We start from the raw sequence: 125422 nt of genomic DNA on the forward strand, positions 1-125422 counted from the left end.
TAAACAAAATGATAATTGTGAAAATTCTTTTACGTAAACAAAATGATAATTGTGAAAATTATATGCAAATGTTGTTACTAATCTAATTTTGTATATGTCTCTACTTTCTCGATTAATATTGTAACCTTCAAACAAACTAAAAAGTTTGCTTAAGCGGATAATTATTCTTAGGCTATTACCGTAATAATATATTGCTAACATACAGTTAATTTTTTATTTATTATTTTTTTTTTTTCAAATATCGTGATACTATTTTGTAAGATTATTTAATTTTATAAGAAAAATAACTTGTGATCTGGTTTATCCGTTATATATATATAAGCTGTAATTCTTCAATTATTTGATGTACCGTCACGACTCTGTGTATAGTCTACTCCGATAGTGTCTTCGTATTTCACAGTAATTTCAGAAGATCCATGCATTTTCAAAGATGATTTTTAACTATTTTCAAAATCCATGGTTGGATTATTCAACGTCAATTTCAATTTCGATTTCTCCGTGTTCTTTCGAACGCGGACTTTAAGATTACAAGTGAAGATCTTCTACCGGGTTTTCTCACTTTAGCTATTTCTATCTTTGATCATGTTTAGTTATATTGGCTTATCATTGGGTGTTTAATTTTAATATTTGTATTTGTTGTTCGAAATAAAAAAAATATATTTTTATATAATTTATATTTTACAGTTCTCTATATATATATATATATATTTCTAATTTATAAGAAGTATAAATATATATATATATATATTTATTTATATTTAAAATACTAGTTGTCATATTTATAACTATTACTTTTAACATATCTTTTTCACATTCTAAATTCAGTTTTAAAGAATCTGAAAATCGAAAGTAACCTTGTATTTTTCCCGAAAAAGTAACCTTGTTCTAATGTTTATCCGTTAAACGGGCTAACGTTTCTTCCACTGATCGTTAAATAAGAAATTAAGAACTGATCAACGCCCCCATAACATATAAATATATTAACTAGATGGTAATTACTTAATTAAATACTCCAAATACGTCGTGCTTTGATGCTTAAGTTGCTGCTAAGAGAATCGTTGACATTTTGGCACCAAATTCTCGAGGCATATGTTCGTTTCAAAAGAAGATAAACGATAAATGATAATTTAAACTAAATCGCTGTCAATCACATGACAGCCTCGGCCTTGGTCCATTCTTTTAAACTCTGATTCCTTTTTCATTTCTCATACTTTCAAACAAATTTCTCTTTTCACATTTTATATAAACAGTGATTTCAGTGGTTACATTTTTATGTATATAGGAATTAAAAGGGGCAATTCCAATATATCTAACTCTTGAAAGAAAAATACGAAAGGTGTGCAAAATTTACGAGCGATGCTTTAGAGAAAAAGATTTACGAATGATGTTAAGGTGATGACAAACAACAATTTGATTGATTAGGTTGTGTATAATATAGGTTAAAAATGAAATTAGTAATATTCTCTTATAAATAATTTAATACAAGACTATGTCTTTTGTCTCTCATCAGCACTAAACAATAAAGAATTGTCTATTGCGAGTTTAGTATTCTAAATATTCGATCGTTACATACTTACATGTCCTTAAGCCATAGTTCTTTTCCGTCGACTCATATATAAATACATATGATAAAGTTCACATTAAAAAAACTGAATATATAATAAATTACGACGTGGATATACGTAATAGATAGTATAAAAGATATTGGGTACCTAAAAAAAGCATCGAGCTGTGTTTGTCTTTATCTAAAGCATAACGTCCGTCCTTATCTCTCAGACTCTCACCTAAAATTAAACTTTAATCAACCATTAAGCTTCCATGTCTTTTTTAAAAAGCTTCTTAGCTTCCATGTCCACTAGTATGAAGTATGAACTCTAAATTTTCCATATATTGAGAATGTAACTGAGAAAATATATGTACAAATTTTCAAGATTATGATCGGCAGCATTTTTATGACATTTTCAAATTCACAAAAATATTTACTTTAAGAAAATACATATTTTATGTTTAATCCTCTATAGTTTATACATAAAAATACTCGTACAAATAAAAAAAAATTCAAACTCCGTTCATTGGCGACATGGTAGAGTTTAAGAAAAACTTCTTCTTTAACATAGATATATGGCTTAATTGTCTCTCTTTATTTGCAATTATTATTGAAAAAAGTATGTAATAACTAATGTTCCGTTTATTTTAACTCAAGAAATGATAAGCAACTAAATAGAGTTGTATATTTATAGCATGGTTGAATGGGTTTATGGAATTTTTTCAACTTCAAGAATTTAAGTTAAACCCTTAGATAGTGAATTCATGTAGCTTCTAAGTTCTAGAAAGATTTAGTCAAAATTTACAACTCATCTTTTCTAAGATCAGAACATATCTATCTCAATTTAACAAAACACAATCTCTAGATATAGAAAGGGAAGAGGAAGTCCAAGCAAGGTACGACATTAATGAGCATATGCAATTAATTGAGGTAAGAGATCATACACATAACAGTCCAACGATCTTGTTATTATCAAAATTTCTCGATAACTACAAAAATGTTCACGTAACATGTTAATTAGGCTTTAGTGAGTCATGATCCAAGTGTATTAATGGCTGTATTATAAAAGTACAGTAGTTAGGTTCAAAACCGTAACATGGGTTTCAGAGCCACATGCCCCCTCCTAATTGGATGGCAAGTGAAGACAAATTAAGTGAGCAGCGAGTGGCTAATCCGATGTCCACCCACCCGGATCGTGTCGGGCCGGGTCGGGTGTCAGCGGGATCCGCGGGGGATGGGTGGGAAAGAAAAGAGTCACGCCCACACGTTCTGGTTTCAGATTCAACCTACATCTCTCTCTTCTTCCCATGCGGTCAATACATGCATTAAACTATCAATCTCTCTCTTCCTAACTACTATGACTGTTAATTACACTAGCAATATATGAATTCGCATTTTCTCAGTTTCATTTTTTTTTTCTCAGTTTCATTCTTATATGCGCCTTAATTAAAGAAAGGCATTTTTAGAAAACCAAGTTGAAAAGACAATTGTGGCTGAAAAATATAATGTAAAATCGATAACAAGAAGTTAGGAATCCTTAAAAATAAAATGGAAAGAACCATGTTGAAAAGAGGACTGGTCTTGACGTTTTGGACTCAGCTGGTTATCATGGTTGATTAGTTACGTTTATGACGTATATACGTTTATCTTGATCTTGGCAAACATAGTTCGACTTCATGCAAAAAACAAAGAAAAAGTTAACCTAAAAGCTTCATCTATTTAGCTTTTAAAAAAATTTCATCTATTTATGAATAATATTAAGCTCGTTGCCTTAGTAATGTCTTCGATTATAAATTCCTTGCATCCGTCCGATTGAGATAACTCTCGAAATACCTTTGTAAGCATCACTTTTAGGTAATATGTTTCAAGTTGTAACAAAAAAAAAATAGTATGATATTTACCTTAGATTCCAAATGTTTTCCAACGTTATAACTAAAATTGTATATACACTGAGAATTTTTCTCAAAATTGTTCCCATCATTATATTTATAACTCCTTGTTTGATCACATTGGTTTAATATTTGTTTTAGATACCATGTAGTATATAATACTACATCCGTTCCCGAAAATAAGATGTTTTAGGTTTTTTTTTGTTCCATAAAGATAGATTTTCTGTATTGTTAAGGTACTTTTTTATACTTTTGAGGAACATTAATTGAGAATATTTGAATTGATTAAATTTCATTGGTGGAAAGTTATTGGAAAGTGTATAATAAAGTAAAAAATAAATTAAATTATAAACATTTATTAAATTCTTAATAATCGTGCATACTCTAGAAAATCTTATTTTCATGAACAGAGGGAGTATGAAATTAAGAAGAAAATAAAAGCAAACAACCTTTTGGCATACATTATAAAACTTGTAAGGGGTATGTATAGTACCGGAGTACTATTTATGTATACATAATTAGATGGCCAAGACTAGAAATTAGATTAGTAATTCACGTCCGTTTTATTAGTTTAATTGTAATTAAACTCGGCTCAATCCTTTTTTTATGTGTGGAATCCGGATTAAAAATTAATCCGACACAATAATGAATCACATTAAATAATAAACTGTCCAACATTTTTAAGCATGGTCAAATCATAACTGAATCCAGAGCTTATTATATTTTTTCTTTACTAAAATATAATCCAGAGTTTTTTTAATATGCTTTTTTTAACATCGTTTCCATCTATTTTTAATATGCTTTTATGCCTATAATACTACATCAATTTTTTTGATAATACATTTTTAGTAGGTCAAGTTTTTAATAATACATACATGATACTAAATAATCGTATGAAAACATGAATATATTTCAAGGCAAAATAAAATATTTAAACAAGAAAGTAATGAGAAGTGGCACTGTCAAACACTTTTGATATGTCTTGTCCGGAGAATGTTTAGTTTGGTGGTGGGGTGAACAAGAAAATAACTGAAGTTGCTTATTTTGGGAAAGGTAATTATCAGAGTAATGAATTTTCACTCCGCTGAATGCTGATGACCTGAAATATTCTGATCGTGACGTGAAAGCCACCCTTTCGATACATCCTGAACTGAGTCAATGTTTTTATGGAAGTGATTTAACATTAAATGACTCATATTCACGCATGTCAGCAGCTTCTGCACGTGCGAGTGTGAGCTGGTTTTCGCTGGCTAGTTTTGTGACGTGAAGGCATCGCAACCGACGGGGACAAAAATCCAACGGCGTCTGATTCGCCTGTCATCTTCTCTTTCACTTCCACTTCATGTCTCTTTAGTCTTTCTAAGCTTCGCGATTTACGAGCTTGAATCTGCCATCATCGAGCGAACCATACACAATAAATCCCTTCAGCAACTGAGCAACCTCTCGATATATACTGTAGTTATAATACTACTAACTTGCTTTATGCTTAAAAGCCAAAGAAACAAATACAAAACAGCTGAAAATAAAGGAATATAAGTCAGTTTTCATCGAACCGTCTAATCGTTACTTTCAGAATGGTGGAATAATTTCAGAATTTCAATAAAAAAATTTGGTGAAATATGTGAATTTCATAAATTTTACGAGCTTTAAAATTAACGTTTAACGTTTTTAACCTATATACTGTTTCTTTTTATCTCCTAACTTTCACTGCAATTCAGTACTATTACTGATTAAAACCATTAAAGTATGTTTTGTGAAACTTATTTTATATATAAATATTATGATAATAATTAGTACTAGTAAATTGCAAAGTCGGAGCGATGATGTTGGATAAATAGCTACCAATTGAACTGAGTAAACCAACACACAATATAAGGGAGAATTGCCAAGCGTGACTCAAAATTTGGAGTCAAACCAAAACAATACCCCAACTTGGGTCAAAGGCAAAAGTAACCTAAAAGGCTATTGAAATTACAACTATCCCCTTGTGACCAAACAAAAAAACGGAATTTTTTTTACGTTTCTACCCCTCGCAAGTCGTCTGTTTAGACGACTTGAAAATAAGTCGTCCAGACGACTTAACTGAAAGTCGTCTGGACAGTTAGTCTTAAACATTATTTAAAAATTTTGTAAAAAATATTTTGATAAGTGAAAAATGGGAATTATGTAATTAACATATGTCTTAGGAGGTATAAATTAAGATATAACAAATTTCAATTGTTTTCAGCATAGATGAGTGAAAGTAGTGAGTCATGATATTCTTTAGTTTATGTTTCATCAACATATGTTGTAGTATTGTATGTGTTCTTAGGGTTAGATTTTGGAAAGCATTAAAACCGTTTTTGAAAATTTTTAAAATTACTTATGCGTGTTCATTTCTGTGTATAGTAAACACTATTTAAGTATAATTTGATTTTATAACGTGGTTAGTTAGTTAATCTAGTCATTTTAGTTTAGGGGTTCATTTTAGGGTCTAGGACGACTTAATATTTTGTCGTCTGAAAACAGACGACTAAATATTAAGTCGTCTGTTGTACATTATCAGCCAGAATAAGTCGTCTAAACCGGACCAAACCTTAAAGTTTACCAATGTACTTTTAAAGCTAACCGGATTATTTACCCAATATATAAGGTGATTTTTTTTTTTGTTTCATTTTTCGCGAAATTCAGAAACCCTAACAGTTCTCTCTCAAAACCCTAACAGTTCTCTCTCAAAGGCGATTTCGAATTCCCACGATTTCCGAACAAACCATCGTTCTCAACGTCGGCTATCTATCTCACTTCATTCTCACCGTTGTCGCCGCAGCTTCTTCTAACCCTAGCGCCGCCGATTCCTCTAAACCCTAGCGCCGCCGATTCCTCTAAACCCTAGCGCCGCCGCTTCCACTATTTCCGAACAAACCGTCGCCCTCGCCACCGTGGTCACCAACGTTCTCACCGCCGCTTCCTCTAAACACTAGCGCCGCCGCTTCTTCTAAACCCTAGCGCCGCCGCTTCTTCTCTGTAAACCTTAGCGCCGTTTCTCTGTAAACCCTAACGCCGCTAAGTCATCAATCTCGAGGAAAAGATGAACATAAAACGTTGTCTCTATCAATTTACTCATTCTCACCGTTTCACGTTTATTTTTTCAGATCTATAACCGCAATGACGAGTACTCCAACTCCTTCTGCGACTGGAAGACTTGTAAGTAATTTAAGTCGTCCGGCTTTGTCTTCCAACTGGACGACTTAGTAGATGACTTAAATATAAGTCGTCCATTTGGAAGACTTTCCAGACGACTTAATTATAAGTCGTCTACTAAGTCGTCTGGACTTATATTGTTGTCTTTGATTATTTTGCAGACAAAAAGGATGGATATTCCAGAACTCCCCCGTAGGTTATACACATCAGGGGAAGAGCCAGAAGCCCACAATAGCATTTCGTATCATACGGATAACAGCAAGTTGCATACTGCTCTTAGGAAAGCTCTTACTGATGACGAATTTGAAGAGCTCAAGGAGTCGAGTTTGGGAGTTTTCATCAAGTTCAAGGAGCAGGGATTTGGTTGGGCTTCAAGGCTGGTTCACTACATGCTCAGTTTCAAGCTGGACATTAAGAAGAAGTATGAGATGTGGTCTCTCGTTGGTCCAGAACCTTTGAGGTTTTCACTGTTAGAGTTTGAAAACCTCACTGGTCTAAACTGCGAGTACATCGAGGACCTTGAGACACCAAAATGTGACGTTACCCCAGAGATGGTTTCTTTCTGGGGGATGCTGGGAGTTCATCTGGAAGCTGGGCCAACTACTGATCAGATAATAGCAGCACTGAAGAGATGCGGGGATTGGTCCAGGGAAGATCGCAAGCGGCTCGCGTACCTCTCCATCTTCACTGGATTCATTGAAGGGAGAAAGTTTTCAACCGCTACACGATCTACTCTGGCAAGGCTAGTGATGGATTTAGAACGGTTTGAGAATTATCCATGGGGGAGAGTCGCGTTTAAGGTGCTGATGGACTCTTTGTGGAACAAAGAAATTGCTGGCTGTTACACCGTGGATGGGTTTATACAAGTTCTTCAAGTCTGGACGTACACAGCTATGCCGGAATTGGGTGCTAGTATTGGTGGTCCCAGAGCAGACAGTCCGTCTCCACCGATACTGGCTTACGAGGGCAGCAGAGGCCGCAGATCAATGAAAGCTGCTATCTTGAGTCAGGTATTTACTTCAATCCAAAAGACTGCGCAGACGACTTATTATAAGTCGTCTGGAAGGTCGTCCAGCTTGACGACTTATCGGACGACTTATAATAAGTCGTCTGGAAAGTCTTCCCAGCTGGACGACTTATCGGACGACTTAATTAAGTCGTCTGGAAAGTCTTCCATCTGGACGACTTATTAGACGACTTATAATAAGGCGTCTGGAAAGTCTTCCCAGCTGGACGACTTATCGGACGACTTAATTAAGTCGTCTGGAAAGTCTTCCATCTGGACGACTTATTAGACGACTTATTATAAGTCGTCTGGAAGGTCTTCCATCTGGACGACTTATTAGACGACTTATAATAAGGCGTCTGGAAAGTCTTCCCAGCTGGACGACTTATCGGACGACTTAATTAAGTCGTCTGGAAAGTCTTCCATCTGGACGACTTATTAGACGACTTATTATAAGTCGTCTGGAAGGTCTTCCAGCTGGACGACTTAGTAGACGACTTATAATTAAGTCGTCTATTTAGTATTTTTTTTCAAATATCTAACTCGATTCTTCTATTTACTGCAGACCCGCGTGATCAACTTTGTTGAGAAGGACATTAGTGAAATGTGGCCAAAATGGGACTCTGAGGTTGAGGACCTGCCCGCGGAGAACATCATTAAAGTCATGTATGAGCGGAGACCGTGGAAGTGGACCATGGATTGCTGGGAAGTCACTGGTACTAAGGTCAATACAAAACCTAAGGTTGTGACTCCATCGAAGAAGGCCAAAGAGATGGTTGTGTTGGAGGAGGAGGAGGAGGAGGAAGACAATCCAAGACCTCGGAAGAAAGCTCGTAAAGAGGCTCCTGAAGAGGCTAGAGAAGAGGCTAGAGAAGAGGCTAGAGGGGTGACCAGAGAGGAGTTGGAAATTATGTTCAAGGGCGTAGCTGAGGCTATGAAAAAAGGGTTTAATAAGTGCATGAGGGAGTTTAGGAAGTTGTCTGATAGATTGGAAGCTGTGGAGAAGAAGGTTGGTGTCACCAATCAGGCTACCCCTCCACCTCTAACCAATCAGGCTACCCCTCAAGATAAACAGCCTACCCCTCTTGCCAAAGAAACCGGGGGTAGAAACAAACAGGCTACCCCTCATGCCAATGAAACCGTGGTTAGTAACCAGCCTCCTCCTCATCAAACCAAACAGCAGCCTCCTCCTCCTCAAAAGAAACAGCAGCAGCCTCCTCCTCTTCAAAAGAAACAGCCTCCTCCTCAAAAGAAACAGCCTCCTCAAATCAAAGATGTTAGTATCAAATCCAGGGTTAACTAGTTGTCCAGACGACTGTAAAAGTTGTCTGGACGACTAGTTGACCCTGGACGACTTAAACGTAAGTTGTCTGGACGACTAGTTGACCACGGAAGACTTAATTTTAAGTCGTCCAGGGTCAACTAGTCGTCCAGACAACTTTTATTTAAGTCGTCCAGGGTCAACTAGTCGTCCAGACAACTTTTATTTAAGTCGTCCAGGGTTAACTAGTCGTCCAGACAACTTTTATTTAAGTCGTCCAGGGTTAACTTGTGTGCAACTTTTATTGCAGAGATGGTTGCCGGAGGATACAGCAACCGAGGCGAACTCGGTAAATAAAGCAGATGGTGTCACCTCCAAAGAGATTGTTGCTGTCACTTCCACCGATCACCAACCGAGCCTCGCTTCCACAGATCAACAACCGAGCCTCGCTTCCACCGAGCCAAGCGATCCAGTTTCACAACCGAGCCTGGTTGTATTGGACAAGCGTGCAAAGAGTAAACGAGCGAAGAAACCTGCTCCTACTGTGAGATCTCCTTATATGGCAGAGAAAAAAAAAGATAAAGTGGCAGCCTATAATCCATTTCCGCCAGTAAACAAAGAAAAGTTGAAGGAACTCGCTGATTGGTTGAAAACTGATCCGTAAGTGATTGCTTTACCCATAATAGCTTGATTTAGTCGTCCAAAACTGATTGCTTTTTTGTTTGCAGTCATTATTTAACTAAGATCGAGGACAAACCACGTACATCACCAACAAGGTGGTACCACTTCCTCCGGACAGCCAGAGGATGGCTGGAAGACTGCGTAAGTCTTCTGCACACGATTTAAGTCGTCTACAAAGTCGTCCAAGTAGACTACTTTCCAGACGACTTAAAGATAAATCGTCTGGAAAGTCGTCTACTTGGACGACCACGTAGACGACTTAAATATAAGTCGTCTTCGTCTGGTAACTTCTAACTTGTTATATTTAATATGCAGCATATAGATGCTTGGATTAATGTGCTAAGGCAGAGGTATCAGGAGAACCCACAAGCTTTCAGGAGCGAGCGAATGTGCTTCCTGGATCACAACTTTTCTCAGTCTTGGAGAGAGCAGTATCAGCTCTTCAAAACATCGGAACCTGATCACAAAGGTTTAGGAAGAGTTCTACCTGGTGGGGCGTCGTATTTTTATGACGGATCAATACCTTCATTTTGCCAATCAAACAAGAAGTGGGGGGAGGACATTGATGATATCTATGCGCCAGTGAACTTGGACGACAAGCATTGGGTTGCTATTTGGATATCGATCCCTAAGAGGCACATAGTCGTCTGGGACAGCATACCTTCATCTAGTGTACCAGACGCATGGGATGCGATAATGGAGCCTTTTCTCCAGATGGTCCCTTATCTGCTTGTTGAGTGCGCAGCCACCGACGAAATGCGGGTCAAATACGGGTTGGAGCCATACACATATGAGAGACCGCTGAAAGGTGTACCCACGGCCAACAATGGTGATTGTGGCGTGTACACTGTAAAGTACATTGAATGTCATGCGCTCGGGGGCTCCTTTGACCCTAAAGACTTTGCTAGGTGCAACGCGAAGAAAATGAGGGATAATATGGCGGTGGATATATGGAAGGAGCTTGTTGATCAGCATCTGAAAGAAAATGTGGATGGTGATAAGTTCGTGGGCATGTATGATTTTTGAACATGATTTTTGAACATGATTTTTTAACATGATTTTTGTATTTGAACATGATTTTTTAACATGATTTTTGTATTTGAACATGATATAAGTTGTCTGGAAGAAATAAGTCGTCTGGAAGGTTTTCCAACTGGACGACTTACAAATAAGTCGTCTGGAAGGTTTTCCAACTGGACGACTTACAAATAAGTCGTCTAGAAGGTTTGGACGACTTATTATAAGTCGTCTGGAAGGTTTTCCAACTGGACGACTTACAAATAAGTCGTCTAGAAGGTTTGGACGACTTATTATAAGTCGTCTGGAAGGTTTTCCAACTGGACGACTTACAAATAAGTCGTCTAGAAGGTTTGGACGACTTATTATAAGTCGTCTGGAAGGTTTTCCAACTGGACGACTTACAAATAAGTCGTCTAGAAGGTTTGGACGACTTGAAGGGATAGTAGAAGGTCGTCTAAAAATAAAATACACTTGAAGGGATAGTAGAAGGTCGTCTAAAAATAAAATACACTGGACGACTTAGTAGAAGGTCGTCTAAAAATAAAATACACTGGACGACTAAATATTTAGTCGTCTGGACGGGTAATCAAGACGGGACGACTTAAATTTAGGTCGTCTGGACAACTAGTCAACTGGTTGTGTACATTGTGGTTTCGTATGGCCAGTTTCCTTGCAGTTTGAGCATCTCCGTGCCCTGTGTTTCTTCCTGGGTTTGTGTCCTCTCATCCTAGATAGCTCCAACCAAGATTGCCATCTTGATTTCTTCGGTCTCCCCCGACCACGCTTTAGTTCTGGAGGAAAGCATTCTCGTTCCTCAATATGTTGTGACACGATAGGATATATATTCTCTGAGTATCCTGCATACAGATAATTCTTTGAGTACAGTGGACATACAAGTGTGGAGATATGCAAACCAGCATGTATTCCAGCAGCTATAGCATGAGAGCAAGGTATTTTCTCCACTCCATAGACACCACAATCACACTTTGCATGTTCCAAATCAACCACACAGTCCATTTTGCCACCTTTGACAAAGAAATGCCATCCATCAATTGGTTCGACCGTCATCATACCCGCTATCTCTTCTCGAACAGCAAGCAAGTATTCAACAGCCCGGCTATGTTCAGTTGTGAGACTCAAAGCATCTTGTCTCCTTTTCCAATACCATTTTCCTAACTTCTGCCTTATGAACTCCAGCAGGAACGTAATCGGAAATCCTCTTGCTCGCTTCAGTGCGGAATTAATAGATTCAGCAATGTTGCTTGTTTTTATGTTGAACCTGTTCCCCTTACAATAAACCCTTGACCATAGCCTGACGTCGGCTTTCTCCAAATACGTTGCAAGTTCCGGGTTTGCACTCCGTATCTCAGCCATGTACCGGTCAAAATCGTAAACCGTGTGAGCATAAGCAGCCCCTTTCACCAAGTACATGAGATGTTTCCCTTTAAACTTTTTGACAATGTTATCTTGAAGGTGATAATAACATATTCCTCGGGTTGCCCAAGGAAACACCTTATCACACGCACTTTTAATGGCCTTGTGCCGGTCGGAGACTATCACCAGAGGCTTGTCATGAGATATACAACTAGCCAATTTTGTGAAAAACCATTCCCAAGAAGGTATATCTTCCTCATCCACGATCCCAAAAGCCAATGGGAATATCTGAAAATTGCCATCTTGTGCGGCTGCAACTAACATAGTTCCTCCATACTTTCCACTTAGGTGAGTTCCATCCACCACAATGACCCTTCTCTGATACTTAAAACCTTTGATAGAAGCTCCAAAAGAGAGAAATAGATACTTAAATCTTTTCATAGAATCAAGTTCTATCGCCGTGATAGAATCAGGATTTGCAATGGAGATTTGCTCGAGATATGATGCCAGACGCGAATACCCTTCTTCTGCTGATCCTCTCACCAATCTTTGTGCATATAACAGTGCTCTGTATGAAGTGGTGTAATCAAGCGCCATGCCAAACATGTTCCTCATTGCATCAGTGATATGCTGCGGAGTTATCCCATCAATGATTCCAACACGATCAATGAAAAGACTACCTACATACTTCGGAGTACAGTGTCTCCGCTGAGCGATTCGGTCTCCCGCTGAGCATAAATGTTTTTCCACATACTTTGTTACCCAAAACGTGTTTGTCCCATGTTTGACACTCGCTCTGACCTTCCATCCACAATAGCTAACCGGACATGTTGCCACAACGAGAGTTTTCGTTGATTTGTATAATCTGAAAGAAAACTTACCCCTCACTGCTGCCAACCGCAGCTCTGAAAGCAGTGCACCCTTGCTAACAAAACTCTGGTTGACATAGATGGTACCATTCGATTTTCCTCCTTCAATAGCATTTGTCTTAGCATATGCCTTTTGGATTTCTTCAAAACAAATATTATCATCATCTTCCTCGTCCTCATCTGGAACCTTTCCATAAAGACTGTAATCCCCACCATTCTGATCCGTTTCACCAACAATAGAATTATCAGCATCCTCCTCCCCATTTTCCTCCTCCCCATCTTGATTTTCATCTTCAACAAACTCATTATCACCAACATCTTCATCATCACCACCAACATCTTCTTCCCATTCACCAGCTTCATCATTATCACCAACATCTTTTTCCCATTCACCAGCTTCATCAATATCCCTTTTCTCTGAAACCGTTTCGACCTTGCTGCGGCTTGATACACAAAGACATACTCTATGGGTTTTGAGTATCTCCAGCAAGTTTCGAACTTGTCTATCACTTGTAACATGAATGGGAAGACTGCCTGGAGCCATCATCATTTCTGCTGGTAATGAGTAGCTAATCTCCACACTCACTGTTCTCATGTCCAGGTTATAATCTTCTTGAGCCATTGCAACAAGTTCAGCATGTGTTGAATCTTCATTCAATAAAAACAATCTTGCTCCTTTGAGATCATCAACCACAAAATCCCAACGGAAATCTCTCAACAACCATTCTCCATACACTGCATGTAACTGAAAAATCATCTGCAAATATTCAAAATAAAACACATTAGTAAACATAGAGAAAATGAAGAAGTTCAATAAACATTGCCGCAGACGACTTAGCATTAAGTCGTCCAGAAGACTTAAAGGTAAGTCGTCTAAAGAGGTCACTTTTGCAATTGAAAATTAAAAGGGACGACTTAATTCTAAGTCGTCCGGCTTTGTTTGTTAAAAAAAAAACTTCAGACGACTTATATATAAGTCGTCTACGAGAAACGGGCTAGTTTTGCATTTGACCGAATCGTGTCAGATCTTTGACTATTTCTGGACGACTTATAATTCAGTCGTCTCTGGGAAAGTTAAAATTTCAATATTTTATGAAAACTTGACGACTTACGTGTAAGTCGTCCTAGGTTAGTTTTGTAATTGAAAAATAAAACTTCATAATTTAACTTTAACCAGACGACTTAATATAAAGTCGTCCCTCCAGAAGACTTAATTTAAAGTCGTCCGGGGAAAGCAAAGTCGTCCAGAATTTTTCCCAATTTTCTGGTCAAACCTTGCTTATCCCGGACGACCTTAAATTAAGTCGTTTAGCTGGACGACTTTCATCTAAGTCGTCTGGAGAAAGTTAAATTTCAAGTTTTATTTTTCAATTACAAAACTAACCTAGGACGACTTACACGTAAGTCGTCAAGTTTTCATAAAATATTAAAATTTTAACTTTCCCAGAGACGACTGAATTATAAGTCGTCCAGAAATAGTCAAAGATCTGACACGATTCGGTCAAATGCAAAACTAGCCCGTTTCTCGTAGACGACGTATATATAAGTCGTCTGGAGTGTTTTTTTTAACAAACAAAGCTGGACGACTTAATTTAAGTCGTCCGTTTGACCAGAAGACTCATCAGTAAGTCTTCTACATACAGATGACTTACTAGTAAGTCTTCTACGCGAACAGATCTTGAAAAAAAATTCAAATTCGTACCTTAAACTAGGTGAGATGACTTCGTTTGCACACAGGGTCTTCTCCAACCACCCAGAACCTCAAACGAAAGCAACCGTAAGTAAAAACGAAAGAAATATGGCTCTGTCAACCATACCCATATTTTGAATCAAAAGCTTGAGTTTTTTGGATGAATATAGAGAGAAAGTGAAAGAAATGTTGTTTTTAGTTCATAACAATTGAAACAGAGAGAGTGTAAAGAGATTTACGTGCATTAAAGGGCATTAAAAGCTCCAAACAGTTCGTACAAGGTTGTTGCCACTATTCATTGCAGTGGCAATATTGTAAATACTTGAAGAAGATGAGGTTGAGACAGTAAAGAAGCCATTTTCGAAAAAAAAAAAAAAAAAATGTTAATGGCATTTTCGTAGATAAAATGCAGGTGTGGGGTTAAAATCTCAAAAAAAAAGGAGTCAAAAGAAAAGGTTAGTTTTCTGTTTGACTCCAAGCTCATACATATTTTTTTCTGATTAATAATTTCGTTTACTAGCTAGTAGAGTCGAGAAAAAAAAATGTAATCACTGAAAAGCTAACAACATTGACATTATATATAGCTTTTATAATGATTGAATGAGTAACATCGTTATTTCGTCGAGAGATATTAGAATGATAGTAAATCCTGGAATCTTTCGGATCTTTCAAAAAAATATACATAGCTAGAAAATCTTTCGGATCTATATATACATAGCTAGAAAATATCCTAGAAAACTGTATAAAATATCAGTGCATATATCATAAAAATAATACTACAACGGATAGCGTATATAAGTAAATACAATGAGTGGGTTCTCTTCTCCTAGATTTGAAGTGACATATTTTAAACAGTTTCTGTCATTATCCAACCACAATAACGTCTATTCTTCATATTCTCAGCTTGTTTTTGCCATTTCAACTCTTAATTATTTGTCACTAACTTTCATGCACCTTAATTATTCTTAAAAGTACAAATATCTATATGTGGACACATGCATTTTTCTCAAGAATATTTGTGAAGACTAACAAAAACATTTATTTGTGAGGAAATTAAAGAAAACAATTAGATGCATTTTCTCTATAAATAACCTTAAGGAATTCTATATAAATATGATATGGATTCCTATTTCTTAATGATTGTTTGAAAGTTGTCCGTCAACGTAAATCAAAATGAATACTAGAACATTTATGTACACATGAAATAGTGACTGCTAAAAAGGAAATATATAAGTGTTTACCTACCTCATTGTATTGAAGATTATTATTATTTTCTCCTCAGTTGCTCTTTACCTATTGAATTAGGATAAGACCCGCGCCTTGCGCGGAATTAAGTTATTATTTTTATTATATTTTGGAGAATGAAACAATAGTTTGGCTTCATTTGGATTAGGGGTGTTCAACCCAGATATCGGGTTGGTTTCGATTCGGTTCGGTTTTTTTCGGTATTTTGGTTAGTAAAATATAACTACTATTCTAAATTCATATTTACTTTGACTTTAGTCTTTCACATACTTTTGAAAGATTTCAACTGGACAACTAAATTGATCAGACAATCTTGTTGCTTTAAATCATTAGTATATATATATATATATATATAAATATATATTATTTAGTTTGAATATTTATTAAATAAAAATTCATATGCGTTATATTTTATGATCATTTGTAACTTATTATAATAAAAAAAATAATCTATTGATCACAAAATTTTCAGAGTGAGAATCTTCAAATTTCTAATAATATATAGATGTTTTGAAAAATTCAAAATATAACATATAATAAAAAATATAAATGTTTTTATTATATATTTAATATGATTTTTTTAATATCTTTTAATAATATAAAATTAAAAAAAGAACTAAGATACCAAAATTGTTATCAAATATTTATTATTAATAATAATTAATTTTCATATATACGTTAATCATATTAGGTAATTTCGTAGCTTCTAATTAAGGAAAGTGCAAAAACAATATTTGGTAGATTATTTATCAATACGAATATTCGATAGTTAGTTTAATAAAAAATATAATGTAAGTTAAGACGGACCAACCTATTTTTTTAAGAATAGTATATTTTATATAGTCATTTATTAAATGAGAATTTATAATCATACACTTCTATGATCATTCATATCGTTTTATAACTGAATATTTAAATCATCGATAACAAAATTTTCAATGTGAAATCTTTAATAAGTTTATAATTTATAAATGTTTTTGAAAATTCATTGAAAGTTTTAATATTAAAATATTTATGTAATCTTATGGTATATAGTTTAATCTATATATATATGTTTTATTATTAAATGATATTTTTTACTCATATGGTTTTAAAATCATGTGTATCTTCTTATAATATTAAATAAAAGTTCATATTAATACAATTTTATGATCATTTGTAACTTATTATGACAAAAAAAAAATCTATTGATCACAAAATTTTAAGAGTGGTGATCTTCAAATTTCTAATAATTTATAGACGTTTTGAAAAATTCAAAATATAACATATAAAAAATATAAATGTTTTTATTATATATTTAATGTGATTTTTAATATCTTTTAATAATATAAAATTTTAAAAAGAACTAAGATACAAAAATTGTTATCAAATATTTATTATTCATAATAATTAATTTTCACATATATGTTAATCATATTAGGTAATTTCGTAGCTTTTATTTAAGGAAAGTGCAAAACATTTTTTGGTACGTTATTTATCAATTCGATAGTTAGTTTAATAAAAAGTGTAATATAAGTTAAGATGGACCAACCTATTTTTCTAAGAATGGTATATTTTATATAGTTATTTATTAAATAAGAATTTATAATCATACGGTTCTATGATCATTCATATCATTTTATAACAAAATATTTAAATCATCGATAACAAAATTTTCAATCTGAAATCTTTAATAAGTTTATAATTTATAAATGTTCTTGAAAATTCATTGAAACTTTTAATATTAAAATATTTATGTAATCCTATGGTATATAGTGTTTAATCTATATATATATATATATATATTTATTTATTTTATTATTAAATGATATTTTTTACTCATATGGTTTTAAAATCATGTGTATCTTCTTATAATAAAAATGTTAAACCATTGATCATTAATTTTTAACATAATAATTTTAATAGTTTTAGTCATTTATTATCATTTTTAAAAATTCAAAATATAACATATACGAAAAAATCTAAATTTTACTTTTATAGCTAATTTGATTGTTTAATTTATTTTAATAATATAAAATTAAACAAAAAATGATGAAGGAGATATAAATTGTTATCAAATCTTTATTATTAAAATCATTAATTGTCATATATATATTTGTCATTTATGGTAATTCCGTAGGTTTGATTTAAGGAAAGAAAATAACATATCATATTATTATATCATATAGTTTGACCAACTTATGTATCTAACAACATATAAAAATCAAATGTGGACCTACTTATTTTTCAATTGAATGTAATTGACTACCTAATTGAGTGCCACCTATGCATTGGGGTCTATTTTAATTAATACAAAATTGAGGTTACATCTTTTCAAATGTTCTTCAATTAATATATAGGGGATGTGTTATGTGTGTACAAATAGATAGAAATATATTTAAATTCTACCGTTACAACGAGAAACATAATGCCGTACATAAGGCAAGTCCCAGCTATAAAATCATCATCAGCTTAACTTACAAATTTATTTTAGATTCAATATAGACTCGGGTGCTTCAATTTGTGTGTCCATATAGTGTTTGATTTAATCCCACGCATCCATGGAATATATATGTCTCTAGTAAGTCCTCATCCAATATTTTCACGGACTTTTTTTTCTTACAAAAATAAAAACAACCGAAATTATTACACAACTAGATTAAGATCCGCGCCTTGCGCTGGATAAACATTATATATATAAATTATTTTATGTATTATATGTTCTTACATATTATGAAATAATAAATATATATTGAATAATTAAAAGTCAGTAACTATTACATATATAATTAAATTGGTGCGAACGTATAAATCAATTTTATTAATCCAAACATTTTTTAAAAAAATTTTGATAGGATATGTAATTAAATTTAAATAATATTAACATACATAATATATTTTTAATATTAATGTCTATTTTATTTTTTTTATTTTTTTAAATGATGCTTTCTACTCATATTTATTTTTTATCATGTGTATTTTTAATAGCAAAAACTTTAAATTACTGATAACAAAAATTTTATTGTGGGATTAATAATTTTAGTAATTGATAATTTAAAAAAAAAATTATCAATGTTAGTTAAAAAATTTTATCAAAAAAAATTATTCAAAGTAAATTTTGAAACTAAAATATTTATTTATTCAATATGGTTTATAGTTTAATTTAGAATGATATATATACATATATATTTTAAATCTTAATGATTAATTAAATTAGACTTTTACTTATATGATTTTGTAATCATTTGTATTTTGTTATAACAAAAATTTTAAACCATTGATCGCAAAATTTGAATGTGAGACTTTTGAAAGTTTTAGTAATTTATAGTCATTTTTTTAAATTTAAAATATAAAATATACAGAAAAATGTAAATTTTTATAATATGGTTATTGTGTTTTTTAAAATATTATTTTAATAGTTTTAAATTAAACAAATTTGATAGAATATACATTTTTTTTATCAGATCTTTATTATTCAAAATCATTAATTGTCATATATACTTTACCCACATTAGGCAATTCCGTAATCTTTATTTAAGAAAATAATAAATGACATTAATAATGAATTTATGGTTAGTTTAATAAAAAGTTTATTATATAATTAGATGAACCAACCTATTTCTCTAATAATTCTAAGAATCATCCTATTGATGACATGTGGCTACAAAAAGAAGTTGTAATGTTTCACAAATAATATATAGGGGATATGCGAATGGCCCCACAAAAAGTGGACCCCACAAGTGACACAGTCAGTAGGACCCACACACCGCCCATGCGGCACGCTGTCTATCTAAAGTCTAAACCAAAACTAAACCCATCTTCCATCTGCATACTTCCTTAACCTCACCCTCTCAGACCTAACCCTAAATCTATCTCTCTCCTCTCCTCTCTCTTCTTCTTCTTAGAAGTTTCATTTACATGTATTACTAGTTCAGCTCCAGTTTTATTTTACATGTATATGACTTTATATCTCTTTTTATTTTCTCTTCTTCAAAATTTCAATCTTTTTCTCCTTAATTAATTGAATTGAGCTCTTGTGTATCCATCTTCAAGTTAAGAGAAGAGGAGATTAATTAGTTAATTAGGGTTTTTAATTGTTTGCCTTTTTTCTTTTCATTCAAGAAATGGATCAGGTCTCTCGCTCTCTTCCTCCACCTTTCCTCTCAAGAGATCTCCATCTTCACCCACACCATCAGTTTCAGCATCAGCAGCAACATAACCACGGCCACGATATCGACCAGCACAGGATCGGTGGACTAAAACGCGACCGAGACACTGAGATCGATCCAAACGAGCACTCTTCAGCTGGAAAAGATCAAAACACTCAAGGTTCCGGCGGAGAAAGCGGCGGCGGAGGCGGAGGAGGAGGAGGAGGGGGAGATAACCATATCACGAGAAGGCCACGTGGCAGACCAGCGGGATCCAAGAACAAACCAAAACCACCAGTCATCATCACGAGAGACAGCGCAAACGCTCTTAAGTCCCATGTGATGGAAGTAGCTAACGGATGTGACGTCATGGAGAGCGTCACCGTCTTCGCTCGCCGTCGCCAACGTGGTATCTGCGTTTTGAGCGGTAACGGCGCCGTTACTAACGTTACCATTAGACAACCAGCTTCGGTTCCCGGTGGTGGCTCGTCCGTCGTTAACTTACACGGACGTTTCGAGATTCTTTCTCTCTCGGGATCTTTCCTCCCTCCTCCTGCTCCACCGGCTGCTTCCGGTCTAACGATTTACCTAGCCGGTGGTCAAGGACAGGTCGTTGGAGGGAGCGTGGTGGGTCCACTCATGGCTTCAGGACCTGTGGTGATTATGGCTGCTTCGTTTGGGAACGCTGCGTATGAGAGGTTGCCCTTAGAGGAAGATGATCAGGACGAGCAGCAAACGGCTGGAGCGGTTGCTAATAATATGGATGGTAACGCGACGATGGGTGGTGGAACGCAGACTCAGCCGCAACAGTTGATGCAAGATCCGACGTCGTTTATACAAGGGTTGCCTCCAAGTCTTATGAATTCTCAGCTGCCAGCAGAAGCTTATTGGGGAACTCCAAGACCATCTTTCTAAATGGCGAAAAAATACTTTAGTTATGTTCATCGTTTTTCATTTATAATATCTCTTCTGTCAAATTTTAATTTTCTTTTTCCCCTTTGTTTTATAAGAGATCATTGTAGCCTTTGATGAAGAGAATCGTTTTGGTCATTGGACCGGTCGATTGATCTTTTAGGTATGACATGGGGGTTGTGTGTTTGCGTTGACTAGGAGATTATAAGTTGTTGATTTTGAATTTTGTGATTCATGTGTTGGTGTTAATTAAGCTTTGCGTATTGTTGATTGATTCTAGTGCAAAACCTAGATTTCATTGAATTTTTATAACGCTCAACGAGTACACACCAAGGTAAGGCTCCTACTTAGTTAACAGGTTACTAAGAATGTCAGTTTTATTTGTATTTGGTCAAATATTTCTTTAGTCCTTTACTAATTTATCAAACAATAAACCCATTTTCTAAGAAGTTCACATTGTTTGATATTGTTTTCTTGTTTAGATATTTAACAACGGTTATTTTTATTTGGCAGTAAGGCCGTAGGATAATTTTTTAAAACTTTAAGTAATTAGAAGCTAAAATATAATATATAAGAAAAAAAGGAGAAAAGATGATTGTTCCGAGGTTGGTAAGAAGATGGTGAGAGGCAAGAGGCATAATGACAAGAACAAGGCTTGGGAACAAGGTGATTGCATGTGGCAGATACTTGTGTTTGCACATTTACACGAAATTCCGTATAATTTATATGCGTTATCAGTAATATCCACATAAAGTAAATCTGAGCTGTAGCTTTCTCGGTTAAACGTAAGAAGTCGAGTCGACATAGATTATAAAAAATTGGAACAAGAAAATGATGATAACTATGAGTCTATGACTAACTCACTTGATATTTTTTTGCCAAAACTCACTTGATCATAGCTAATATAAGTAGATCACATACATTTTATAGAAGAATATAATTTGTGTGTGTAGTGTTTGATTTGCCAGTGAGAGAGAAGAGAAAGCAATTAAGAGAGGGGAAGAGAAGATGAGCATTGGGTGAAGCACCGACGCACGTGCGTATCTGTGGGAAGGAAAAGTTCCTTTACGAGGCGATGAGTGAAGTGAGTGTGTTCCTTACTTCCAAAGCCATCTCTCTCCCCTTTTGCATTTACATCTCATCTAGTCATCTTTTTTTTTATCAAACCATACTTCCATTATACGAGTTTAAACTCCATTATAGGAGTATACAACAAGGCCATAGCAAGCCAAACAGACAAATAAACTGACTAAATAATAGAGAGATAGCTTAAGAAAACAACTTACAAAAGAAAGCCATAAAAACTGCATAACAACAATTTCATAGGCTTTTTGACAAATTGCATCCAGTGTAACCCAAAGGGTCACAATCACTGCCTCAAAGGCAGAAAAATGCACTAGCTGGGAGCAAAATCCTTGCAATACCAGCAATGCTTGTTCATCCAATTCGCTCCATACATAAGGAAATATTGGGAAAATAGACTGCTCCAGACAGGATACACCCAAGAGAAAAGTACTAGTCTCAACCGGCTTCAACAGAAGGAATATCATAGATAGTGTTTCTTCAATCTGCCACCAAGAAGAAACACACACCAACATAGCACAAAGAGCCAGATTGAACACAAGAAACAAACTGCATACTGCAGTAGAGATTGGCACTGAGGCCATATAGATGCTACTAACGAGCACAAGAGTAGAATCTAAGGAGAAAGACTCCATCGGAACATCACAAATTAAGACCAGGATCCACATATCCAGTGCCTCTCATACAACCCGTGTTTCATACCATTCAACAGAATAATGAACCGAGAGTGAAGCGCAGAGGCAAACCTGGAAGAGAACATCAGGACATGATCGAAAAGGAGACCACACTGTGCGCCGGTGGTATAACAAACTGCATCCAGCAGTACATCGACGCCCATAGACAAAAGATGAGACACCAACAGACAAGTGATGAGTGTCTCCGCCTCTCATCTTACTCGTCAAAATTGGCGAATGAGACTCCAGATCTTGGATTTTGGGAAACGCATGGGATGAAAGGTTGGCGGCGGCGTTGAGGAATTGAAACAGAGCGAGAACAGATGAAGCGTCGGGAGGGTCTGGTGGGTCCGGCGGAATGGTGGGAGAGAGAGAGATTCAAACCAAAAAAGCTTACATGGTGGTGGGTCGGGAAGAGGCCTGAACGCGACGGGGCAGGAGCAGTCATCATCAGGAGCATGGCGGAAGAGAAAATCTGCTTCAAGAGGAGGAAGACTGAACGGCGGAGTTGAAACGGATGAGATCCATCAAAGCGGCGTCCTCATCTAGTCATCTTATCTTTCACCTTCTTCTATAACCTCCCTATGATCGATCGATCATTTTTGCTGTTAGAAAGGTTACTATCAATGATAAAATTATAACGATAAGATAAACCGAGTGGCCTGTGCAAAATTTTTTTTATGCCATTTAATCATTTTGATATCACATTATTTACTTAACTAATAATCACATTTTGTCAATGCATATGTACATTAATTAAACAGGTCTATTTTCTTCTGCCATTTGTTATATATATATATATGTATATATTTTTTTTTTTTAAGTTGTTCCATGTTTTTGCTATGGTTTGATTGAAATTTCATATTGATCGGCATTATGAGTGATTGGACATACGTATATGTTCTTTGACTTTCCAATTAAATTATTACACACTATATAAAACCCGAAATAAATCAACTATAATTGAAGTGGGTCTCTCTTCAATTCTCCATGTGTTTAGTGATACATATATTATAGTTTTGTTTGTTTCCTTAACGCAGTGATCAAAAGATATAAAATATATATATAGAAAGATGAGTGATCAAAAAGATATAGAAAGGCATGTCAGCAACACATTATAATATGTAGTTTGAAGAAGAATAAAAAGGAGAGAGTGAGTAGACGCACTAGAAAACAAGACCGCTTACGAACCAACGGAGTCCGTAATAGTTAACCAAACCTAGAATCCGTTTCTATTTTTCTTACAAATCGGAATTGGGCCTATCAATCTTAGACTGCGTTTGGTCATTATCTGTCCACTATTAGGCCTATAATGGGCCGATGCAGGAAATAATTTTGTTGGGGGCATGAATACTAACCTACAATATTTAAAATAGGTGCATATAGCTTAGGTTTTAACAAATTACACTAAATTTTCAAATGTTGTTGGGTTCAGTGGCCCCCGTCTCGTTACATGTGGCTCCGCTAGGTCATCGTGGTTCGGCCGGTCTGAACCGGGTTCGATCGGGTTTACTTAGATTAAACTAAATTTAATAATATTTTATAAATAATATTCATATTTTTTTAAAAAAATAAATCATATCAAATAAAATGTTTACATAGCCATAATGTGTAGAAAAACTTAAAATCTAAAACCAATATGAAAAGAACATTTAAACTTTATTCGCAGATCTTATCACTCTAAATCTTCTCCACCTTTAAAAAAAATATATATACATATTAGGTAAAAGTTACATTTTGAAATACAAATTTCAGAAACGTAAATATTTTAATTATTTAAAGTCTTCAAAACAAGTGATCATGAAATAAAAATTTAAACAAGGTGAGAAATAGACAAAAACAATATCTTGACGTGAATATTAAACTTTATGAATCTTGTAATTTATAAGTTGTAGAAACGACAAAAGAAAAAAACGAGAGACGATACTTTATTAATCTTTGATAAATCTTATTTTTACTTAAAAAGAAGAAAAATTAATTGTTTCATTAACAAAAGTTTTTGCATATATGCGAACCGGAGTTTGGGCGGTTCATTGGGTTGCCGGTTCCCGGGTTTTTTACGGTTCGATAGGGGTTTTTAACTGGTTCGATTTTAGTTGGGTTTTAGCATTAACCCAACCCGGATTATTTTTGATTCATGGACCCGGTCTGACCACCGGTTCGGTCCGGGTTTAAAAACACTGGTGTAGACTAATCATAGTGTATATTAAGACAATAGACAACTAGACCAAAAAATAAACAATCGTTGAAAAACAACTATATTATGAGGAGCAGTCACGATGGACCGTCCTGAACACGAACGGGCATTGCATGAGTTAATGTACGGATATGCACACAAAAAAATACGGATATGGTCGAATCTTACCCTAAAATAGTAATATGAAAAATATTAAAAAGATCCAATGGATCCCTTAACCAGTAATGTTGTGGCCTATTGGGCTAAAAAAAGTCTTCGAGAAGGCTGCTACAAGAGTGTTGACCATAATGTCTGTGCGTGCGTGTCGTTGACTCATACCCACGTGGCAATATCTATCTAGAGAGACAAAAAGAGAACCCTAAAAAAAACAGCAGCTTTGTATTTTTAATACATCATCTGTCTCCTCCTTCGTCCATCTCTCGCCGCTTCCTCCTTATCGGAATCTTTCGCTCATTATGCTCAGAAGCCTCCTCCATTACCATATCCCTATCGCTTCACTTCTCCTTCCAACGATTCTCTCTCCGATTATTATTGCCATCGTTTTCGTTAACTGAATCACACACTAGCCACCAAGCTTGTGTGATTTGTTTGAATTTGGATCGTTGTTCTGAAAATTGGGTTCAGTTTCTTTTGTTACTGTGTATTCAAAGATGGCAGCTTTGAAAGGTTATGGCTTGTGTTCTATGGACTCTGTTCTACACTTCCCCTGCCCAAGGCCACCATTTGAGGCCTACAAGAGGTTCCTTTTCTTCTCCTCATATATTATGTAGATTCAATACATTTGCTGTTAGGTAATGTTTTCCTTTATTTTTTTTATTAATTCAAGCTAGGCATTGATATAGCTTATAGTATTGGCGTGTAACTGAGGTTCTATTCGTTTAAAGAATCCAGTGATATATAGACAATGACCTGTTCGTCGAGACATAACATCTAATGATTCTTGTTCTGCCTATTGAGTCAAGGCTAATCTGCTTTTTATGTGTCTTCATAACGCAGAAGAAGCTCAAGATGGGTCTCTCCAAAAGCAGCTGTTGTACCAAACTTCCACCTCCCTATGCGCAGCTTGGAGGTTAAAAACAGGTCCGTGGCATAAACTCTTAGATGAAACTCTTATGAATAAAAGTGTTTTCAGCGGGAACATTGTAAATAGTCTATCCGCAAATTTTTTCCAACTCAAACAGGCTGGCTGAAGTTACAGCCGCAAACCTTTTACCACCGGACCAAAAAGAAACTCTTATGAATATATCATTATATATATATATATAAATTCTCTTTTTGTTTTTGTATTTGTTTTGTCAGGACAAACACTGACGACATAAAAGCGTTAAGGGTAATCACAGCCATCAAAACCCCCTACCTCCCCGACGGAAGATTCGACCTCGAAGCCTACGACGACTTAGTCAACATCCAGATTCAAAACGGCGTCGAAGGCGTCATCGTCGGCGGCACGACCGGCGAAGGCCAGCTGATGAGCTGGGACGAGCACATCATGCTCATAGGCCACACGGTCAACTGTTTCGGAGGAAGCATCAAAGTTATCGGAAACACGGGAAGCAACTCAACAAGAGAAGCCATCCACGCGACGGAGCAAGGGTTCGCCGTCGGGATGCACGCTGCTCTCCACATCAACCCTTACTACGGGAAGACTTCTATGGACGGGATAATAGCGCATTTTCAGTCCGTTATGCACATGGGACCGACGATTATATACAATGTCCCTGGTCGAACGGGGCAGGACATACCGCCTAGCGCGATCTTGAAGCTTTCTAGGAGTTCTAATTTAGCTGGTGTGAAGGAGTGCGTTGGGAACAAGAGGGTTGAGGAGTATACTGAGAGAGGGATCGTTGTGTGGAGTGGGAATGACGATGAGTGTCATGATTCGAGGTGGGACTATGGAGCGAGGGGAGTTATATCGGTTACTAGTAACTTGGTTCCTGGTTTGATGAGGAAACTGATGTTTGAAGGTAGGAACTCGGATTTGAACTCGAAGCTTTTGCCTTTGATGGGTTGGCTGTTCCAGGAGCCGAACCCTATTGGGCTCAACACTGCTTTGGCTCAGCTTGGAGTTGCCAGGCCGGTGTTTAGGTTGCCGTATGTTCCGTTGCCTTTGGCTAAGAGGGTTGAGTTTGTGAAGATGGTCGAGGAGATTGGACGTGAGCATTTTGTGGGCGAGAGAGATGTTCAGGTGCTTGATGATGATGATTTTATCCTTATTGGTCGATATTAAGCATAATATACTTTTTGAGTTTTGGGTTTACTTTGTTTGGTGTTTAATGAAAGAAGAGATGGTTTGGTTTATGTGGTTGGGGGATGGAACTCATTCATCATATTGCTTGTTAAGTACTTATGGTTTGCTTTTACTCGTTTTTAAACTGTTTGTGTTGCGGTCGGAAGAGGAAGATAGTTTTGGTCTGACGTACCATTAACAAAAGAACACACAGATAGATTACATGAGAGATGAAACTAAAAAAAAATTAGAAGTATACCAAGTAATAATACTAAACCCCTTCAGATAATAAGACACTGGTGTGTGTTTTAGAGCCCTTAGATTGGTGTTTTTGTTTTATGGAACAATGGAAACGTTTTTGGTCTGAAGCAGAGAGAGGAGAGCTTTGTTTTCTTGGTGAAGGATAAGAGCTTTCTTCCTGAGTTTCTCGTTCTCTTGTATCATGTATTGATTCTCCATGTAGAGTCTTATATTGTTCATCTCCAACTCCTTTTCTTCTCGCCACATCTTTCTCCTCCTGAAAAAAGTACAAAACAGACCGTTAAAACGTTACAGTGACTTAGATAGTTTTCAGAGAGGTGTGTGATGATTGAGACTGAAACCTGGAGAGACGAGGGATGTGAACGTGGGTTTCTGTTTTGAGGTACAAAACTAGTCTCGTGGGTGTGTGTGAGAATGGTTTTGAAGAACTTAAACACATGTTTGGATCTTGAAGAGAGATCAGGAATAGACAGAGAGGAGAAGTGAGATGTGTTTGATCAAGTGGGAGAGATATAGAAGCGTTATATAGATGAAAGTTTGTTGTGTTTTGCATTTTCTTTATAGAGAGATAGAGATGCTCCTTTAGAAGGCAATGATGTCAAGAGAAGAATCATAATTACAAAGGGCCAGTGAAAGATGTTTATGAGGGAGAAGAACAAGTATTAGCAAAAACAGTATTTATCTATATCATATCATTATCTTATCTTTTTTTTTTGTTAGACTGATAATCGTACTATTTAGAAGAATTTTAATAGGTTCCCTATAAACTATAAAGCTCAACTCACAGTTAAGAGGTACACATGAAGAAACAAACTATTCAATTTTGGTTCCCTATAATTTATGATAATGTTTGTTTGTCACATGGTTTGATGGAGCCTTACAAATGTAGGTGACAGTTAGTCAAATCTGTGCAACATTTGGCTATTCTAATACACCAACAACTATTCTTTACATTTACATATACACAATATATTCTAGACCGAATAAATTTTACTGGTACAAGCTCTGATTAGGTATAAGTGGAATTTATGAATCTTCGACCTAACCATTACAATGAACTAACCCTTTGTTTGCAAGGCTCGGTCTCTTGTTCCAACCAAATGATCACTCATTGGGTTCTCAAAACAAGGTATGGATCTAGACCAAAAGTTCTTCCATTTTTATTTATTTAATATAGTAAATTACTTAAAAAATATTTGAAGGTATCAAATTTCAAATATTTAATTATAGCGATCTGATTATAAGTAAAAAAAAAAAAAAAAAAAAAGAAAATTTGAAATTTGAACACACATTTTTAATGTTTACTTCAATACCGTTACACATACTATTACAATAAAATGGTTAACCTTTTGTTGAAGAAAAGAATCAATAAAGTGGATTTAACCTCTGCTTATTTTTGTGAGATTAAGCTTTAAATTTTGCACAAGAAAGCTGTACCTTTTTGTTTGTAAGAATTGTCTTGAGTTTAATGAAGCGATTTGGCAGATTTTTTTGACTGGAAAAAGGTCAAATCATGATTAGTTGGGAGCCAAAGTAGTCAAAAGGTTAAGAGGACGTCAAAACCTCGATCTTCATCACAAGTACAAATGTTTCTCTTACTTAACTCTTTTTTTAATCCATCAAGTCTGTCTTCTTTTCTTTCTTCGTGTTTTCGGTTTAATGGGACTTTTATGATTACGTACCCGAGCCACCAAGGTAGAGAGAGTGTAAAATCCAGAATTTTCAACTCATTGAAAGTCATATCTAATGATGGTTAATCATTCCGTTAAATAAACAAAACAAGACTTACTTTCTAAAGTTTATTTAACTTTACTTGCTACCATTTGTATGTCATTGTTCCCCGTCCATTAGTTTATATAGATGTTTAGATGTAGAATATTATTAAGATTCTTAGCTAATAAGCACTGTGCTTATCTTTATTATGAGCCGCATATTGGGCAACTATATGATAAAACATAGCTTAGCACCATGTTTAAGCCAATTTTGTGTATCTTCCTTATGTATTCTTTATCTATATATTGATATACTAGTCAATATCGTATTGTTGCCTCGTGATGGTTCACGTGAGGTAGAGAGCTTGGGTTTAAGGGATGATGGTTCTGAAAACTTGGAAAGTACAGGAAAAAGTGTTAAATCGATACAACGGAATCGGGTGCAATGACTTTTGTTTTAGCATATTTACAATAATAATATACATGTATGTTTATGCACATTATAAACATAGTAACATATATATGTTGAAGTAAGTAGTAGTGGATAAAGTCATGGAGTACTCGAGTAGGAGTAGAAGCAAAAACCAAAGCACATTTAATTTCGAAAACGAAACCATCGACTTGGCTTCTTCCTCCCACACAATCATCATACGCATTTGCCATAATAACCCCATTCCCCACTCGCCGACGATAGATTCATCAACCATCATTATCATCATCATCATTTTGCATAATGAATTTTGTGGGCTATTTTCTTTTCAAAACCCACAAATTCCACATGCACATATGCCCAATCCCCTTCCTTCTTTCTGTAGCCCAATAAAAACTCCTTATTTTCCAATCTCTAATTTATTATTTTTTTGCCAACATCCTAACTATATCCCACCATATTAAATTTCTCTAAAACCCAGTAGAAAAGTAAAAAGAAACAAGTAGATAACAAAATAGTCTCATGTGAAAAATTCTTATCATATAAAGCTAAATTTCATGACTATTCAATAAAAATATCAAGCTACACATTGACAAAAAGACTCTACTCATTACATGTACTGATGATATACATGGAGAAAAAAGGTTTAGAATAAATTGATGAGACCAAAGACTAGGACCACTAAATAAAACGTACTCATTTCTTGTATTGATAATGTCAATAGAGAAACCCAAATGCAAAGACAAACCAAGTTATAAGAGGCATCAAATGGAATTGGAGGAGATAGTCAACAGCGAAATGAAACCCCATCCATCCACGCTTCTCTAAAAAAGTGTTCAAAACTTGTTATAATTATACTATTGATATTATCTCTACTACTATTCATACATAGCCTTTGAGTATCTGATCATATACAACAAAATGGATCAAAGCTAACTAACTAAGAGAAATTTACCATTAGAACCAAATATATAACTTATAAAGGAGTTCATAAGATTTTAATAAACTCATCAGAGGTAGGAGAGGGTGAGTTTATTGCTTTCAAAGTGATGAGGTTGTTGCAAAAAGGAGTTTCTACTCCTCTTCTCACCATCAGAGCCTCTCTTTTTAGTTTCAGATTATCCATTGAGATTCCTCTGACTTACTCTTTGCGCTTTCTATTGTTAGCCACCATCTCTAGCCTAGCTCTCTCCTTTCCCCTTCATTCTATCGTTGCTATCATTGCATCACATTATGGAGATGCTTTGTCCTGAAGTAGACATCCCAAAACTTTCACATATATATATTTTAATCAATACATTTATCTTTGCATTTCCACGTAAATATACTGGAGTGCCCGACCAACAAGAACAAAATTTGTTTAAAGCCCAAAGCCAATATAAGCAAATATACAATTATACATATAATGCAAATTTGTAATTAAATTTTTGAATGCAATGATAGGAATCAACCTCTTATGTGGCTTATGCCATGGACCGGGCCTATATACAACTCCCCATGTTACAAACCGTACCATTTGCCCCGGTCTATCTACACTACACCTTACTTCTGATGTGTTAGTTAATGGAAAATGATTTGGAATGAGTGTAAGTAATTTATCGTCTTCGTCCATTATGTATGTCCACATGTTTCTGATTCCCATCAGATGTTTGAACGCCTTGCCGTTCGTTAAATGGAACCGAGACACGAGCGTCTTATCAGAATAAAGACTCGGTACGAGCGCCGGCATCCCTTAAGAGAAAAGTGTCGGTATCAAGAGGTTTGGGAGGAAGTCGGGTTTGTTACAAAAAAAAAAAAAAAAAAAAAAAAAGAAAAGGGAGGAAGTCGGGCTTCTCCACAATAAATATTACTGGGCCACACCTCTCTCAACTCCAGATAGTGTAGGCCCATTTATTTTATATATTTTGTACAGTGTGAAACTACATCGTTTAGTAATAACCCTCAAAAACAACAACTACGAGAATTCAAAAGGTTTCAACTAACTGAAACACGGCTATGGTAGCAAGCGTGACCAATGCGGTGAACAACGACGGTGAGCTCACGGCAACCGCCGCGTTAGCCGACTTGCTGTTAGCTAAACCTTTGGACGAGTTCGAATGAGAACTTTCCGGTGACTCGTCCGTAGGAGGTTCTGACGGTGAAGGAGCGGTGGGCGAAGCTCCTTCGGCCGGAGATAGCGCCGGCACCGGCGCCGGAGAATGAGAATTTCCGAATAGCTCAGTAGGGAGGAGGACATTATCCACCGTGAAAATAACGACCGGGGTAGCGTCCAGCACCGTGTGGACGAGTCTCGACGAAGCAATGCCGGTGTGAAGAACAACTTCGTCCCCGGAGGTGGAGGTCGTAAGATCAAAATTTCCAGCTCCGGTGGTGGCTAACGTGGAGACTTTGTTTTTGTTACTCTTCAGTGAGCCTTTGGGTTTGTAGTGAGCGAGGGCGTGATACTCTAGTAGCGAGACCATATTAGCTTTTGTGAGCTTTGTCGGATCAGGGACGTCTTTAGCTTTGAAAGCTTCATCGGACGGTGCAAAAACCGTTAAGCCTTTTTTAATAACGGATTCGTACTTCTTGAGCACTCCACTCTTGGCAAGCATTTTAGCGAAGGTTTTGCAACCGGCGTTCTCCAGCAATCCGGTGATGTTGGCGGGGGAAGGAGCAGGGGCGGCTAAGATTCCCGGAGCGATGATCGGAGCATCGATCTCGACGACGGAGATGCTGTAAGGGATTTGCTTAACGGATTTGGTGAAGTAAGAGTCGAGCTTTGAACCCGAAACGGCTGAGCCAAAAGCGACTTGGCCTCCGTAAAGATCGGTTATGTTGACGTATCCTAGGTACTCGGGAGCGTTTCCGGCTGTGTTGTTGTAGAGTGTGACGGAGAGAGTCGTGCCTTCTGAGATTTGGTGGAGGCTCTCGGGGTCGTAGTAGTCGAGGAGAGTGAGGAGGCTTAGAACTTTTTTAACGACGGAGAGTTGACGTTTTCCGGCGAAGGAAGCCATTGCGTCGTTGTTGAGGGCGAGGAGGGTGATCGTCGGGTAGCTGTTGATTTCTTCCGCGAGCTTCGTTTGAGAGAGGTAGCTGTTGAAGGAGGAGTAGTCCGGGTAGTTAGCGAGGATTTTAGTAATGTTGTAGCCGCGTACGGTGGAAGCGATGGCGAGGAGGGAGAAAATGAAGGCGAGGAGTGGTGCCGCCATTGCGAGACGGTTGAGAAGGATGAAGTAATCAAAAATGAGAATAATAATGAGGTGAAATCAAGGGTTAAGTAGTTAATCGTGGTTATGTATTATTTTGACTAGTATTAATGATTTCTCTATCAATGGGCTGGACTGGGGACATGTGTTTTGCCGTACAATAACTGTAAGAAAAAGAAGTCATTCCATTTATTGTCTTTTTGATTAGACTACCAAAATGGGCTTTGGGATAACATTTTTTTTAGATAACCAAATTTTGTAGAATAACATTTTTTTTTTAGCTTTTGTCGCAAAAATAGTTTTCAATAAAAGAATGACCAAAATAAGTTTTATTAAAGGGTAATAACGTATTTTTATTCTAGGTTAACTAATTTAGGCTTAAATTTTAGAGTTAATGGGTGAAATTTTGGGAATAGAATTTCAAATTTAAAAAAATAAAATATAAATATTAAAATTTTCAAAATAAAAAATATACTATTTTGATCATTTTTTTTCTTTTTTTGAAAACTATTTTTGCGACACAAATTTAAAAATGGCTATTCGAGAGAATTGCCCTTCTTTATACATAGCTGATACTATTTCTTTCGGAATAACGTTAGCCTTTTCTTTTTGTTGCAATGAAAAAATAGATTTAAACTTTTAATTGATGGATTGTGTTGAGTTTTGTTTTTGCGTTAACAGAAGTTTTCAATCAATCTCCAGGACGACTGAAGAGATAAGAGAAGTAGTGATGGGGATGCCGAGCAATAAATCTCCAGGACCTAATGGCTTCACTGTTGAATTTTTCAAAGCTTCCTGGACTATCATTGGTGGGGATCTCACTACTGCAGTGAAATCATTTTTCAGTAAGGGTTTCTTGCCAAAAGGCTTAAATACTACTATTCTGGCTCTGGTGGCAAATAAAGGTAATGCAACAGAGATGAGAGACTATAGGCCAATCTCTTGCTGCAATGTCCTCTACAAAGTGATTTCAAAAGTCATTGCTAACAGATTGAAAGGTACCCTTCCTGGCTGTATCTCTTACAATCAATCATCATTTGTCAAAGATAGATTGCTTGTTGAGAACCTCTTATTAGCCACTGAAATAGTAAAAGACTATCACAAAGAGGATGTCTCAGCCAGATGTGCTATGAAGATTGATATTGCCAAAGCTTTTGATTCTGTGCACTGGCCGTTTCTACTGAATACACTGAGGGCTCTCAACATGCCAGAGGAATTTGTGCATTGGATAAAACTCTGTGTCTGCACTTCTTCTTTCTCAGTCCAGGTTAATGGAGAATTAGCGGGGTTTTTCCAGAGTAAACGAGGGTTACGGCAGGGTTGTGCTCTATCCCCTTACCTGTTTGTTATATGTATGAATGTGCTTTCTAAACTTCTGGATAAAGCTACAGCGAGAAGGGTCATAGGGTATCATCCTAAATGTCAAAATATCCTGCTTACACATTTATGTTTCGCTGATGATCTTTTGGTATTCACTGATGGAACTAGAAGATCAGTAGAGAATGTGCTTAAGATATTTTAAGACTTTGCTGCTATCTCGGGTTTAAGGATCAGCTTGGAGAAGTCTACATTATATACAACATGACTCTCTGAAACCCAAGAAGCTGATATCCTCAATTGCTTTCCTTTTGCTTCTGGAAAGCTGTCTGTTCATTACTCGGGGCTACCTTTACTTTCTCGAAGGATGACAGTTAGTGACTATATGCTGCTGGTGGAAAAAATAAGGAAGAGGATGAGCTCTTGGACTGGAAGGTTATTATCATATGGGGGTCGTTTGCAGCTGATTAACTCTGTTATCACCAGTATGGCTAACTTCTGGATGTCTGCATTTCGGCTACCTGGCAGTTGTTTAAAAGAAGTTGAGAGACTATGTTCTGCATTTCTATGGTCGGGGCCAGAGTTAAAAACAAGTAAAGCAAAGGTCCGTTGGTGTGATGTATGTTTGCCAAAGAAAGAAGGTGGCTTGGGGATCAGAACACTTAAGGAGATCAACACTGTTCTTTGTTTGAAATTGCTTTGGCGACTGTTCTCCAATCGATCCTCACTATGGGTTAAGTGGATCCAATGCTATTTAATACGGAAAGGCTCCTTCTGGTCAATGAAGAATAGTGTCAATGCAGGATCATGGATGTGGAGGAAAATCCTGAAACTTAGGGATCTTGCAAAGCATTATCTTCGGATGGAAGTTCACAATGAAAAAGATATTTCTTTCTGGTATGATTCTTGGTCTCCTCTTGGATGTCTTAAAGATTTGCTGGGTGAAAGGGGTACTATTGGTCTGGGTATAACTGAAAATGCTTGTGTCGGAGAGGTGCTTTTAACTCATCGTACAAGAAGGCATAGATTGTATGTTCTTAATGAAGTTGAGCGTGAACTTGAAGCGTTGAGAAGCAGAAGCAACTATGATGATGATGATATGGCCCTATGGAGACAAGATGGAAATCGATTTGCAAACACTTTTTCTACAAAGAAGACGTGGTTATGTATGAGACAGGCGCAACCGAGTTGTAACTGGAATAAGGGAGTGTGGTTTCCACAGTCAACTCCTAAATTCTCCTTCATACTGTGGGTTGCAATTAGGAACAGACTGCAAACCTGTGATAGAATGCAGTAGTGGAACACTTCATTGGATACCACTTGTGTACTATGCCAAGATGAGCAGGAAACCTGTCATCATCTCTTTTTTAAATGTCGTTACTCGAGTAAGGTGTGGAAGAAACTAATTGGAGGGATTCTGAAGGAGGGTTTCACAGTCGAGTGGAATGAGATTCTAGATATTGTCTCCCAGTCAAGATCTAGCTTCTCTGCCACTGAATTATTCATTATTCGGTGTACTTTCCAAGCTCTAGTGCATAGTGTATGGAGGGAGAGAAATGCTCGTAGGCATGGTGAGCAACCAAGGGAAGTGAGAGTGTTGATCAAATGTGTAGACAAGCTCATTCGACTGAAGCTACTTGCAGTGAAAGGAAAGGGTAAAAAGTACCTTGAGTAAGGTTTATGTGCTTGGTTTGGCTCCAAGATTATAAGTTGAAGTGTTGATAGGATTTTTTTGAGTTTTTTTTTTAATTTCTTTGATCTTTTTATGAGTTAAAAACAGATGCACTAGATGTAACAGAAGTTTTTGTTTGAATAAATTTTACATTCATTCAAAAAAAAGAAAAAAAAAAGAAGTTTTCAATCTGCAAATATGTTTTAAAATATCAGAATAGTTTGTGGACTAGTAGCTTAGACATTTATGATTCAAACCTGACTTTTTGTATTGTAGAATAAAGATGTCTAGGAAAAATATACACATGCTATAGACATTTAAATAGAAATTCGGTGAGGGCCAGTATTGAATCACTGCTTCCTATTATACGATTTTTTTCGAGCTGTCATTACAATCTACATGCTGACAATATAAAATATATATGTTTCAAGGTAATCGGATGTTACTCTATTTAAATATGTGTCCCTTCTTTGGTTCTATTTCGGTGGACTTGAGATATGCTAGTTTTTTCTCCCAACTTCAGATTGACGCTGCTTGTAGAATGGGTTTGATTACATGTCTTGTTGTCATAGGCTGTGGACTCATCCTGTTTTTGCTGTGTTTTGACTTTCACTTAGCCTCATGAGAGCAATTAGAGGAAACATGATGTTATAATTCCAAGCGCCAAATGTTGATAAATTAAAGAGAAGATTAGTAGAGCACAAGTCAATAGAGGCCTGGTAATGGGCCTTTCAATCATAATATGGGCTCTGCAGAGAAAGTGGAGATGTAGTGGAGCAGCTGGACAGAGAGTTATCAGTCCGTGTGGCATTGTTTAAAGAGGAAAGCACAATTCTTTTGGTCCGAAAAGTATTCAAATAAGGCTGAAAATCGCTGACGCATTTGTCAGAAACCTGACAAGTGCCTTTAACTCTCTTCACACTCACCTCTTCGTCTTTCCTCTGTTTTCTACCACTCTCTCTCTTCCCTATGCATTTAAACGGTGAAGAACAGAGCAAAGAGACTTTAGTCTCTTGTTAAAGTTTTTCTTTTCTTTTTGGGAGGTGGGTTTTGTTTCTTAAGGTCTCTAGTTTCAAAAGCTGTCTCCTTTTCTCGAATGGAAGAAGAGAAACACAGTTTACAAAGTAACAAGATGCAGAGCCCTAAAACAGAGGAGGGGGATGAGTGGAGGAGGAAGAAGTGGCCGTGTATGAAAGCTGCTCAGTTACAAGAGTTTAGAATGCAAGCTTTGGTTTATAGATACATAGAAGCTGGTGTTCGCGTGCCTAATCATCTTGTGGTGCCTATTTGGAATAGTCTTGCTCTCTCTTCTTCTTCTTCCTCCAGTTACCTTATCCACCACAACTATCCCTCCTCTTCCAGTAAGTATTTTGAAATTCGAGTGTTTGGTTAAATTCCTCAAACATGTTACTAGGTTCTTGAGGTTTGAGTTGCAGGAGTTACAAGATTCATATACACAATAGTCTTTAGTTTATCTTCTGCTTTTAATGGTTGATTCTTGTTTGAGTTGCAAGAGTTAGAAAATTCACACATACACACAACAGTCTTAGTTACCTCTGAATCTATTAGAATTTATATTCTGTTTATATTAGTTGATTAATTCTTGTCTGAATTTGACAGTGGATTAGTTTACCTGAAATGGTTATTGGTGTTTCAGATGCAGTGTTGAATGATAAGGTGGATCCTGAACCCACAAGGTGCAGGAGAACAGATGGGAAGAAATGGCGGTGTAGCAACAAAGTCCTCCTGTTTCAGAAGTACTGTGAACGGCACATGCATAGAGGCCGTAAACGTTCAAGAAAGCTTGTGGAATCTTCTTCTTCTTATGACGTTGCTTCGTCGTCTGCTTCAAACAAACGAGACAACACTGATGGTCTGAACAGTAGTACTGAGAGTCAGAGTGTTTCTCATGGGGCAATGTCAGTTTCTAGTAATGCTCAGGTTGTCACCATTGCTTCACTGCCTAGTGCAAGAGTCTGTGATAACATCCCTCGTCCATCTCTAGTGGTCACCGAGTCCACAAACAAAAGTGTGAGAAGGAGGATCGCGGACATGAGTTATGATGACTTCATCAAACAAAGAGGTGCGACTACGTGTGTTAGAGGGTTTCCCGTTCAAGGTATCAGACTCATTACAGAATTGTAGAGTTCATTACTTCACTGTAGATTTTGATTGTTTCATTACCAGGTTCTGAGAGGTTACCTTCTGTTCAAAAGTTCTTTCCTGAGGCATCTGATAACTCCTCAGAAGCTGCAAAATTCTCAAGCCACAGGAAGAATGAGATCATTGCAAGAAGCAGAGAATGGAAGAACATGAATGTTAATTGTGGTGGCTTGTTTCCTGGCATCCACTTTTCTCCAGACACTGTTCTTCAAGGTAATACCTTTATTTTCAAGCTTGCTTACCGATGATGTTAATGAATGTGCTTCTTTTCTGTAGATCGTGGTGGGTTTGGTTTACACAGAGTTGAAACAGACAACGAACCAGGAAGGTGCAGAAGAACAGATGGGAAGAAGTGGAGATGCAGCAAAGATGTGTTGTCTGGTCAGAAGTATTGCGATAGGCACATGCATAGAGGTAGTATTAAGAAGAAGCATCCAGTGGAAACTACTCCCACACATGAGAATGCTGGTATTATCCGGGTAGCAGTGAGACCAGATGATAGATCTGTGTCTCTCCAAGATGGAGATGGCCAAAAGCTCCCTGTTTCAGTCCTGGGAAGAAAGCAGCTGTCCCGAGTTTCAGATGAGAAGAGCACTAATAGTTGCAGTACCGACACCACAATCACTGACATAGCTTTAAAGGGTGAAGAAGACAATGAGGAGGTCTTGTCATTGTGTTCTTCAGGTGTTTAAAAAAAACATAGAAAAGTTTGTTGAGGTTCTAATGTTTTTAGTTTCTATCTATGGATCCTACTTATTAATCTGTGTTAGAAAGTTAGAACAAGTCTGATCACAGGAGAATATTTAAGACACAAATTTCATTTAGATTATATTGTCCTGAACTGAGACAAACATACATCAAGAAAATGTGCGTTCTCTGAACTTCTAAGACTTTCTTCCCACAACGTTAGATTACATATAATAAGCACACTTCAAATGAGGCACACACCTTTAGGATCTGCGTTCTTGACGATCCACGGGTGTTGCATGATCTTGGTAAGAGAGAGTCTTTTGGAAGGATCCTTAACAAGAAGCTGCAGAGAATTACAAAGCTCTATAACTCGTCTAGCAAGAGATTCCTTATAAGTAATGCTTTAGCTTAAAGGTTTACCTGACTGATTAGATTCTTAGCTTCTGCTGAGACATTTGGATTATCAGGAAAACTCAGATCGATCTTAACAATTCTGCATACCATTACATATATAACAACTTCATCAGAAGCTGAGGCTTAACTGTCACAAGAACATAAAAGTTTAGTCTTGGCTTTACCTCTTGAAAGTATCTTTCTGACTCTCAGCTTCAAAGGGAGGGTTACCATAGAGAAACTCGTAACACAGTATCCCTAAAGTCCAGTTATCAACAGCATGATCGTGGTCTTTGTTCTCTACCATCTCAGGTGCTAAGTAATCTAAAGTCCCACACATTGTCTTCCTCTTGTTACTCGACTGAACTGACCACCCAAAATCAGCAATCTTCAACCTTCCCTGCAAATGCACATCACAACACCAATGAGTAAGCTCCACACTCTACAATGCAAACAAACACTATAACCATAGTTACATACCTCATGATCAAGCAAAAGGTTTTCAGGTTTGATATCTCTGTGAATCACACACTTTCCATGACAATAAGCCAGTGCCTGACTAAGACTTGAAATGTACTGAATAATAATAATAAAATCGTCAATAAAAGGCCCGTGGGCTTCAGGCCCATTTTAAAATAACTGAGGGGGGAGACGAAACTCACAGTGGCGGCTTGTTGTTCGGTGAGATGACCGTTCTCTTTGAGGAGACCGTAGAGCTCACCGCCGTGAGCGTACTCGAGGATCAAGAAGATCCGCTCGTCGTCGTCGAACCAGCCGAAGAGGCGGAGGATGTTGGGGTGCCTTAGGCTCGTTTGGATCTCCATCTCTCTCCTTAGCTGGTGGTGGAGTTTGTATTTCTCGATCTGTTCCTTGAATATCACTTTCAACGCCACCACGAAGTGGCTCTAAATCACACACAGTTTGAGATTCAATAAATTAGGATTCAAACGTTAATCGATTTAGATTGAAGGTAGAAGGAGGTTAGTGTACCTTGACTTCGCGAGCGAGATAGACTCTGCCGAATTTGCCTTTACCTAACGGTCTCCCGATCTCGAAATCCGCGAGGGAGAATGGCTTCTCTGGGTCGCGGACGTAAGGATCTTCTTCCGGTTTCTTATCCATTTCTCCGATCGGCGTGACTCGACGACGAGGAGAGAGAGAGAGAGGGGAAGAGAGCGTGATTCGAAGGGGAAGATGGAGACATAAAGAGAAAGAGGAGGGAGAAACAAAATTGAATTTTGAATTAAGAATATGAAGAAAGATACCGATTCCATACGCAGCGTTTAAGGGTTTAAGCAATTTCGATGTAAATGACGGTTTTACCCTCTGTATTTTGCAACTATTTTTTTTTGTTTACTAACTTATGAAAATTATTATATAAATGATTATAAAAAATTCTAACTATTTTATAAAAATTCACTTCTAACTTTTCTGAGTGAAAAACAAATATAAGTTTTTTTCTTTAATCATCATAATTGTTAACTTATATAGAACCCTTAATCACAAAATCATTGAACTAGCTAACAACTAATCATATGTACATTGAGTAGCTTATTTTTAATATCAATCTTTCTTTAAGGTGTAAACATTTTTTGATTCTTCTAAACTATACACCATATTATAATTGTCTCAAATTTACAAGAGCCATTTTACACAGAGAGGAGATTCAATTAGAACCAAACTCAGAGTTCCAACGTTCAAGCTCTTCCCATTTGCTTTTACTCAAGCTTGGTCTGATCACTCCCATTGATTTCCTAAAATCATCATACCTTAGCGGTCTCACCTGTAAAAACATTACACATCCATTCATCAAACAACATTCATTTGAGAGACTTGAGATTTAAAAGAGGTTTGGATTATGGTTTTAATACTTTATTTGCTTGGATGGTAAGAATATCAGCACCGAGTTCTCTGATTGGCATCATCGCAGCTTCTTCACACAATGCTTGTAGATCACTTCCTGAGTATCCTGTTACATTTAGGAACCTTATTAGTTTACTAGACTCGCACAATCTTTAAAACCCATTTGTGTTTCTTCTACAAAACTTGCCTTCGGTTTCTCTGACGATTTTATCAAAGTCCCCACCGGATAAAGAGTGAGGCTGACACTTCAATTTAGTTTTAAAAAGTAGTTTTCTGACGTTTAAATCCGGCAATGGTACATATATTCTCTTTACCTAACAAAGTGATAAATCCAAAAAAGCATATAATAATCAGATTCTTTCATAAGAATTGATGTACATGAAAATCCTGATTGAGATAATAATGTTGTTACCAATCTTCTAAGCACTGCATCATCCAACTCTTGTGGCTTGTTAGTAGCTCCTGCAACCACATTGCATCCAAATAAGTTTTATAGGACAAGGAAAAACTGAACAGATGATTATTAATGTCATAAATGATGGTTAAAACATAGTGAATATTTGGTTTGATGAAGACTGAATAAGCAAGGAAGCATACCAATAACAATCACCAGATCATCAGGATTAGAAGTCACACCATCAAACTGAATAAGGAATTCTGATTTCAACCGTCTGCTTGCTTCATTCTCACTTATCGACCTTGTAGACATTATACTATCTATCTGAAAAGCCAGTGCAAAACACACACATTCAGATCTCCACGTGACAACATTTATAGATCTATATTCAAACAAAACAAGCACGGTCAGATACAACTAGTATGGTATCATCTAGAACTGGTTCTATGTCTAGTAAACATATAAGACAGGAAAGGGAAACAAGTACTTACTTCATCCATAAAGATTACAGACGGTTGTCTGGAGATTGCAACTTGGAACAACGTTTTAACTAGCTTTTCCGCCTCACCCACCTGAATCAATACAGTAAAGTCAGGTTTTCTATTTGAATTGAAAACAAAGTCAACAAGTCTTATGATACAAGAGAGATTATAGCAGAAGCAGACAAAGCACAAACCCATTTTGATGTCAACGAGGATGCTGAGACGTTGAAGAACGTTGCCTGAGACTCGGAAGCCACTGCCTTGGCAAGCATTGTTTTTCCATTGCCAGGCGGACCAAAGAGAAGCAAACCTTTAAAAAAAAAAAGAAACTTCAGCAAGCACATAATAGGAGAAGATCAAGAAGAAACCAACATTGTTTTACCTCGAGCTGGTCTTCGGAGACCAGTGAATAAATCTCTTCGTTTTGCCGGTAAAATAACCATCTCCATCAAAGCTTGTTTAGCTCCATCAAGTCCAGCTGCATTATTTTTCAGCATAAGCGTTGCTTCCACTTATATTCCTTAGAAGAAAGACATAACAATAGCACTCTACTCACCGACATCATCCCACTTCACAGATGGACTTCTATCAACTATCGTTGTGTTTATCATCTCTACCAACTTGTCATCGTATCCACTTCCAGATTCTTTCACAGGTTTTGGGTTTGTAGTAGTAGCGTCTTTAGGGCTCCTTGCCATTCCAGTACCACCTCTGGGAAGTGAAGTCCTTCGCGATGAAAGTCTTCTGTTTGACGATGTAGAAGAAACTGAAGCTAAAGAAGGAGATGGTACAGTTCTCTGCATAATCAACAATCAGAAAGAGGAATCATTAACAATACAGAAACACATCACATTCTCCTTATAACACTAAAGACCAAGGAAAAAAAAAGAGAAAGAAAGAAGCAAGACAATACCTTATTCTCAGACATTCCAACACCTAAAGATGCAAGATACAAGCAAAACAACACAAGCGTCAATGTGTATTCATTTGTGCTTCTTCACAACATAAAAATTCATTAATCCAATATGCAGAAACTGAGAATCGAACTGCTCACCTGTACGTTTACCCAAAGCTTGCAACCTTCCAGAAACTTGACTCTGCCATTTAGAAATCTTCTCTCGATACGACCTCACCTTCTCTTTCTCACTACCAAAAACACAACTCAACAAAACCAAATCAAAACTTATCAAAAACAAGAACTCTAAATCTGAGAGATCAATCAATTGCAATACCTTGAAGTGATATATGAAGGAGAAGGCGTGGAGGTAGCTTCGTTCATGATCCTCTGAGCGTTTCTGTAATGAAGAAGCGCGTCGTCGTGTAGACCCCACTCTTCTGCCCTAACACCTTTAGCGATCTCCTCTTTCGCTAAATCGAAGTAGCCTTTGAGCTTATAAGCAACTCGTTCGTTAGTAACCGAACCTCCATTGACGCTGCTGTTCATGGAATCGGAAGAGGTTGATTCGGTGGGATCGTGTTTGGATACTTCGTGGCGATGGGTGATGTCTTCTTCTTCTTCGGTGAAGATTGAGCTAAAGGAATCGATTATACCTCTGAGGAAACTCATATCTAACAAAAAAAAAATATTCGAAATTCAGACAACGCAGATACGTGAACATAACGACATAGTTGGATTCACTCACCATGTTTTGCTCGGAGATTGATTTCATTGTCCGAGAGGAATCAAATCGAATCAAAATAATCGAATGAACTGGAAACTAAGAAAAGGATTCATACGTGAAGAAGTCTTTAACCCTCTAAACAACAAAGAGGGTTTGGATTCGTTTCAAAAGGTCGACATTTTCATTTTGGGCCCAACTAACCATCTTGGGCCTGATACGCTTATAGAAGCATCGCGTGTTAATAAATACTCACAGTTGAGCCGAGCATGAACAGACTAATGATAAAAAAAAAAAAACTCAAGAAAGATGGAAGCAAACACCAAAACTTTTTTTCATTCTACTCAAAAATAAATAATCCACTTTTACATACTGAAAGAGATGTTTGGAAAATTTGAACTATCACAACGTTAGAGAATCCGAACTAGTTTTACAGCCAGCTAGTACACAAAACTGAGTTCATGGCCCCATCTTATTGCATGGTCACGGCAGGAATCTGAACGCCTGGTCTAGAGGTCCATCCATTGCGAGATCTGTAAGCTTCGATGGCCTCTAATCGCAGCCTCTCCTTGGAAGCACTCATAGGAGTCTTTCTTGCCTGTCAAAATAAAAACATATAATCAATCATTTGAACCAGATATAACATAAGCTATTACAGTTAGAAACTCTATATACCTTTGGAACAACAGCCAGCTTTGGTGGAGCTTGAACCACATCACCAAATCTAATCTGCTCATGCTTTGGGAAGTTTTCTCGGAGTGTATCTTCTGTCTTCCCTTTCTTCTTTTGCTTCTTGGCCTCCCAATACCTGTGCATTAGCGTAGGATCAAATCATCAAACTCAAACATAACATACAAGTATTGGTCCTTTAAGAGACAAAAAAACTTATAGAACAAAAACTACTTACTTCTTCTTGCGCTCTTTCCTTTTGGACCGACCATCCAACTCCGCAAGTTCCTGTTCGAAACGAAGGTCCTTAATCTCATTCCTCTTTCTCTTTTTCTTCTTCTTGTCATCTCCCTTGTTCAACGTTATATCGTCTCCATCATTCTCATGATCAGAGGAGGTTGTGTTGCCCTCAGATTTTCTTTCTTCAACCGACTTTGCTTCACTCCCAGGCTTAGCACTCTGATTACAAATTTCACAAAGCAATGAGTTTAAATTTGCCTCACAAGAATCATTTGAGGCGAAAAAGACCAGACTTTAGGCATGTAAGAGTAAATAAAAACAATAAAAGGATTGCACTTTCTATACAGATGTAATCAAAATCGAAGAGACAACACAATGATTAAGTTGTTATATACCAAAATAATTATTTGATTCAGTGTAACGAATCCTAAAAGTGATTTAATTTATATAAATTAGAACGCAACACTATACCTTGACAGCATCAACTCCAGCTTTAGCTTTCTTCTCTTTCTTATCTACAACTGGTTTAGTAGAATCTGAAAGGAAGAGCATATACAACAAACAGTTAAACACATAGAGAAATCACAAATACAAATTAAACAAAAAAAACTCTTTTCTTTCTCTCTACTACCTTGAGGAGGCGGAGGAGAGGTGTAGTTCATGAGAACACGGAGCTTGGAAGGAAGAGCATCTTGCTTCGAACGATCAGGCGGCGGCGGGAGTCTCGCCGGTCCGCCGTGAGATGCCAAATAGTTTTTCTCTCTCCTCTTCTTACCTTTCCCTCCCATCTCTTCTCTCTTTTTTTTCTCTCTCGCTCTCTCCGACGAATCGAGCGGTTGCCCTACTTAGCTGCCGTCGAAACTTGTAGGAGGCGACTAAATTGGGCCCAGGCCCATATCGTTAACCCAATAACATTTCACTAAACCAAAAAAAATCGTATTACAAGTTTTATTTTCTAATACTTTTACTCTTAAAATTTTGTGCATTTTCAAGATGTTCAAATATAACTTCTAACCAAAAATTCTAAAAATATTAAAAGATACAAATATTATAAATTAATAGATGAGTGTTAAAATTCTTGGAAAACCAACCAATAATATCTCGTTTGCAGGACCGGCCTTGGGCCGTGTTAAGTGAAACATTCGCCACAGTCCCACAAGTTTTTTTTTTTTTTAAATTATACACAAATAGGCTCTCAAAAAAAAAAATCTTGACTCCCAAATTTGTAAAATTTTTTTTTTACATAGACACATCTACATGCCCCCAAAATCTTAGGACCGGCCCTACTCATTTGACGTATTATTGGTTGAATTTTCAAGAATTTTAACATACGTTTAATTTAATAATATTTATTATATATACATACACTAATATGTAAGTTTAGAACTCCATGGTAGAAAATTCCCATTGGAATTTCTCTAAAGCTCTTTCTTTGCATTCATTGCTAAATTTGGACAAGTTACTATCTTGTTTTTTATTTCTTAATTGGCCTAAGTATATGCTAACTTGGAACAAACTTTAGTATACTTCTTCAACCCTAGCCATCTCTCATGGGAAGAAAACTTCAAACTTAAACAGCCAAGAACTATACCTTTGTGATGATATTTTTATTTTATGTATAACGGGTTGATGGAAACTTTTAAACAACAAGTTATACATTTAAACCCAAAAAAAACAAGAGGTAGTACTCCAATAGTACAATGGTTACTTATATGCGCGTTTCTTGACTGGAACGGCATGCAAGAGCAAGATTATCGCACGTCCTTGGGCTCGTCCTTAGGTATTTTGGGCTTAAAAGAAAATCAAAAATATGGGAGAAAATGAAGGACGGGCCTTAATACGGGACTTCTCTTTTCGGTCCTTACGTGCCAGCTGGCATTTTTTGAGCACGGGTCGAAGTCGTCTAAGGTTTGTCTCGACATTTGGTATCCATTTCAGCTTCTTCCTCTCCCGATTCACTCTCGACGGCGACGCAGTTGGAGAAAGCTCTTCCGACGATTTCTCGCGGCAAACGAGATCCTCTCGGTTAGTTCGCAAGACGAGACCGATCTGTTGTCTCCACGGTCGACATCCTTGGATTCTCCTCCGTTTTCGAGCCAAAAGGTATGCGTTCCTCTTCCATTCGAGATCCGTAAGATGTCAATTGAGATGATATGATTGCTAATCCGTTTGATTATGGTTGATTTTTTGTTTTTTACCTAATTAAAGAGTTTAAGTTAAGAAAACAAAGAGGTGTTGTTAATCTTGTGTTTGGATTCGGTTGTCTCAGTACATAGGACTTTGTATTGTGTTTGGATTCGGTAGGAGAGTGTTATGGTTGATTTTTGTTGTTAATCTTTGATTATTAGTTCATCTTCCATTCGAAATCGGTTCATATTTGTTCTGTTTTTTGTTGCTAATTTTGTTGTTCTGTATTGATTTAAGTAGCTTTAATATTGCTTATTCTCCGATGTTGTGATTGTTTTGAAAAATGAGTGCCGAAACTTGGTAGCTTGTGATTGTTTTGTTGCTAATGTTGTTGTTGTGTATTGAAGTAAGTATAAACTCGAAGATGAATGGGCATCATTCACTCAGTATAACGCTTTTGAATTTCAAGAAAGAGAAGATGAGGATTCATTTTCCGTCAATATGCCTTCACATCTCGACAATACAATGGATCTTCGAACAAGTCTTCGGAATAGACAAACCCATCAACAATTAAAAAATGATTTGATTGAATATATATGGGATAAATTTGGACATCTTCCAAATGACATATAATTTCTAAATTTATATGAATTGAATAAAATGTTTGTTTTGTTTTATTTATGGTGTTTGTATGATTTTCTGTTTTTTTATTAAAAAAATGTTTGTAATATTCTATGAAATATATAAAATGTTTGTCTATTTCATATTTTTTACAATTTAAAATGTTATATGTTTTATCCTAAACACATTAATTCTATGTTGCTATGTACTAAAATAAATAATTTATGTAGCTAAGGACAAATTAAAATCCCACCAATAATCACCACATTTAACAAAGTCCCATAGTGTCCTAACCATAACAATATTAATAAAAAATTCTAAGGACTCAACTTAAAGTCCTTGCAATAATGTTGTTCTAACGGGTTGGTCCTATGTAATGTAATACCAAATGTCTCGTCCATGTCCAAATCCTCAGAAGCAACACCATTTGGAAGCTTCCAATCAAAGAAATAAAGAAGTGAAGCAAGCATGAGTAACACAGTCACCACAGCCAAAGGCAGCCCTGGACAGATTCTTCGTCCGCCCCCAAAAGGTGTTAACTCATAGTCTCTACCTTTCACATCAGTCTCTTTACCCAAAAACCTCTCTGGTTCGAACCGGGTAGGGTTCTCCCAAACCCGTGGATCTCGTCCTATGGTCCAAACGTTCACAAGAACTTGAGTATCTTTAGGCACCATGAACCCAAGAACCTCCATGTCAGCTTCAGCTTTACGTGGGACAAGAAATGGAGCAGCAGGATGTAATCGGAAAGTTTCTTTCAAAACTGCTTGTAAATACGGCAACTGCGAGATATCAGACTCTTGAACCATGCCGTTTTCGCCTATCAAACAATCCATCTCGTCTTGAGTTCTGGCTAGTTATTTAGGGTTATTAAGTAACTCTGCCATTGCCCACTCTAGGGTGCTAGAGCTCGTATCCGTGCCAGCTGCAAAACTATCCTGGCATATAATCACATATTAGGAATTTAGGATTAATAAAATTGCATCTCAAAATGAATGGATAATTTCAGTGTGCCGGCTTTGACCTCGGGCTGACAGTGCATTTGCACTAGGTCCATTTTAATAAATGTCCTAATTCACATGTATAGTACAAGACAATTATGATTATAGTTTGCAGATCTGATATGAGTTTAGAATTTGTATAATCAGCACATGGTTCAATTATTGTTTGGGCCAGACCTGGATAATTTTGACAAGATGGTATATGAGGTTGTAGACTCAAATAGCACTATATTCCATAAGATGAGATCCAAACCATATTAAAATAATTTTCCTTAAAAGAGGTGATCATTTTCAACAGAAATTGAACAAAAATGACCCTAAACCTCTGCTAGATAATCTAATAGTTTTAGTGATTAGGACAACTCCTAGTTAGTGGTAAGACCTTTATTGGTTTAAGGTGTAAGACTTACCAATAGAAGGTGTTCAATATCGTTATTGTCAAGCTCTGTTTCATCTCCTTTCGAGAGGACGAGAAGTGCATCTAGGAAGTCGCTCTCTGAGAGATCGTTAGAGTTATTTTGCAATGATTTCTCCGTCAGTTTAGCGTCAATGAACCCACGCAAAACCCTAAACAATCTCTCCGTGCAAGCCTTCATATTCTTCCTATTACCTTGCAGATCAAGAAACCCCAGAAACCGAAAGTAATTAGCAGCGTCTGGTTTCCCGGCAGCTTCCATTGCACCAATCACTGTGTCCTGAAACCTATTGCTCGTGACGTCGTAGCTACCGAGATCAACCAAAAATAGAATGTTCGATATGATATTAAGAACTGTGGTGAACGATGCACGAGAAATATCAACAGCCTCTTCTTTCTCGCTTACAAGCTCTTGCACTTTCTTCATTCGCAGAGCCTTCGTCGCTTCCATACGCTGCGGTGAAAACAGCCGAGTTATCGACAATTTCCTCAACATCCTGAAACAAACATAACAGCGATCAATTAAACTATAGTAGGGGTCTTTGTTGCTTTGCCTGTATGTTTAAATTGAATGTTACTCCCTCTATTTTACATGACGTTGTAAAGTTTTAATTAACACAAATAAAGGCACCAACACTAAAAAATTTTCTATAAGACACATAGAGGAGTAGAGTTATTCACTTTGAAAGAATAATATAAGAGAAAAATAAAGTCATATGTCATTACTCATTATATTTTACTTTATTATTCATAATCATTAATTGTCATTTGATCTCTATATATTAATTGAAAAGCATTTGAAAAGATGTAACATCAATTTTGTATTAATTAAAAAAGTCCCCTTGTTTATGTGGACATCTAAATGCTTTCTAAATCTTTTTTTCTAAGAATTCTAGAGCACCTAATATAAACTATAGTTTAATCTAATGTTGTCCCCTTTTTCCATAATTATATAACACTAGAGAACATTATATTAACCTAAAATATAAGAAATATGTATTATTTCCTTAAATAAAAGCTACGAAATTACATAATATGATTTACATATATATGACAATTAATGATTATGAATAATAAAGATTTGATAACAATTTTTGCATCCTTCTTCATTTTTGTTTAATTTTATATTATTAAAAAAAATTAAACAATCACATTAACCATATAATTAAAAAAAATAGATTTTTCTTACATGTTATATTTTGAATTTTTTAAAATGACTTTAAATAACAAAAATGAGAAAACCTTATATGTTATATTTTTTTAAAAAACGACTTTAAAATACAAAAATGAGGACACCTTATATGTTATATTTTTATTATATGTTAGATTTTTTCTTATAAGTTAGATTTTGAATTTTTTAAAACGACTTTAAATTACAAAAATGTAAGTTTTCCTAATATAAACTATAGTTTAATCTAGCATTGTCACGTTTTTCCATAATTATATAACACTAGAAAATATTATATTAACCTAAAATATAAGAAGTATGTATTCTTTCCTTAAATAAAAGCTACGAAATTACCTAATATAATTTACATATATATGACAATTAATGATTATGAATAATAAAGATTTGATAATAATTTTTGCATCCTTCTTCATTTTTGTTTAATTTTATATTATTAAAAAATTAAGCAATCACATTAACCATATAATAAAAAATTAGATTTTTTCTTATATGTTATATTTTGAATTTTTTTAAATGACTTTAAATTACAAAAATGAGGAAACCTTATATGTTATATATATTTTTTAAAACGACTTTAAAATACAAAAATGAGGACACCTTATATGTTATATTTTTCTTATATGTTATATTTTTTCTTATATGTTATATTTTAAAAATTTTAAAACGACTTTAAATTACAAAAATGTAAGTTTTCCTTAAGTATACGACTAAAAACATTAAAATGACATGTATCAATTACATGGTTGATTTTGAAAGGTTTCAAAACCATATGGAACATAAAAGTCAAAATAATTCAACTGTGGAAACAATACTGTTCATTTTTTTAAGAATGTGTTCGATGGAAAAAATAAGGTTTTTATGTCATATACGACTAAAAACATTAAAATGACATGTATCAATTACATGGTTGATTTTGAAAGCTTTCAAAATCAGATGGAAGATAAAAGTCAAAATAATTCAACTGTGGAAACAATACTGTTCATTTTTTTCAAGAATGTGTTTGATGAAAAAAATAAGGTTTTTATGTCATAATTTGTTTAATGTCCACTAGAGAACATTATATTAACCTAAAATATAAGAAGTGTGTATTATTTCCTTAAATAAAAGCTACGGAATTACCTAATATGATTTACATATATATGGCAATTAATGGAAAAAATAAAGTTTTTATGTCATAATTTGTTTAATGTCCACTAGAGAACATTATATTAACCTAAAATATAAGAAGTGTGTATTCTTTCCTTAAATAGAAGCTACAGAAGTACCTAATATGATTTATATATGGCAATTAATGATTATGAATAATAAAGATTTGATAACAATTTTTGCATTCTTCTTTATTTTTGTTTAATTTTATATTATAAAAAATAAACAATCACATTAACCATATTATAAAAAAAATAGATTTTTTCTTATATGTTATATTTTGAATTTTTTAAAATGACTTTAAATTACAAAAATGAGGAAACCTTATATGTTATATTATTTTTTTAAAACGACTTTAAAATAGAAAATGAGGATACCTTATATGTTATATTTTTCTTATATGTTATATTTTTTTTATATGTTATATTTTGAATTTTTTAAAACGATTTTAAATTACAAAAATGTAAGTTTTCCTTAAGTATACGACTAAAAAAATAAAATGACATGTATCAATTCGATGGTTGATTTCAAAGCTTTCAAAACCATATGGAAGATAAAAGTCAAAATAATTCAACTGTGAAAACAATACTGTTCACTTTTTTCAAGAATGTGTTCGATGAAAAAAATAAATTTTTTATGTCATAATTTGTTTAATGTCCAATCCGATCAACCCATGATATATTAATTATAGTTTTGTTCCATAATTTTTAATAAAAAATGATCTGATCCATCGGAAAGAAATTATATAATAACAACAAAAAATATTGTATATGTATAAATAAAATGATCAAATATATAAAAGTAATTATCGATAATATATACAAATAAACTCACCTCTTATCCTAGTAAGCAAATAACCATTTATTTTTTTTCTTCTATGATCTTTAGTTTACGTGTTTATGATTTTAATTTAGTATCTATCTTATTAAAGTAGAAATACTTTTAAAAAATGTTTGGAAACATGGATAGCACTAAAAAGATATTGTTTGGAAACATAGATATCAATATATTAAAAAAAATAATGAGGTTAGGTTATTTAGAAAAATTGAAAATCCATTATAGAAACTATATATTTGGGCCAGCCTTAAAATATACGAAAATGGTACAATCTAATTACCTAAAAATATATATTTATATAAAACTCTCTAGCTACAACAAATATATATATATATATATATTTATATAAAAGTTAAATATATATATATTTATATAAAAGTTAAATTAAAAATCCGTGCGGGTCAAAATCTAGTTTTTTTATTAAACCACTGTCTAAAATGTTTACAACCAGTAACTATTCTTGCGTTAAAAAAACTACTGTAGTAACTATTCTTTACTTTTAAATGCAAAATGCTAAGTATTAGCATTTAATCAAAGATTCGTTGCAAGAAGATAGCAAATCTTCAAAAACAAAAGATCATAGAAAAAGAAAAAGAATTGGTATTAGTTATACCTCCAGCGAGCAGACGACGGAGGAAGCCAGATGACTGGAACTTCGTCGTGACCAAAGGACCGTATCGAGTCAGTAGACTTACGACCAGACAAGAGTTGGTCGTGTGTTCTTAGAACCTCTCTTGCAGCTTCTGGTGAAGTTGTGACCACCGAATTTAAAGATCCAAGCTTAAGGCTCATTACTGGTCCATATGTTTTTGAGAGGTCGGTGAATGTTTCCGATGATCGGTAACCGTGGAGGTCCAGGAAGCAGCGTGGCGGTTAAGCAAGAGCATGTTGTTGACGTTTTACTTGTTGAGTTGTGGTGGTCATATTTTTTTTTTTTGAATAAAATGGTGTTCATATTAGATTACAATACAAAAACAAACTTTTAAAATTTCTTAAATACACATAAACATTATTAACCAAAAACACTATTACAAATGTTTAGCTAGTGGCGATTCTTTTTAACCGGAACCGCATGTAAAGAGTTGGCTTTGTGCAAGGTGATACCAAAGGTTTCATCCATGTTGACAGCATTTGGTAGCTTCCAGTCAAACGAATAAAGAAGAGAAACAAGCATTAGAGAGACAGTCTTCAGAGCCAAAGGCAATCCCGGACAAATTCTCCGCCCAGCCCCAAACGGTGTTAACTCGTAATCTCTGCCTTTAACACCAATATCTTTACCCAAAAACCTTTCTGGTTCGAACTGGTTCGGATTCTCCCACACCCCTGGATCTCGTCCTATGGCCCATACGTTCACCAAAACCTGAGCATCTTTAGGCACAAGGAAGCCAAAAATCTCTACATCAGTCTCAGCTTTCCGTGGGATGAGAAGAGGAACAGCTGGGTGCAAACGGAAAGTTTCTTTCACAACCGCTTGTAAATATGGCATTTCTGAGACATCAGGCTCTTGTAAGAACCCATTTTGGCCTATCATACGTTCGATCTCGGCCTGAGCTTTCGCCATCGTTTCAGGGTTAGTAAGTAACTCTGCCATTGCCCATTCTAGGGTACTAGAGGTTGTGTCCGTGCCTGCTACGAACATATCCTGACATACACTCACATATCAGACATCTCGACATATAAAAACAACAAATTATGCAATTCCAACTTAATTCTCTAAAATGTCTTTATATAATCACATTATCATACTTTTGACCTTTGACATATCCATCTATAATTTGTTGAAATTCTAAGATTAATCAATTTTTATCTCAGACGTTGATTTCATTAGCCTAAGTAGGGGTTATTGGTTGTTGTATTTTAATGGATTTGAAAATCCGAACTAAATCTAGTGTTATTGGTTCTATGATTTTCAAATCTGTATTAAAAACATGTGTTATTGGTTTAATGATTCATAAATTCTATATCAAATCAAGTGTTATTCAATCGTACGGATTTACTAATATATTTGATTTAATAATGAATTTGATTAGATTTGTTTGGATTTTTTAGTTAAAAATACAAAGACTCAAATCCGAGGGAAAACCTCCGGATTTGCATATTTTACTTGGATTTATAAATACTATATGGATTTCTAAATCAATCAAAATATGTAAACCAATAACACCTCCAGTCTCGATTATGTGGAAGATGGGAGGACTTACCAAGAGAAGGTGTTCAATATCATCATTCTCCAGTTCTGCTTCATGAAGTAGCACATCCAAAAAATCGCTGTTGGGAGCATCTTTTGGATTATTCCGCAATGATTTCTCCGCAGTTTTTGTATTGATGAACCCTCGGAAAACCTTAAACAACCTCTCTGAACATAACTTCATCTTCTTGGTATTACCTTGCAGATCAAGAAACCTAAGAAACGGGAAGAAGTTAGCAAGGTCTGGGCTCCCAGCAGCTTCCATGCCTCCAATAATTGAGTCATGAAATCCATTGGATTTTTCCGAGCCGTAGCTACAGAGATCAACCGAGAATAGAATGTTCGATATGATATTAAGAGTTGTGATGAAAGATGCACGAGAAATGTCAACAGCTTCTTCTCTCTCGCTGCTTGCTTCCATGAATCTCACAAGCTCTTGCACCTTTTTCATTCGCAGAGCTTTTGTGGCGTCAATACGCTGTGGCGAGAACAGGTTAGTCACCGATAGTTTTCTCAATAGTCTGAAACAAAACATAATAACAATTGATTACTTTCTTAGGGGTCTTTGTTGGCTTTGATTTTAATGTTTGCATATTACTTCATCCGTTTTAAAGATTTGTGTTTTAGAAAACAATTGTTTCAAAAAAGATATATGATTTACATTTTATATATATTTTTACTACATAATAAGAGTAAATTGTAAATTTTGAAAATCAATCATATTTTTTTTTGAGAAAGGATTTACTATTAAATAAAATTAATCATATTTATTAGATATTACTCTCTCTGTTTTAAAATAAGTGTAATTCTAACATTTTTTCTTGTTACACGAAAAATGTCATTTTACAATTCTAATGCAAATTATACTTATTTTCAGCTGAAAATTAATTGCAAATTGCATTGATTTTATAAACAATTTTATTTATCTCAAATACTATTGGATAAGTGTAATTAATAACAACTTGCATATATTTCAGTAACTTTCTTAATCTGTGTGAAAAATGTCATAGTGACACTTATTGAGAAACGGAGGGAGTATATTAGTTTAAATTTTAAGAAATAACTAATCACATAAATGAAACATTTATGATCAAAATTTAAATATGTTTTGTGTGGAAAAACTCAAAACATAAAGTTAGTGAGTAATAAATTACCATGTTAATAACTATGCTTACAAACTTTCAATATAAACACAATTGAAGGTTGTAAAAGTAATCATGAAAACCAAAAGAATTATTTAAGTATGCCTTTGCTAATTTAAAGTTCGGTTTTCTGTTATCATGTTTTCTTTTATCATCTATAACGTATTTAATTTGAATTTGAGTTATGATAATTATTGTGTATATATAAAATATAAAGAAAATATTTTATTTAGCAAAGATAAATGCAAAAATAATGAAGTATATGTTACGGTCTTTAGTTTGCGTTTGTAAGTTAAAACTTATAGCTATAGCCATTTGATCGAAACAAATCTTTATTAGCCAACTTGAGAAAAATAAACAAACCCCCATAAAAAATAATCGATAGTAGAAAGTACCTCCAACGAGCCGACGACGGATGAATCCATGCGACGGAAACTTTGTGGTGATTGATGGATCGTATCGTGTTAGGAGACATACGACCAGACAAGATTTGATCGTGTGTTCTTAGAACCTCTCTCGCAGCTTCTGGTGAAGTCACGATCACTGTGTTTAAACTTCCAAACTTCAGATGCATGATTGGTCCATATGTTCTCGAGAGGTCCGCGAATGAACGGTGTGGGAGTTTACCGACTTGGTGAATGTTACCTATAATCGGTAACGGTGGAGGTCCAGGAGGCAGCATGGCGGATCGGGTAGAGCTCCGTCGGAATCTTACCATGGCAATAATAAAGAAACATGATAGGATAAAGCAAAAGGGCAAGAACAAGTTTTCTGAGATAATTTCCATCTTTGTTTTCTCGGTTGATAGAAATTACAAAAGGTTGTCCAAATGTATAATATATATCTCTAGTTTCTACTAACGGTAGTTGACCAACGAAAATGGTATTATATATATATATATATTTTTCAATGCTTATGAAGTTGGTAATACATGACACAAAACTTTGTCTGAATCAATTATTGAGGCTCACGTAAAGAAAATAAATTCATAAATTTTATTATAAAACTCTGTTTATTATTATATTATGTGGCATTTGGCCTTTGGTAAGGATATTTATATTATGTGGCATCGCTTTTCCTTTTATACTTGTCTGTTTTCATTTATAAGAGACTAATAAATAATCTTTCTGATTTCAAAAGTAAGATTTTCTAGATATTTTTTCGTTTCATAAAATAGATTTTATATTTGTAAAGTACATTTATATATTTTAAGAAACGTTAATTAAGAATATTTTAATTGATCAAATATTATTGGTTAATAATTATTGAAAAATGTATAATAAAAATAAATAAAAATTTTAGTTGTGAACATTCATTATATTTTTAACATACATGAATACTCTAGAATTTTTTTTTTTCCAGAATGGAGAGTACTTCCATCGTGGTTGGCAATTCTTGGGTTCACCCCTTAAGGTAAACCTCTAGGTTCACCGACCAATATAATTTCATTATTTCAAATTTGATCTTTTGAAAAAGGAAACAAAATATTGTCAAGTTATATTATGTTTTTAATATAAACAAGTAAAAAAAAAATAGTAGTTACAGAAAAAAAAAATTAAAAAATATATTTTTAACGTCGTCAGCAAAACACTAAACCCTAAATCTTAAACCATAAACCCTTGGATAAACCATAAACCCTTGGGTAAACCCTAAACCCTTGGATAAACCCTAAACCTTTGGATAAACCCTAAACCATTGGATAAATCCTAAACTCTAAATAAAAACACTAAACACTAAACACTAAAACTCTAAACCCTAAATCATAAACCATAAACCTTTGAGTGTTTTAGTGTTTAGTAATTTTGATTTAGAGTTTAAGATTTATTTTAGAGTTTAAGGTTTACCCAAGGGTTTAAGGTTTATGATTTAGGGTTTACGGTTTAATGTTTTGCTGACGACGTTAAAAATATTTTTTTTTTGTCATTACTACTATTTTTTATTTATTTATTTTTATCTTTTAATTTTAAAAAGATAATATAATTTGATAATATTTTATTTTCTTTTTAAAAATATATCGAATATGAAATAACAAAATCCTATTGGTTAGTGAACTTCTAGGTTCAGCCTAGAGGGTAAACCCAAGAATAAGGCTTATCAGTTGATTGTCTTTATTTATTAGTAGCAGTTATCACCATGCATATCTCGAGGCAATCAGTTAATGCGAATCAAATCCCAAAGAATGCAGTGGATACTTGAGGCATTAAAAGTATCTGCGAAGCTTTTCAACACAATTGTTTCTAGGATATTACAATATGATAACATTGTATGCTTAGCTGACTTTATGAAGCTTCATCGCCAAGATGTGACAATTTTGTTTTAGAGAAATGTTTACTATGTATTAAATAAGAGATCCGCCATCCTAAGTTATAGCCAGGCTGGCTTAAACATTTACTGGGCCCCTGGACAATTCTTTTAAATTCATTATAAATTATTAAAAATAATAATTTAGGGCTCTTGCTAGAAAAAAAAATTGGGTCCTTTTCTATAGCTAAATTTGTTTGATTTTAGGAGGGATCTGGGCCGTTGCACTGCTGGCCCTCCTTCTTGAGCCAGCAGCCCTGGTTATAGCGTAGACTAGTGTTTATCGTTTTCTCTTCGTTATTACTGACGAAGTATATTTTGGTCGTTGAGGTCCAACATCCACCAGTGATAGATAGGATCCCAAATACTAGTGGGATCTACTATAGGCAGGGGCCAAGGCAGTACAACACTATGGGCAACGTACACCCACCAACAAAACCTTCTAGATTAGCCCATGACATGCCTTTTTAGGCCTGGAGTCGCATAGCCACCAGTGGCTGAAAAAATAGTATTCACCTTCTTTTATCTCTTCTATATTTTTGTTGGCGTTTTATTTTGAGTTGTGGTGGTAGTCGCTGAGATTATTATAAAACGAACACGGTCATTTGTCACACAAATAAAAAACATACCGGGGGGCCATGTGTAACTCTAGGCCAAAGAAATGGTTTGCTTGTCAAGTAAAAGGCTATAATATACAATTACAATAGATCCAGAACAATCTGTAAAGTTACCACCAGAGTGTAAAACAGTCGCTATGCTGATAGCTAAGTTTGTATTCAAAACCACTACGAATTAAGAAATGTTTAATTTGGGCTTATTTTATTGAGGCGGTCCCAATAACGCAATAATTGCATAACGAATAAGTCAATTTATAAGGTACGATCTGCATATAAGATGAAGAGAGAAGTCACGTGTACAGCACGTGGAGTCTTATGAAGGCTGAGTAAAAGACTTGGATGAAGCTAGATGGTTTGCTGTTAGTGTTTTCTAGCTTATCTACGATTGCTTTGGTTGTTCTTGAGCTTTGGCCACTTTCTGGGATTGTAAGAGACTCAGGGAGAAATCTCTGGAGTATGGGCTCCAGGTCTCACTAGAGATCCTGAATTCCTGATATTGTAATTCATTCTTTTTTGAACAACTTGTGATTCATTCCTGATATTGTAATTCATTCATTTACAGTAATAATACACTACTTGTGCTCTATCATTATATATATTCGTCCTGGTATTACTTATATCCAACTACACAGAGTATAACTGATAATATTATATAGCTTTGGAAGTAAATGTTTGGTGTAGTGTAAATTTCATTAGCTGGAGATCATCAGCTAACAGCATCCTCCTTGTTTGGGACGGCCTAATAAATACAGTTGGTAAGCTTATGTAAGACCTAAGTTGGCAACGCCACTATAGACTTGTAGTTTCCTGGCTTCGAATCCTTTTTCAGTCATAAACTTATAGTTTCTTGACTACGAATCATTTTCAAATGAAAACCTATGATCAGTAACAACTTTTTTTTTGTGCAAACATGTTTTCCATTACTTAAACTTGAAGATCCCTACAATAGTTCATAGCTTTTATAGCTCCATTAGCATTACAAACTGCTAACTTGGTGGCTGAACAAGAGTTTAAAGTACTTAAGATAAATAAACTACCTAACTTCAATTGCCAAGCTTCATGAAAGATCCTATAGAGACCAATGTGATTGTTGACAGGGGCGAAGGCACGTTGATGGTAATGGGCTTCACTCCCAGGCTTAACACTCTGATTACAAAATTCACAAAACAATGAGTTTAAATTTGCCTCACAAGAATCATTTGAGGCGAAAAAGACGAGACTTTAGGCATGTAAGAGTAAATAAAAACACTAAAAGGATTGCACTTTCTATACAGATGTAATCAAGATCAAAGAGACTACACCATGATTAAGTTGTTATATACCAAAATATTTATTTAATTCAGTGTAATGAATCCTAAAAGTAATTTAATTTATATAAATTAGAACGCAACACTATACCATGGCAGCATCAACTCCAGCTTTAGCTTTCTTGTTTTTCTTCTCTACAACTTGTTTAGTAGAATCTGAAAGGAAGAGCATATACAACAAACAGTCAGACACATAGAGAAATCACAAATACACATTAAAAAAAAAACTCTTTCTTTTTCTCTACTAGTAGAGAAAAAAAAAAGGAGGTACCTTGAGGAGGCGGAGGAGAGGTGTAGTTCATGAGAACACGGAGCTTGGAAGGAAGAGCATCTTGCTTCGAACGATCAGGCGGCGGCGGGAGTCTCGCCGGTCCGCCATGAGATGCCAAATAGTTTTTCTCTCTCCAAATAGTTGCCCTACTTAGAACATGATTAATGGGGAAGACCAATTTGGGATTCTTAGAGTATGATTTGACATTTTTAGAAACGTCTCTTATATATAAGAGGCGTATCTTATATTACATTAAGAGCCTCATCCTAAGAACCTGTATTGATCATGGTCTTAGCAGCCGCTCGATTAAATTGGGCCCTGGCCCATATATTTAACCTATAACATTTCACCAAACCAAAAAAAAATCATACTATTACAAGTTTTATTTTCTAATAATTTTGTGCATTTTCAAATCTAAACTATTAAAAACATACTCACTGGGAGTATCTAACCAAAAATTTCAAAAATATTAAAAGATACAAATATTATATTTTAATAGATGAGTATGTTAAAATTCTTGGAAAACCAACCAATAATATCTCATTTGACATATTATTGGTTGAATTTCCAAGAATTTTAACATATTTTTAATTAAATAATATTTGTTATATATATACATACACTAATATGTAAGTTTAGAACTCCATTGTTCCCATTGGAATTTCTCTAAAGCTCTTTCTTTGCATTCATTACTATCTTCGTGTTTTTTTATTGGGCTAATGATATACTAATTCGGAACAAAGTTTAGTATGTACTTCTTCAACCCTAGCCATCTCTCATGGGAAGAAAACTTCAAACTTAAACAGCCAAGAACTATACCTTTGTGATGATCTTTTTATTTTATGTATAACGGTTTGATGGAAACTTTTAAACAACGAGTTACACATTTAAACCTAAAAAAAACAAGAGATAGAACTGCAATAGTACAATGGTTACTTATATGCGCGTTTCTTGACAGGAACGGCATGTAAGGGGTTGGTCCTATGTAATGTAATACCAAATGTCTCGTCCATGTCCAAATCCTCAGAAGCAACACCATTTGGAAGCTTCCAATCAAAGAAATAAAGAAGTGAAGCAAGCATGAGTGACACAGTCACCACAGCCAAAGGCAACCCTGGACAGATTCTTCGTCCGCCCCCAAATGGTGTTAACTCATAGTCTCTACCTTTCACATCAGTCTCTTTACCCAAAAACCTCTCTGGTTCGAACCGGGTCGGATTCTCCCACACTGCTGGATCTCGTCCTATAGCCCAAACGTTCACAAGAACTTGAGTGTCTTTAGGCACCATGAACCCAAGCACCTTCACGTCAGCTTCAGCTTTACGTGGGACGAGAAATGGAGCAGCAGGATGTAATCGGAAAGTTTCTTTCACAACTGCTTGTAAATACGGCAAATGTGAGATATCAGCCTCTTGAACGATGCCGTTTTGGCCTATCACACAATCCATCTCGGTTTGAGCTCTGGCTAGTGATTTTGGGTTATTAAGTAACTCTGCCATTGCCCACTCTAGGGTGCTAGAGCTTGTATCCGTGCCTGCTGCAAACATATCCTGACATATTATCACATATTAGGAATTTAGGATTTATAAAACTGCATATCAAAATGAATGGATAATTTTTGCAAGATGGTAAGATTTTTTAAAATGACTATGAAGTTATGGACCTAATTAAATGAATGTGTATTTTATAGTACACAGTTCAAATTATGTTAAGTTAGTTCTCTTTAGTAGAAGAAGTTGAAATTATGACCCCTTAAACCTCTTATATGTGATCAAAGAATTTTAACCATTAGGTCCCATTTTTGGTGGTAAGACCTATTTTGGTTTAAGATGATGGTAAGACTTACCAATAGAAGGTGTTCAATATCGTTATTGTCAAGCTCGGATTCATCTCCTTCCGCTAGGACGAGAAGCGCATCTAGGAAGTCACTGTCTGAGACATCTTTAGAGTTATCCAATGATTTCTCCGTCCGTTTAGCATCAATGAATCCACGGAAAACCCTAAACAATCCCTCCGTGCAAGCCTTCATATTTTTCCTATTACCTTGCAGATCAAGAAACCTCATAAACGGAAAGTAATTGGCAGCATCTGGTTTCCCGGCAGCTTCCATTGTAGCAATCACCGTGTCCCGAAATCTATTGGATTTGCTCGTGACGTCGTAGCTACCGAGATCAACCGAAAACAGAATGTTTGATATGATATTAAGAACTGTGGTGAAAGATGCACGAGAGATATCAACAGCCTCTTCTTTCTCGCTACGCTCATGCATGAAGCTCACAAGCTCTTGCATCTTCTTCATTCGCAGAGCTTTCGTAGCTTCCATACGCTGCGGTGAAAACATCTGATTTATCGACAATTTCCTCAACATCCTGAAACAAAACATAACAGCGATCCATTATTACTGTAGTACGGTAATATGTTGCTTGTATGTTTGACTTGAATGTTACTTTGTCAAAAAAAAATTTTGAATCTTACTAAATGAAGTAAAGTACGTACAAAAATACAAGGTTCCAGTATGAACAAATAAACAACCATTTGAAAATACAAAACTAAAACGAAGTGGAAAAAGAAAAAAAAAATAGATTTGACTCTATAATGTTTATTTCCCGTTATATTTAGTATAAATTGATTGGAAATAAAATCTTAAGCTTTGTGCTTATACCTTTTTATTTTTTCTGCATTTATATAAGAAAGCCCTTAATAAAAAAAACAAATTATTTGGAAATAGTAAAAGTAAACACGAAATTCAAACGCAAAAAATAGATTTTCCTAGAGTTTAGTTTATATATAAACAAAAGACTTTACCTCTTAAAAAAGACTTTACCTAGCTAGCAAACTCAAAAACAAAAGGAAAAATTTTATGTTTACCACTTTCATGGCACTAAAGAGACATTTTCATTTTTACCACCACTAAATAGACATTTTCAAAAATACGTTATTCATTAAGTGACAAAAGACTCTTATACCTTTATTCTCTATATATATAATAAATTATTATTTAAATATGTAAAAAAAATAATATTTTTTAATGTTTTCGAATTATAATTTTTCAAATTCAATTTTTTTTATAAATTTTGTTTTTATTAATTTGTTTTTCGATTTTTTTTTTTTCAAATTTTTTTTTTCAAATCGAAAATTATGTTTGAAACTATTTTTTAAAATTTTCTTGTATTTTTAAGTATTTATTTATATATTTATTATAATTCTAAATTTCATATTTCAATAACACTGGTCCACCCTTCAACTCTAAACCCTAAGTGTAGATTAGTTAATCCTAAGAGTATAAGTGTCTTTTACTCTTCATTAAAAGGGAGAGTAAAAGTGATTAGTGTAGACATGAAAATTGGTACTATGAACGTAGTATTCGTGGCAATTTCCCAAAACAAAATAATACAACTAAAAACAATATGATATTTCGTTTACATGTTTCCAATTTTTATTTAACAACTAATTAAAAGTTTACAACAAGTGACTATTCTTTACTTATTGATGCAATTAACATTTGATCAAAGATTAGTTGCAGTCAGATAGCAAATCTTCAAAAACAAAGAGATCGATCATAGAAAATAAAATCGGTATTAGTTATACCTCCAACGAGCAGACGACGCAGGAAGCCAGATGACTGAAACTTCGTGGTGACCAACGGACCGTATCGAGTCAGTAGACTTACGGGCAGACAAGATTTGGTCATGTGTTCTTAGAACCTCTCTTGCAGCTTCTGGTGAAGTTATGACCACCGACTTTAAAGATCCAAGATTAAGGCTCATTACTGGTCCATAGGTTTTTGAAAGGTCGGCGAATGAGCGGTGTGGGTTTTTACCAACTTGGTGAATGTTTCCGATGAACGGTAATCGTGGAGGTCCAGGAGGCAGCGTAACGGTTAGGCGAAAGCCCCGTCGGAATCTTGCGGTGATTAAGACAAGGAAACATGATGAGATAAAGCAAGAGAGCAAGGACATAGCATTTTCTGAAGTGATCTCCATCTGGTGTTTCTTAAGGGATAGAAAAACGTAACGAATCTATGTAACTGAAGGGGATATTTATAAAGTTTAGGTCTAAAATATACCGGATTATCTGCTAGTAGGCCTTTCTTTGTATGATAAAGAAAAACCACATGATGTTTTTCTATTATAGTTTCTTGACTTCGAATCATTTTTCAGTTATATTTCTTTGACTTCAAATCGTTTTTAAATTAAAAACATATGATCAATAACAACATATTCGACAACGATCTACTAACATACGCAAAGGTGTAAAATGTAGTCAGTCGCTTTGACGAAAAGCCAAATGATTGTTTGAGCTTATTTATGTGTTTTACATTGACCTATAGATATAACCAATGCTAATATCAACATGGATGCCTCAACTTCTACAAACCTTAGCCATCTTATGAGAAGATATCTTGCAAATTACAACTGAGACAAAACGTTTAAGAAATGAGATGAATTTAAGCGCAGTCAGAGAGCTATGGAAAACAGAGAACTTTACTGAATGTTTCTGAAGTTTATTATTCTCAAACTTAACCATTACAAGAGTGACTCTAAGTTTATTTATACAAACGATTGGAACCATCTAGAGGTCTAACAGGTGTCTCTGACAGCTCAGTCATCCTTATCCTTCAGAGCGTCGTATCTGTTGCTAAGCTGCATCTTGGGAGGCGAGAGTTCCGTACCTTTGGCTGCTTTGCCTTTCTCCTTGACTGAAGTTGTGACCGTTGAAGATGTTTGTCTTGTAGCCGAAGATGCTCTGGGCTTTGTCTGAGTGAAGCCCATCGTCTTAACATCTTCTGGTCCACTGGGCTTAATACCCCCGCGCAAACTCGAGGTGGGTGGAAAGGCCACACCGAGTTTTAAACGAAGATCATAGAAGCTGTGCTGAGGCAGAGGTTTAGTAAAGATGTCTGCAAGTTGTTGAGCTGCGGGAATGTGTTTCACCACCAAAGTCCCAGCTGCAACCTTCTCTCTCGCAAAGTGGTAATGAGTAGCAAAATGCTTGGACTTCTTGTGCAGTACCGGATTAGCAGTTAAGTGAACTGCCGCCAAGTTGTCACAATATATCTCAGCTACTTCAGGTTGAGGAACTCCAACACTCTTCAGAATCGAACATATCCAGGATAGTTCTGCAGCAGTATCAGACAAGGTTCGATACTCAGCCTCAGTGGATGATCTAGAGACAGAATCTTGCTTTGTTGCCGACCAAGAGATGATGTTTGTGCCAAGAAAAGTGCAGAAACCTCCAGTTGATCGTCTCGTGTCTCTACACCCTGCCCAGTCACTGTCACAATAAGCTCTCACTTGTGAATTTGTATCGGACTCGAGATACAGACCCATCTGAATCGTGCCTTTGAGATAACGCAACACTCGTTTCAGAAGATGAAAATCAGCCATCGTCGGTTTGTGCATCTTTTGGCAAACCAAATTGACAGCAAATTGAATGTCTGGTCGGGTAAGGGTGAGGTACTGAAGCTTCCCTGCTAAACTTCTGAAGTATTTTGGATTTTCAAAGTACTCTTCTTGATGTGGGACTCTGTCAAGTTGCAGAGGCAAAGGTGTTGGCATGGGTGCACAGTCTGACATTCCTGCGGCTTCAAGAAGATCTGCTGCATATTTTTCTTGGTTAAGGAACAGTCCTGTTGGAGTGAACTGCGCCTGAATTCCCAAGAAATAACTGAGAGGTCCCATGTCCTTCATACGGAACTGTTTGCTCAGGTCTTTAAGCAATCGTTGTATTAGCGTCTGGTTGTTTCCAGTAAGCACCATATCATCAACGTAAAGGAGCAGGAAGATAACATCACGATCCTTCTGATACACAAACAGTGAGGGATCCCAAGTGTTGCAGATGAAGCCAAACTGAATAAGGTAGGAACTGAACTTATCAAACCAAGCACGAGGAGCTTGTTTGAGACCATAGATTGCCTTGTGAAGCAAGCAAACATACTCAGGATGTTCTTTATCTTCAAACCCGGGTGGTTGTCGCATATATACTGTCTCAGATAAGTCACCATGCAAAAATGCATTCTTGACATCTAACTGCTTGATGTCCCACCTTTCAATAACTGCAATGTGAAGCACCATTCGAACCGTTGCAGTTCGAACCACCGGACTGTAAGTCTCTAAGAAATTAACTCCTTCTTCTTGTTCATTGCCTCTAGCAACCAATCTTGAACGAAGCTTCTGTACAGTCCCATCTGCGTTCAATTTAGTCTTGTGTATCCATCCACTACCAATGGGGTGGCCCCTTGTGGTAGAGATACTAAACTCCAAGTTTTAGTCTCCTGGCAGGTACCAATCTCTTCTCCCATTGCTGCATTCCAACCAGGATGCTTCAAAGCTTCAGCTATTGTTCTCGGAGGCTGAGGAACTCCTTTTATAGTGATTAAAGCATATCGCGGGTTGGGTTTCATAACACCAGTTTTTGCTCTTGTCGTCATGCCATGAGTGTTGCCCACTGGTTGATCCACTTCTTGAATGACTGGATCCAGTGGAGGCTGTGATGCATTTGACGAGTCTGAGCTGTGTTGGTTCCCTGCTGATACTGCTGGAGAAGCACCAGGAGAATTTGGCTGCTGAGTAGAAAGAGGAACTGATATACCAATGTCTTCATCAACCCTCTGGTTCATAATGTCTTCACGAGCTGAGTCTATTGTTTTATGTTGCAGACTCCACGCTGTAGTCAGAGTAGTAGATGGAGACGGAAGGAGATGTTGATAAGTGTCTTTATACGGCATTCGTTCTTCATCAAAAAGCACATGACGATTGATAAAGACACGACCAGTAGGTGGGTGATAACAGCGATACCCTTTGTACTTCTCGTTGTAGCCAATAAACACACAGAGAAGAGATTTTGGATCAAACTTGTTGTTGGCATAAGGTCGCAGATAAGGGTACAAGCACAACCGAATACTCTTAGTGCAGTGTAGATGGGAGGACTTCCATTCAACCGCTCAAAAGGACTGACCATCTTGTTGTTGACCGTTGTAGGTAATAGGTTACTAAGGAAGGCAGATGTGAAGAAAGCCTCAACCCACAAGTTTAAGGGCAGATGACTCTGATAAATCATCGACAAGCCTAACTCTGTGATGTGCATGTGACGCCTTTCTGCAATGCCATTCTGTTCTGGAGTGTGAGGACAAGAGATAAAATGTCTGATTCCAGCTGCTGTGAAGTGATCAGACAGGTTCTTGTTAACAAACTCGCCACCACCATCAGACTGAAAGACTGAAATTTTCTGTTTGTACTGATTTTCGACTTGAGATTGAAAGGCTTTGAAGATAGTAAACACATCAGACTTCATTTTAAGTGGGTAGAGCCAACAAAATCTTGAGTAATTGTCGATGAAAACTACATAGAATCTGAAGCCTTGAGTTGATACAACAGGAGCAGGACCCCATACATCACAGTGTATCCTCTCAAGAGGTCTACTTGAACGAAAATCAGAACTAGAAAAGGGAAGTCTACATGTCTTGCCAAGTTGACATGATTCACACATTGACTGAGAAGTCTTATTGAACGAAATGGCTTTTATTGTTGAAAGATGCTTCAAAACTTGATCATTTGGATGGCCTAGTCTCTTGTGCCACACTCCATCGCTTGCAACTTGCTGTCTAAAGGAGTAAAACGTCAAGAGCTGCGGAACATCCAGCCGATAAAGTCCTTTAATCTTGTTACCCTTACTGAGAACTCTGCAGGTTGCTTTGTCCTTTACACACACAGTAGTAGAGTCAAAAGTAAATTCACAGGGGAAGTCATCTGTGAGCTTTGACACTGACAGCAGAGATTTGGTGATATCAGGGCATATAAGAACATCAGAAAGAGGGATTTTACCTGACTGAGTCGGGATGGAAGCAGAACCAACATGAGTGATGGGGAGAAACTCACCGTTACCAACCATCACCTGATCCAAACCAGCATACGGCTGAGCTGTATCAAGATGATCAACCGAGTTCGTGACATGATGCGATGAACCACTGTCTGGATACCACTCAGCTCCTGATGGTGTGGACTGGTTGTGAGCTGCCACCGTTGTGAGAACATTCGCCTGAGGAGGAGGATCACTGACCACAAAGTTAACATCGAACCTCTTGTAGCATTTGTAGGCTGGATCATATTTGCCACATATCTGACATGTAGGACGTTGATTGTCAGAAGCAGAGGACGTTCTTTGCGCGCCTTGACCAAACTGCTGAGGAAAACCTCGACCTTGCGTGGAGTAAGAGGCGCGACCACGATAGCCTCCTCTGTTCTGGCCTCTTCCTCGTCCAGAGTATCCTCCTCTGTTGGCATAGAAGGCTTGATGAGGTGAAACATCAGTCTGCTGCTGATAGGTTTGGAGCTTATCATCAAAGCCAGTGAGCTTGTGAACGACATCTTCAAAGCACGGACCAGGAAAGACATCCATCGAGTGCTCAATGACGGTGGTAACAGCTTCATATTCTCGACCCAAACCGTTCAATACACCGTAGATCTTCTCATGCTCAGTGATTGGAGCACCAATCGAATCAAGCTGGTCACTGAGAGATTTGATTTCGGAAAGGTACTCAGTCATCGTCTTGTTGCCTTTGACCGTCGTTTGAACACGCCGCTGAAGATCGAGACGTCGAGTTGCTGAAACCCTATTGTACTTCTTTCCCAACGCAAGCCAAACCTCTTGGGAAGACTGAAGACCATAAATAGATTTCAAAGCGTCTTCAGACAAAGTACCATAGATCCAAGCGAGAATGAGTTTGTCTTTTTGCAACCACCGGAGAAACTCAGGGTTTGGAGCTTCGACTTCTTGATCTCCATTTCGAACCGTGATCGTGTCGGTAGGGCTAGGTTGAGCTCCGGTCACATAGCCAAGAAGCATCTGGCTTGACAGGAACTGCTCGAACTGAAGCTTCCATAGAAGGTAATTTCCTTCCTTGAGCTTCAAAGTAACGACCTGAGTGATCGTGAGAGAGGTAACAGGAGGTTGATTTCCATCCATGGCTCTGATACCATAAGCGCAGTCAGAGAGCTATGGAAAACAGAGAACTTTACTGAATGTTTCTGAAGTTTATTATTCTCAAACTTAACCATTACAAGAGTGACTCTAGGTTTATTTATACAAACGATTGGAACCATCTAGAGGTCTGACAGGTGTCTCTGACAGCTCAGTCATCCTTATCCTTCAGAGCGTCGTATCTGTTGCTAAGCTGCATCTTGGGAGGCGAGAGTTCCGTACCTTTGGCTGCTTTGCCTTTCTCCTTGACTGAAGTTGTGACCGTTGAAGATGTTTGTCTTGTAGCCGAAGATGCTCTGGGCTTTGTCTGAGTGAAGCCCATCGTCTTAACATCTTCTAGTCCACTGGGCTTAATAGAATTTTGTTTTCATTTAAATAAAAAGGGTCAATAATTATATGGTTTTTGATTTTCATTCATAAGATAAATAAGTTTTTATACTTTTTCAGTACATATCACAACTGTTTAACTACTGACGATTTTTTTTTTTTAACTGGAACCGCAATTAACGGGTTGGCCTTGTGCAAAGTAATACCAAAGGTTTCATCCATGTCGACGGAGTTTGGAAGCTTCCAGTCAAAGGAGTAAAGAAGAGAAACAAGCATAAGAGATACGTACCGTCTTCACAGCCAAAGGCATTCCCGGACAAATTCTTCGTCCTGCCCCAAACGGTGTAAGCTCATAGTCTCTACCTTTCACATCAGTCTCTTTCCCCAAAAACCTTTCTGGCTCGAATCGGGCCGGGTCCTCCCACACGTTAGGGTCTCGTCCTATGGCCCATACGTAATACGTTCACCAAAACCTGAGCATCTTTAGGCACAAGGTATCCAAAAATCTCTACATCGGTCTCAGCTTTCCTTGGGAGGAGAAGAGGAACAGTTGGATGCAAACGGAAAGTTTCTTTCACAACCGCTTGTAAATAAGGCATTTCTGAGATATCAGGCTCCTGAACCAACCCGTTTTGGCCTATCATATGTTCGATCTCGGCCTGAGCTTTCGCCAGCGTTTTAGGGTTAGTAAGTAACTCTGACATTGCCCATTCTAGGGTACTAGAGCTTGTCTCCGTGCCTGCTGTAAACATATCCTGACATATAATCACATATTAGTGAGCTAGGCTTTTCATACAAAAAAAATCATGCGCGTCCAACTCAAAACAAAGCTCTAAAAATATTTTATATCCATCTATGATTTACTGAAATCCAAAGATTAATATGTAATTATATATATATATATATATATATATGTATTTATTTCAGAACTAATTGACATTGGTTTCACTACCCTGGAAGTCTTGATTATGTGCAAGATAGTAGGACTTACCAAGAGAAGGTGTTCAATATCGTTATTGTCGAGTTCTGTTTCATCAAGAAGCGCATCCAAAAAATCGCTGTTGGAAGCATCTTTTGTGTTATTCCGCAATAATTTTTCCAAAGTTTTAGTATCGATGAACCCTCGGAAAACCTTAAGCAAATTCTCTATAAAGAACTTCATCTTCTTGGTATTACCTTGCAGATCAAGAAACCTAAGAAACGGGAAGAAGTTAGCAAGGTCTGGGCTCCCAGCAGCTTCCATGCCTCTAATAACTGAGTCATGAAATCCGTTGGATTTTTCCGAGCCGTAGCTACCGAGATCAACGGAGAAAAGAATGTTTGATATGATATTGAGAGTTGTGGTGAAAGATGCACGAGACATATGAACAGCGTCTTCTCTCTTGCTGCTTTCATCCATGAACTTCACAAGCTCTTGCACCTTTTTCATCCGCAGAGCTTTACTGGCTTCAATACGTTGTGGCGAGAACAGGTGAGTCACCATTAGCTTTCTCAACAGTCTGAAACGAAACATAACAACAATTGATTACTGTCTTAGGGGTCTTTATTGTTGCGTTTCATGTTTAATGTTTGCATGATAATAAATTATCAGGTTAATTATTATGTTTACAAGAATCATTAATTTGCCTTTGCTAAAATGCTAACTAAGTACGGTTTCCTGCTTTAATGTAAAAAAAAAACAATTTGAATTTTAATTGCCAATTAGGATACGGCAATTTCCCTAGTACAAACTAAGTATGTATAAAGAAAATATATTATTTAGCAAAGACAAAGCAGATATACTACAAGTCTACAACTAAAAATTGTATGGTCATTAGTTTGCGTTCAAGACCTATAACTATAGTGTATTTTCTTAAAAATGTTAACGAAATAGTCTAACTCAAAGACAAGTACATGCATTTGATCAAAACCATCCAAAATTTTAGTAGCAAAACTCGATAGATAAAAACACTCACAGGAATTGATAGTACTTAGATTATACCTCCAACGAGCCGACGACGGATGAAGCCATCCAACGGAAACTTTGTCGTGATTGATGGACCGTATAGAGTTAGGAGCGTCACGACCAGACAAGGTTTGATCGTGTGTTTTCAGAACCTCTCTTGCAGCTTCTGGTGAAGTTACGATCACTTTAAACGTCCAAATTTTAGATGCATGATTGGTCCATATGTTCTCGAGAGGTCCGCAAATGCACGGTGTGGGAGTTTACCGACTTGGTGAATGTTACCTATGATCGGTAAACGTGGAGGTCCAGGCGGCAGCATAGCGGATCGGGTAGAGTTCCGTCGAAATCTTACCATGGTAAAGATAAAGAAACATGGTAGTATAAAGCAAAAGGGTAATAACAGGTTTTCTGAGACAATTTGCATCTTTGTTTTCTCAGTTGATAGAAACTGCACAAAGTTGTCTATATATATAATACTTTTAGTATCTACAGTTGGTAGTTTGACCAACGAAAATGGTATTAAATATATATATGAATTTTACAATGCTTATGAAGTAGGCAATATATTATTTTTGTAAACTAAGTAGGTAATATATTATACAAACTTTATTTGAATCATCTATTTAGGTATAAGTGTCGTTTTAGGTTTCGGCACACGGATTAAGGAAACAATTAATTTTGTACATTTTCTATAAAAAAACACTATTACCTATACAGCTAACCATATTTCAACCAATAGAAAAATAAATTTTTCATAAAATTAATAAATTTTGCATAAAATTAATAAATTTTGCATTGAAAATCGAAAACGACACTTATTTTGTAACGAAAAAAATTCTCTAAAACGATAATTAATATGAAACGGAAGGAGTAATATATTATATGTGACATTTGGCCGTTGATTTTTTGGTTACGCGTCAGTTTTGCAACTCTTATTGATTAATAGCAGTTAATGCATTTGTTTGACCATGCATATGCATATCACAAGGTAATTAATTGTTTTGGACTATAAGGGGATTATTGGGCAAAAAATTCTTGAGGAATTATTAAATTTTGAGATTCCGTTGTTATTGGTTTGTAAATTTTTAAAATCTAAATAGAATTCATTGTTATTGGAAAAGTTTAGTTTTCATTGATTTTAAGATTCTATTAAAATCTATTGTTATTGGGATATAAATTTTCTTTGTTTTTACTCATAGTACTCAACTTTGAGAATATCATCTATACCCATAAGATTTTTGAAATCAATATAATAAAATACACTCATATACAAAAACTCAAATTGAAGATTGAAATAATATACAAATCACAACTTTAACATAATACAATTCACAACTTAAAAACATAGAAAAAAATATTAAAAATTTAAAATAAAAATTGTAAAAATAGTTTTAAAAATCACTTTCGAATTTTTTAGAAAAAAATTTCAAAAATAATAATTCAAAATTGTTTTACAAAAATTCAAATTTAAAACATATATTTCGAAATTATATAAAAAATATTTTTATTATTTATTATTTATATATCTATAAAGTAAAAAGTAGAAATTAAAATTTTTGGTCATTTTATTTTTTGAAATCTTTTTTGTGAGAAAAGCTTTTTTAAAGTTGTTTAAGAATTGCCTTAATTGAAATGACTTTTTTCCATTTTTTTCTACCACCATTAATTTCTTACTTTAAAAGTTAATAACAATCAATAGAATTATATAAACAAGTAATGAAAATCTATATAAAAGTATTTGATAAAATTTGTTAAATCTAGTTAACTTGTAAAATCATCTCAACTATTAAAATCATCAAATTCCACAGAAATTCATGTTCCAATATAATGAATTTTCTTTTGTGTTAATATGGTTTTTTTTAATACTTTTTTTTGTCATCTTGTTAATATGGTATTAAACCCAAAAAATGAATACTCGAGGCGTTAAAACCTAGAAGTATTTTTTTTTTGTAACTTGGCTTAACCTAGAAGTATTTTGATCTTTACATTTTTGTTTACTTATATTTTTTTGGCTCTAAAATTGACAGATAGTAAGTATAAATTTGTGTTACCATATATATGCTTGTATCTGTGAAGGTTTTCAACATAATTGTTTCTGGAAAATTAAAATATGATAACGTAGTTTTATGCTTAGCTGACTATAAGAAGCTTCATCACCAAGTTATGACAAGTTATAGCGTAGTGTCCACCGTAGAAACTTTCGTGGACGTTTTCTCTTCGTTTTGACCAACGAAGTACATACTGGTCACTGAGATCCAAGATAACAGCGACACCACACCTAGGCTGTTTATCAAATAGGGACAGTCATCAGCGTTTTCATCTTCAGTTTGGTAATTAAGTTGTTGACGTTTTACTTTTTGAGTTGTGGTGGTCATATTTTTTTCTTTTTGAATATAATGGTGGTCATATTGGATTACAATACAAAAACAAACTATTAAATTTCTTAAATACATATAAACATTATTAACCAAAAACACTATTACAAATGTTTAGTTAGTGGCGATTCGTTTTAACCGGAACCGCATTTAAAGAGTTGGCCTTGTGCAAACTAATACCAAAGGTTTCATCCATGTCGATGGTGTTTGGAAGCTTCCAGTCAAAGGAGTAAAGAAGAGAAACAAGCATAAGAGATACCATGTTCACAGCCAAAGGCAATCCCGGACAAATTCTTCTCCCAGCCCCAAACGGTGTTAACTCATAATCTTTACCTTTCACATCAGTTTCTTTCCCCAAAAACCTCTCTGGCTCGAACTGGGCCGGGTTCTCCCACACGTCCGGGTCTCGTCCTATGGCCCATACGTTCACCAAAACCTGAGCATTTTTAGGCACAAGGTATCCAAAAATCTCTACATCTGTTTCGGCTTTTCGCGGAAGAAGAAGAGGAACAGGTGGGTGCAAACGGAGAGTTTCTTTCAAAACCGCTTGTAAATATGGAAACTCTGAAATATTAGGCTCTTGAACCAACCCATCTTGGCCTATCATACGTTCGATCTCGGCCTGAGCTTTGGCCATCGTTATAGGGTTAGCAAGTAACTCTGCCATTGCCCATTCTAGGGTACTAGAGCTTGTGTCCGTGCCTGCTACAAACATATCCTGACATATACTCACATATTAGTGATCTCTACATTTAAGACATCTAAAAAAATTATGCGAATCCAACTCAAAACTTTCCTCTAAAATGTTTGAACTTAATGAAAGCATCATACTTGACATATCCATCTATGATTTGTTGAAATACTATAAATCAATAAATTTTTATAACATTAAAAAATTAATACTCTCTCCGTTCCTTAAAATACATATTCTAGAAAAAAAATTTGTTTCTAAAAAATTCATTTTTTACATTTTCAATGCATGTTTTATTAACTAATTGTAAATTTTAAAAATCTTAATTGTACGAATTAATTTTTTATTGGCTTAAAATTGTGGAAAAAAGATAAATACAAAAAATTATGCAAATTTACTGTGTTTTATTAAAATGTGTGAAAAAACTAGAATATGAATTTTTTAGGAACAGATGGATGGAGTATATTGATATCGATTCACTATCCTAAAAAACTTGATTATATGAATGTTGGTAGGACTTACCAAGAGAAGGTGTTCAATATCATTATTGTCCGGTTCTGCTTCATCAAGAAGCGCATCCAAAAAATCGCTAGTGGAAGCTTCTTTTGGATTTTTCCTCAATGATTTTTCCGCTGTTTTAGTATCGATGAACCCTCGGAAAACCTTGAACAACTTCCCTGTACACAACGTCATCTTCTTGCTAGTACCTTGCAGATCAAGGGCCCCAAGAAATGGGAAGAAGTTAGCTAGGTCTGGGCTCCCAGCAGCTTCCATGACTCCAATAATTGAGTCATGAAATCCATTGGATTTTCCCGAGCCATAGCTACTGATATCAACCGAGAATAGAATGTTCGATATGATATTAAGAGTTGCGATGAAAGATGCTCGAGAAATATCAACAGCTTCTTCTCTCTTGCTGCTTTCATCCATGAACTTCACAAGCTCTTGTACCTTTTTCATACGCAGAGCTTTAGTGGCTTCAATACGCTGCGGCGAGAACAGGTGAGTCACCGACAGTTTTCTCAATAGTCTGAAACAAAACATAAAAACAATTTGATTACTGTCTTAGGGTCTTTGTTGCGTTTGATTTTAATGTTTACATATTAATCTCTCCGTTTTATACATATACATGTTCTGGAAAATTTTGTTTCAAGTTTTATATGTATTTTAATAGATTGTAAACTTCTAAATCGTATTTATTAGGTATTCTATTGGTTTAAAATTTTAGGAAATAACTAATTACATAAATGAAAGATTTATAATCAACACTTAATATTTTTGTTTCTAAACCTCAAAACATAAGGAGACTGAGAGTTAAAACTTCTATCTTCTTAAATGTAAATAAATAATCTAACTACTAAAAGCCAACGAAAAATACAACTATATATGCATTTGATCGAAACAATTAATCTTTATTAGCCAACTTGAGAAAAAAATAAGCAAAAACCTACATAGAAAATAATCAATAGTAAAAAGTACCTCCAACGAGCGGACGACGGATGAATCCACGCGACGGAAACTTTGTGGTGATTGATGGACCGTACCGCGTTAGGAGACATACGGCCAGACAAGATGTGGTCGTGTGTTCTTAGAACCTCTCTTGCAGCTTCTGATGAAGTTATTATCACTGTGTTTAAACGTCCAAACTTTAGTCGCATAATTGGTCCATATGTTCTCGAGAGGTCCGAGAATGAACGGTGAGGGAGTTTGCCGACTTGGTGAATGTTACCTATGATCGGTAACCGTGGAGGTCCAGGCGGTAGCATGGCGGATCCGGTAGAGTTCCATTGGATTCTTACCGTGATAAAGATAAAGAAACATGATAGGATAAGGCAAAAGGGCAAGACCAGATTTTCTGAGACAAGTTCCATCTTTGTTTTCTCAGTTGATAGAAACAACAAAAAGCTATATAGATATATCTCTCTTTTTTTTTGTGAATTAAAGGTATATCATATTTCTACTTTCTACTGTTGGTAGTTGACCACCGAAATGGATATTATATTATACATCAGCTACTGAGGTACAGCAACGAAAATAAGTTAAATGAATTTTGTTAGAAAACTATATGTATCTTATTACTAAATTACAGTATGTGGCATTTGGGTGATTACTGGGTGCATGTTAGTTTTGTAATTCGTATTAAATTAATAGAGTAGCAGTTAGCTATTTGTGCCACCATGCGTATCTCGACCTAATCAATTAATGAGGCATCAAATCCCAAGAGAGGGAGAGAAAGTTTAAATTTAAAATTTAAAATTTAAAAAATTATTTAAAATTTAATGTTATTAAACTTGACATTTCATAAAATACTCTAAAATTTACCTTTTATTAAAAATATTCTAAATTATGACTTTCGTAAGTTTTTCATTAGTTTCAGATTATTTAGATAGTGTTTTTAGCTATGAAAAAAAAAATTAAAGTTTTAAATGAAGCTTTAAAGTGTTTTAACAAAAATCATAGTAGATTTATCAATTCATCTAAAAATTTAATAAAATTAGTTCACTTCCATTTCTTGATTAAATACATCACCTAGATTTTTCCAATTAACAGTTTTAATTACATTATAAAACTGGATTTTATTTAGTTGAATTAATTTTAACTAGTTAAAAACTGTGTGGTTAACAATATATCGGCTAAAATCATAGTCTATGGATAGTTAAATTTATAACTATCGATTAATATGGAAAAAAAAGTTTGTTACTTTCAATTCAGAAAGAAATAAATTTACAATTTTCGGCTCATATAAATCTAACACTAGGATATGATAGTTCCAATAGTGAAATAGATCGTGAAATATATTGAACAAACTTCTTTCATCATGATGACAATTTTTTTTTTGAAATTTTTGAAGATACATTAAATAAGAGAATCCTCCATGGCTGAATCATGGCGTAGTGTCCATGTTACTCTAGGCAAAGGAATGGATTTTCAATTAAAAGGCGATAGTGAGCAATTACAACAGATCTATAAAGATCTGCAAAGCTACCGGACGGACAGTGCAACCGTTGTAATTGCATAATGACGAAGAATTATATATTTGTCCTCGTATTACTTACACTCAAGTACTCAACTATACTAAATTCCAGAAATTATATCCTATCATTCCATATATAACTTTTAGTTGTTACCAGTTACGCCTTTAGTGTAGTGTAAATTATATTAGTTGAAGATCAACATCTTCCTCGGTGGGGGGCCTAGGTAAGACTAAAGTGAACGACGCCGTTTTGGAGCTTTCAGTAACCTGAATGGAGAATAAAAAGAAAGCACCACTGGTGCGTAACACAAAGGCAATTCTGAGTTCTTCGTCGCACACCAAACTTTAATGTGTGGACATTTGAGTCTATCAGATTATTTTACATGAATTTTGGTTTTGACTACATGAATTTTGGTTGTGACTTACAGTGTTCTATTACATCGAACCCCATTTTTGTAAGGTTTCTATAATTTGAAATTATTTTTTAATTTAACTTATAGTGTGCCATGAATAGCATGATTTCTGAAATTATTACAAGTACTAAACAAGAGAAAATATAGCAATAGTAACGGTCAACTAATGACGCGTTTCTTGACAGGCACAGCATGTAAGGCATTGGTCTTATGCAATGTGAGGCCGAAGCTCTCGTCCATATCCAAGTCCTCAGAAGCCACGCCGTTTGGAAGCTTCCAGTCAAATGAATAGAGAAGGGAAGCAAGCATGAGATGCACTGTCTTCACAGCCAAAGGCAATCCAGGACAAATTCGTCGTCCAGCCCCAAACGGTGTAAGCTCATAGTCTCTGCCTTTCACATCAGTATCTTTCCCCAAAAATCTTTCTGGTTCGAACCGGTTTGGATTCTCCCACGTACTCGGGTCTCGTCCTACAGCCCACACATTCACCAAAACCTGAGTGTCTTTAGGCACAAGAAATCCAAGAATCTCCACATCTGTTTCTGCTTTTCGTGGGAGGAGAAGCGGAGCAGGTGGATGGAGACGGAAAGTTTCTTTAACTACAGCTTGTAAATATGGAAGTTGTGAGATATCAGACTCTTGGACGACACCATTTTGGCCTATCACACTGTCGATCTCGTCTTGAACTTTTGTCATTGCTTTTGGATTTTGGAGTAGTTCTGTCATTGCCCATTCTACGGTACTGGAGTTTGTGTCCGTGCCGGCTGAAAATAGGTCCTGACAGATAGATGCACATACTTAAATTCAGATATACTAAAAGTGCAATTTCCTACACAATTATAAGAATAAATGGTGGAATTTGATACATTGTAAAATAATTTCGATTTTAAGAGAAAAATAGTGGAGGCCAATTCCACTTATTCTGCTAAACAGAATGACTGAATTTGCAAAGATTTTTTTTTTGAAATAATTGTTTCTCTACTATTTAGTAGATGAATTAGTTTCTAAACAAAAGTATTCCTCTTTCATCTTTGATTCTTTATTCCACTTATTTGTTCCACTAATTCCTCTATTAATAACCTTTTTTTTTTCTCCAAGCTATAATATAGATTTCAGTTATTCTAAATTTTCATTTCATTGAAATTTTTAATAAATTACTTCGGCATACATATTCCATTAGGAAACTGATGTGTTTGAATATGAAGCTTGATTAAAAGAAATAGCATCTCCAAACCAATTTGGCACCAAGATGATTTATCTTGAGTGTGGATTATGATTATATATCCGAATCTTTTGTAATGTTCATTCATGTGACCATATCATGCAAAATAAGAGAAGACTTACGAGAAGAAGGTGTTCAGTCTGATACATGTTTAGCTCAGCTTCATCTCCTTGGTTGAGATCAATAAGCGCATCCAGAAAATCCTTGCTCGAAACATCTTTATTCTCCGTCTGCAATGAGTTTCCCTTGATTCGATCATCGTACAATCTTCTGAAAGCCCTAAACAACCTCTCCGAGCAGTCCTTGAACTTCTTTCTAGTACCTTGCACGTCAAAAAATCTCATAAATGGGAAAAAGTTAGCAAGTTCTGTATTTCCTGCAGATTCCATGACACCAATCACCATGTCCTGGAAGTCACTGGACTTCCTGGAGTCGTAGTTACCGAGGTCGATTGAAAACAAAATATTCGAAATAATATTGAGGGCTGTGACGAAGGATGCACGAGAAATGTCAACAGCTTCTTCTCTATCACTGCATTCACTCACGAAGTTGATTAGTTCTTGCACCTTCTTCATCCGTAGAGCTTGGGTGGCCTCGATACGCTGTGGTGAGAACAGATGCGTAACTGATATTTTTCTCAACAGCCTGAAAAATATAACATGATTTTTTAATCAAACACACAAATCTATTGGTTCTGTTAAAAACGGAAAACGAATATGATATTTTGGTAATGGCCATATAGCTCAGTTGGTAAAGCATATGACAAATAAAAAGACTACAATTAGGAAAAGAAAAAAAAAACTTAGCGCGGTTACCTCAAACCACTTAGACCGATGTTTCATCAGTCCTAGCTACTGGATTTGAGTTCAAGTCTAGTGCTACGTTTTATTAGGAGAACGATTTTACAATATTTGGATTTTATCGACAGTCTTATCTAGTTGATAGATAAGAAAAAAAACAATGAGTTACCTCCAAAGAGGAGACGACGGATGAAGCCAAGCGACGGAAAAAGAATGATGATCAATGGATCGTACGGCTTCATTCCAGTAGCGGCCAGACAAGATTTGGTCGTGCGTTCGTAGAACCTCTCTTGCAGCGTTTGGTGAAGCTATAACAACTGTGTTTAGACATCCAAGCTTAATACTCATTACTGGTCCATATGTTTTCGAGAGGTGTGCAAATGAGCGGTGTGGGTTCTTTCCAACAAGGTGCATGTTTCCGATGATGGGTAACCTTGGAGGTCCTGGAGGCAGCGTTGCGGCACCACGAGAGCTCCTTCGGGATCTGACGGTGGTGAAGATAAGGAAACATGATAAGATAAAGCAAAAGAAAAGAAACAGAGCTTGTCCTGAGATGATGTCCATCAGTGTGTTCTCAAATGATAATAAAACTACACAAATATAATCACTACTAGGGTCGGCCCGCCCGTAGAGCGTAATATTAGTTAATTTGATATTCACTAAATGTTCGAGTTGAAATTTGTTTTAAGATTCAAAATTTTGGTTATCTATTATGTGTTACTTATTAGTATGCGGTGGTATAGTTGTTTTTCGATTATTCTTGCTTTGGTATTGTATCAAATTAACTAATTGTCCAACTCATAATTATAGATGTACAAATGTGGATTTGTGATAAAGTTTGATGACAATACTGTTTTTTCTTTTTAATTCTTATTCATAGTGGAGTGTGCATGTGTCAGAAAGAGGCATATAACAACTTTTATGTTTTTGCGTATGGATTTTAAATATATATTATTTTGTATAATGCATACTTGCTCTACAGCATTTGCTTGTAAACTAAAAAAACTGTTTTCTATATTTTTAAAAGAGAAAATATTTAGTCTATAATATAACATGGACATATGTATTGACTATATATAGAAGTTGAGTGTTATTTTAAAATGACATATGTATAGAGGTTTTTCAACCATTACTTCACTGGCACAAAACATTTATAACTGTAAATATCTTCTTTTAAAAGCAAAACTAATAAAAACGTGTACAACAAATGTATTTTGATATATATTATATGCATCAAGTTATAAAGGTTGAAAACATTGCAAAACTGTTTGGAGCAAAGTTTTTAACTTCACGATCTTCATCTTGACGTCAGTTCAGTGTCGGCCCTGGCCACAAGTAGAAGAAGCATGGGCTTCCAGCCGACACGATAATAAGTATTTTCGCGGCCACATATTTATAAAAAGTGACTTCAGCCTAGTGGTTCTAAGAGAAATTACCAGTGCTAGAGGTACTGGGTTCGATTACCCCTGACTGCATTCATTTATTTTGGCTCCAAATATAAAATGGGACACGTGTCACTCCCATAACGCACGACTTGATGACGTGGCTTCACGGGAGAGAGGCGAACATTTCTTTATATATATAGATAGATAGATCCCCTATATATTAACATGGAGGATCACAACATGTGTTGTTTTCGTAGTCACGTATTATGATTCTTAGAAAAATAAGTTGGTCCATATAAATTTATTATATTTTTTATTAGACTAATTATCATATGGATTAGTAGTGTACAAAAAAATATTCTCAATTCTTTCCTTAAATAAAAGCTACGGAATTACTTAATATGATTAACATATGACAATTAATGATTATTAATAATACATATTTGATAACAATTTTTGTATTCTCTCTTTATTATTTAATTTTATATTAATAAAAAATAAAAAAATCACATTAAACATATAATAAAAAAATATATTTTTTTATATGTTATATTTTGAATTTTTTAAAAGACTAAAAATTACTAAAAATGGTAAAAATTTCACATTAAAAGTTTGTGATCAATGGTTTAACATTTTTTTATTCAAGCAAAATACAAATGATCATAAATCATATGAACTATATAATATATTAATTTCAAATTTTGCATTGAAAATTATTCATAATTTTATATTATATAAAATATATATAATATATTAATTTCAAAATTTGCATTGAAAACTTATTGAGATCTTAATATTTTAATTTTGAAAATTTTATTTAAAAATCTCACATTAAAATTTTTTGATTAACAATTTAAATTTTTGGTACAGTAAATATACAAATGTTAATAAAATCATATTAGTAGGAAGTGTCACCGATAAATATTTATATTAAAATATATTATATATATATATCAATGTCAATATTACTATAGTTTAATTATATACCATATAAAATAAATAAAATGATTGTTTTGATTTATTTACCAAAAATATGATTGTAAATAAATAATAGATATTGGTTTTGATTTATGTGGTTACTCTAATATATATATTTTTATATATAAATTATTTTTAAATAGGTGGTTTCAATGGATCCTGGACATCATCATCTCAAGACGAGTTTTATCATGTTATGATGTTTCCTTATTTTTATTTTTATTTTTTGCAACATGTTTCCTTATCTTTTTTTTTTCTCTGAATATTTAATATTAAAGGTCAAAGCCCATCCGAAAACATTACAATAAGAAGTCCAAACATCCGGCCCAACTAAAAAAAACCACATACGGGCTTAAAGTCCAAACTCCACAGCCCAAAAGCTGGAAACCCTAGTCTTCCCAAGCTAACCGACGTCAACGGCGTCGCACACCACCAGACCGAGACTGTGCGACCTTCACCGCTCGAGAACCTTCATCGGAGAGCATCCATCGATCTAACACATCGAGATCTCGTCCGAAACCCAAACCAAACGGTTCACCACACACCAACACAGATCTATGATATCACTCGAACAAATAAACGCCTACAATCAATCCATCACCTCCGACATCCATGCAGCGGTTTCAGATGATAGATCAAGAGGCAGAGAGGCTTTGAAGTGCAGACTCATAGATCGAGAAGAAAAAGAATAAAAACCGGGAGCCAACGAAACAAAACCGGAGAAGGCGATACTAGAGGAGCTACCACCCCCCCCCCCCCGGGAAAACAAGCCGACGACAGCGGTACTGACAAAGCCACCGCCTCCCGAAAACAAATGCCGACGATAATAGAGATGTGGAAGCCTCTACCTCTCGGAAACAAAGCCGGCTGCGACGGAGCTGTCAAAATCTCCACCTCTCGGAACCGGAGAACCACCAAAAATTACAAACAAAACTAAAACGAGAGAAGAGGAAGGCTTAAACAGAAAACAGACCGGACCGACAGTGGCTGTGGAAGCCCACTCCGCCGGCCGACGATACTTTTCTCGTCGGTGGCTGTGTTGCTCACGCTACTAACTAGTTTAGAGTGTACCTCAACATGTTTCCTTATCTAAAGTCGACGAAAACAAGGAAATTTTATATTTATTTATTTTGAAAGTCCCAAAACTAGCTACCGTCGGTAGGGGCTCCGAATTCTTGCTAGTGGACCAACGATCTATCACACACTAGATACGTACACGTTGCCGACAAAAAAAAGGATACGTACACGTAGCAGCATAAACAGTCGTTAAGATATTGTATATGATCGTCTAATCTAAAGTCCCACAAAAAAGTTTTAAAACAAAATTGATTTACTGTATATATCATATCCGATCAAACTGCATGTTTATTGGAGTTTTTAAGATGGAGATTTTTAGCGTAATATAAAAATCATCTTTTAACTTTTAACTAAAAAAACTAAAAATCATCTCTTAAATAAGAGTTTTAAGAAACTGTTTTTAGTTTTTATTAGTTAAAGTTAAGAGACAGTTCTTATATTATTACGGTAAGAAACTTATCCTAAAAACTTTTCGATAAACATGGTAACGGATATAATTTACGCGGACACGTTCTTTTTGAATGGGAAGGCATACTGGTTTAATAATATTATCATATTATGCAAGGTAACACAAAAACCTTGGTTCCATTTCTAGGACCATGCAATTATTATCTTCTTATCTTCGTTGTCGCTAATAGTATACCTGTTGAAACCAAACGACAAAATCGATCCATTCATATGTCATAAGCAGGGGCGGAGCCATCAAGGGTGGAGGAGGGTCACCTAACCCCACCTTATTTGTTATTATTATTATTTTTTTGTCATCAACGGTACGTATTCATACTGACTCTGTAAAAGTGATTTGCATCCATGTGAACGACGAAAGATGGTTGCTTCTTAACACTACGTGCTAGTCTATCCGATTTTAAATTTTGCGTTCTTGGTACATAGATAATCTATGATCGGGTGAAACTCTCTTTCCGTATCTTGATATTTTTTCAAATAATTTGCAAAAGTTGGTCATTCTTCTGGTTCCAAAACCATCTTCACCAATTGAGAACAATCTGTTGCAAAAATAACCTGAAATTGACGTAAATTTCTCATGCATTCCATTGCCTATAGTAGCGCTTCCATCTCCGCATGAAGTGGAGAGAGAGAAGCCCTAGCATTCCTCGTCCCCAACAATCCATCAAAACCTTCTAAAGTGCTGAACCAACCTTGTCCTCAAAAAAAATATCACTCTCTTTCCAGGAGCCATCTGTAAAACATCATTCTTCCTGAAATCGACGGTAAGGTCGTATTCATTATTTGTAGTGATGTCCTTTGGTCCTTCAATATTTGTGCCTCAGCCCACAGTATTGATTATGTTTCTGTCAACTTAAGCGTATGCACTGGGTTCATATCCAGGTTACTGAAAACTTTATTATTCCTAGCTTTGCAGATGTACCATAGTATCCATGATGATCCTCCATCCGCGGAAGAATCCCACCTTATTTATACAATACAAGATTTTTTTTAATGAAAAAATATAATGACCCTACCAAATTTTATAGTTTGACTCCATAAAAATCAAAACAAAGAAAACAAAAGCTTAATTTAATTGGACAAGTAATAATTAGAGACTTAATTAACTCATAGTTTATTCCGATTTTATGTTCATTTATAATTTAAATCCACTTGAAATAAAATATAAATAGTACAAAAATGTAAAATATATATATATAATTATTAGTTATTTTTAGCAAAACATAAAAATCAGATATTGAAATAGTCAAAAACTCTTACTTAGCCTACTATATTTTTTTTATCAAAGTTAGCCTACTATTTCATTTCTGTTTTTCGAGAGCTAGAAAATATAAAACATCTTGTATGTTCAAGTTATTTTATTTTACATTAATTTAACTTTCTATAATTTGCTTTAGATATTATTTATAATTTGATAAAACATGAAAGCTACTAATGTATTCACAAGCTTTTGTGAATTTGTGAATTGTCTAGCTTTCTTAAATATTTTGGAGAGTTTTTTAATTTAATTTTTTATTAAATAACTGTGACAATTTATAGAAATAAAATTATGAAAATAGTATTATAAAATTATGTTAGTGTTTTTAAATGATTCTCTCTTTTTGTTTTTGAAAACTATTTAAAGGTTTTAAAAAATCCAATCGTAACAAAAATATTTTAAACTATAGGAAAAAAATTATTTTAACCATGTATAAATAATTATATGTATATATATATATATATGTTTATGTCTAACATCGGTACAAAAAAGTTATGGCTCCGCCACCGGTCGTAAGCATGCTGGATTAGATAGACAAAAGACATGTGGAAATGGAGTTACTTACGGCGGAAGAAAATCAAATTTATGAAAAAACTTCTTGTCCTTGTGGAAACGACAAATCGATCCATCCATATGTCTATGCACCGTCCCAATTATTGTTATTTTTCTCCTTTGGTTTTAACTGGGTTCCCACACATTTCTCTCGGCTACCATTCGTGTAAAGAAACCCAAACGATTATTGTCAAAGAAGATATAGATTTCTCATTAGTATGAAGATTTTGTCTAAGATTAGTAGGTTATGAATCGATGGGAGAAATTGGTGTATATGTATACGCAATGATGCTCTGGTTTGCGTCAAGACAATTCTTTTTAGTCCTTCTGATCATATTATAGAAGTATGGGAATGATGATGCTTTCTTTTGAACAAAACTAAAATTATTAACCACGAGGTGATGGTCTAATGGTAGGCGGACTTTGGATTACTAAGTAACCCGGTTCAAAGGCATCGTACTATATTTCACCTTGTGGTCACCCGGATATAAGACTATTTTACGGTCAATTTGAATATCCGGAAAGTCCATTTGTGGGTCGCACCACCCCTATGGAGATTAGTCCGGTTTTTTTCATGGACCCGAGATACTCCATGGTAAAAAAAATTACAATTATTGTAAAAAGATTGCCTTGAATAAATTTGACAATCATTTAAAAAAAAAAAATTCACTGATAGACCTTGACATGTAACCCATAAGGTCAAACTTATTCAGTTCGTGAAACTGTATTCGTACATATAAAAGAAATATATATAAACAGCCGGCCGCCAAGACCTTGTTCTCAGATCTGCCACAGTCTCCCCGGTGGTTTGGCTTCCGCCACCGCCGGGGGAGGCTCTTCGACCTCTTTCTCTTATGTGTCATGTGTTTCCGGTGTTATGCTAGAGCAAGGAAGGTGTGTTGGCTCCTTTTCTGGATTGGTCTCTAGTTTGCTCCAGCCACTCCTCTCGTTTTCACAATGTTCAGTTTTTCTCGTTGATGATGGTTGTCCGGCCAGATCTGGGGAGTGTACTTCGAGTCTTTGGGAGAGGTCTCTGGTTGTTTCCATATCTAGTTTTGTGTTCCTCTGCAGTATCCAGTTTGTGGTGGTCTCTGTCAACTGTGGGCCGGCTATCTTCTGCGTTGTATTGTTGAGAACTCCTACAAAGCAGCGGTTAATCTTTCTCTCTCCAAGTTGATCTTGGGTCTTTGAAGTTTGGCCTTCGGTGTTGAGATAGTGTGACAATGGCGATCCAGCGGTCTGCTTTCGGTTCTTTGTGATGGAGAGGTTATCTGTCTTGGGAGAGGTGGACTCTCATCACCGTGAGTCGGACTCTCTCGCTCTCACATTCTCATAACCTTTTTGGGTTTTTGTATTTATTTCTTACCCACATGTGTATGGGATGAGTCTATAGATGCCTACCGGTGTCTTTTTCTTTGAGTTTTAGTTCCTGGCCTATTTGGTCCAGAGTTGTAAGGATACTTTGATTGATTACAAATATATACTACAATGGCTAATTAATGGTGTTTCCTGACGGGAACGGCATGTAACGGGTTGGTCTTATGCAATGTGAGACCAAAGGTCTCGTCCATGTCCAAGTCCTCAGAAGTGACGCCGTTTGGAAGCTTCCAGTCAAAAGAATAGAGAAGCGAAGCAAGCATGAGAGGCACTATCTTCACAGCCAAAGGCAATCCTGGACAGATTCTTCTTCCGGCTCCAAACGGTGTCAGCTCATAATCTCTACCTCTAACATCAGTCTCTTTACCTAAAAACCTTTCTGGCTCAAACCGGGTCGGATTTTCCCACACGCTTGGATCTCGTCCTATGGCCCACACGTTCACCAAAACTTGAGTGTCTTTAGGCACCATGAACCCTAGAACCTCCACATCTGATTCTGCTTTTCGTGGGACGAGTAAGGGAGCAGCTGGATGTAACCGGAAAACTTCCTTCACAACTGCTTGTAGATACGGCAGTTCAGAGATATCAGACTCTTCGACAAACCCTTTTTGACCAAGCACACGATTGATCTCAGCTTGAGCTTTAGCCATTGTTTTAGGGCTTCGAAGTAACTCTGACATTGCCCATTCCACGGTACTAGAGTTTGTGTCCGTGCCCGCTCCAAACAGGTCCTGAAATATGAATACAAATGATATATTATTTTTGTAAAAATATATATATATATACTCCTATTGCCTTGTTTAGGCGTACTAGTAGAGCCCCTCACGCATTTTTTGTCTGCTTCATTTTAAATCTCGAATCATATGATTCTAGCGTATGCAATATGGTAAGACTTACCAAGAGAAGGTGTACAAAGTCGTTAGTGTTGAGCTCTACTTCATCTTCTTTAGTGAGGTCGAGAAGCGCATCCACGAAATCGTGGGTGGATACATTTTCACGGTCATTCCTTAATGATCTTTTTGCTATTTTTGCATCGATGAACTCACGGAAAACCCTAAACAACTTTTCTGAGGCAACCTTCATAGCCTTCCTATTACCTTGCATGTCAAGAAACCCCAAAAATGGAAAGTAGTTAGCAGCGTCTGGATTTCCGATAGCTTCCATGACACCGATCACCGCATCCTGAAACTCATTGGAATTTTTCAAGTCGTAGCTACCGAGATCGACAGAAAACAGAATGTTGGATATGATATTAAGAGCTGTGATGAATGATGCACGAGAAATATCAACAGGTTCATCTCTCTCGCTGCTTTCATTCATGAAGTTCACAAGTTCCTTCACTTTGTTCAACCTCAAGGCTTTTGTGGCTTCGATACGCTGCGGAGAGAACAGTAGAGTGACCGATAGTTTCCTCAGCAGCCTTAGGAAACAACAACAACAAAAAACAGAGACAACCACTTATTAGACAACTGCTTTTGGATTAATATTACGTAATCGCATAAAATGCAGAATTGAATCGCATGTTTTATTAGATGTACAGATTCGAGGTATATTCAGAGAATAGTAAGTTTTATTGTATTTTAGTTATTAAACTTAATCGCCGAATGACTTAACTGGCATAGAACTCTGTGATTGTTATAATGATGCAAAATTTATTACTCCCTCCGTTTTTTAATATAAGTCGTTTTAGAATTGTGCGCATAAATTAAGAAAATCATTAATTTTTTATATTTTCTAAACAAAAACATCATTAATTATTTATCTAACCACAAATCAACCAATAATAAAATAAAAGATATATTATCATTGTTCATATAACATTAAATGTTAATAAATTTTACATAAAAAATCGAAAACGTCATATAATTTAAAACATAAAAATTTCTCTAAAACGACTTATATTAAAAAACGGAGGGAGTAGTTATTAGGAAAGTTATTACCATGATAAATTTAGAGTAGTTTCTCCAGGTTATTCATTAGATTTTAATCTAATTTATACAAAATTCATTATTTGTCTAGCAAATTTCTTACAACATAATAGAATAAGAAATCTTACTTATACATTTGTTCAAAAAACAAAACTTACTTATACACAAATATAATAATTTTCTTAATAACTACAAAAAAAATATTCTAGGGGTAATTCTGGATTTCTCCTAACAAAATTGGCATATTTTTGAGAAAATCAAAAACTGATAAATAAAGTTGATATTAATTATACCTCCAACGAGCCGACGGAGGGAGCCAGGCAACGGAAACCTCGTGGTGATTGATGGAACGTATCGAGTTAGTGGAGCTGCGCCAAGACAAGACTTGGTCATGTGTTCTTAAAACCTCTCTTGCAGCTTCTGGCGAAGTTATGATTACTGTGTTTAAGCTTCCAAACTTAAGACTCATTACTGGTCCATAAGTTTTTGAGAGGTTGGCAAATGAATGGTGTGGGTTTTTACCGACAAGGTGAATGTTTCCGATGATAGGTAGTCGTGGAGGTCCAGGAGGCGTTGCTGCGGCCTCAAAAGATTTCCTTCTTGATCTTGTTGTACAGATGATAAGAAAACATGATAAGATAAAGCAAAAGAGGAGGAACAGAGCTTGTCCTAAGATGAACTCCATCCTTTTTTCTCAAACGATATTTTTCTTGAAATGAAACATCATGCTTCTAACCATTTAGTTATATATTAGTGTGCAAGAAGCAAATATTTCTACAAACTCTGTATTTATGGTCCAAATCCATCGTTTCGGTGAGGGGATCTGACATTTGTCACCATATGTCAAAACCCGTCATTTTTGAAAAAATCAAACTACTGGCGACCAATCACAAGAGATACGTATATACCTAAAACTTGGCTCATTGTAAACGGTCGTGTTTTAAAAGAGCAAAAAGTTTGACCTAAACAACTCAATCTCTAAGGCGATGCACTTCTTTGCTAATCACAACACACATCTCAATTTTATTTGCCTCTAACATGTACCTTTATTCTACTTTATAACAATGTTTGAGATAACAATAATTACTTTTTATGAATATTCTCTGAAAATAATGATATGGTTCATATGGATCACGTAGCCAAGGGAAGAAAATCATACAATAGAGTAGTTGAGATTTCGAGAGAAAAAAAACAGTTTGAATGTTTATAGATAAGTTTATTTATCTTTTTTTTTTTTTGTCAACAAGCTTTTATATTAAACTAAATGCCCAGCGGGTTTAGACGGTTACAACCGGAAGTGAATTCAACGGCTAGATGAAAACGAAAGGTACAACAATAAAGGATAGATGTGTTTAAGGGACGAAGATACCCGTAGACAAACTTCACTTGAAATCCTAAAACTGATGCTCCCAAGAACATACTAAAATCGGTACATGAACCGATGAGAGGGGACCCTAAAGATCGGGTTTGAAAATCGTTGGTGAATACCAACACTGATGAGCTCATTGAGAAGCTAGATGTGAATATGCAGTCCATTAGACAAACAAGATCAGCTATAATCCGGGAGACTAGGTGAATCTCAACTGTGCCGGAAAGCATATTGTTTGGTGAGACGGTTGATACCGTTGTCATCTCCAATTCCATAGGTATATTTGACTTTGAAACAAACCGTGAGAATGACGTCGGATAAGATTGTGGTGGGAGATCACTCGAGAGTCCTTTTGGGTCATAAAATGGGCTAGAACCCTTGTTGTTTAAAGCCCAGGCCCAGAAAGGTGGAGTGAAGCTCGCGTCTCGGCGTTGGAGGGCTGTGTCAAAATCACCGGTGAGCTCGCATCTCGGAGTTGGAGGCACAAAACGTCGTGGTGGTGGGGCGACCTATCGTCTGAGAGTGACTTGTTCTGAAGAAGGCGTGAGTGGCTTGAAGATAAGAGTGAGGAAGCACATAAGCAGAGAACTCAATGGTGTGGTGGTGACGGCTCCGCCTTGTCGGTGTGAGAACAAGACAGCAGTGGATTTTTCGTTGGCGGAGATGAAGGGAAGCGGGAGTGATATCGACGTGGATGGGTGGAGCTGAACCCCGCGAGGATCTTTTAACCGAGAGATCCAACTCTCAGATATGATGTTCCAAACAGAGGAACCGTCGTTGTGGAGGTTACGAAGTACGGAGGAGCAGCAGTGACCTTCAGAGGAGCTGACGCCAGGGCCACCGGTGGTCTTCATGGCAGTGCTTGAGACCAAGCCGTTCGAGCCATTTGAAGATCCAGCGGAGACGAGCATGAACGGAAGTGCTGCGAGGACGATGAACGCGCTGACACTAGGCATGACTAGAGAGGGGCTGCTCGCTCGGAGAGGAGTGGTAGCGAGGAGGGGAACATGGGAGGCGGTAGTGTCTCGGATTGGAGGGGAAAAGGTGATGACGAGCGGATCTAAGGGAGCAGCGGCGTGGGAGACGACGACAATACGAGTACAGATGTTGAAGACGACGAAGAAGAAGAGAGAATACGTTATAACACAGACGGAATTGAGGGCCCGACGCCGGTGGCCATGGGCCTCACCGGCTTCGAGATGTAAGAGCGGCGGCGGCGTGGTTATGTTCTCTCTCTAGGGCGAACTCGTCATTAGGAGCCTATGTTTCTTCCCTAAAAAGCATTGTTGGACAAGATTTTGTAAGAGAAGATAAGTTTATTTATCTAATGAATGAAAGTTGTGTTTCAAAAAAAAAAAAAGAGTAGTTGAGATTATTTGTGTTTATTTAAAATCATAAGGTCCAAAATTATTCGATTTGTGAAACTATATTCGTACTTACGAAACACACGTGTACCACAATGGCTAATTAATGGGCCGCTTCATGATGGGAATGGCGTGTAACGGTTTGGTCTTATGCAATGTGAGACCAAATGTCTCGTCCATGTCCAAGTCCTCAGGATTGATGCCGTTTGGAAGCTTCCAGTCAAAGGAATAAAGAAGAGAAGCAAGCATGAGATTCACAGTCTTCACAGCCAGAGGCAATCCCGGACAAATTCTGCGTCCGCCTCCAAACAGTGTAAGTTCATAATCTCTACCTTTCACATCAGTCTCTTTACCCAAAAACCTTTCTGGCTCGAACCGGGTTGGATTCTCCCACACGCTCGGGTCTCGTCCTATGGCCCACACGTTCACCAAAACTTGAGTGTCTTTAGGCACCATGAACCCTAGAATCTCTACATCCGATTCTGCTTTTCTGGGGACGAGTAGTGGAGCAGGTGGATGTAACCGGAAAGTTTCCTTCACAACCTTTCCTTCACAACCGCTTGTAAATATGGAAATTCTGATATATCAGACTCTTGAACAATACCATTTTGGCCTATCACATGATCCATCTCAGCCCGAGCCTTCTTCATCGTTTTAGGGTTACTAAGTAACTCTGCCATTGCCCACTGTACGGTACTAGAGCTTGTATCCGTGCCTGCCGTGAACAGGTCCTGATACATGAGTACATGATCCATTATTGTCTAAATTTATAGTTCTGTCCCTTTTATCATCATCCCTATGACCAGAGCCGGCTTAACATCAGCATAGGTCCTTGGACAAAAAAAAATTAATCCCCTATTATTATAAATATCCAATATTTTAATTATATTTTAAAATAAATTATCTATTTTATATTTTTTGGTTAAAATATTTTATATTAATACATTAATAACACTATTTAAATTTAAATCTAATACATATATGTTAATAAAGGAATAAACAAAATAAAATTATTTTTAAAATTAAATGCGTTTATTAAATTCTACAAAATCAATATTTAAATAACACAAAAGCTAAAACATCAATCATTTAAATTAAACGGAATATGCAATAGGTAAGACTTACAGAGAGAAAGTGTTCGATATCATTAGTGTTGAGCTCTGCTTCATCTCCTTCGGTAAGATGGAGAAGCGCATCCACAAAATCACCGTCCGTGACATCTTTAGGGTTATTCAACAATGCTTTTTCTGCTATTTTAGCATCGATGAACCCACGGAAAACCCTAAACAATCTCTCTATATTGTCTTTCATCTTTTTGCTATTACCTTGAAGATCAAGAAACCGCAGAAATGGAAAGTAGTTAGCAGCATCTGGATTTCCAATAGCTTCCATGACACCAATCACCGTGTCTTGAAACCCATTCAACTTTTTAAATGGATCATAGCTACCTAGATCGACCGAAAACAGGATATTCGAAATGATATTAAGAGTTGTGGTGAATAATGCATGAGAAATGTCGACAGCTTTTTCTCTCTCGCTGCTTTCACTCATAAAGCTTATAAGATCTTTCACTTTATTCATCCTCAAAGCTTTGGTGGCTTCCATACGCTGCGGTGAGAAGAGCATAGTCGCTGACAGTTTTCTCAATAGTCTAAAAACAAGACATAAACATATATAGACAAGATAACCACCCATTAGTCAACTAAAACCATAGAAAATGAATAATTAAAATGGAAAGTGATATTAACTATACCTCCAACGAAGAGAGGATGAAGGAGCCCAGACAAGGGAAAGCTCTTGGTGATTGATGGAATTTATCGAGTTATTAGAGCCACGGTTAGACAAGACTTGGTCGTGTGTTCTTAAGACTTCTCTTGCAGCTTCTGGTGAAGTTATGACCAAACGTGGTCGATAAAGAAAAAAAATACATAAATTTTAGAAAGATCTATCAATGTTTATGTATGGTCCAAAATCATCGTTCCGGTGGTTAGATCCGAATTGATACAAGTGGACTCCTCTTGTCGTAAAATGTCAAAACGATTAAATTGCGAGTAAATCAACTTTGTTTGGTACTCCGCAAACCAGCACGTTTTATACATGTGTGTATTTGCACTACTAGCTTAATTTTGATATCATTTTTGCGAACGTCGTACAAGAATACAAACAAGAGACATTCAACATGACATTATTGGGATGAGTACAACGGAACAAAATTATATACATACGAGATTAAGAACACTTATAAAGACGACCGCACAGATCTTTTGGTGGGTACGGCACGTAGAGGCTTGGCCTTCCGCAAGGTAACACCGAAGGCATCAGTCATGTCCATGTTTTCAGCAACGACTCCCTTTTGAGCCTTCCAGTCAAAGGAGTAGAGAAGAGACGCAAGCACCAAAGACATTGTTCTAAGAGCCATTGACATTCCTGGACACATTCTTCGTCCCGCTCCAAACGGTATCAGCTCAAAATCTTTGCCCTTCACATCGATTTCTCGTAACAAGAACCTTTCTGGTTCAAACCTCGTCGGATTCTCCCATACACTCGAGTCTCGTCCTATCGCCAAGACGTTCACCAAAACCTAAAAAAGAAATTAGGTTAACGTGCTTCCCAAGTTAGTTATACGTGGTGTATTTTCACGTGATATGATGTGATATACCGAGGCGTTTTTAGGAATGAGGAAACCAAAGATGTGGACATCTGATTCTGATTTTCGAGGGATCAAAGGAGCTGCTGGATGCAAACGAAGAGTCTCTTTCACAATTGCTTGCAAGTAAGGAAGCCTGGGGATATCAGATTCTTGAACGACACCGTTTTCACCAATCACCTGCCGTATCTCACTCTGAGCTTTGACCATTTTCTCTGGGTTACGGATTAACTCTGACATTACCCATTCCATTGTACTAGAGTTTGTGTCTGTACCCGCTGTAAACAAGTCCTACATATATAGTTATTAGTTAATAATCTAAGTATTTTTACTTAATTATCAAGACTTACTTGAAGAAAGTGTTTGATATCATTCAAACTCAGTTCTGCTTTGTTTTCCTGTGTAAGATCCAGAAGGGTATCTAGCATATCGAAGCTCGAAATATCTTTAGTATGAGATGATTTTTTCGCCATCCGAGCATTCATGAAGTCTTGAAAAACCTTGAATAGTCTCTGTGTGCAAAGAGTTGCTTCTTTACGGGTGCCTTGTAGATCAAGAAACCTAAGAAACGGGAAATAATCTCCAACGTTGGGTTTTCCCGTGACGTTCATCAAGCTAATCACCGTGTTGTGGTACTCATGAGATGACTTGGAATCATGGGTCGCGAAATCAGTGGAAAACAAAGCATTTGAGATGATATTGAGAGCTGTGACGAAAAAAGCACGAGCTATGTCAACAGCTTCTTCTCTCTCACAACATTTGTTAATGAAACTCATGAGTTCCTCCACTTTCTTCATCCTTAGAGGCTCCATTGCGTTTAGGCGTTGCGTTGATAGCAAATGCATTGTTGTTGTTTTCCTTAGCAACCTGAAATGATATAAACCTTCAATATTTTTTTAATTTTTTTGTAACATGTAAACCTTCAATATAAAAAACAATCCTGAAATGATATGGATATACATATTTGCCAAAAAAATATGCTAAATGTATATGACAAATTTAGGTATGATTGTTTCCGTTTTGTGCTTTCAGCGACGTTCATTTGAACAAGAAACATTCTTTAAAATTCTATAATTTACGTCCACAATTGATCTATAACCCCATGCACAGGGCCGACCCTGCTATAAGGCAGGTGAAGATTTATGTAGTGAAAATAAGACCACATTTCATGTGATTTTCTGGGCAAATGGTTGGTTACCTTGTTTGACTTAATTTGAGCTATCATATACTTATTCTATTTTTATCTTATCCAACATATTCTCTATGTTAACCATATTAATCTTTATTTTAAACCATTTTTGTGTTGTTTGTGGCACCATTTACCATTAGTATCTTATATAAAAGGCCACAAAAATTATTTTTTGCTTTAGGCCACTCCCAACTACGGGACGGCACTGCCCATGCAAGCCAACAAAAATAGAAGATATATTAGATTTCTATTATACTATGGCATTCCTCCTCACTCTTTGAATAATATAATGGGGGCTTGATCAAGTTCATATTCACATTGAATAAAACAAAACAAAAACTACCTCCAACGAGCTGAGGGAGGACCCCATGCGACAGAATATTCATGGTGGTCAAAGACTCGAACCGGATCGTTAAAGGTTCGGGCAGATAAATGATGGTCTTGCGTCTTTAGTGCCTCTTTTGCTGCCTCTGGTGAAGATATGACTATGGTAGTTAAACTTCCAAGTTTTAGACCCATTATTGGTCCATAGATTTTCGAGAGAGCAGTGAGCGAACGGTGAGGACTGTATCCGACTTGGAATATGTTTCCAACCACTGGCAGCTTTGGAGGACCCGGTGGAAGTGTGGCTCGACTACTGCCGCGAGAACTGCTTCTCGTTTTCACGGTGACGAAGAAGTACAACAAAAGGAAGCATGATGAGACTAAACATAAGAGCAGAGACATAACGCACATTTCAGGATCACGACCGATTTGCTTTACTTGCTTTTTTCTTTATGATAAAAATAAAATTATATAGTGCATATCTTTATATATATATATTGAACAAACTATATCTCCTTTCAAGATAATCACACGTCCGTAAAACTGTCACGTACATGGTTGTAACTCTTAAAGAAATCAAGACACATTTCAAATTCTTGGTGGACCGATCGACTCATTATATACTTGTCGTGCGATATAAACGTCCATATTTGTCTATGTGTCTTATACATAGCACGTGGAAAATTTGTTTCAGAAACCATGTACAATCATACAACCATGGAGAGCTTGATGTTCATTCTGAAATAAAAAATAAAATTTGATTATCTGGTAAATAACCTTGAATCAAATGGTTGTTCCTATTATCAACAGACAACAGTTAGTGTTAATTCTTGGATGATTCTGTGGAACATAAACAAAAAAATTATGAAAAGATAATAGAACATTATAAACTTATAGTAACTTTTAATATATGCAACGGTGGTGGAGAGTTGGAGGGCCAAGGTCACGGCCCCGACAAGTGTTGGCTGTAACGCTCCGTATAGTAGTGTTGAAATTTTTTTAATTTTTCTTTTTAAGAAAAAAGGGGTTAAGTTGTGGAACTCACATGAATATTTCTATTAGACCATGATTAACGGGAAGTTCTTAGGTTTTTTAGCCGGTTCTTAGCTTTTTTAGTTAAAAATTAAGAGACGGGTTTTTATATTCCGCTAAGAACTCCACTATAAGAATACCTCGTTAATCATGCTTTTACTTTACTCAATCACTTCTTCTTCTCTGATCTCCATTCTCTTTTAGAAAAAAAAAAACTTATAAAAAGACTAATCTGAATCTGCAATAACCTGAAAAAGCTTTGTGTGTTGTCTCTTTTCTTTTTGCCTATTTTTATAGATTCCCTTTTCAAGTTAATGTACCAAAGTCAAACCCCTAATTACACCTAGTGACTTGTATTTTGGTTCAGAAAATTGGGTAAAAATGTAAAACTAAAAACAAACAAAGCGAAAATCCAACAAGAGTAAGACCAAAGCGATAAAAGGCGAAAATCTGAAAAGGTCAAAATCTCATCACCACAAAAAGCGACCAGAACAATGCCTCTTTTCTCTGACGTCACTAGCACGTTTGCATATAAAAAGGAACAGATCCATAGAATTAAAAAAAAATCTATGATTATACAAAAAATAGCTATAAAATATCTAGCTTCTGTGTAGATAGTTTCTTTTTGATCTAATCTAAATTATTATAGTTTTGTAGGATAAGTACCCAAAATTATTCAAACATTATCACATGGCTTAGTCAATAGAACAACTTCTTGTTCTTTAATCAATGGTCCCGATTAACTAATTATCACCGGTTAGCTCTAAAAGCATCTCCAAAAAAAAAAACTCTCTATTATAGAGTTTTGCAAACTCTATATTTGAAGTTTCAAGGTGTTTTTCTCCAAAAACAAAACTTCAAATTTATCTTCAAAATTATTTATAATTTACACTATACTCTTTATATTTGTCATAATTAATATAAATCCATAAAACTTTTGTAGATAACTAGCACATATATAAAATATTATAGTAATATTAATTAATACAATATTACACTAAAATATAAAATTATAAATAGAAATACATAATTAAATATTAAACTACAAGAAAAATACCACATTATTACATAAAATTATTTTAAAATGCTTCATTTTCGGTTATACAAAATTTGTTTGGAAAATATTTTAAAAGTTCTGAAGAAAATTTACTAGACTATTAGTGTTGATGTAATATTTAAATTTGTGTAATAATTATGTCTTCATGTATATATCTTCTTAAAAAAAATTATTAAGTTTCTTTTGTAATATTTTTGTTGTCTAATTCTACTTTTAAAATATTATAAATCTTATTTTGATTTTTAAAAAAACTTCTATATGTAAAAGTATACAAAAGTTTTAAAGATTAAAATTATGGATGAAAAAATATTTAAGAATCATAAATGTGATGTATAATTAATTATAAGGACCAAGATGCAAATAAAAAGATGAAACTTCAAATTTAGAGCTTTAATTCACTTCTTAAAACTTTAAATTTGAAGTTTTGAAATTTTTTTTTGGAGAGCAAAAAATTTTATATTTGAAGTTATAGATTTTCTCTTTGGAGATGCTCTAAACCACCACGCTCACACGACGCATGCGCGTGAAGTCGAGTGAGGTTGACTTCACCATCACTTCCCCCAAATTAAATCTCATAGGTCCACTGTGGGACCCTTTCAAACTAAAAACCCGAAAACCCTCGTGAATCTCACCGTCACGCGCCTTTAAGAGCACCCGTTTCCCCCACGCTCCCCTTATCACCTTCTCTTCTATGGAATGAATCCTCCGACTTGAATCCAAAAAACTTCTTCTCAAATCTTCCGAAAATGCCATCACGCCCCTCTCCGCCGGTTCATAACCGTTTCCAGACGCTTCCGGTTATCCTAACCGGTTCCCTCGCCTTAACCGGAGCCTTACTCGTCCTCCTAACCATCCTCCTCTACCGGAAACTCTCCCGGAACCGAACCGCTCCCTCGGATGCCTCTCCTCAGCACTACCAATGCCGCCGCTTCTCCTACTCCCAGCTCCGCCGCGCGACGAACTCGTTCTCCGACTCGTCCCAGCTCGGCCACGGCGGGTTCGGCACCGTCTACAAAGCCGATCTCCCGAGCGGCGTCTCCCTCGCCGTCAAAGTCATGGACTCCTCCGCCGGGGCCTTACAGGGCGAGCGCGAGTTTCACAACGAGCTCTCTCTCTCCTCTCGCCTGGCGAGCTCGCCTCACGTCGTCTCCCTCCTCGGATTCTCCTCCGATCGGCGTAACCGGAGGCTCGTGCTGGTCTACGAGCTCATGCCTAATCGGAGCTTGCAGGAGGCGCTTCTTGGTCCTCTCAAGTGCGAGGAGCTTATGGATTGGAGGAAAAGGTTCGAGATTGCGACGGATGTTGCTAAAGGGATTGAGTTTCTTCACCATCGGTGTGATCCGCCGATTATTCACGGCGATGTGAAGCCGAGTAACGTCCTTCTTGATTCCGATTTCAAGGCAAAGATCGGAGATTTCGGTCTGGCGAGGGTAAAGTCCGAGGCTTTGGTGAGTGGTGGTGGGGACGAGACTAGGATTCTGATTGAGGAAGACGATGATGGGAAGAGAAAGGAAGATGATAACGGGTCGATTCTCGAGGAGTGTGAGAGTGTGATTACTCTGTTCGAGGAGGGTAACGCCGTGAATTTCTCGCCGGAGAATGATTGCGGAAGCAGCGTTTTCACGGCGTCTCCGGGAGGGGGATTGATACAGTCGCCGGATAATTGTGATGTTAGCGTCTTGATGGAGACGTCTCCGGGACAGGCATTGATACCCTCGCCGGAGAATTGTGCTGTTAGCGTCTTGACGGCGTCTCCGGGACAGGCATTGATACCCTCGCCGGAGAACTGTGCTGTTACCTCTCCGGGAGGAGCATCACCGGAGCAAATGAGTGTGGAGAGTGGTGGGAAGCAAAAGGTGGGTTCGAGGAGAGATTGGTGGTGGAAACAAGACAACAACTGTGGAAGCAGAGGAGTGGTTGAGTCAGGAAGTGTGAAAGACTACGTGATGGAATGGATTGGGAGTGAGATTAAGAAAGACAACAAGGAGTGGATCAAAAACGGTGATGGGTCAGCATCATCATCGGTCTCTAAGAAGAAGAAGAAGAAGAAGAAGAGGAAGCCTAGAGAGTGGTGGAAGGAAGAGTTTTGTGAAGAGCTAACTAGAAAGAAGAGGAAGAAGAAGAAGAAAAATAAAAGAGGGTTAAGCATTGAATCTTGGTTTCACAGAGACAATGATGATGAACGGTCTCATAATCCTACCAAGAGGAAAAAGAGGAATAGTATAGACTGGTGGGTAGATGGGTTAAGCGGAGATTTAAAATCAGTTAAAAAACAAAGCCAAGACTCTGGTCTATGGTGTGACGTGAATGTTCAGAAGAGTGGTGGAGTAAGCAGCACACCGAGCATGAGAGGTACGGTGTGTTACATTGCACCGGAATGTGGTGGCGGTGGTGGTGGAGGCGTGTTGTCTGAGAAATGTGATGTCTACAGTTTCGGGGTTCTGCTCTTGGTTCTTGTCTCGGGGAGACGGCCGTTGCAGGTGACCGCATCGCCTATGTCGGAGTTTGAGAGGGCTAATCTGATATCATGGGCTAAGCAATTGGCTTGTCATGGTAACTTATTGGAGTTGGTTGATAAGTCTATACATTCTTTGGAGAAAGAGCAAGCGGTTCTTTGTGTTACTATAGCGTTGCTTTGTCTGCAAAGGTCTCCGGTTAAGAGACCGACGATGAAGGAGATTGTTGAGATGCTTACCGGTGCGTCTGAGCCACCGCATTTGCCGTTTGAGTTCTCACCGTCTCCGCCTATGGGGTTTCCATTTAAGTCAAGGAAGAAAGCACGGTGAAGATGAGCTCAAACAAGTGTAGATTTGTCTGGTTCAAAAACACTTAAACCAATTGCTAGTTGTAGAAGCTGTTTAATTCCATAACATTAGGTTCTTGCAAATAGTTACGAAGATTAGTATGTCATTGCAGACTCTTTCAACTACTAATGCAGAATCTATTATTCAGACCACATTTTTAACCATTTGAGCTAGAAATATGTTGAATCTATGTACAAACGAGAACCTATAAGTGAGGAAAAGAGAATAATAAGAAGTAACGAAAGTAAATGCAGAAGGGAATGTAAAGATATTGTGGGCATGGGATTTGATTCAAACAGAGTGCATTGCCACTGAGCTTAATAAAAGTAAAAACATTGGTGTTTCCTAGAACTAGAACTCTGGTCACTGAGTCATATGCTTATTTTACAATTGTAGAGATGAGAGGACACAACACAATATAGAGCTAGCTAAGCAAGATCAGAGGTGAAGAAGAAAGGTTGGTGAGTATTCTTAATTAAGGCAACCTCCCAAAAATTGTCATGTTTGCATTTTCCACTATTGTTGCCAAACACATTCCTTCCTGTAATAATTTGGTTTTATTAATAATCTAAAAATAGCTGAAGATGCTTTGCTTACGCAAGGGAACAGCTAGTCATGAGGATAAACCCAAAACCCTCTCATCAATCCTGCAGCAAAAGGGGTTTAGTTACAGATCGGTTTTCAACCGGTTTAAGGCAATGTTCTGTACCATTTTTGAAAAAAATAATACTTTATTTTGATGATTTCCTAATTAATTAATTAATTACTTGTGAAATATAAAATGCAAACATCGGACGGTGGAGAGAGTATCATGAATATAAAAGACACAGGAGATCGGATCGGTTCATACAACACTGAGAAATTGAAAGATCGTCGACTTCCCAAAAAATCGTCTCACTTTCTCTCTTCAATGGCGCAAGGTGGAGGCGGCGGCGACTCTCCAGCTCCACCATCAGAAAACAACGGCGGAGGAGAGTTTCTACTCTCGCTTCTACACAGAAGACCTCACCAGCAGAGCAGCACCAACACCAATCCACCAGCTCCTCCTCCTCCACAGTCGTTCACTCTCGATCCAGCCATCGCAGCCGTTGGTCCCACCGTGAATTCGAATTGGGCTTCCAACGTTACTCCTCCTTGGCCCCACGCCTCATCGCCTCCCAATCTGTTAGGGTTTCCTCAATTTCAGCAAAACCCTTTTCCTTCGAACCAATTCGATGGCAATCAGAGGTTATCAGGAGAAGATGCTTATAGATTAGGGTTTAATGGAGCTGTTAATCATCACTCGGTGGTGCAGCAGCAGCCGCAAAGGCTTGTGTTTGGTTCTTTCTCTGGAGATGCGACTCAAAGTGGGTTTCTCAATTCTAGTAAAGATCCAAACTTTTCTCATCCTGCGAGCATTGGAAGAGGAAACTGGGGTCCCATTGGTAATAACGACGGCAGGGGTAGTTCCAAGTCTACCCCTCCTCCTCCTGGATTCTCTAGTAACCAGCGAGCATGGGATAGAGATTTGTTAAGTAGGGATGCTGATAGAGGGATGCTGATGGGTACTTCCCAGACAAGTCATGATGGTAGAGGGATGATGGGTGGTTTCCAGAGGAGTTATGATGGTAGAGGGATGATGGGTGGTTCTCAGAGGAATCATGATAATGCAAAGGGCGAGCATCCTAAGGTATGGGATGATGATTTGAGTGCTGAGAATGATAGATTAAGGAGATTATCTATCCAGAACGAGGGAAGGTTCAATCTTACTCAGCAGGTTGATCATCCTGGACCACCTATGGGTAAAAGTCTACACTCTGTATCGGCAGCTGATGCTCAGGATTCGTTTTCGATGCTGAGCAAGGAAGCTCGCGGTGGAGGTCAGTACAGAGGGGAAATGGGACAGTTGAGTAAGGGAAAGAGAGAAGGTAATGGAGAGTTTGGCCCTGCTGAGGGTGAAACTGAGGGTTTTGGAGAAGATATTGTTGAGTCTGTTTTGCTTGAAGATGAGACTGACGATAAGGATGCCAAAGATGAGAAGAAAACTAACAGGACTTCTCGCGAAAAGGTAAGTTTCAGTTTACTAGATCATACAGTTTTGATATACAACTAATGATGGTGTTTAGCTCGTGTTAGTATGCTTATTTTGTAATGTAAGAGTTGTTTTAAGTTTGGATTTTTGTTATCAGGAATCGAGAATGGACACTCGGGGTCAGTGGTTACTCGGCCAAAGGTTAAGAATGGTTAAAAGGTATATGGCATGTCGAAACGACATCCACAGGCACGACGCACCTTTCACTGCTGTCTTCAAGTCCCTGATTCCTGCAGAAGAGGAGCTGGAGAAGCAGAAACAACTAATGGCCAAGCTAGACAGTCTAGTTTCCAAAGAGTGGCCTAACGCAAAGCTATATCTCTACGGGTCATGTGCTAACTCCTTTGGTTTCCCAAAGAGCGACATCGATGTTTGCCTTGCAATCGATGATGGTGATGTCAACAAATCTGAGATATTGTTAAAGCTGGCGGATAGTTTGGAATCAGATAATTTCCAGAATGTTCAGGTAAAAAAAATGTTTTACTTCTTCTTATGGTTATGAATCTTGTGTCTATACATCTAAGACATGTGTTTGTGTAGGCACTGACACGAGCTAGAGTTCCAATAGTGAAACTCATGGATCCTGTCACTGGGATATCGTGTGATATATGTATCAACAATGTGCTGGCTGTTGTGAACACAAAGCTCCTGCGGGACTACTCGATGATAGATATCCGTTTAAGGCAATTAGCTTTCATTGTCAAACACTGGGCGAAATCGAGAAAGGTTAATGAAACTTATCAAGGAACACTCTCCAGCTATGCGTAAGTTCCTCCACATTCTACATTTCACAAAACAATCATAAGAGACCATTTCTGATGTATGAAACTCTCTGCAGATATGTTCTTATGTGCATTCATTACTTACAACAACGTAGCCCGCCAATTCTTCCTTGCTTACAGGTGTGTATGGTAACTAATATGTGTAATGTAACTTTTATTGAAAAGGGTTTACGTTTTTGGCCTATCTGCAGGAGATGGAGCCGACGTACTCGGTTCGGGTTGATAACATCCAATGCGCATACTTTGATAACGTCGGAAGACTCAGTACATTCGGATCAAGCAACAGGGAAACCATAGCCGAGCTGGTGTGGGGATTTTTCAACTACTGGGCTTACGGGCATGACTATGCGAACACCGTTGTATCTGTACGCACTGGTTCCATACTTGGGTAAGTTCACACTTGAGCTTTTCTACTTACTAATTACTGTAAAGCAGTCTCAGAGATGAAACATGAGATCTTTTTGTTGTTGTTGCAGGAAGCGAGAGAAGGACTGGACGAGAAGGGTTGGGAACGATAGGCATTTGATATGCATAGAGGATCCGTTTGAGACAAGCCATGATCTGGGTCGGGTTGTGGATAAGTTTAGTATCAGAGTGTTGAGGGAAGAGTTCGAGCGAGCTGCTAAGATTATGCATCAGGATCCTAATCCATGTGCCAAGCTTTTCGAACCATATGTTCCTGGAGATGATAATAGTAATGGCCAAGGTCATAATTAAGTTTTAAAAATTGAATCTGTTTCGTGTGGCTTGTATATATTTATGTTTAGATTCACTCTCCAGTTTGTTTTTTTTGGTTGTTTTGGACTGTTGCTTGTGACCCTATCAATATTATTTGTTTGATTATAGATCAGAAAAAATTGGCTTTGGTCTTTAAAAACAGTAAAACGAAAAAAAAAATAGGCATATCTTACTAAAACATTAGTGCATAGACCAGACCAGACCAGATCCAAAGACAGATAACATGTGTCTGAACGAAGTTTTGAAGAACCATGAATGTGTTATCCTCACTTGACGAGAAACAGAAAGTGGTATGTGTGTGTTTAAAGCAGTTTACCTCGAAATGTTTTAGTGTCGTCTGGTTGTTTACGGTTTGGATAAGACATTGTCTGACCAACCTTTTATCAATCAACAAAATACAATCACAAGATCAGTATCTTACCATGCGTTCTTGGATTCATACGCAAAAGCTTCAGAAAGAACAAGTAAAGCGATAACGACTGAATCTCAAACTAATACATTTTGTTGTGACTAGATATAATGCTACGTTTAATGTCAAATCATAACCATGGCAAGATGAATAGTCTAAGCTAATAAGATTCGAGCATGCTTCATTAGTATAACAAAAGACAAGTTCAAGATAGTACATAAACAACGAGAGTTTTACCTGTCTCACAACAGACACAACGAGTTATTAGTTTCTCAGATAGAATTTCAAAATATTATTAAATTAGTATTCACAAGTTTAGTTAAATAATAATATTTTAATAACTATAAAAATCTCTACCATTTGGCAAGGAACATGTTGAAAGTTTATTGGCCAATAAATCGATTCTTCCTTTTTTTAGTTTATCTTTCTTATGTTTCTGTTCTTTGTTAGTATTTTTAGTTACTCTTGTGGAGAATATTGATGTTGATGCCCTTATATATCTTTTATTGTGCTTGTTCCTACAAAAATAATAAGCTACTAGGTAGTAATCCGGGCTCTGCACGGAGTGGAATAGTTTATCAAATTATTTATTGTATATTATACTAAGGTATTTGTTGTATAACTTTTTTTGGGAATGGACATTCATATATCTGTTCGGATTCAGTTAATATATTCGGATTTTGGATTTTTAGAGTTAGAAATTAAATTCGTATATTTACAAATTTGGATTTAGATTTGGTTCATTGCGGGTTCGGTTTGAATTCGAGTTCGGGTACCTATTTTAATTATGTATTTTTTTAACAAAAATTCAAATATACTTAAATCCTCAAAATATGAAAATAAAATAATATAAAACATAAAAACTGAATAATGTAAGATTAAATATTTAAATTTACATAAAAATTAGTCCAATTTGAATATTTGGATGAAGAACAAATAAATATTTTCAGTATTTTGAACATTTTATGTTATTTTTAGATATTTACTTGTGTTTATATTGATAATTTTTAGATATTTTTATATTTTCGAATATCTATTAGATATAAAATTTAAAATAATTAACATATTTAAGTATATAATTGTTTTTTATATATTTTTGGTATCCAAAATATTTTAGATTATATCAGATTCAAGTTTGGTTATCTGATATGAAAGCTCCGTAAAGAAAATCAATATTTGGCTAAACTAAAGATCCGATTTTGTGTGTGGTATTTTTTTACCTCAGTTTCCTTAATTCATAACCAATCATAATTATTTATTGCATTCATGTATAGAAGCCTCAACCATGACTAAGTTTGGCAAGATATAAAACTTTCAATTCCTAAAAACATTCTCGTTCTAGCATTTTAGTTGATGTGAATCTTAATGATTTTCTATTTTTTTCTTGCAAAACGATATTATTCAGTAGTTCTAGGGCGAGAATTTCAGTTCACAAATACAAATGTCAAAAATACAGGAACTAAAAATGAACTGGCTAAAAAAATTAGTGTCAATGCATTAATTGTTAAATGATTGTGAAGATGACACGTCAGCATACATACGCAAATTGAAATCAAAGTAAAGTTGTCACGTGGCAATATAGCTTGAACACATTAATAACAAATGGTTATTTTTTAATATAATGGGGATATGTCTATTCCTGATTTGGAGGGAAAAGCATTAATTGATGATACATGATAATAAAACTTGAAAATGAACAACAAACGTATAGACATCTAGGTAGGCAACTGTAGAAGAACATAGATACATAACACATGCAGATGAGTTTTAAAGAAGAGAGAGAGAGAGATGACAATAAGCAGCTTTAGAGTTTTGTTACTTGACCTTATACACTCACTGCTAAACCTTTTTACTTAGGGTTTCTTTTGCATTTTTGCTGTTGTCGGAAGAGTGCTTCTTCACTTTCTTGAAGAAGAAGGCAACCCAATGAACAATTCTGTCTCTACTTCAGAACTTGGACTACTTTCTTCGTCACCTCTTCCACTTTCTTGGTTCTTGCTCGACCAAACTTTGATTTCATGAGATCCCCACTGCAATAAAAAATAAGGGAAATAACTATAAATATTTATTTGTCTACAAAATTAATAGATGCAAAGAAGATCTAACAACACATAGAGGACCAAGGTCATGGCGATCATGGGACTACGTACAATAATGCGAATGTAATTACTAAGATTAACCAAGAACTACTATAAAGACTCCTAACCAAAAAGCCAAAATAAAGAACCAAACTTTTACTAAAAAAACAAATGAGGAACCCTAACTTGAGACCCTTAGGCGAAATTCGTTTATAGTATTGTACCTTTTCAGTGAGCTTCTGGTTTTCTGCAGCTAGAGCTTTCTCCTGCAAAAAATTTTTAGTTCCATTTGTTAGAAGCAAGCACAAGAAGATTATAAAGTTGTAATATTCCACTAGTTGAGTCTCTTTACCTTTTGCTTGAGTTGCTCAATTTGTTCCTTAAACAGTTGAGTCTAATAGAAATGAGCAATTAAGTTAGAATTATGAATCATTTTATAAGAATAATAATATGGGGATGATCTAAATAAATATGCATATATACCTTTCGTGCTCGAATGCATTTGACACTTTTCTCAAGTTGGGTCTCAATCTGCTGCAGCTCCTCAATCGAGCATGATCCTATGCCTTCTCCCAAGAGTTTACTAATTAAAGCAAGAATGAAACACTTAATTCGATCATACTCTTACCATATATATGACGTGTTTGACGTCTAACAACAGCAAAATTGCAAAGATACAAGTGTATGACATGTTTGTACCGTTTGGAAGCTTCAAGTTGTTCAATTTTCTTCATCATGTTTGCTGCTTCATGTTTCAAATGCTGTTGGTTATATCAACAATGTTATTGCATGTGATTGTTTTCAATATATGTCTAATAGTGACATTGAGAAGCTAATATGTGACATTGAGACTAGATACAGACTGTGATTTTTTTTTTCTTAAGCCATTTTGATCTTTGTACGTAAGTAGTTATATGAGAAACTGGTACACAAGATCATTATTAACCTGCATATTTTCTTCAGAAACCGGTTTGTTGCTGATTCGATCCTTGCTATGCGTCAGATAACGATCTATGGTATCTTGCATACTGTTAAAAACATAAATTCATCAGAGATTGAGTTAGCACAGTGTAAGAAACATATTCAATTCTCTGGAACTGGAACTCAAAAGCAGACAATTTAAGAGCATAAATTCTTTCTTAGTCAAAGTAATCACAAGACTTAATGACATGACTTGGAAAGCCTTGTCTATTTGGGGGTTTTTACGCCCAACTTTGGAAAAAAAAAGACATGTGAGTCTCTTTTCTTTATACTATTAAGTAGGTTGAGAGAAAGATGTACTTTCACAAATGCACAGATGGTCTGAAACATCTGATCAAAAGTAAATTTGGTTTCCCTTCTACTTAACACTACAAGATAATTAATTTCTCTCATTCTCTAAACAATCTATGTTAAGATTGTGGCTTGAGTATGGATGCTAAATCAGGTAGAAAACAGTAGGAACATAGTAAGCAACTTAATTGCATTATATTACGAATGATAATGAAATGAAGCATAGGTAATTTATCTATCAGGAACGATAAAACAATGTGCTAATCATCAGTTAGATAAACCCTATTTGCTGTAAGCAATAACGAAAAATATTAATTTCGCCAGACTATGTATCATTTCAATTCATAAGGAAACTAACTGCAACATAATTATGATCCTTAAATGAACCCAAGAAAGAATAATTGTAATACAAACTCGAGTTGTACGTGTGTGTGTGATCATGATCTCTAATAAGACTGTATATAACATGTCAAAAGTACTTGCTAGAGAGTTCTTTGGCATTTTAACTTTTATCATAACTCAAACTAAATATGACAGATAGATAGAGAGAGAGACATCTCAAACAATTAAAACAAGACGGTGTACTTGATTTTACTTTAGTAATAGCCTTAACATTGTAGAAACCAAGAAACTCATTTACACCCTCTCTAAGCAAACGTTTAAAGAGATGTAATTCCACAAAGAGCAAACAAATCAACAAATCCATGTATAAACCAAGAGATAATGTAAACTTTCTATCTCTATCTATTTCTCTCTCTGTAGAAGATTTATATGAAAACGTACTTGGAGCTGGTGAATTCATAAAGTTTTCCCTTAGGAGAGAAGATGATCAGAGAAACTTCAGCATCACAAAGCACCGAGAGCTCAAAGGCTTTCTTCAACAAACCATTCCTGCGTTTAGAGAAAGTCACTTGTCTGCTTGTTGCATTCTCTATCCTCTTCATCTGAGTTTTCCCCCTCACCATCTCTTACTCGTTTAATTTTTTCTTTCACAGAAAAAATATATATAAGATCTCTTTTTTAACTTGCAGAGAACATAAGATCAAGGGTGAAACCACCTCAATAACAAGATTATTCACTCACATAACACAATCCATTTGGAAAAGAAAAAAAAATTCACACACATAAAACAATTCATTTGGAAAAGAAAAAAAGATACTTTTTGCTGGGATTTTTTTTTGGTGGAAGGGGACTGATGAAGTCAACGAGAGATAAGATGATTAAGTACCCAAAAAGCAAACCAATCTAAAGTACAAATTTATATAGTTGATCTATATGGATTGCTTAAAAGGAATGAAATATGCAGCCTTTATTTTATTTTGTTATGGGGGTTAATTGAAAGATATGCAACCTTTCATCAGATTTAGCCTAAACAAAACAAAACAAAAAAACCCAGAAACAAAACATCAAATCGACCAAAATGAAAAAGATCCATCAGACTAATCAAAAAGTAGAAAATATCATTACAAAGAGATCTACCTGTGGCCACAAGGATTTAAAACCCTAACAAGAAGGTTTTAAGGAGATTAACGGAAGAGGAAATTAAGAAACACGATTATGCATAAATAGATAGATATAAGTATTGCAGGAGAGGCGACGAGAAGATGATGAACAAACTTGATTATCTGCGTAAGGAAAGACCTATTTATGGAAGTAGCAAAAGAAGTAGTAGTAGCAGCTTTCCTCGTTTCATCTATTTGTGTGTAATAAAAGAAACAAAAGACAAGACTCGCACACCCTCCTCTCTTCTAGATGTAGTTATGGTAATAGAGAATTAAAGAGCATTTTCAATGTAAAATCCTTTTTTTTCCAAAATATAGTAAAAAAAAATATAGAATAAAAATGTTTTAACTTTACTTTATTTTTTACTCTATAATAGAGTAATAAATAAACAAAATATAAATTATTTTATTTATGGAATAAACTCATTATGGAATAAGAAATAAAGTAAGATATTGTAGTATTTTTTTTACTTTATATTCACTTTTATTCTATTTTAGAATAAACTATAGAGTAAGGTTACAGATGCTCTGAATGATCCAAGTTCAAATCAATTCCACAATACCAAATATGTGTGACCACGTGGATATAATGTTATGATTTAGGACTAGACTCATTTGAACATGCAAAAATAAATTATATATGTGGGTAAGAGGGAGATACCCCGAACTAAAAATAATAATAATGTAGAACAATTTTTTTTCTTTTGGAAAAGTATTAAATATATATTAGAATAATAGCAAAAAAGGCTGAGCAAATAGTAAAATGTGTCGCAAATATGATGGTTGCTTCAAACCTCATCCTTTACTTATTTTGGAAAAAAGTCTTCAGAAAGACCAAGAAAGCATATTTTGAAATATATGGATATATTTACATACACATCTTTTTCCCTTCAAAATATCTATATTGATGGGATTGGCTGTCCAGGAATTTAAGAAGATTATAAAGAAAACTATTTTTGATTTTTAAGTGTGGACACAAACACTCTCTCGTACTTATATGCCCCACATGTAATTAATCTGAAAATAATGATATCAAATATCCAATCTTAAGAAATAATAATATAAACATTGTTGTGATTTTAAAAAAAAAAATTAAGATATACTAAAAAAATAATAGTATGGGTGTCTTAAATTTTTAATAATTCCATTAATATTTGTATTATTATTTTTAATGATTTTTTAAAAACCTCTTCCTCTTAATAGAGATTTCCTCTTAAATGGAATGCTCTAATAACTAGTAAAAATTAGATGTTCTTACAATCCAATGTGTTAGTTCAATTAATTCATATCTAAATCCAAAACTAGCTTCTAATAGTACTTACGACGTTCACATATTGTAAGCTATCTCACTTCAAATGCAAGTTCATCCTTAACTTTGGGATTTACTTTTTAACAAATAAAAGTTTGCGATACATCGATATATCATAACCATGATATAAAACCTATTCTACTAGAAGGTTAACGTCAAACACGTTTACTTAGGGGAAATTCCAATGTTTTGTGAAAATTTCTAATTTTATTGTAGAACCTTACATCTTTACTTGAATGATTAGTAAATTGCTACTGCAATTCTATATAGTTTGCCATGGTTTGTTGGTATTTTATTCACATTATAAAATGATATTGACCACATTACCAAAAATACGTATACCTCTCTACTCAAATTACTTGAGTTGCAAATAGAATGAGGCAATGCGTGTAGTACGACGTAGCGATGTGTCTAATTAAGAGACATTTGTAATATTTTCCACAGTCATAAACGAAAACGTAACTTTTGGGCAGTCATTCAAACGCAGCGGTTGCAGTTGCGTTTGCGGATGGTTGCAGTTGCGTTTGCGGATGGTTGCGGTTTCTAGTAGTTTTAAGAGATTTGTACGACTGGTTCTGAAGTTAGAAATTGGTACGTTTGCGGGATACTTATGACTGGTTTACTACCAAATGCAGTAGCGGTTAAATAATAAATTAACAATATTTATATTTATATAATTATAAAAATATCAAAAATCATAATATTATAATAAATATAAAAATTATATTTATAAAGTTATAGTTTTAAATTTTTTAAAAAATTATAGAAGATATTTTAATTTTAAAATTTTATAATATTAATTAAAATATAATAGATATATTTTAGTATTTTTATAATTCTAATTTAAAAATTTTATTGAATATTTTTATTTTGTATTTATATTTTTTTTTTTAAAGAAAAAAAAATTATTATCCCGCAACTGCAAACGCTGGAACCAGTTTTTGAATTTATGAGGTTTAGAGAGGTTTAAAACAGTTTAGAGCGATTTGAATGATTGTTGCAAAATGCCAACAACCGCTACCAACCGCAAAAACTGCATTTGCGGGTGGTAGCAGAAAAACCGGTTATATCCTTAGAAAACCAATAATGGTTTAGATAGTCGAACGTCTTATCTAGCTGGTGGCCCCAAAAAATATCCTTTTTTGGGAGAGAAAGTGGTTAATCGAAATCTACAGATTTATTTAGGGAGGACCGGACCACACAGGCTATTTATTTCGAAAGAACATCTTTTCGCTAGTGACTTAATATGTTAACCAACTTATATTTATAATTAAATGTTACCGACAGGTAGGCCTAGAACGAATCGGATATCCGGACAATTTTAAAGTATCCGGATCCGGATCCTTATCCGGCGTATCCATAATTTTACTATCTTTATCCGGATCCGGGGTTCTCGAATATCCGAGTGTCGGATATCCTTCTAAAAATTGTAATATCCGGCAGATATTCGGATCCAGATTTGGATCCTTAAAATAAATAAAAAATAATATTAATATATATAAAATATTAAAAATAATTTTAAAATTAAAAAATATAATATTTTTAATTATTTCTATGTATAATATTACAAAATTTACATAAAATTTATATATACTATTATAAAAATGAAAATATATTAAATAAAATTAATTTTTATATATAGATATTACAATTTTTGAAATAGTTATTAATAAAACTTACGGATCCGGATATCCGGACTAAAAAATTAAGATATACGGATCCGGATCCGGCTTCGACGGATCCAACATTTTACTATCCGGATCCGAATTTGACCTCTTCAGATATCTGAATTTTCGGATCGGATCCGGATCGAATATGAATCTCGGATAAAAGTCTCAGGCCTAAAAGTCTCAGACCTACCGACAGAGGATAATTTGTGGATATTTATTTTTGAGTTGTGCATTACTATATATATATTTGTAGTTTTGTGATTCCATTAGTTTAGGCATGTGTAACCAGGTTTGGAGTCCATGCTTACGCATTTTTTCAAAAACAATTCAGATTACAGAAACATAATCGTGACTAGTAAATACGAGCACTTCTTACTGGTCGAGATCAATAAGAAAAACTATACACAGTGAAGATATTCATCATATACGTTAGGAGATTGTAGTTCGTGTTCGTCCATTGCGATTGAAGTTAATTATGGTTCGGAATGCTCCGATTTTCTAGAAATGGTCTTACCAATAGAGATTGGCCTAAACCTAAAACTGAAACATTGATAAAATCTATTATGCATTTAGTCACATGTTTTTTTTATTGTCACTTACCATTAGAATAACAATTTCATAGTAATTTGAATCTAAAGATGTTAATTAACTTCCAAAATGGTACTAATCAATATTCACGACGAATGGTACTAGGAATTAGGAAAATCGTCGTTCAAGGTTTTTGTTTTAAATCAAGTTTTTTTTTTGCTAACCGAGTATCCTGGCCCCACCGAGATGGTCCAGACTAGAGATCGAAGTGAGCATGGACGCTGCCAGGACGTCATCATGTGGCTCACCGTGTAACGGTCTTCGGTTTGGGATGCTGCAGCCCATTTGTAAATTCCGTAGTGGCCAAGGTTCGAACCCAGGGACGGGCACTCCAGCTGGAACTCCCGTAGCACTGCACCAAAGCAACTTGGTTAAATCAATTTCTGTGAATCTTTTTGTAACTTACATATCTTTCCAACGTTTTTTAGGTCAAAATCTCTCAGAATCTTTCCTACTTTTGTTTATTTATTATTGTGGTTTATTCATTCGCAGTTTCGCACCGATCAATGGGAGCCATCCATCATGCATTTGTTTTGTAAAATTGATAATAGATGACAGAAAATTAGAAGAACAAAGAGGGCGTAGAATATTTGAAATACATCAACGTCGTCCGTACAGTCATTGTTACAAAGGTTAGCCAGTGATAATACGAAAACGCACATCCTACTTTTTCTAATGCTCCAATCAAAAACACCAAGACAAAAAATATAATTATTATTTATCAACTTCAAAGATAAATCGTGCTCCACACTTTGGTCCTAACCAGGGACCCACCATATTGCATATCTCAAAATAATAAATTCTAGAATATAGCAACTGTATGATCCTATTTTTCTTACCTCTTTTAGGTTAAATCTAATTTTCTATCTTTATATTCACATATGTATATGCCTATTTAGGTGGTTAAATTAGGATGTGAATACTATTGAGAAACTATGCACACAAAAAAATACTATTGAGAAACAAAAAGATGTATATACATATTTGTAATTTGTGACTGCGCCCCAAGAAAAAGGACAGTTGCATGTCCAGATACCTCATACCCATCCATAAGTTTCTACTGTTTATAACAATCTTGTGATTTCAGTTTGGTATCTCTTCAATGAATATCTATCCGATATCAATACAGTTTACTATGTAATTACTTTAAATATAAAAGAAACCACTGAACAAAAACACATGAATTTGAGTCACTTAAAACTTTTTGCAGAGTTCTCAATCCAATCATATACATATAAATTCGAGTGATATTTTTTTTTTTTTTGTAAAATAAAATTATTGTGGGTAAACTATTTATAGTGACTAATCTCACTCTGAAAGGCTCCATATCCAGGAAACCGCGAAGGATTTATTTGGAGAGGTATAGTACCACCGCGCCGACAGAGTATCGAACATGCGACCTCTGGCCGTCTATGAGAATCTCAAAGAACCACTAGACCACTTTGATATCTCGATATATTTTTTTTGGTAAAATAAAACTGTCGTGGATAAATTTTTTATTTTTTTTAAGGTGGTTTCACCTCTTTGTCTGGAACCCAAACATTGTAAATAGTATCTTCTAGCGCGAATTGAATCTACGTGGCGATAGTTACAATAGACAACCTATTTACAGCAGGCAACCTCTTTACCACTAGGTCAACTCAAAGTTGATGATATTTTTAAATCTTAACATGGTTGTTTTTGAAAACCATCACATATTCTCAATTATTTTGAACTAGCATGGTTGATAAATGTTATAAAGTTTTAAGAAATCATTCGTGATCTGATATGATGGATAAATCCGATCATAGTAACTAAATGTCTGGAATAAAAACCATTCGTTCTTTTTGATAAAAAGAAACCATTCGTTCAATAAGGTTTGAATGAACAAGAGTTAAGACCACATATACTTTAGCTTAAACGAAGTTCGTAGCTTATATGTGAAATGTAGTTTTGGCGAATCTTGTATCCCCGTCTTTGTTTAACATGTGGTCCCTTATACTAGTTTTAGTGGTGTTTGGCTCCGCTCTTACAAAGATTCAAATATCTGGATTTGATTTGGTAGTGCTTGTAACCACGCTACCAGGTGCAAGGACACCCATTACTGAGTAGTTGGAAGGCTAAATTACGATAAAATTGACCTAATAAGTTGCATGATCCTTGACCATGATATGGATCAAGTAACACGACCTTTCTCTCATGTCTTAAGAATCCACCTAGTCACATGCGGAACTCTTTTATGTTTGAACTGATCTTCTCTTTTTTTTTTTTTTTTTTTGTTAAATGATCTTCTCTTTTTCACAAATGTGAAAACGTAGAATAAAATAACATAGATATTTTATGAGAAATCGGCCAAAAAAACACTGAACTTTGCGGGAATTGCCAAAAGAAACCTGTACTCGAACCAGACCAATAAAACTCTGATCTTTTGTTGACTTTTTTAGTTAATTCACAAACTTACGGTTGACTAACCAAATTAACACACCGTTAACGGACAGTTAAGACAGTGTTAACTCACCGTTAATTACTGCCGTTTAGTGAAACTACGTCGTTTCATTCAGTTGTTTTGTTAAACGAGAAATCGGCCAAAAAAACACTGAACTTTTCGGGAATTGCCAAAAGAAACCTGGACATATGGGCTAGCCAATAAAATCCCGAACTTTTGTTGACTTTTCGGGTTTATTAAGAAACTTACGATTGACTGACCAGATAAACACACCGTTAACCGAGTTAACTGTTAATTAAGCGGACGTTAATTTTGGGTGTTAAAGTATACGACGTCGTTTCATCACTTTGTCTGATTAAAGAGAAACGACGTCGTTTATATAGCTGTGTTATTAAAAATATGTGTTTCCTACGGCTCGAACTCGTGTACTCGGGTTTAATGGTAGGGGTTTTTGCCACTGAGCTAGTGGACTTTGCAATGGATATACGAACACAATTTCTTTTATTCTTCGAATCCGAGTTAAAGACAAATTAATGAAACGACGCGTTTTACATTAACTTTTTAATTTAAAAGATGGGGTTCCATCGACTCGAACTCGTGCACTCGGGTTTAATGGTAGGGGTTTTTGCCACTGAGCTAGTGGACTTTGCAATGGATATACGAACACAGTTTCTTTTATTCTCTTTGAATCCGAGTTAAATGAATCAAAAAGAAACGACAGTGTTTTCTCCTCCGATTGGTATAAACCCTAAATGGGCGAAATCATAAATCCAGAAGAACCTATGTAACCTTAGATCTTTTCCACCTTTCCTCCAGTTCTCGTAGATATGGCGACAACACTGTCTATGCTCAGCTTCTGGAAGGAGGGTATGAACTGCTTTCACTAATCCCTACAAGATCAGAAAAAAAAAAATCAGAAACAAGAATCAAACATTCATTGAGTATCATGAAAGCAAAGTGTTTACCTTTTGTTTGTCAGACATTATAACAAAGCCGTTCCCATTTTCCAATCCCAAATCCAAGGCCAAACGCTTCACAAACCAATCCCAGTTTGCATCATTCTCTATCTCCACTACAGCCCAAGCAATAGGGACAATCCTATTGTCTCCATCTCTTCCAACCGCAGCCAACAACTGTCCCTTGATGTCCCATTTCAAAAAGGCTCCATCTAAGCCAATAACAGGCCTACAAGTCTTCTTCCATGCTTCCTTTTGTGCTTGGAAACACATGTAGAGTCTGTAGAACCGCTGCTTGGTTCCAACCGTGGCTCCTGGTATGGTTTCAATTTCCATGGTTGATCCAGGATTGCTCCTCAATATCTCTGCTTGGTAATCCCAGATTTTATCAAAATGCTCCTCACGGGTAATCCTTAGGGTTACGTTCAAACACGGGTTTCATTTTGTTTGATTGCAATCAAACACATCTTTTGATCAATAAAAATAAACATGTGTGATAACCTTCCGAAAAGTCCACTAGCTCAGTGGCAATACCCCCCTTACGACCACGAGTGCACGGGTTCGAGTCCAGGCAACAACAATTTTAATTAAGCAAAACGACGTCGTCTTGAGATTTTGTGTTTAACAAAACAACTGAATGAAACGACGTAGTTTCACTAAACCACAGTAATTAACGGTGAGTTAACACTGTCTTAACTGTCCGTTAACGGTGTGTTAGTTTGGTTAATCAACCGTAAGTTTGTGAATTAACTAAAAAAGTCAACAAAAGATCAGGGTTTTATTGGTCTGGTTCGAGTACAGGTTTCTTTTGGCAATTCCCGCAAAGTTCATTGTTTTTTTGGCCGATTTCTCATTTTTAATAACACAGCTATATAAACGACGTCGTTTGTCTTTAATCAGACAAAGTGATGAAACGACGTCGTATACTTTAACACCCAAAATTAACGTCCGCTTAATTAACAGTTAACTCGGTTAACGGTGTGTTTATCTGGTCAGTCAATCGTAAGTTTCTTAATAAACCCGAAAAGTCAACAAAAGTTCAGGATTTTATTGGCTAGCCCATATTTCCAGGTTTCTTTTGGCAATTCCTGAAAAGTTCAGTGTTTTTTTGGCCGATTTCTCGTTATTGACCAAGTAGAACATTTGCTATGTTTATAATTTGGGTTACTTTATAGTATTCAAAAATTTAATGTAAAGTAATTAAGGATATATGCTCAACGGATAGTGATTAGGATTTAAAAATGTCTGATAATGAGGGTTAATAAAAATAATCTAATTGGACAACGTAAAGAAAGAGAACTGATTTGGCCATTGGGGAGAGAGTTTGCACTTCCCAGTTGAGGTACCGACACATGTCGGGCACGTGGGGTAGAGGACATTCTCGTCACCTGTGGAGGGGACCACAGGGCGTGCTGTAAACCATCTTATGCTGTTTCATCCGACGGTTCTTATTCCATCTTCAGATTCTCATTGTCTCCTTTTCATGATAAACCAATGCTTGCGTCAGCTTTCCCCACCTGGGGCCGGACTATATGAATATAAAAATATTAATTTACAAAAAAAAATTTATTTAGAATTTTTGTTTTAAAATATATTTATTTTAAGATATGTTTTAAAATATATTTATTTTAAGATAAGAAAAATATTTGATTTTAGTGTATAGACATTAATTGTTATATTTTGAAATTTGATATTTATATTAATTTTATTATATTATTTGGTGTATATAATATATATTTCATAGAACTTAAATGTGGTTATAGATATAATATTGTTAAATCTTATCAAAAATATATTAAGTGTTAAAAGAATATAAAAATAATTTCAATGTAAATATAAAACAAATAATATAATAATAAATTACTACTTATATAAATATGTATACATATAAATTATTAATTTATAATTTTAATGGGACCATATATTTATATAGATTTTTTTAAAAAAAATATTATCTTATTATTTTATCGATTTGTGTTAAAATTTTGAACCGATCCAAGTTGAAACAGCGCAATTTATTAATTTATAGAGATTATTAATTCGTAGAAATGTTACTGTAATTAATCTTAATTGGGTTTATAATGTCCAATAGTTAACTACTAACGATTTTTTTTGTCAACAAACTACTAATGACTTAATTAAGAGTTTGAATAAAATAAGTCAAAAATAAAGAAATAACCACTGATACAATCAAATTCGGATGATACAAATACAGATAGAGCTTGCTCAGAACTAGAGGAGCAAACACCAAAGCGTTTTCTGGGGTACAAAACGGCACGCAGTTATAGTCCAAAACACAGGATGAGGGATCCATGGAGGAGGGGATAGGCCAAAAACATAGCAGCCCCTATCTTTGGTTTTGACATTTTTTTTTTTACAATCTGAAAAATAAATAAAGGAAACAAAAAAAGGTATATAATGATACCACAAAGACATGGTTGAATCATTGCACAGAATCACAAATCTTGGCCAGCTATTTTGTCTGTCTGTGTTATGTTGGGGACAAGATAGGGGCAAAGACAGGTATGAGCAGAGGGTTTCTTCTTAAACAGGACAAGAAGTCATCCTTGCTGATTCTTTGATCTTTGTCCTCGTCTAGCAAAAGGTACATCCCTTGTATCTGTAACATATAAACTCTCAACCGTTTAGCTACACATCTTTGGGTGTCAATTTCAATAGATGGATAAATGCATTAACACTTACCTCCTCCTTGTTTGAGTTTGGCATTGTGTGTTTCAGCACGTCTCCAAGCTGAGCCAAAGATAAGGAAGAAAAGTAGTAAGTCATAAGAAGAAACTCAAAAGCAAAAATGACAAAGAGGTCAAGAACTGAATCTACTTCTTGAATGGAGATAAAGCCATCTCCATCTGTGTCACAGTGAGAAAATGCTAGCTCGCATGTTTGCTGAAAAAGTGGCTGTGCCGATACATGAGCCGAGGCAAACAAGAACTGCAGACCAACCAACAGAAGAAGAACAAGGATAAGATTAAAGGGACTGATTACTAAGAATCTCTACAAAATGATCCCTGAAGGTACCTGTCTGAAAGTGATTGATCCAGCTTTCTCCACATCGATGAACCCGAATATCTACGTTGTATAAGTAACATTGTGAGGCATAAGAGCATAGGCATATTAATACACTAAGGCAAGAAAACATATTCATAACTGACCCCTTTAGAAAGAGTGCAAGGCTTCAGTCTTAGAACCCGAAGAAAGTCATGTAGAGTAACACGTCCACTGCAAAGAGGATAAAAGTTCTTGAAGGTTGTAACTTAGAAAACAAGTAACTTAATAGGACAAAGGTAAATTACCTTGAGTCCGGATTCATGGAAGAAAATGTATCCAAATACCGAACTGCCTCTAAACTGCTTATATGGAATAGCTGGAAGGAACAAAGACATAGCAACAGAATCAATAGGGATAAAAAAAAAATGAGGTATATAAGAAAAATAAATGAATAAAATTTGTGGCATTATAGAGAATAAACTTACCGACGCAACCTTGGCCATTTCAACCATGTAATTTGAGGGGTTTTCCTGCAACAAAACATTTTAAGATGAAATAAATGATTAACAAGATAAAATGCTATTTAAGAGAGGAAAAACACACATGAGCTGGACATACCAGCTTTAATTCAGTTGCTCTGTTCAATAGCATGAGGTCCCCATAAGAATGAGATGTTTGGACGACATTCAAAGACGTTGCTATTGCATGACTGGTCTGTATTCACAACTATACCATGAGTACTATTTTCCCACCAATAAAAAGAAGAGCAAGTGCATAAAAAAATAATCTCAATCTCCACCAAACACATACCTTCTGTGAGAGACGCACAGCATTCTGTTTTTGAGTGTCACTCGGATAGATTACTGGAAGGTATTCAACCTGTTTAATTCCCAAAAAATGATCCAAATAAGTGAAATACTAAAAAAATTACATAAAATGAAAAATCAATGAACTAAGCTTTTACTACCTCCATGAAGTTGTGAAACTGAGTGAACATTCTAAACATGAGCATCAACAAAGAAATATTCCCCCTGAAAAAATCTTACAAACATCAGTACTTTTTGGAGGAAGTAGAAAGTGTGTATACAGACAGGGAAGAGACTCACCAGGATTGATCAAAATGTACATGGGGGTACCGGACTACTACAGGCTGAATAGGGTAGCCTGGGATGAAAGCGCCGAGCTGGAAGGAGATAAGAACTTTCCCATTGGTAGTGGTTCCTTCAGGGAATAGCAGCAGACGGGGGAATCTATCGGAGGAGGCTTTTCTCTGTATTTACATATCCTAGAAAGCACATTGCGTATCAAATACAAAAAAACCATTTGAATCCTTTTCAACCACAAAATGGTTCACAGATCATGTGTTTGAATAAAGTTACTCAATCTAAGAAATTACGATAGATGCCACATAAACTCTATACCTTTATTTCATGCACAGCGTTCTTCCTTGATTCTTGTGAGAATCTATTAACATATATCACCTAAACATATTCAAAAACAAAAACTTTAGTGCAAACGACACACCAGCATCTTAAAACAAGTATGTACTATGTGTGCTAGCTATTTTGCTTACCTGCATTGCCCTGATAATAGTTCCAACAAAAGGGAGTGAATCATGCGACTCCGATGCAACAATGGTGGGTGATAGCTCATAGAAGAAGAAGATTGGTTCAATAAAAGAAACATGGTTTGACACAACAATGGGAGCAATATCCCTGCGAGCAGGTTTCCCTTTCCGTCGTATCCAATGATAACTGCAAGAGTAAGGAAGATCATTCAACACAAGAATCTATATATATATATATATAAACAGCATCATGGAACAAACTATCTAACACCATTGAAACCATTCACCGTCTTAAACCCACAACTAAAGTTTGCTTTTTAAAAAACTTAGTGTTCTAAAAATCGGTCTAGGGGGCGCCATAGAATCTGAACTAAACAGTTTTCTCAAACCGATTTTTTAAAATCAGTCTAGGCGTTTAAAAATTCGGTTTGGGCTCGCCTAAACATTAATTTATCTATAAGGCGTCTAACTACTGCCTAGGGACTTCAGAGATGAACATTATTAAACTTGTAGACTTCAGAGATGAGCAAAACTCTATATATCTTATAAACAACATCATGTAACAAACTATCTAAAACCTTTTAAAACCATTTCACCATGTGATAACCAAAGTTTCCATTTTTAAACTCACCCAAAGGAGAAGAGGATACATCTGGTGCAGATCCGAGTAACCCACATGATCCTACACCTCCAACAAGGCATAGGATTATGCTTATCTTTCCACCCAGCCAGCGCCAGCTTCGTCGCCACGTAACCAACAGCCAAGCTAGCACCAAAGATAACAAGCCGAAGCAACGCGATCGGGAGGCAAATCACGATCTTTATCGCCTCGTAGAGTCCGCTGACTCCCGGCGTATCGTTCCGGAACGGATCCACCGTCGTCGGGGGACATAGAACCGGAGGCTCGGCGTCGCTGAGGAAGCCGAAAGGAGGGTTGAGATGGTCATGTTGAAATCCACGTGGAACACGAGGTTGTTGGTTTTGGTTTTGTTGACCAGCGGAGGGATTATAGTCTTCTTCTTCTTCTCCGTCGTCGTGGATTGAGATGACGACCTCTGGTTGATGCTGGATCAACGGAGACGATAAATCGGGATCCGACATCCTCGGTGTGTCTGTCTGTAAAGAACACAGCGAGAGAGATTGGTCCACGCTTTGTGGTTGATGTTAATTTGTTTTGTTCCCCCCCCCCCAATAATCCTTTTTTTAGTGTTTGGTTAAAAATAATTTAATTTCCTTTATTAATACGGTAGTAGTCTATTTTAAGCTGATTTGATTTAACTCAAGCGAACAAATGTTTTTATTACAGCTGTAGTTTATTATTAAAAGCAAATCTATTATGGAAATAAACAATGTCATTACAAGGGGGCACGATAAAGTTTACGGTCAACGGAAGCAGATAATTTTATACAAGGATTATGAGTGATTGCACATGGATTCGGCATGGTCTGTCTTAAAAACTCATAAATAATCTCCAATAGGAAAAATATATTACTCCACCACTAGTATTTGATACTTAACCACTACTGGAAAAGAAAACTATTATATTTGCTTTAAAAGTTTTGTATATATTCCCACCATTTTATTTTAAGTGGTATTTTAAGATTTTTTCTAATATTTTAAATGATATTTCAAATTTCTCTATAAAAAAGCAAATGTAATTTGATATTTAAATACCATTCATATAATTTTTATTCATTGTAATTATTGTTTTTTTTAGGCAAACAAAATAAATCGAATAAAAAATCGTAATTTCTCAATCGGAGTGTAAGACTTTAAAAGCCAATTATTGAGGGAGTATATGCTTTATACCTTTAACTTTGTATTTTCCTTACTATAATATTATTATTTTTAAAATTAGTATGTCATACATCTGACTGGATATCCAAAATGAAAGAGATGGCGATGGATAATTTAATTAGTTTTTATTGATTTGGGGTCGTCAAATTAGGGAGATTAGCCCAATTGACATATGTGGCCGACATACCAATATAATAGCATGTGTCATACTATAACTAATACAAGATGATAATCCACATCCTGCATAGAATTGAATTATTTTAAAAATATATCGTACTTAGATATTATAAACAATATACATTATCAATGACTTTTTTTTACATTTTATTAGAAGTAAACATTCGAGTACCATTTGGTTTGATTCAGATCCTTGAGAATTTGGTTCGGTTCGGATCTTTGCGGACTTGGTTTGGATTTAGATTTGGATAACCTATTTAAATATTTTAAAAAATTAAAGTTCACATATACTTTAAATTTTTCAAAATCTAAAAATAATAATAATGTATAACATATAAATTTGAATAATGTATGCTAAAATACTTAAACTTAACATAAAAATTGATTTAGTTTAAATATTTGGATATGAAATCAATAGATATTTTAAGTATTTTAGGTATTATAAGTATCGTTTAGCTATTTTAAATATGTACTTATAACTATTTTTATATATTTCCAAGTATTCTGGACAATTTAAAAACGTCTTACATAGTTTGTATATTTTTTAGATATTAAATTTAATTCATGGCAAATGAGCATCGTTCAATTGTTTTATAAATTAATTTAGTAAAACTTTATATACTCCCTAAATTAGTGGACTAACCATTATAAAATCGATATTCTCTAAAGAAATTGAGACAACAAAGGTTTCAAACCTCTTTGACCATCATCATATATTAGTACAGAATGTAACTATGTATTAAAGTAATATTGTTATATTTTTTTAATTATTCTCAAAATTTATGTGTTAATCCCTATGAAAATATTGAATTTTACGTTAAACGCTCTATATACTTATACTGAAGCTTATATTTTTTTATTGTTGTATAAATTTTCTAACGATATTCTAAATTTGTATTAATGTATGTTAAACTCTCTTTCATGGTATATGAGAATCATTCTAAATTTTTATCAATTAATTACTAAAACTTCGTAATACTATATAAATCAGTGGAATAACCACTATAAAATCGATATTCTTTTGAGAAACATAGACAACAAAGGTTCCAAGCCTCTTTAAACATCATCATATGCTAGTGTACGATGCAACTATCCAATAAAAAATATGATTTTTTTCTCCAAATCTATGTATAAATTGCTACGAATATATTGAGTTTTACGTTAAACGCACTATATACTGAAGCCTATACATTTTAGTGTTGTTTTAAAAATTTAACCACATTCTACATTTGTATTAGTGTATGTTAAACTCTCTTTCATGATGCATGAAAATCGTTTTAATATTTTATCAATTAATTTAGTAAAATTTCATAATACTCCATAAATCGATGAAATAACCACTATAAAATCATTATTTTCTTGAAAAACGGAGACAACAAAGGCTTCAAACCTCTTTGAACATCATCATATGTTAGTGCATGATGCAACTATGCATTAAAACAATATTGTCGTATTTTTTGAAATTTTCTCAAAATCTATGTGTTAGTACAGGGGGTAACTATGTATTAAAGCAATATTGTTATATTTTTTAAATTTTTCTCAAGATCTATGTGTTAACCCCTACGAAAATATTGAATTTTACGTTAAACGCTCTATATACTGAAGCTTAAATTTTTTATTATTGTTCTAAATTTTCAAATGATATTCTAAATTTGTATTAATGTATGTTAAACTCTCTTTCATGGTATATGAGAATCATTCTAATTTTTTTATCAATTGATTAGTAAAATTTCATAATACTATCTAAATCTGTGGAATAACCACTATAAAATCAATATTCTCTTGAGAAACAAGATAAACAAAGGTTCCAAGCCTATTTAAACATCATCATATATTTTTACAAGAGGTAACTATATATTAAAGCAATATTGTTATATTTTTTGACCTTACGAAAATATTGAGTTTTATGTCAAACGCTCTATATACTGAAGTTTATATTTTATTATTGTTCTAAATTTCCTAACGACATTCTAAATTTGTATTAATGTATGTTCAACTCTCTTTCATGGTATATGAGAATCATTCTAATTTTTTTATCAATTAATTAGTAAAACTTCATAATACTATCTAAATCATTGGAATAACCACTATAAAATCAATATTCTCTTGAGAAACAAAGACAACAAAGGTTCAAAGCCTCTTTAAATATCACCATATGTTACTGCAGGATGCAACTATCCATTCAAAAAATATTGTCATATTTTTTGAATTTTTCTTCAAATCTATGTACAAATTGCTATGAATATATTGAGTTTTACGTTAAACGCACTATATACTGAAGCCTATACTTTTTAGCGTTGATTTAAAAAATTTAACCACATTCTACATTGTATTAATGTATGTTAAACTCTCTTTTATGATGCATGAAAATCGTTTTAATTTTTTATCAATTAATTTAGTAATACTTCATAATACTCTCTAAACCGATGGAATAACCACTATAAAATCACTATTTTCTTGAAAATCGAAGACAACAAAGGCTCCAAACCTCTATGAACATCATCATATGTTAATGCATGATGAAACTATGCATTAAAACAATATTGTCGTATATTTTGAAATTTTCTCAAAATCTATGTGTTAACAACCCCTACGAAAATATTGAGTTTTTGGTAAATACTTTACATACTGAAGCCTATAATCTTTAGTATTTTTTTTAAATTTCTGACCATATTCTACATTTGTATTAATGTATGCTAAACTCTATTTCACGGTAAATGAGCATCGTTAATTGTTTTATAAATTAATTTAGTAAAACTTCATACACTCCCTAAATTAGTGGACTAACCATTAAAAATCGTCATTCACTAGAGAAATGGAGACAACAAAGGTTCCAAACCTCTTTGAACATCATCGTATATTAGTACATGAGGTAACTATGTATTAAAGCAATATTGTTATATTTTTTGAATTTTTTTCAATATCTATGTGTTAACCCCCCCTACGAAAATATTAAATTTTACGTTAAACGTTCTATATACTTAAGTTTATATTTTTTATTGTTGTTCTAAAGTTTCTAACGACATTCTAAATTTGTAGTAATGTATATTAAACTCTCTTTCATGGTATATGAGAATCATTCTAATTTTTTTTATCAATTAGTTAGTAAAACTTCATAATAATATCTAAATCAGTGGAATAACCACTATAAAATCGATATTCTCTTGAGAAACAAAGACAACAAAGTTTTCAAGCCTCTTTAAACATCATCATATGTTAGTGCAAGATGCAACTATCCATTAAAAAATATTGTCATATTTTTTTAACTTTTCTCCAATTCTGTGTATAAATTGCTACGAATATA

General features: G+C 35.5%; 20 protein-coding genes and 3 pseudogenes across 25 annotated transcripts; 6 read left to right on the forward strand and 17 right to left on the reverse strand.

Annotated features, from left to right (window-relative positions):
- The first annotated feature begins 19491 nt into the window (after nucleotides 1–19491).
- LOC106395138 (AT-hook motif nuclear-localized protein 22) lies at nucleotides 19492–21033 on the forward strand. Its single transcript, XM_013835661.3, has one exon. It carries the CDS (start codon nucleotides 19865–19867, stop codon nucleotides 20801–20803), a length of 939 nt encoding a protein of 312 aa, XP_013691115.1. The 5' UTR covers nucleotides 19492–19864; the 3' UTR covers nucleotides 20804–21033.
- Nucleotides 21034–25120: 4087 nt separating this feature from the next.
- On the forward strand, nucleotides 25121–27114 carry LOC106392062 (4-hydroxy-tetrahydrodipicolinate synthase 2, chloroplastic). The gene is made up of 3 exons (XM_013832841.3): nucleotides 25121–25493; nucleotides 25751–25834; nucleotides 26054–27114. Exons 1-3 carry the CDS (start codon nucleotides 25405–25407, stop codon nucleotides 26979–26981), a joined length of 1101 nt encoding a protein of 366 aa, XP_013688295.1. The 5' UTR covers nucleotides 25121–25404; the 3' UTR covers nucleotides 26982–27114.
- Nucleotides 27115–27147: 33 nt separating this feature from the next.
- On the reverse strand, nucleotides 27148–27845 carry LOC106392063 (protein LITTLE ZIPPER 1-like). The gene is made up of 2 exons (XM_022701600.2): nucleotides 27584–27845; nucleotides 27148–27498 (listed from the first exon to the last, which is right to left on the reverse strand). Exons 1-2 carry the CDS (start codon nucleotides 27793–27795, stop codon nucleotides 27318–27320), a joined length of 393 nt encoding a protein of 130 aa, XP_022557321.1. The 5' UTR covers nucleotides 27796–27845; the 3' UTR covers nucleotides 27148–27317.
- A 3343-nt stretch (nucleotides 27846–31188) lies between these two features.
- Nucleotides 31189–32748, reverse strand: LOC106392061 (fasciclin-like arabinogalactan protein 8). The gene has a single exon (XM_013832840.3). It carries the CDS (start codon nucleotides 32573–32575, stop codon nucleotides 31349–31351), a length of 1227 nt encoding a protein of 408 aa, XP_013688294.2. The 5' UTR covers nucleotides 32576–32748; the 3' UTR covers nucleotides 31189–31348.
- Nucleotides 32749–34670: 1922 nt separating this feature from the next.
- Nucleotides 34671–35186, forward strand: LOC125586242. The gene has a single exon (XM_048756102.1). It carries the CDS (start codon nucleotides 34671–34673, stop codon nucleotides 35184–35186), a length of 516 nt encoding a protein of 171 aa, XP_048612059.1.
- Nucleotides 35187–36399: 1213 nt separating this feature from the next.
- On the forward strand, nucleotides 36400–38548 carry LOC106392058 (growth-regulating factor 9). 2 transcript variants are annotated; one of them, XM_013832835.3, is made up of 4 exons: nucleotides 36400–36922; nucleotides 37219–37680; nucleotides 37749–37937; nucleotides 38001–38548. In XM_013832835.3, the coding sequence occupies exons 1-4, from the start codon at nucleotides 36658–36660 to the stop codon at nucleotides 38414–38416; spliced, it is 1332 nt and encodes a 443-aa protein (XP_013688289.2). In that variant the 5' UTR covers nucleotides 36400–36657; the 3' UTR covers nucleotides 38417–38548. The 2 variants fall into 2 exon arrangements, with proteins under 2 accessions (XP_013688289.2, XP_013688290.2); XM_013832836.3 differs by having other exon boundaries at nucleotides 37219–37644.
- On the reverse strand, nucleotides 38525–40072 carry LOC106392060 (serine/threonine-protein kinase Aurora-3-like). The gene is made up of 6 exons (XM_013832837.3): nucleotides 39798–40072; nucleotides 39470–39712; nucleotides 39288–39383; nucleotides 38993–39207; nucleotides 38835–38907; nucleotides 38525–38757 (listed from the first exon to the last, which is right to left on the reverse strand). The coding sequence occupies exons 1-6, from the start codon at nucleotides 39927–39929 to the stop codon at nucleotides 38656–38658; spliced, it is 861 nt and encodes a 286-aa protein (XP_013688291.2). The 5' UTR covers nucleotides 39930–40072; the 3' UTR covers nucleotides 38525–38655.
- A 273-nt stretch (nucleotides 40073–40345) lies between these two features.
- Nucleotides 40346–43320, reverse strand: LOC106392057 (spastin-like). The gene is made up of 13 exons (XM_048755304.1): nucleotides 43193–43320; nucleotides 42782–43118; nucleotides 42604–42695; nucleotides 42463–42485; nucleotides 42106–42346; nucleotides 41932–42027; nucleotides 41744–41859; nucleotides 41559–41639; nucleotides 41268–41391; nucleotides 41083–41132; nucleotides 40858–40984; nucleotides 40679–40776; nucleotides 40346–40590 (listed from the first exon to the last, which is right to left on the reverse strand). The coding sequence occupies exons 2-13, from the start codon at nucleotides 43114–43116 to the stop codon at nucleotides 40474–40476; spliced, it is 1500 nt and encodes a 499-aa protein (XP_048611261.1). The 5' UTR covers nucleotides 43117–43118; nucleotides 43193–43320; the 3' UTR covers nucleotides 40346–40473.
- A 158-nt stretch (nucleotides 43321–43478) lies between these two features.
- Nucleotides 43479–44930, reverse strand: LOC106392056 (nucleolar protein 58). Its single transcript, XM_013832833.3, has 5 exons — nucleotides 44709–44930; nucleotides 44549–44613; nucleotides 44076–44296; nucleotides 43844–43976; nucleotides 43479–43766 (listed from the first exon to the last, which is right to left on the reverse strand). The coding sequence occupies exons 1-5, from the start codon at nucleotides 44863–44865 to the stop codon at nucleotides 43641–43643; spliced, it is 702 nt and encodes a 233-aa protein (XP_013688287.2). The 5' UTR covers nucleotides 44866–44930; the 3' UTR covers nucleotides 43479–43640.
- A 920-nt stretch (nucleotides 44931–45850) lies between these two features.
- On the reverse strand, nucleotides 45851–49038 carry LOC106394260 (annotated as a pseudogene).
- A 3336-nt stretch (nucleotides 49039–52374) lies between these two features.
- Nucleotides 52375–55614, reverse strand: LOC106395038 (cytochrome P450 76C4-like). Its single transcript, XM_013835569.3, has 3 exons — nucleotides 55139–55614; nucleotides 53615–54122; nucleotides 52375–53055 (listed from the first exon to the last, which is right to left on the reverse strand). Exons 1-3 carry the CDS (start codon nucleotides 55528–55530, stop codon nucleotides 52456–52458), a joined length of 1500 nt encoding a protein of 499 aa, XP_013691023.1. The 5' UTR covers nucleotides 55531–55614; the 3' UTR covers nucleotides 52375–52455.
- Nucleotides 55615–59061: 3447 nt separating this feature from the next.
- LOC106395287 (cytochrome P450 76C4) lies at nucleotides 59062–63267 on the reverse strand. The gene is made up of 4 exons (XM_013835787.3): nucleotides 62828–63267; nucleotides 61086–61608; nucleotides 59240–60789; nucleotides 59062–59124 (listed from the first exon to the last, which is right to left on the reverse strand). Exons 1-3 carry the CDS (start codon nucleotides 63220–63222, stop codon nucleotides 60172–60174), a joined length of 1536 nt encoding a protein of 511 aa, XP_013691241.1. The 5' UTR covers nucleotides 63223–63267; the 3' UTR covers nucleotides 59062–59124; nucleotides 59240–60171.
- A 5281-nt stretch (nucleotides 63268–68548) lies between these two features.
- Nucleotides 68549–70974, reverse strand: LOC106394258 (annotated as a pseudogene).
- Nucleotides 70975–72893: 1919 nt separating this feature from the next.
- On the reverse strand, nucleotides 72894–75484 carry LOC106395058 (cytochrome P450 76C4-like). The gene is made up of 3 exons (XM_013835588.3): nucleotides 75036–75484; nucleotides 74079–74586; nucleotides 72894–73583 (listed from the first exon to the last, which is right to left on the reverse strand). The coding sequence occupies exons 1-3, from the start codon at nucleotides 75425–75427 to the stop codon at nucleotides 72984–72986; spliced, it is 1500 nt and encodes a 499-aa protein (XP_013691042.1). The 5' UTR covers nucleotides 75428–75484; the 3' UTR covers nucleotides 72894–72983.
- A 1513-nt stretch (nucleotides 75485–76997) lies between these two features.
- On the reverse strand, nucleotides 76998–79550 carry LOC106392053 (cytochrome P450 76C4). The gene is made up of 3 exons (XM_013832832.3): nucleotides 79135–79550; nucleotides 78288–78810; nucleotides 76998–77720 (listed from the first exon to the last, which is right to left on the reverse strand). The coding sequence occupies exons 1-3, from the start codon at nucleotides 79527–79529 to the stop codon at nucleotides 77103–77105; spliced, it is 1536 nt and encodes a 511-aa protein (XP_013688286.1). The 5' UTR covers nucleotides 79530–79550; the 3' UTR covers nucleotides 76998–77102.
- A 5723-nt stretch (nucleotides 79551–85273) lies between these two features.
- Nucleotides 85274–88933, reverse strand: LOC106392052 (cytochrome P450 76C2-like). The gene is made up of 3 exons (XM_013832831.3): nucleotides 88279–88933; nucleotides 86955–87477; nucleotides 85274–86788 (listed from the first exon to the last, which is right to left on the reverse strand). Exons 1-3 carry the CDS (start codon nucleotides 88668–88670, stop codon nucleotides 86177–86179), a joined length of 1527 nt encoding a protein of 508 aa, XP_013688285.1. The 5' UTR covers nucleotides 88671–88933; the 3' UTR covers nucleotides 85274–86176.
- Nucleotides 88934–90715: 1782 nt separating this feature from the next.
- On the reverse strand, nucleotides 90716–92723 carry LOC111205553 (annotated as a pseudogene).
- A 101-nt stretch (nucleotides 92724–92824) lies between these two features.
- LOC106395320 (cytochrome P450 76C3-like) lies at nucleotides 92825–95368 on the reverse strand. Its single transcript, XM_013835819.3, has 4 exons — nucleotides 94898–95368; nucleotides 93716–94232; nucleotides 93378–93656; nucleotides 92825–93299 (listed from the first exon to the last, which is right to left on the reverse strand). The coding sequence occupies exons 1-4, from the start codon at nucleotides 95287–95289 to the stop codon at nucleotides 92958–92960; spliced, it is 1530 nt and encodes a 509-aa protein (XP_013691273.1). The 5' UTR covers nucleotides 95290–95368; the 3' UTR covers nucleotides 92825–92957.
- A 2254-nt stretch (nucleotides 95369–97622) lies between these two features.
- Nucleotides 97623–99918, forward strand: LOC111202282 (receptor-like serine/threonine-protein kinase At2g45590). The gene has a single exon (XM_022694949.2). The coding sequence runs from the start codon at nucleotides 97714–97716 to the stop codon at nucleotides 99751–99753; it is 2040 nt and encodes a 679-aa protein (XP_022550670.1). The 5' UTR covers nucleotides 97623–97713; the 3' UTR covers nucleotides 99754–99918.
- Nucleotides 99919–100584: 666 nt separating this feature from the next.
- Nucleotides 100585–103469, forward strand: LOC111202281 (UTP:RNA uridylyltransferase 1-like). Its single transcript, XM_022694947.2, has 6 exons — nucleotides 100585–101818; nucleotides 101940–102308; nucleotides 102383–102606; nucleotides 102681–102744; nucleotides 102816–103012; nucleotides 103101–103469. Exons 1-6 carry the CDS (start codon nucleotides 100682–100684, stop codon nucleotides 103339–103341), a joined length of 2232 nt encoding a protein of 743 aa, XP_022550668.2. The 5' UTR covers nucleotides 100585–100681; the 3' UTR covers nucleotides 103342–103469.
- A 1894-nt stretch (nucleotides 103470–105363) lies between these two features.
- On the reverse strand, nucleotides 105364–108899 carry LOC106392049 (MADS-box protein SOC1). 4 transcript variants are annotated; one of them, XM_013832828.3, is made up of 8 exons: nucleotides 108739–108899; nucleotides 107905–108107; nucleotides 106796–106877; nucleotides 106549–106610; nucleotides 106333–106432; nucleotides 106202–106243; nucleotides 106074–106115; nucleotides 105364–105801 (listed from the first exon to the last, which is right to left on the reverse strand). In XM_013832828.3, the coding sequence occupies exons 2-8, from the start codon at nucleotides 108084–108086 to the stop codon at nucleotides 105670–105672; spliced, it is 642 nt and encodes a 213-aa protein (XP_013688282.1). In that variant the 5' UTR covers nucleotides 108087–108107; nucleotides 108739–108899; the 3' UTR covers nucleotides 105364–105669. The 4 variants fall into 4 exon arrangements, with proteins under 4 accessions (XP_013688282.1, XP_013688281.1, XP_013688283.1 ...); XM_013832827.3 differs by having other exon boundaries at nucleotides 108601–108873; XM_013832829.3 differs by having other exon boundaries at nucleotides 108763–108855.
- A 4557-nt stretch (nucleotides 108900–113456) lies between these two features.
- LOC125585719 lies at nucleotides 113457–116073 on the reverse strand. Its single transcript, XM_048755306.1, has 2 exons — nucleotides 115581–116073; nucleotides 113457–115505 (listed from the first exon to the last, which is right to left on the reverse strand). The coding sequence occupies exons 1-2, from the start codon at nucleotides 115905–115907 to the stop codon at nucleotides 115320–115322; spliced, it is 513 nt and encodes a 170-aa protein (XP_048611263.1). The 5' UTR covers nucleotides 115908–116073; the 3' UTR covers nucleotides 113457–115319.
- Nucleotides 116074–117722: 1649 nt separating this feature from the next.
- On the reverse strand, nucleotides 117723–121364 carry LOC106394256 (lysophospholipid acyltransferase LPEAT2). 2 transcript variants are annotated; one of them, XM_048755307.1, is made up of 14 exons: nucleotides 120776–121364; nucleotides 120151–120331; nucleotides 119999–120058; nucleotides 119684–119847; nucleotides 119545–119608; nucleotides 119388–119456; nucleotides 119196–119291; nucleotides 119063–119107; nucleotides 118883–118953; nucleotides 118742–118808; nucleotides 118608–118658; nucleotides 118410–118520; nucleotides 118275–118322; nucleotides 117723–118191 (listed from the first exon to the last, which is right to left on the reverse strand). In XM_048755307.1, exons 1-14 carry the CDS (start codon nucleotides 121243–121245, stop codon nucleotides 118063–118065), a joined length of 1626 nt encoding a protein of 541 aa, XP_048611264.1. In that variant the 5' UTR covers nucleotides 121246–121364; the 3' UTR covers nucleotides 117723–118062. The 2 variants fall into 2 exon arrangements, with proteins under 2 accessions (XP_048611264.1, XP_048611265.1); XM_048755308.1 differs by lacking the exons at nucleotides 117723–118191; nucleotides 118275–118322; nucleotides 118410–118520; ... (5 more) ...; nucleotides 119388–119456; nucleotides 119545–119608 and having other exon boundaries at nucleotides 119704–119860; nucleotides 119998–120058.
- Between the last annotated feature and the right edge of the window lie 4058 nt (nucleotides 121365–125422).

This window comes from Brassica napus, chromosome C4 (assembly GCF_020379485.1).
Source record: "Brassica napus cultivar Da-Ae chromosome C4, Da-Ae, whole genome shotgun sequence".
NCBI lineage: Eukaryota > Viridiplantae > Streptophyta > Magnoliopsida > Brassicales > Brassicaceae > Brassica > Brassica napus.

Bases quoted from the DNA above. Each gene is read 5' to 3' on its own strand.
- LOC106392060 (XM_013832837.3), bottom strand. From the start codon at position 39,929: ATGGATAAGAAACCGGAAGAAGATCCTTACGTCCGCGACCCAGAGAAG. The intron at 39,208-39,287 runs GTATGTAACTAT...GTGCATTTGCAG, and splicing joins ACCTTTTGCTTGATCATGAG to GGAAGGTTGAAGATTGCTGA. The intron at 38,758-38,834 runs GTAAACCTTTAA...AATTCTCTGCAG, and splicing joins CTAAGAATCTAATCAGTCAG to CTTCTTGTTAAGGATCCTTC.
- LOC106394256 (XM_048755307.1), bottom strand. From the start codon at position 121,245: ATGTCGGATCCCGATTTATCGTCTCCGTTGATCCAGCATCAACCAGAG. The intron at 119,848-119,998 runs GTATAGAGTTTA...ATGTAAATACAG, and splicing joins ACGCTGTGCATGAAATAAAG to AGAAAAGCCTCCTCCGATAG. The intron at 118,954-119,062 runs GTAAGTTTATTC...TGTTCCTTCCAG, and splicing joins AAATGGCCAAGGTTGCGTCG to CTATTCCATATAAGCAGTTT.
- LOC106392052 (XM_013832831.3), bottom strand. From the start codon at position 88,670: ATGGAGTTCATCTTAGGACAAGCTCTGTTCCTCCTCTTTTGCTTTATC. The intron at 87,478-88,278 runs GTATAATTAATA...TTGTTTCCTAAG, and splicing joins CCTCCGTCGGCTCGTTGGAG to GCTGCTGAGGAAACTATCGG. The intron at 86,789-86,954 runs GTAAGTCTTACC...TTCATATTTCAG, and splicing joins ACTTTGTACACCTTCTCTTG to GACCTGTTTGGAGCGGGCAC.
- LOC106395038 (XM_013835569.3), bottom strand. From the start codon at position 55,530: ATGGAAATTATCTCAGAAAACTTGTTCTTGCCCTTTTGCTTTATCCTA. The intron at 54,123-55,138 runs GTACTTTCTACT...GTTTTGTTTCAG, and splicing joins CCGTCGTCGGCTCGTTGGAG to ACTATTGAGAAAACTATCGG. The intron at 53,056-53,614 runs GTAAGTCCTCCC...AGTGTATGTCAG, and splicing joins ATATTGAACACCTTCTCTTG to GATATGTTCGTAGCAGGCAC.
- LOC125585719 (XM_048755306.1), bottom strand. From the start codon at position 115,907: ATGGAAATTGAAACCATACCAGGAGCCACGGTTGGAACCAAGCAGCGG. The intron at 115,506-115,580 runs GTAAACACTTTG...CTGATCTTGTAG, and splicing joins TAATGTCTGACAAACAAAAG to GGATTAGTGAAAGCAGTTCA.
- LOC106392061 (XM_013832840.3), bottom strand. From the start codon at position 32,575: ATGGCGGCACCACTCCTCGCCTTCATTTTCTCCCTCCTCGCCATCGCT.
- LOC106392058 (XM_013832835.3), top strand. From the start codon at position 36,658: ATGGAAGAAGAGAAACACAGTTTACAAAGTAACAAGATGCAGAGCCCT. The intron at 36,923-37,218 runs GTAAGTATTTTG...TTGGTGTTTCAG, and splicing joins CAACTATCCCTCCTCTTCCA to ATGCAGTGTTGAATGATAAG. The intron at 37,938-38,000 runs GTAATACCTTTA...TCTTTTCTGTAG, and splicing joins TCCAGACACTGTTCTTCAAG to ATCGTGGTGGGTTTGGTTTA.
- LOC106395058 (XM_013835588.3), bottom strand. From the start codon at position 75,427: ATGGAACTTGTCTCAGAAAATCTGGTCTTGCCCTTTTGCCTTATCCTA. The intron at 74,587-75,035 runs GTACTTTTTACT...GTTTTGTTTCAG, and splicing joins CCGTCGTCCGCTCGTTGGAG to ACTATTGAGAAAACTGTCGG. The intron at 73,584-74,078 runs GTAAGTCCTACC...AGTATATGTCAG, and splicing joins ATATTGAACACCTTCTCTTG to GATATGTTTGTAGCAGGCAC.
- LOC106395320 (XM_013835819.3), bottom strand. From the start codon at position 95,289: ATGTGCGTTATGTCTCTGCTCTTATGTTTAGTCTCATCATGCTTCCTT. The intron at 93,657-93,715 runs GTAAGTCTTGAT...CTATATATGTAG, and splicing joins ATATCAAACACTTTCTTCAA to GACTTGTTTACAGCGGGTAC. The intron at 93,300-93,377 runs GTATATCACATC...TTTCTTTTTTAG, and splicing joins TCATTCCTAAAAACGCCTCG to GTTTTGGTGAACGTCTTGGC.
- LOC125586242 (XM_048756102.1), top strand. From the start codon at position 34,671: ATGAAGAATAGTGTCAATGCAGGATCATGGATGTGGAGGAAAATCCTG.
- LOC106392049 (XM_013832828.3), bottom strand. From the start codon at position 108,086: ATGGTGAGGGGGAAAACTCAGATGAAGAGGATAGAGAATGCAACAAGC. The intron at 106,433-106,548 runs GTACAAACATGT...TGCTTTAATTAG, and splicing joins CAACTTGAAGCTTCCAAACG to TAAACTCTTGGGAGAAGGCA. The intron at 105,802-106,073 runs GTACAATACTAT...TTTTTATTGCAG, and splicing joins ACCAGAAGCTCACTGAAAAG to TGGGGATCTCATGAAATCAA.
- LOC106395287 (XM_013835787.3), bottom strand. From the start codon at position 63,222: ATGGAGATCACTTCAGAAAATGCTATGTCCTTGCTCTCTTGCTTTATC. The intron at 61,609-62,827 runs GTATAACTAATA...GTTTTGTTTCAG, and splicing joins GCGTCGTCTGCTCGTTGGAG to GATGTTGAGGAAATTGTCGA. The intron at 60,790-61,085 runs GTAAGTCTTACC...ATAATATGTCAG, and splicing joins ATATTGAACACCTTCTATTG to GATATGTTTGCAGCAGGCAC.
- LOC111202281 (XM_022694947.2), top strand. From the start codon at position 100,682: ATGGCGCAAGGTGGAGGCGGCGGCGACTCTCCAGCTCCACCATCAGAA. The intron at 101,819-101,939 runs GTAAGTTTCAGT...TTTTGTTATCAG, and splicing joins ACAGGACTTCTCGCGAAAAG to GAATCGAGAATGGACACTCG. The intron at 102,309-102,382 runs GTAAAAAAAATG...GTGTTTGTGTAG, and splicing joins ATAATTTCCAGAATGTTCAG to GCACTGACACGAGCTAGAGT.
- LOC106392053 (XM_013832832.3), bottom strand. From the start codon at position 79,529: ATGGACATCATCTCAGGACAAGCTCTGTTTCTTTTCTTTTGCTTTATC. The intron at 78,811-79,134 runs GTAACTCATTGT...TATATTTTTCAG, and splicing joins CCGTCGTCTCCTCTTTGGAG to GCTGTTGAGAAAAATATCAG. The intron at 77,721-78,287 runs GTAAGTCTTCTC...TCTATCTGTCAG, and splicing joins AGACTGAACACCTTCTTCTC to GACCTATTTTCAGCCGGCAC.
- LOC106395138 (XM_013835661.3), top strand. From the start codon at position 19,865: ATGGATCAGGTCTCTCGCTCTCTTCCTCCACCTTTCCTCTCAAGAGAT.
- LOC106392057 (XM_048755304.1), bottom strand. From the start codon at position 43,116: ATGAGTTTCCTCAGAGGTATAATCGATTCCTTTAGCTCAATCTTCACC. The intron at 42,028-42,105 runs GTGAGTAGAGTG...AAAATAATGCAG, and splicing joins TGTGAAGTGGGATGATGTCG to CTGGACTTGATGGAGCTAAA. The intron at 41,133-41,267 runs GTATGCTTCCTT...ATGTGGTTGCAG, and splicing joins TGATCTGGTGATTGTTATTG to GAGCTACTAACAAGCCACAA.
- LOC106392056 (XM_013832833.3), bottom strand. From the start codon at position 44,865: ATGGGAGGGAAAGGTAAGAAGAGGAGAGAGAAAAACTATTTGGCATCT. The intron at 44,297-44,548 runs GTATAGTGTTGC...ATTTGTAATCAG, and splicing joins CTGGAGTTGATGCTGTCAAG to AGTGCTAAGCCTGGGAGTGA. The intron at 43,767-43,843 runs GTATATAGAGTT...TTATTTTGACAG, and splicing joins AGCTGGCTGTTGTTCCAAAG to GCAAGAAAGACTCCTATGAG.
- LOC111202282 (XM_022694949.2), top strand. From the start codon at position 97,714: ATGCCATCACGCCCCTCTCCGCCGGTTCATAACCGTTTCCAGACGCTT.
- LOC106392062 (XM_013832841.3), top strand. From the start codon at position 25,405: ATGGCAGCTTTGAAAGGTTATGGCTTGTGTTCTATGGACTCTGTTCTA. The intron at 25,494-25,750 runs GTTCCTTTTCTT...TTCATAACGCAG, and splicing joins CCATTTGAGGCCTACAAGAG to AAGAAGCTCAAGATGGGTCT. The intron at 25,835-26,053 runs GTCCGTGGCATA...TTGTTTTGTCAG, and splicing joins AGCTTGGAGGTTAAAAACAG to GACAAACACTGACGACATAA.
- LOC106392063 (XM_022701600.2), bottom strand. From the start codon at position 27,795: ATGCAAAACACAACAAACTTTCATCTATATAACGCTTCTATATCTCTC. The intron at 27,499-27,583 runs GTTTCAGTCTCA...TACTTTTTTCAG, and splicing joins CACATCCCTCGTCTCTCCAG to GAGGAGAAAGATGTGGCGAG.